Source organism: Triturus cristatus, chromosome 3_2 (genome assembly GCF_964204655.1).
Source record: "Triturus cristatus chromosome 3_2, aTriCri1.1, whole genome shotgun sequence".
Taxonomy (NCBI): Eukaryota; Metazoa; Chordata; class Amphibia; order Caudata; family Salamandridae; genus Triturus; species Triturus cristatus.
In genome coordinates this window covers 587,189,575-587,333,753 of record NC_140584.1, presented here as the reverse complement: position 1 = coordinate 587,333,753, position 144,179 = coordinate 587,189,575, and the positions used below count along the sequence as shown (strand labels likewise).

The following is a 144,179-nucleotide window of genomic DNA, read 5'->3' as shown; positions in this document are numbered from 1 at the left end:
AAATGACCAGTAAGAGTAAGATGACATATAATAGGGCCAGTCTCTATGGGAGGGGACAAAACAACAAGCAGTTTAGTGAGTAAATCGGATGCCTGAATTTGGTCCTGATAAAATACTAACGGCTGGGATTAATTAAAAATTTCACCCATCGCTTCTATGTTTTTTTCCCATGTCAGATATGACACCGACAGCCAGTATTGCCCTTTTAACAGCACTGGGGTTTTTGAGGTCTTACTTTCAATGTTCAAAGAGAAAACTACAAGCCCCACAAAGCAATATGTTGTAGGGTAAAAAGGATTGACAGAAGGTGTCACAAACAAATGGCAACATGGCATGTGTCCGTGTTGTATGTAAATAAAGGGTAGCTTGTGCTGCTGTCATCCAAGTTGTACCTGTGAAGTGTGCTACTAAAGCTTTGAAAGTGTTTTATTATTAGAAAGTTAAAATGGGGGTGCATATCGCAATTCTCCAAGGAATGCACCTATTGGAGGTGGAAGCGCAGAAACTGCAGAAGAAATGGAGAGGCGAACTCTTCTACTCTATTTACTCAATCTATGCTAGAAGGGCCTCCATTTGGATGATGGCGCAGGTCCTCTTTTAGCTTCGTAGTTACAAGGCAGGCGTTGAGGGGAGCTTTGTACTGGATGAGATGGAAATCTTTTTTTTTAATGTGTATGTGCCTAATATCGATGACCTGGAGTTTTTGGGCACAGTGGAGGGGGAGCTACTCCTGTATGTTGGGATGCCATTCATCTGGGTGGGGTATTTTAACTGTGTGTTAGATGGGCAACTGATGAGACACCCCCCTAAGATGGGAACTAGGCCTAACATGACAGTCAAACTTGCAGAAACAATGGAATGGATGAACTGCAGGGATATTTCGAGTTTACCAGTTTCACCGCAGCCCATGGAGCGTACAGCAGACTAGACAGATTCCTAGTGGCAAATGAAAGAGCGCCTTATGTACAGGATGCCTGCTATCAGGTTCGGTTCCTTTTGGATCCTGCACCTTTGATACTGGAGTATGGGCTGAAGGGACAACGTCCTGGAATACAACTGTGGCGACTTCACTTGGATGCACTGCAGGACCAAATTTTAGGAAGGAGATACAGGAGGTAATGTTGGGGTACTTTGAGTCCAACTGGAGCTCAATGACTCTCAGAGGTATGAAATGGAGAGATGCTACGGGGCGAGTGGCTTTCAAGAGTGGGAGGCACTAGGCAACATTTAGAACAGGACCTTGTAGAAGGGGAACACCCATTATCTCGCTTACAGGGACAACTAGGGGAGACACGGGCAGAGGGGCGAGAGCTCTTTGATGCCTAGCGTAGAGTTAAGGAGCTCTGGGACAGAATAAACTCACGCACACTATGGGAATACAGAAAGCGGGTCCACAGGGTGGGAGACAAGATGGGGTGATTGTTGGCCTGGCTGCTCAAGAGGGAAATGCTCCCCAGCTGACACGGTCCTTAATTCGACCGGACAGGACTCTTGTGGCAGGCCAATCTGGGATAAACATTCTTGTTGAGGGTACATACAATGGGGGTGTTCGGGGAGCCAACCTGCCGCCTCCTAAATTGCAACTAGGACTTTCCTGGTCCAGGCTGCAGTTTTCAGGCTTACAGATGTCCAGAGGGAGAAAACAACTAGTTACTTACCTGTGCACTATGGTTCTCCAGTATTATCTTTCATAGATTCACATGCTTGTATCTTCCCCGTCGTCATGGTGGGAGTCTCACGGTAACAGAATGACCATAGCAGTACTAGAAAAACTGCATAGAAAAATCCCATAGGGAATCACATTATTTGGTAACCAAACCTCATCATTATTTGGTTCAAAACTCAGGCAATCAGCTGCTAGCCCTGACATCACACTCCCCAGTAGAACCATCATACCTCAGATTTCCAGCCCCAAGTGAGAGACAAGGATATATCTAGAGATAAAAAGGTTCTACCTGAGAAACGGGGAGGTGGGCGGGCTGCATGTGAATCTATGAAAGATAATACAGGAGAACCATAGTGTACAGGTAAGTAACTAGTTTTTTCTACAGTATTGAATCAATCTTTCATAGATTCACATGCTTGTATCAGAATAGCAAGCAGTACTTGTACCAAACTGCGTTTCCAGGATAGAACCCCATATTTTTCTGGGGGCTCTGCTCCTATTTCCAGAATATTAACAATCTTATAAGTATACTAATGCCAAGATAGTATTCAAGACATGCAAGAAAATAAATAGCTAGATAAACATAGATATATTTGCAATATATATACCAGAACAAATATATATATATCTTGATAAATACCTTATTGAAATAGATGGTGTAGAACTGCTTGTCCCACTGCTGCAACCGTTCTCCATGTTGTATCTAGACAATAGTGTCTAGTGAAGGTGTGCGCATTTTTCCATGTTGCTGCCCTGCAAATGTCTGGCAGAGATACTCCTGCAAACAGAGCCGTAGAAGTTGCCATCTTTCTCGTAGAATGCACGTGCACCCAGGATTGTAGAGGTTTTCCAGCTTTGACATGACACAAGGAAATGGCCGAAGTTATCCATCTCGAAATACTAGATCTGGACAGCGCCAAATCTTTTCTGGGACCAGAAAAAGCCACAAAAAGTTGGTTTGTTTTCCTGAAAGATTTAGTTTTATCAATGTAGAATTTTAAACATCGTTTAATGTCTAAAGAGTGTAGGGCTCTTTCCGCAGATGACGAAGGATCTTTAAAGAATGTAGGTAACACTACAGGCTCATTTAGATGAAAATTGGATGGGACCTTAGGAATTAACTTTGGATTCGTTCTAAGGATAACTCTATCCGGTCGGAATTGGAGAAAAGGTTCTGCAATTGAGAAAGCTTGAATTTCGCTGACCCTTCTTGCTGACGTGAGAGTTAATAGTAAGGCTGTTTTCCATGAAATTAACTGTAAATCCGCTTTATGTACTGGTTCAAACGCCGGTTTCATGAGCTGCGTAAGAACCGTATTAAGCTGCCAAGAGACTTTTGGGCGTTGCACCGGGGGAAATACTCTGAAGAGGCCTTTGAGAAATTCTTTTATCACACTTTGTGACCAAAGAGATGGATGGTTAGGAACTCTCGTATATCGTGAGATTGCGGCCAAATGCACTTTTATAGACGTATGTGAAAGTCCTGAATTAGCCAAATTTAAAAGATACGGAAGAATTTGTTCTGAAGAGGCGTTAAAAGGATGAAGATTTTTAGATGCGCACCATTGACAATCTCTTCCATTTTGCAGTATATGTTTTATTCGTAGAGATTGCCCGAGATCGTGAAAGAATATCTCGGCATTCCTGAGAAATAGCTATAGATTGGAATTCATGTTCGTGAGGTTCCATGCTGACAAGTTCAGCGATTTCAAATTTGAGTGGAGAATCTGACCTTCGTTCATAGTGATCAGATCCTGTACCAATGAGAACTGTATTCTGGGTGCCACTGATAACTTGAGAAGTTCGGAGAACCAAGCTTGTCTCGGCCATGCCGGGGCTATAAGAATCAAGTGGCACGTTTACGATTTCATCTTCCGCAACACTTTCGATATCAGAGGAAATGGAGGGAATGCGTACGCGAACATTCCTGTCCAGCGCATCTGTAGTGCATTGCCCCACGATCCCTTTTGCGGAAACCTGCTTGCAAAGTGTTTTCATTTTGAGTTGTGGTGGTTCGCGAACAGATCCAGCGATGGAGTGCCCCATAGATGAAATACTCTGAGAAGCTGACTTTGATCCAATTCCCACTTGTGAGAAACACTGGATGATCTGCTCAGGACATCTGCTCTTGTTTTGTTCACTCCTGGAAAGTGCTGGACCTGAAGTGAGATGTTGTGAAGCAGTAACCACCTCCAAATCTCCTGCGCTTGCTTCAACAGGAGTTTTGACTTTGTACCCCCTTGTTTTAATAGGTAAAACATCGATGTTGTGCTGTCTGTTTTGACAAGTACTGTCGAATCGTGAATTCTGGGGAGAAACGCTTGTAATCCCAAGAAAACAGCTTTTAGCTCTAGCAGGTTGATGTGAAGCTGAGCTTCGCGGTCTGACCAGTGACCCTGTATTTCGAGGTTCTGGAGATGTGCTCCCCAACCTAGTAGCGATGCATCTGTCATCATAACATAGCTGTGATGCTGTGGTTCGAAAAGTCGACCTTCTGTCACATGTTTCCTGATTTTCCACCATGACAGTGCCTTTTGGATCTGAGGAGTGATAAAGATCCGATCTTCGAAGGACCCTTGAGATTGAATCCATTGTTTGTCTAGGAGCTCTTGAAGAGGCCTCATGTGTAGTCTGCAATTGGGAAGTAAGGGGATACAAGAAGACATCATCCCCAATAAGGATTTGTAGATCCTCACAGAAACGCACTTTTTTGTTTGTAGATCCGACGCCAGGCTTATGATTTTCTGAGTGCGCTCTTCTGAAGGATAAGCTTTTGCTTCCTTTGTGCGAAGCATGGCTCCCAGAAATTGAAGGGACTGAGATGGCATGAGGTGGGACGTTTCTAGATTGATCCTTAGACCCAGACGACTGAGGAGATCCATGCAACATTGCAGAGAGCGCTGGGCTTCCTGGAACGAAGTACCCTTTATGAGCCAATCGTCCAGATAAGGGAAAATCTGGTGACCTTGAAGTCTCAGGTGTGCTGCTACTGGTGCCATACATTTCGTAAAGACACTTGGCGCCGACTTCAGGCCGAATGGCAAGACTTTGAACTTGTAGTGGAGCCCCGCTACCATGAAACGTAGAAACTTTCTGTGATATATATGAATCAGGATGTGAAAATAAGCCTCTAAAAGGTCCAGGGATGCCATGTAATCATCTCCCTTGCAGAGAAGTAGGAGTATTTCTTGCAGGGATAACATACGAAAAAGATATCCTTTTGATGAATTTGTTCAAACCTCTCAGGTCTATTACCTGTCTCCATTTCGATGTGTCTTTTTTCTTTATTAAAAAGAAATGCGAATAAAAGCCTTTCCGTCGTTGAAGACGCGGAACTTCTTATATTGCTTCTTTTTGTAAAAGGGATATAATTTCCGCCTTGAGGGATGATAGGTGTTCTTGCTTCCTGTGAATAGGAGGATGATTTGGAGGCTTCTGTAAGAATTCCAGGGTATGGCCTTGTTGTATTACGTCCAGTACCCATCTGTCTGTTGTTATCGACAGCCACGCCTGATAAAAGAGAGAAAGGTAATGATCCTTGAGGCCCGAGCATGTGGCGGGCGCTTTGACAGAGTCACTGTCATCTATTAGATTGTTGCGATTTACCTCTCGCAGAAGACTTCCCTCTAGATTGCTGCTGATATGGTATGTTAGAGGATCGAAATTGTTGGTTACTTGAAAATTGACGATACCCCTGCTGACTGTATTGTTGGTATCTGCTGGACTGGTACGAGGATCTTTGATTATATTGTCCTCTAGATCCTCTCTTCCGAAAGGACTGGAACCTGCCCTGCTGAAGAGATCCCAATGTTCGCGCAGTGTCTGTGTCAGCTTTGATACTTTGGAGAGCATCATCTATATGTTTTCCAAAGAGATTTTCTCCGTCAAACGGCATGTCAACTATTTTTGCTTGGACTTCCGGTCTAAAAGAAGTGGCTTTAAGCCATCCTTGCCTTCGGAGGGCCACTGCACCAGCCATTTGCCTGAATGCTACAGAAGACATATCCATTGCAATATCTATGGATTCAGATGCCGCCCTAGCCCCATCTTGTAAAATGGCGGCCACTTCTTCCTTCTTATCCTTTGGTAGATGGGCCAACAAAGGTGCTATATCTGACCACATCTGCCTATTATACCTACTGATAAGAGCTAAAGCATTTGCAGCTTTAATGGAAGCTGCTGCCTGTTTTGTAAGTTTAAATTAAATGTGGACGTCTCACCCCTGTGAATCGTCTATTCTGACCTGTAATCTTTCTTTCAGCGTCGTAATCGTCTTGGCTCACAGTTGACAGCAGCTGGGTACTGTGACAGGTTTAGTGTATGGCAGTTTGTCTCGACTCGCAGTAAACAGCATGCTTCGTGTTAATTTTTAGTTTCATTTTCCTTTTTTAAAGTTTTCACGTTATTCAGGTTGCCAGTTATTCTTATTCTTGCATCTTACTGCAGATGGCACGCAGTCTTGGGTTCTTGGTGCGAGGTGCTGCGCTGTTCTTCTAGGTCTGCTTGTCTGGTCTGGTCAGCCAAGATCGTCGCCAAAATGTTGCAAGTTGTTATGTAAGCAGCAGGACACTTCTTTGTAGATACAAGTTAGGTTTATTGAGTTATAGCAGAACAACACACCTCGCCAGCTGACCAGACCATCAACTGACAAGGGTAGAACATTCTCATACAAGTTAGAACACTCAGAGGTATTCTGGGAGGCTAAGGAGGTAAGAACACTAAGGAAGGGCTAATGACCACTGTCAGCCACATTACATGAAGAATCAATATACAACACTGCCATTACAGCAAAATGCTTTCCCGCACCAGCCATTCTTCTTCCTTCCTTATTAGGAGGGGCTGCAGAAGTGGAAACTGGGTTCTTCGATTGTCTTTGAGCGGCTTGCATCACTACAGACTCTGGCCGCGGATGTCCAATTAAGCAAGCTGGAGATGATTCTGGGGCTCGATATTTTTTCTCTATTCTGGGTACCGAGGCAGCAACCGACACCGGATTCTTCATTATTTTCAATCACTCGTCCCAAATGTGATCAATAATAGGAATCGATCTAATGGATTTTCTTGATTCCTCTTTAAAATTGTAGAGAAAACACTCAGCTTATTGTACCGGAAGTGGGAGTTCAAATCTCTTTGAGGCTTTTTCCATAATGTCATGGAATCCTCCAATATCTTGTGGAGGAGAGTTTGCTGGCGATGGTGATGGAGACGGCGTAGTAGGTAGAATGTACTGATCCCATTCTATCCCAACTGGATTGTCCTGAAGAAGTTCCTCTTCTTCTGGTTGCTCTGCATTACTCTCCGCTAAATCATCCCTGATTGTAACAATTGGAGGAGATTGAATCTTTTGCGCTGAAACAATGGGAGGAGGTTGAGTTAGTTGAATTTGAGTAGGACCAGCTGGAGATTTCGAGGCTGGGACGTTAGCTTCAGGAAAACGTCGGTAATAGTCGTTGATCATGAGACGTAAGTCAGTCACTAGAGAAATTGGCATTGAGACAGATTCTTCTCTCACATCAGGCTGTGCTTCTTCCTCATCCTCATAATCATATGATTGCTTAAAAGACTCATATCTTTTTGACTCATGCACTGGACGATCTTGGAATGAGAATACCTCCTTAACCTCCTGATATTCTTCATCATCCGTTTCCTGACTCTTTATCTGAAGTTGGGAAGGACTATATGCCACTCCTGATGACTCTTCATCCTCTGACTGCAATTCTTGCAGATTTGATGGAGGAAGCGGAGACATTTTTGTCCAGCCTGTAAAATCTGAAGATTTCTTCATCGTCGACGAGTCCCTTGACGGTGGAATAGACTTCAATGATATTGTTGCCTTTGCTTTTGGAGATTTAAAAGACATCGTCGACGGCGATGGAGTCGTCGACGAGGTCGTCACCGGCCTTCCCGTTTATGGGGTCGTCGACGAACCTTTCTTCGACGACGATGTTTTAGTCGTCGACGTCGCTATCGTCGTCGAGATTGTAGTTGTCGACGGAGTCGTCGTCGACGGAGCTGTCGACGTTTTCATAGAAATCAGTGCCGGCGACGCCCCAATCTTCGTAGACGGAGCTGAAGACACCTCTCTTGACTCTGAGGATTTTTACAGAGGAGTGTGAGGAAGAGAAGACGAAGAAGCCTCTTTGTCTTTGGTTTTCTGCTTTTTAAGTTCCACTTTTTCCTTAGAAGCAGAAGATTTCCTCTTTTTAGAAGACTGAGTATTAACTTCCTCTTCAAAGTCAGAATCTGAAGTGACCTTCTTTTTTTGAAGCCACAATAGTAAACGTGCCTCCCTGTCTCTCAGAGTTTTAGCAGAAAAGGTTCTGCAGTGTTTGCAGTCTTTAGGCACATGTTTAGGATGAAGACAGTACAAGCAGTCCTTGTGGGGATCTTCAGAATACAGTCTAGGTTTCCCACAGGATCTGCAGGGCCTGAAGAGCCTCTTTTTAGAGCTTTCAGCCATAGTAGGTAAAATATGAAAAACAGTACCTTAAATCCAGGAGAAAGAACTTTCAGTTGAAAAGTTCACACAGGAACAAAACTGAGCAACGCTCAGGGAGACTCCTTCTCACACGAAGGCGGTTGGAAATTTGAGGTATGATGGCTCTGCTGGGGAGTGTGATGTCAGGGCTAGCAGCTGATTGGCTGAGTTTTGAACCAAATAATGATGAGGTTTGGTTACCAAATAATGTGATTCCCTATGGGATTTTTCTATGCAGTTTTTCTAGTACTGCTATAGTCATTCTGTTACCGTGAGACTCCCACCATGACGACGGGGAAGATACAAGCATGTGACTCTATGAAAGATTCAATACTGGAGAATTTGAGGGGGAGATATGAGTTGAGGAGTGTCAGCTGCCAAATGAGATATGGCTTGTGGTAAATGTCCTTGCCCGGACGGACTCCCGGTGGAGTATTATCAGACCTACTCTGCTCTGCTGTACCTGCTTACTGGAAACGCTACAGGAGGAGTCGTGGTGTATTGCCTCAGTCTATTTGGGATGCCCTGATTGTCATGGTCCTCAAGCCCAAAACGGACCAGAGAGATCCAGGGTCCTACATGCTGCTGTCAATGCTGGAAGTTGATACAAAAATACTCTCTAAGTTGCTTGCAACTCAGCTGCAGCGAGTTGTAACCCATCTGGTCACCAAAGACCCAGTGTGGGTTTATGCTGTGACGGGGAACCCATATGAACCTGCAAAATGTCACACATAATGCAGTTGGTCCAGGGGATGGATTTGTTAGGCTGCGCTTGTGGAGCAGGATATCGAAAAAGCTTTCAACACCCTGAGTTGGGTGTACCTTTTGCAGGCACTGAGGTGTGTGGGGCTGGGGCAGGGTTTTCTGTCCTGGGTACAGCTGTTGTGCGCCGGACTCACTGTGAGAGTGCAGAAGGAGAACATAGTGTCAGAGCCAATCTGTATACAGAGAGGTACACGGCAGGGCTGCCCCTCTGTCCAAGTTCCTTTTTGCACTGATGATGGAACCGTTTGCAATACGCCTAAGACAGGATTTTGGGACTAGGGCATATGGATCGGGAACACTATGCATATTATGTATGTATGCCGGGTCTGGTGGCTTAGTGGACTAATGTGTCCATTTTAGGGGCCTGTGTTCAACCTCATGGTCACAGGTTCAAATACCGGTGGGTCCACTCAGCCTTTCATCCATCTGAGGTTGATAAAATGAGTACCATTGAGTTGGGTAACAATAAACATCTGTTATTCAGCGCCTTAATACCCTTGGGTGATACATGCACTTTACAAATACACGTGTTATGTTTATGTTATGTCGATGTATGCAGACGATACGCTCGTCTACTTAAGCTGTCCGGCACGCTTGGTGCGGATGATGCTGTAAATTATGGAGGAATTTGGGTGGGCTTCTGTGCTACACATTAACAAATAGAAGGCAATCCTCTTCTCTTTGGCATAACTGGCGAGATCCTCGACGATGGATCTTCTCGAGATGGAGTTTTGTTGGGAAACAGGGAGGGTCCGGTATCTGGGTGTGTATATTACACATACACCGAGTCTTCAATATGGTCCCAATGTGGGCTGGGTCCTCGATGGTTTGCACACCCCCATTGGGTTTTAGAACACATTGCCAATCTCGGTGATGGGCAAGGAGGCTTGGAGTAAAATGGTCCTTCTGCCCCAAGACCTCTATCCCTTTATTAACTCCTTCGGTGACATACAGAGGTCCAGATTTACAGGACTGAATAGCCTCCTGTTCACCTTGGTGTGGGCTGCCAAGAGGAGTAGACTTAATCTTGACTTCCTGAAACTGGACCATGACGAGGGTGGGCTGGGTTGCCATAATTGCACCTGTACTATATAGCCGGTATGGTGCGCAGAGGGTGATAATGGGGAAAAGCGGCTCCTGGCCGGGTTGGTGGAATAGGACAACCTTCCCAAGCAACTGACTTACCAAAGGCCACACAATCTGAGCGTTTTCGCGCTGCACGCATTTTAAAAGCAGCGGTGCAAAGATCCTCAGTTGTCTGTGCGTGCTTTACATTTTATAATGCGCGCTACGGGAAACATAGGAGCGCGCACACGCACCTTAGAGGGAGCAGTGCCTGAAACACAAGGGCTTCGCCAGTTTGGATTCAATTATTGCTAAACGTTCAAGGATAGAACGAAACTTGGAGTCCAAAATATCACCTATGCACTTGCTCAGTTTACTCTAGGTGTTTTCATTTACCACTGCTGAACCCCCAATCAGATCTTCATCACCAGCCTTATTGCGAGTGGCAATTTTGCCAGCTGTGGCAGAATTTCTCGACTTAGTAGCTTTGGCAGTTTTCCTCCTGCGCTTAGCTTTTGGGCCACTCTCCCCTTCAGAATCACACAATTGGTCGCCACCCTCCGTGCTGGTTGGACTTGGTTCAATCTCCCCTCCTGGTGTAGAGAACCCAGCCCCCACTCAATCTAGGACGTCACCCACATATTGAACTAGCTCGGCGGAACAAACATGGCCCCTTGACACTGCAGTTGGGCTTGCTACTAATACTGCACGCTAGAGTTGGTAGCAGCTCACAGGAGCTTTGATCAATAGGTATATGAGTGACCTCATCGGTTGTGAGGGAAAGGCGACGTTCCACCAGCCGAATTTCATTGGTGATCATGTCCATTGCCCGAGTTTGGTAGTTGTCGATAGTTGAGAGGGTGCAGGGGGGTTGGTATTGTACTGGAAGTGCTTGAGGCACCCTTTCTCTTGCCCATACTACAGGCCTGGTTGGAAAGACGTGGACCAATAAAAGCAGGAGCAAATAGGCAGGCAAAGTCTAAACCAAATAAGCACAGCTAGCCACAACTCTCAGGGCATAAAAATGAAGATGAAATATCTGTGACGAAATTAAGAACAGTACCTTGTTCCGTGATGGCTGGTTACACGAGACAGTAGAAATCAGCAACAAGCCTTAGGGGGGGTGGCCCAGCCCAGCATCTTCCGGGCTTTGATAAGCGCAGACGGGCAGCCCGGGCTTGCCCGAGTGCGTCCTGCGCAGGGGGGGCTCTTAATGGTATTTAAAGCGTCTCCTGGCGCTGTGGCTGACGTGGACTGTGGTGAGCTGCGAGAGAGTCTGGGACCTGTGGTCCGGCCTCCTGGCCCCGGTCCCCCAGCAGAAACAGAGTGCAGAAAAGGTCAAATTGGTTTTGGGGCAACACTTAGTCAAAACTCAGTTGAGGAAAACTACTCTAGTGCCTTTGCCTCATGCAAACTTAGGGGGTTGGGCAGAAATTATGCACTTGGCCAATTAATACAGATTGCTGGCTTGCTTTTGAGCCATGAACAAATTTTAAAAGCTAATTGTAGGGCAAGGAATTTTTTATATCTTCTGAACACAAGCCACTGGTAAACATTTTGGAAGGTGGCAGTTCTGGTAAAACTACTTCAAGTATAGGTAATTTGGTTTCCATGCCCTGATTACTTATCACGTGCCCCAAGTGAAGAAGAACCGGCTGAAAATAAGTTGAATGATGAGGATGATTTGGCAGTGACATGGTTGCCAGATTGTATTGAATCAATAGGAGCAGTTACTAGCAAAGAAAGATTAGAAGCCATGGAGTTAGATGAGATACAAATGGGAGTAAAACAACACTTCGTGAAAGGGTGACCGTGTGAAAAAGTGTTGAATTGAAATTTGCAACCCTTCTGGAAGGTAAAAGAGGAACTTGCGATTCTGGGTGCGGTAAAGATACCTCATTAGCACAACTACGAATGGGTGGATTAGGGATGGGGTTAAACCTCAATTTCACATGGCAATGGGTCCCAGAGATAAGGTACAAAATCAGCACATCAAAAATAAAGATAAGTAAAAAAGGTGTGACTCAATAAGGGAGGTCTACGGTAGAATTGCAAAATGTATATAAATGTATTACAAAAATATGAAAGGTTACAATGCAGACATTGTAAAGTGCAGATGCATAAAGTAATTGCTATGAAGGATCTCAGTAATACAGTACAGAATAGGAAAAATAAAAAAATCGTCCGAGTCCCAAATGAGCAGCAAAATTCATCATAACTCAGCATCTCTAGTAGCATCAGAAAGTCAACATAAGAACTCTGGCTCACCCCCAAAATCAAGGGTTTATATAAGAAATGTTCTCATTGAATAGAATGGAAAGTGCAGATTCATCATGGTGTAAGGAAAATAAATACATTTACAATAAATCAGAACAACGAATTAAAGAGCGTCAAACAGCCCCTTCACCTAGGCACTGTCCCGCTACATGAATTTTATGTCAGCCCCCAATAAGCCAATGTCATCCAGAGCTGTCAGAACGAGCTAGTTACAAAACAATAATGAACCATTGTGAATGAATCCAATACTGCGAGCAGGTGCAAGAAACCTTGAAGAAATATAAAATCAGTGAGCCCATGCTAGAGAGTCTTCTTTGTGAACAGTGTAGTTCGGAAATAAACAAACCTGACTGAGCACAATGAGACACCCATTTTGAACACAATGTATGGCGTTGAGGCCTAGCTGAAGCCTCGTTAGCATCAGCAGGAAAATACAGTTTATCAGGTCAAATTAAAATAGTTTCAAAGACAATAGAACAATATAGGTGTTGAGTGTAGATTACTATTCTGCACATTGCTAATAATGCATAAATAATAGTAAATACACAAAAACATGTGAATTCATATTACATGTCCTGGTGGCACTAAGATCCTTGAGGTGGTAGTTGGCCACTTTAGCCCACAGGGTCATGTAGGCATGATTGGAACCAAGAAAAAACTAAGACTGACCTACTGGTGGCCACCAATGGACCAAGACACTTATGTTAACAGATGAGCAACCCCTGATGATACGCAATTGTCCTATGACATCCGTTGAGTTGCCCAGGGGTCCTTGGACAAACGTTGGTATACATTATCTAGAAATGAATGCTCTTTCACTAGACATGTATTACACCATTGACTGGTGGATTACTTAAGCAAATGGACATAAGTAAATTTTTACCCCAACCTAACCCATGGAGGTTTCCTCAGGCAAGTCTTCTTTTGAGGAGTTCCCTAGTCAAATAATAATACTGGTATCCAGTTTATCTGTCAATTTGAGTTTTCTGAAAATGAATGGGATTGAGCATGTAAGGTTCTCACTTTATCATCCACAGAGCAATAGTCAAGTCGAAAGGGCCAATGAACTTATCCTGCAGACAATTCAAATGGCACCAAAATCTCCTATTTATATTGAGGCAGCACTTAGAGCCGACAGTGCAGTAAGGGAAATACATACTTTGAGTTGCTTTGGAGCAGGTTGATCATCATGAGGCTGCAACGTTATTGGTCTTAGTGTAGAGCAGATGGGAACATAACATGCCAGGAATGAAAAGAAATTGCATGAGGTTTGTATCAGAGAAACAATGCAAAACGGCAAAAGTGTAGTCATGAAACTGACTTTGAAGGTTGATCAGGTTAGGATAAAACATCGTGAAAAAGAGTTTCAAGACAAATATGTAAGCCTATGCATGTAGTGAAAAGGATGGACTTACTCGATTTGTTAGAAATGGACAATGGTGGATAGGTTTAAGTATTATTGCCAAACCTGTGATTTCCGTTAACCAGGCACTTCTCCAAAGGTATACCATCACTACAACTCTCAATGTCTCAATAAATGCTCAGAATGGAAACAACCATGGTTTCAGGGTTTCTGATGGCGGGTGCTCCACAACAGCAATGTGGTTATGTAGTGCCCCTGAGTGATGGGTGACAAAAAAAACAAATGTTGAATCCCCCTAATGATTTAATGGGGTTATGGATTAAATGCTTTAATAAGCAGAAGAGGGTGTAATGAGCTGTATTTCACTGTTACTGTATTGTACATGTTGAATTCACTGTTATCACTTTCTTTGTCCTTTCTCCTTTGTATGCGCAAATTCCTCCCAGCATGGTTGGAATGGAATGTGGTGAACATTCCAAGGTTGTTGGAACAGGAGTTGTTGGCGCTCCTGCAAGAATAAATGTACTTATTATCATTCAACTTTATTTCGTTCATAGACCATAAAAGTACAAGTGCAAAGTACAACATACAAACAGTTGTTAAAACCAGACCTATACATTGGGAACCAAATGGAGGATTACACGACATGAAGTATGGTACAATGAACGTTAGTACGTTGGTAATCAATTGGAAGTTAAAAAGCACAGTAGGCTATGACAAAGAATAAAAATATCCATAGGAACGCAATCTAAAAATCCATTGCGATTTAGGTGAACACGGGTGTGGGGTAAGAACCAAGAAAACATGAGCCTTTGCCTATACCACTTGGGCGACAAGGCCAATAAGAGGTGGCCCAGTGAACCCAAAACAATGACGCACGGGTGATTTAAAACCATATGGATACAGTAGATAAAAAGTTAGTAATCTCTGTAAGAGTTTCACACTTTTGACAGATGCCTTCTTATTGCCCACATGTGGCCCAAGAACTTAGCAACGGCACAAACAATTGTCGGGCTAGGATCTGATCTTAAGATAAGAAGTGCCTCGACTTGGTGGCGGGTACCCAGCTGCCTACAGATTGGTTTCAGCCATTTGCGTCTTGGACAAGAGTACTTGGGACAAACAAAGCACACATGGGCGTTAGACTCTATACCATATGTGCACCTGGGGCAACACTGAGAGGAAGTGGATGTCTGCCTCCAAGTGTTAGTATATGAATTTGAAGGAAGTGATCCGAAGCGCAATTGCATATAGAGTTTCCTGTCCAGGGAAATGGTGATGATTTCAAAATATTGCTAATAAAATACAGTAATTTTAAAATTCATAAATTCCAAGGTTAGGAGCTGGTAACTGAACCCTGGGCTGGGCTACCCAATCCCAGTAGTATTTCTTAAGTGCGTCTTTGCTAAGGAGCGGTAGATGGTCCTTAGTGTCCCAGAGGCCCTGTAAACCTAATGCTCTTAGAGAGGATTTCACATTACGAATCCAGCCAATCTGGGGTGGACCTAATACGCAGCCAGAATAGTAGGGGGTGTAGCATTGCCTTTTTCACAATGGTGGCTCTAGTCAAGTCAAGTCTTAACGGATGGAGTGGCGTGCTCTGAGGTAGTGAAACAAGAGACCCAAGGAACCAGTTCTCCGAGTTCAGTAGAGCATCCATCCTTTCAAATCTCCATAATTCTGCTCCATAAAGCGCGGAGCCTACAGCTTCATAGATCTGAATTGGGGCTGCCACTGGTTTAGTAAAAGACGTGCTATGTTCCTAGAGCAAGTCCTGACAGATTGTGCTTGAGCATTTGCTTTTCTACATGGGGTATCTTTGGAGATGGTAATTCCCAAGTAGCCAAAGGTATTTACCCTCGCCAAGGAGACCCCTCCTATTGTTAGTTTACTTCTAAATGCCTAATGGGGGTTGAAAAGGAGGAGCTTCGTCTTTAGGGTGTTAATCTCCAGAACCCGTAAATCGCAAAAAGATTTAAATGATTCATGAGCAGTTGAAGCCCACTAGGTGTTTTTGATATATCAGCAAATAATAGAGTTGCCACTTTTTCTCCCCATATGGTTGGGGCATCCGCCTGAATCTCTGAAAGATGCTGGACTACACCATTCACAAAGAGGGAGAAAAGTGTGGGAGCCAGGACACAGCCCTGGCGTACCCCCTTGTTGATGACTATAGGGTCTGAAAGCTGGCCTTTACAGCCACAGCGCACCGTAGCAAAATTTGCCTCGTAGAATCGTATGATGAGTGATAAAATCTCCTTGGGGAGGCCCATATCATTTAGAACTTCCCCTATTTTTTTACTAGGTACAAGATCAAAGGCAGTCTTTAGGTCGAGGAAGGCTACATAGAGACTCCCCTGACCCAAGACCACCACCTTCCAGATAAGAAGCAGAAAACGAAACACATGATCAATGGTGCTCGTCTTCTGTCTAAAACCAGCCTGGAGTGGGGAGAGGATGTTGTGTTCGCTCATCCAATCCTAGACCTTAAGGAGGAGTGCCCGGGCAAAGACCTTTTGGATACAGTCTATCAAATTGATTAGCCTATAATTGCCAGGTAGGGATCTATTGCCTTTCTTATACACTGCGATCACCACTGATCCCTTGCATGAATTGAGTATTTGGGCCCACCTCAGCTATGGCATTAGACAAGGCCAATATGTAGTTTGCCCAGTTCTCGCTGTGATATATGAACATGTCACCTGGAATGCCATCCAGCCCAGCAGCTTTAGCCTTGACGATGGAGTTAATGCAAGTCATGATTTCGTTTTGGGAGACGTCATTTGCTGGAGCAGGGGCAAGTCCATAAGAGGCTTTCTCTCTTTCGGGTGCACTAGGCCCAGAATACAGCAGTGAGAAGTGATTGTGCCTCGCAGTGGTCGACATTATTGGTAGGGGGTGGAGGCCTGTTAACAACCCCCCTAGCTACAAGGAGCCCAAACTTCTTTGAGTCCTTGCTATCACAGGACTCCCTAATCAGAGCCCATCTACCTATGTCCCACTTCCTTTCGACCCTCTTTTGTGCAAACTTATACCATCTCCTCAGATCCCTCACTAGAGTCAGATTGTTCTCTCTGATTGCCTGGGCTAGTGACGACAAGTGACTCTACATTACTTATTGTACCAGGCCATCTGGGGTCTTCTGTTCGGGGCAGATTTACATGGGCACACTGGTATGTGGAAGAGCTTGGCTAACTGCTCAAAATGTTAAGGGTGGCAATCTCTAATCTTGCCCAGCCCTCCTGGATAATCAGTCAAACTTTGAAGCTCAGCTGTGGTTGTCAGCAAGTTCTGTTTGATGAATTCCAGCTTGCCTTCATTCATAGCCACCTGGAGCCACTTACGGCGACGATCGTCATTGGTAGGAAATATTTCCTTTGAGGACAGGGCTTGGGTTGAAGAACTAAGCAGACCCACCCAGAGGGACCTCAAAGAGAGTTGTAAGGGATTATCGTCGCTATCCACAGTGGATCCCACACTCATGTCAAAAACTCTGGACCACCGCCTGAGGTCCTGTTAAATGTATTAGCTTCCCTTAAATCTGAAGCGGTGTGACCATTTGCTGCCCTTAGTCCAAACTCCAGGGAAAGCGCTTTTAGCTGGAGTGCCACTTGGGACCATATTTTATAGGTGGGAGATCGAGGTGCGGGACATGCCACAGCTTGTCCTCCTCGTTAGCCTCACAGATATCCTTGCTATCCAAAGGTGACGTTAAAGTCGCCAGCCACAATCAGCAGAGGTGGAGTAGCCCTATAATCCAAACAAGCATTGGCATAGCCAATAGGTCTCGCTTTTGGCACCTTCTAAATATTTAGTTATGCAGCACAATATCCTTGGTGCAACCACATCAACTGTTGTGTGGCTAAACACTTATAAGGTCCCAAAGGCAAGACCTATTGGCTATGCCAATGCTTGGTGTGGTTGTGTGTGTGGTTGTGTGTGTGTGTGTGGTTGTGTGTGTGGCTGTGTGTGTGTATGTGGTTGTGTGTGTGGTTGTGTGTGTGTGTGGGTGTGTGGTTGTGTGTGTGTGGTTGTGTGTGTGGGGGTGGGTGTGGTTGTGGGTGGGTGGTTGTGTGGGTGGTTGTGTGGGTGGTTGTGTGGGTGGTTGTGTGTGTGTGGTTGTGTGTGTGTTTGTGTGTGGGTGTGGTTGTTGTGTGTGTGGGTGGTTGTGTGTGTGGGTGTGTGTGTGATTGTGTGTGTTTGTGTATGTGGTTGTGTGTGTGGTTGGGGTTGTGTGTGGTTGTGGGTGTGGTTGTACGTGTGTGTGTGGTTGTGTGTGTGTGTGTGTGTTTGTGTGTGGTTGCGTGTGTGGTTGTGCATGTGGTTGTGTGTGTGACAGTAATACTAAAAGCATTTCAAAATAAAGGAACACAAACATCGAATTTGTGGAAAGAGAAAGCACGTTGTAAGTCAAACGGGCACGGCAAAGCATTAACACAACAACACAACAAACAAGATCACTTAGCGAAGACTGAGTGCTGATAATGGATACACACAGCCCATCATCTTAAGAGTTCGATTGCAGCCAATGTGCACTCAAACCTGTCCCCTCCTTGTGAGTTGCACCCCATATTTCATGAGTTGTAACTACTGCACCCACCATAGCGCCTTGAGATCTAAAGCGCTACATAGGTCTAATCGATTAACCAGTCACCAACATGCTGTGCTTTTAAAGAGAATGTGCCAAAAGTTTCCAGCTTCCTCATCATCCAGATCCAGATCCAGAACGCCTCAGCCAGACTCATCCTCGACATCCCACGAACCAGCCACATCTCCGGACATCTGAGAGACCTTCACTGGCTCCCCGTCAACAAAAGAATCACCTTCCGCCTCCTCACCCACGCACACAAAGCCCTACACGACCAAGGCCTGAGCTACCTCAACAGCCGAGTCAACTTCCACGCTCCCAAACGCCACCTCCGATCAGCCAACCACGCCCTCGCCGCCGTCCCCCGCATCCGAAGAGCGACTACAGGAGGAAGGTCCTTCTCCTACCTGGCCGCCAAGACCTGGAACTCCCTCCCTACCGACCTGCGCCTGACCCAAGACCACCTCTCCTTCAGGAAGAAGCTGAAGACCTGGCTGTTCGAGCAGTAGCGGCACCCCCCCCTCCCCCCCCCCCCAGCGCCTTGAGACCCTACGGGTATGTAGCGCGCTTTACAAGTGTCACTGATTGATTGATTGATTGATCATGTCCTCATGAAAGCGCCAAACACCTGCTAAACATTTGTGAGGTGTTAAGATCTTATGTCACTGCCTGTGAAGTCATGGCTTGTGATGCCACTTCCTGTGATGCCACATGCAATGTCAAGCGCCATGATGTCACTTGTATACTACCTAATTTGTTTCGTCCCACTTTTTTTTTTTGTGTAGCTGTGCCCTGCTTAAATGGTTTAACAACTGGTGGCTTTGTGCCAGCTGCCACATCTGGCTCTTATTGACAGGTTTGTCAAAGACACAGCTGTAAGTCCAAATTTTGCAAACATACTGTGGCAGTCAACATAGCTGAGTAGGTGAGAATGCTGGCAAAATGCGTACTCGATGCAGGAACAACAGAAAACAACGTGAGAAGATGAAGGGAAGACAGATACAGTAGAAAATAACTAAAAAGAACTAGTGAAAAGATATAGAATTAATGGCAGAATTAATGTGCAAAGATACAGAGGACAGAAAATGATCTAATATCTCCAGTTTCAGCTCCAAATTGAGCATTTGTTCTTTACCTTCGAGAACTGCTAAGTTACAATGAGAAGTCACATACTCATATATGTATGTGCTATGCCAGTGTATTTAGGTACAGCTGGGGTAAGAGGAGTAGTCAGTTACCCAAGTGATCTTATATACCATATGCACACCTGATAAGACTGCCTACTAAGCCATATCACTGGCGAGGCACTAGAAGAGTTACCTGCATGCAACTATTCAGCCCATTGAGACCTACAAAGCATTTGTTCTGGCATTACAAACTTAAGCAAGCTTCACTACTCCTATAAAGGACACCTACTCGTTTACAGCAGCACCATATTTTGTACAAAGATCATGAGCAAGAGAACCGTCCAACCAGTGGGTAATTTATAAAAAAAATATGTGCTGGGGCTCTCGTCAGGAGGCAGCTTGCACCAGCCCATCTCTCCCGTTAGCGCCGCCTAAAACAGAACCAACTGCTAACCATGAAAGTGGGGAGAGGATGTGGCGTAACAGCCAGAGCTGCAGATTTCGGAACTGGGGAACCAAATTTGAGTCTCAGCGTTGGCTGAACATCCTGTGATTCTGGGCAAATCACTTAATCGCTCTGTAAATGTGTCTTTAATTGGTGCTCATGAAAAGCGCTGCTGTTGATGATTAAGTGCCGGTATTGAGCACCGGAAACTACCGGCTCAAATTAAGCACTGCTTCCAACACAAGTGCTGTGGAGCGACCTGTAGGTTCCTTTGTGGGGCAGGGCCTCTCCCTCCACAGGTCAGAGCTAGCAGTAGGCTGTACCTCAAAGTGGGAAGGGCAAGTCTAATGCTTGGAAGGTGTTCTCTAAAGAGATCCTTGCAGAAAGGCTTCTCATGGGGCTTGCTGAGCGAGAACTGTAAGAATATTCCACAGGGCGATGTTACAACTGTGATGCTGTATGCAATGTAAAGCCAGGTCTTAATGTTCATAAAAACATGACCGAAGGGTAGGATAACAATCAAGGATAATAGACCGAGTGAGTACACAACTGCAGACGGGATCTGCACTTCAGTTTTTTGGGCAACGCATTAAAGAGGTCAAAGACTCTGAGCATGGACCTGTGCGCCCTCGTATGCACCCATGTGTGCAGGGTGCAGTGGCACCGTCCTTATGGTGCGGTGTTGGTTTTCAATACATAAGTGCACTCTCCACACAAATGAATGGACAAAGATGGCAGATGCTATATTATTAGTGCCAATATCGGCAACAGTACTCAGTTATCATGCAGCAAAATACATCAATAAACCACACGACACCTTGTTAGTGGAGAAAATTGGTGCAGGTTAATTTGCATAACAAATATGCCAACATGGTGGGTTATCTTACGGGCGATCCCAGGGCAGGCCAACCCTTATGCCGCCTGCCCGCCTGATGAGCCAAATTACACCGTGGCTGTCGCCAATCGGTGCTTACCACTTATTGGGAGGGGCCACCCCTCCCATCAGTGGACCACCAGTCCACTCCCTTACTCACGCTCCCCCAAAAGGTGGGCGGAGCGTTCCAGGCAGCCCCCGGTTGCTCAGACCCACAACCGCCCGTAGGACTAACGGGGCGCCGTAGTTCTTCCAGGGGACAACGCTAAGACATCCCTGGGTATCCTTGCCTTACCACCCTTGTTGTGCTGCTGCATATAGTACCAATCGGTATCTTGCAGACTCTGGATCGCCTTGTAACTACTCCTGCAATACAAAACAATAGGTTAGATATTTCCCCCCCCACCCCCAATCCTCATATTGTCCGTCCGCAGGGTACGTGGTGGGGCGGGAAAGGCGAGATGGGCAGCGGTCAAAAGACTGCCCAGTGGGCGGGGGAAAGTATATGTACCCCTGTCCCCCTCCCACTACCGGAAGTGGCCGGCCGGAAGTCCCCCTGGTCCCACGCCCAGGAAGCCTAGTCGGCAGACTCCAGTGCCTTCCTGTGGCACTAAGGCGACTGCCCTGTTGAGGGTCCCCTACGTGGCCCCCCGGGCAGCCTTGGCATAGTGCCAATATCAGCAACAGTACTCAGTTATCATGCAGCAAAATACATCAATAAACCACATGACACCTTGTTAGTGGAGATAATTGCTGCAGGTTTATTTGCATAACAAATATGCCAACATGGTTGGTTATTTTACGGGCGATCCCAGGGCAGGCCAACCCTTATGCCGCCTGCCCGCCTGATGAGCCGAATTACACCGTGGCCATTCGGTGCTTACCACTTTTTGGGAGGGGCCACCCCTCCCATCAGTGGACTACCAGTCCACTCCCTTACTCACGCCGCCCAAAAGGTGGGCGGAGCGTTCTAGGCAGCCCCCTGTTGCTCAGACCCACAACCGCCCGTAGGACTAACGGGGCGCCGTAGTTCTTCCAGGGGACAATGCTAAGACAACCCTGGGTATTCTTGGCTTAGCACCCTTGTTGTGCTGCTGCATATAGTACCAATCGGTATCTTGCAGACTCTGGATGGCCCTGTAACTCCTCCACAGCTCTGGGAGTGGCCCCCGTCACAACCAGGCCCCCCCCCACTAAGGCAGATATTCCTACTTACATCCTGATGCTTCCAAGGCCTCCCCCAGGTCTCGTAAGAATAAGTCCATGCCCAACCCTGAGAGGTGCACCCCATCCATCTCCCAGCATCCCATGGACTTGGAATGGAGTAAACCATGTCTGAGAAAGCCGAATCCCCTTTGCTCCGTGAATTTATGCATGGCGCTGTTTACTTTCCTACGTGATATCTCAATCGCGTCCCCAGATCGAGCTCCTTTCCAATCTGCCCGTGGTGTAATTTCTGACCACCACAGTTCACATGGCCCCAGTAGATTACTCAATTGACACATGGTGTCTCTCATATCTTGGAGCAGTAATCTCCTACCTAGTGCAGTCAGGTCCTTCCCTCCCAAATGTATGACCAGCATGTGAGGTGGAGCAACCCCACCCCCAAGTCTCTGCTGCAGTTTCCTCGTCAGTTCGCTCCAACGCATCCCCGGGTAACTCAGCCACGTTATCTCAGTGGCGGAGAAGCCATGCCGCCATTTTCTGAACTCAGCCCACCGTGCCACTCTTGCGATGCTTGACTGGCCAATTACCCACACTTTGGTTCCTGGTAAATAAAGAGATGCTGTGTTTGAAAAACATTTATTGTAAATGAAAAAACACACTGCTAGTCTACAATTGCACATCACAACACATCACTGCAACATCACGTGGCAACTCTGCTTAATTCTCTCTGGCGGCATCCCTGAAAGGAAGGCTGTGGTTGCTGACCCGATCCTGAAGGAGTGGCTACTGAATCTCTTGCCCCCCTCTGTCTGCCCAGACAATCGTAAACATGCCTGCATAATGTGGTCTACTTGGAACTTCGTAACCGGAGACCCGTCCTCGTGCACGAGGTAGCCCGCAAACCCCAAATAAGCCTTGACCCATAGCAAAGGACAATATCTGGCATCTCCCAACCACTGTAACAGGACCACTCTCCCTTGCCCTGCTTGATCAGTTTTAGACTGCCTCACTACTATCCTGAGACAAGACGTGTCAATGTCAACATCTTTGATATTCAAAGCCACCCCGGAGGTGTCCTGCTTGGATCGCGCCACCAGCTCCCCAATCCTAAAGGCCCCAAAGAAGGCCAGCGCAAACCCCCCGCAGAGAATAGAGTTGTCTCATACCCAGAGCGGGTGGCCCTGGGCATACTGTCCAGCATCCCTTGTAAGATCGTGTAACTGATGGGGGACCTATTGTCAGGGGATCTAGGTTCACTCCTTGCCCAACCTTTAAGTGCCGCCTTGATTACGAAGGCTTTGGTAGGGTCACTCTGTCCTCCCAACCTGGCATGATGACTGAAGGCCGACAAATGGCCCAAGATCCAAGGGTGGGATTTCCCACCATCCTTGGCCCACAGTATGAATTGTTTTACTCTGAGCTCCAGAGAAGACCCTTCATCCTCGCATGCTCCCATGATTGCACAACATTTTTCCACGCAAGTCCTGTATCGCTTCACCGTCCTTGGTGCCAGAGACCGCTCCCCCAAATGCCTCATCCATTGCTCCACTTCAGAAGAAGCCATAAGTGTTGTGGGAAAGGGGTCATTCCTTCTATCGCTCTTGGCCACGCCTCCCGGAAACGGTGGCACTGAAAACGAGAGAGAGCGTCAGCAGCCACGTTCTGCACCCCTTGAATGTGCCGAGCCCTGCAGTCAACATTGTTCTTTAGGCATGCCCTCACCAGCTCTCTCAACAGGTACAACACCAAGGGGCAGCTAGCTGACTGTGAGTTGATAGCTTGGACAACCGCTAGGTTGTTGGACCAGAACAGGACCCTCTTCGCTGCCAGCACCCCCGGCCAAAGGTGGAAAGCAATTACTATGGGGAAGAGTTCCAACACAGTGATCTTAGAAGTTATCTTTCTCTTGTGCCAAGCGTTCGGCCACCTCTCAGCACACCACTCCCTGTCCAGGATCGCACCGAACCCCTCCCTTCCAGACGCGTCAGTGAACAACGACAGCTCCGCGCTGTTGGCCCAGGGTGCGCGCCAGATGACAGACCCATTAAAGTTGTCCAAGAAGTCCGCCCACATTAGTAGATCCTCTCTCATGCCTCTGCTCAGTTTCACCATGTGGTGCTTCTTTTTTACCTAAGCCGTGGCTCTGGCTATCCTGCACGCAAAGACCCTTCCCGCGGGAATTACCCTGGCAGCAAAGTTGAGTTTCCCAAGGAGGCTCTGGATGAAAGCCAGCGGAGCCTTGTCGTTCCCTATAGCTAGACGAATCTGCTGTCCTAGATCCCGAACTTTGTCTGGCGGCAGCCTGGATTCGCCTAAAACCGTGTCCAGTTCAATCCCAATGAACGTAAGTATCTGTGCAGAGCCCTCGGTCTTCCTTGGAGCTAATGGGACCCCGAGATGCTTCGCGAGGGTCTGAAAATCAGAAAGTGCCGCCTTGCATTCCTGCGTGCCATCCCGCCCAATGAAAAGGAAATCATCCAAGTAGTGGGAAACCCCTGCCACCCCAAAGGTTTCCTGTAGCGCCCACTGCAAGAAGGAACTGAATGCCTCAAAGAAGGCACAGGACACCGCGCACCCCATGGGCATGCATTTGTCAAAAAAGTACCAGCCATCTAGCCTAAAACCCAGCAGGTGTTGGCTGCTTGGGTGCACTGGTAGCAAGCGGAACGCCGACTCAATGTCTGCCTTTGCTAACCAGGCCCCCTTGCCCGCCCTCCTGACTAAGTCCAGAGCCACATCCAGCGTACAGTATGACACTGAGCAAGCACCCTCTTGGAGCCCATGGTTGACTGAGTCCCCTTCCGGGTAGGATAGGTGATGAATAAGTCTGTAGGCCCCCGGTTCCTTCTTAGGTACCAACCCCAGCGGGGAAACTACAAAGTTGTCCAGTGGTGGCTCCCTGAATGGCCCCGCTACCCTCCTGAGTTCTAGCTCCTACCTGACTTTAGCCTGCACTACTGACGGAAGGTCCCTGGCTGACTTGAGGTTGTCCGCCTCCCTGCAAGACATGGGGCCCACATAAGGGATCACAAAACCTTCTGAGAATCCACCCACCAATAGCGCCCCGTCTACCTTGTTGGGGTACCGTCTGAGAAGGGGGAGGATGTTGCTCATGCTCACTGGTGATGGCCCTTGCATGTGGGGAGAGCTGGCGTGCTGGGTAATGTTTCTGCTTCAGTCAGTACTACCTCAACTGTCCTGTTTACCAATGTCTGAGGGTTTCTTATCCTGCTTGGACAGACATGAAGTCGAGGGGTGTCGGCCACCGCATTTGCTGCACACATGCTGGAACTTACACTTGTTCCCCCATGAGCATGCCCCAGAGTTAAAGAGATTGCAAGTCCTCGGAGACACCCTCTTAAACCACCCTCTGTGCCCCCCCCCTACGCGCCCCTCGAAAGGGCTGCTTGAAAGGCCTTGTGCTTGTCTGTGAGTACCCTTGACCTGTATGTGCCCCCCCTTGCGCCTTAGGCTGTGTAACTGTGTTCTGCGCCCTGCGGGATCCCATATGGTCCATCCACAACTGAACCTCTTTTTGGTCCCACTCCATCTCCGGGCATACTGCCATCTTCTTCCTAAATTTGCGGTCGTAATTCAGCCACCCTGACCCCCCCACTTCTGTGCTTCTGTATGTATCAGTCTTTGGTATAGCACAAGCGCCTGCCCTTGCTCTGGGAATTTTTCCAGGATCACTGACTGGAAAATGGAGAAGGCAGATAGCCAGCTGTCGATAGACTTCTCCGGCCGAGCCTGGAACCTGATTTTCTTGTCCTCATCTTTCCCCCCAACCCTCCGGGCGTCTTGGCCATGTTGGCCAAGCAGGAGCAGGGAAAAAATGTCTAGGAATTCACGCCTCCATATGAATTCTTTAACAGCAAGTGGCACTTCCCAGGACAAGGAGCTATGGCCTGACAAGAGTGGCGCGTGAGAGACCGGCTTGTGCCCTGACGACGGAGACTGTACTGCCAGTGCATTAGCTGTTGCATCCGGCTGGGATGCCGTGGAAGGAGCGACTGGGGGAATGCTGTGTACTGCCTTGGTGTTGATGACCGCTGGCCCCGCTGCCGACGATTCCCCCACCTCGACATGTTGCCTCCCACTGCTCCCCGCTGCTGGTCCTACATTTGGGGCAGTCAGAGTCTGGTTGACTAGCCCAAGGACACCAACTGACCCAGCAGCTACTGCCTCTTTGCTAATACCTGGTAAACCAGCCCCTGTCTAAATTCCTAACACGGGTGCCCCCCCGGGGGGGGACAACTCTTGTACATGAGTGGTTTTCCCTTGGAGAGCCAACACATTCGCTGCTGCTGCTAACCCTCCCCCCAGATTGTTTGCAGTGGCGGCTCCAGCGGTTGTGCCCACCCCAGCGAGACCAGATCTGACCTCTTCCATGAAGCTCCTTAAAGTGTCAGTGAGCTTACCCAAATCCTCAGTAGTTGCGAAGTTCACTTGAGGCGTGCCGCCGGCCGGGGGAGGGGGGGTCTAGTCCATGAGTCACGGGCGGGGGAACAGGCAGCGGGGCACTTCGGGGAGTGGCCACTGCTCGGCTCTTCGGTGCGGAACATCCGCCGGGAAATCTTTAACTGTTGCCCTGCGAATCCGCTTGGACCGGGAAGGGCCAGCTTCTTTGCTAGCCTCCTGCTCTGTGTTTGACCCCCACAGATGACCCCAGAGTCTTCCGGGTTGCTCGCCTTCAATAGGTCAGCAGCCCAAGCCAATCCCTTGGTCTTGGCGAGTTCGATGATGGCTGCTAGCTGTGTGTCTTGGGGAGTGCCTTGCTGTGTTTCCTCTACTTGGGACGTCAACGTGAAAAGCGAAGGGGATCCCTGGCTATCCATCACTCCTGATCTGGCCGACTCAATCTGGAAGAAAAACAGCTGTGAGCTACAACCTAGACCATCGAGAACAGGCACTCCTTATATCCTCCAGTTGTCCCTTCTGCGACGCTCTGACCTGCGCCTGTACTTACTATGCGTGAATCTGAGCTAAGGTGCTTGAAAGATGTCGTTCGCAGGGTACTTCAATGAATTCTGTAGTGGAGATGTAGCAGAAGTTAGGTTAGCTTGCACCCCACACCGTGTTCTTGGACCCTGCCATTCGCCGCGCACAATTACTCCTGTTGTCCCTCATGCTCTTGCAAACCCGAGTTCGTACTTACTCTCCTTAATGTCGCTAGCGAGTTTAATTGCAGCAGCTCACTGGGTCCTTGGTGAGATCTGTGGTGGAACAGAAGTAAAATTAAATTAATTCTCGCCCCCCACACCCTGGGATGCCCCTGCACATCTGCCTCCCATCATGGAAGGCGTGGAGGGAGGGCTGCCCTCCGCCACCTCATTTCACATGGCATGGGCGAGGGAACTCATCTCTTCCCCAAGCCGTCAGGCGCTGATTAAGGCGCAGCTTATGACGCAAGGATATCCCATACCTATGACCTTATGCTTGTTCCCTGTCGGGGGATCAACAAGTCACCCTTCTGTTCTTGACCTGCTAGGGAGACAAAATTAGTTAAGAACGGGACCCTGTGTGTGTAAACCCCCGGCAGGCTCAGCCCGGTACAGCAGCGTGCGTTTGAAACTCTTCCCCCCGCACTCTGTCTGCTGCGACCATCTTGTTGGCCTGCTGTTGCCCGTGCCCCAATCCGCCGTCGTGTCCTTGCTTACCACGCAACCCCCACCTGAGAAAGCGGGCCCTGTAGACCGGTTGCAGCTGAGTAAAGACGCGTATAATAATAAAAAACAAATTTTTTTTGCTTCCCCCAAGGTCCTTAGCACTGGCCTGTGCCCCGCCTCCTTTGTACCTGGAACAAGAGATAAGTGCTGCCCAGAACCCACACAACGCAAAGTCGCTGGACATTAAAACCCGCTAGGCCCGGTGTAAGGTATCTGCCCCTGGTACAACAGCATGAACGTGCTAACGACAACGCGCAAAGCACACCAAGCTACCCCTGACTGTGCCCTATCCCACAGCGTGTAGCTGCGACATGTCCCAAGGCTGGGGTAAAAAGCACAATGAAGGACTAACATCGCGGCAAGGGTGGGGGGGGGCCACACCCTGTCGCTGTACAAGCCGCGAAGCAGTCTCCTCACGCCCCCAGACAGCCGGCGCACCTAACTCAGGCCCCCCCCCCCTCGAGCAACCATACCCCAAACATGTGGCTTTCAGGAACATCCTGTGGTATCTTGACGCGCAGTCTTAGTGGGGGCACAATCGAGCCTAAGCATGCGGGATACGCTGATCTGGGAAAAAGTACTCAAGAGCCCTGTAACTGCCCCGAGCTGTGCCGCGTTAGCCACCCCGCACTCCGAGGCCTGGCCGGCGGCACCAAACCGGGGACGGGGCTCCAAGCAACCGCTCCACGGCGCGGTCGAAGGGGGCCGAAGTAAATTAAACACGCCATAGCCCATCAAGGCAATGCCAACCTACCGCCGACACAGGGACTCGAACCGTGAGCCCCGTGTGTCTGAGTCAACCACCCTGGCCGCGGAAGGCCATTGAGGGGGAGGAGCTGCCCTGCCCATTCCGAGGAGACCCAGAGACGCATAGGAGACGGCATGGATCAGCCGGATGTCATCGCCGGCATGCCTGTTCAAGGAGGAGGGGGGGGGGGTGCGAACGTGCAGGTGATGTTGCCGGTCCTCCCTCCCCCCTAGACTCGGACCGAGCCATGCACTTCCACGGGACGGTTGTTATTGCATATTTATATAGCGCGACCTCAACCCGAAGGTATTGGAGCGCATGCATAGCACCGTATTTACATACACATTCAGTGTGTCCACATACGTCAGTCGGTCCGCCTGGCTCTCGTGGCCCCGCTAAATACCCTGAACCCGGCGGGAAGGTGGGGGGGGAGGGAGGAGGGAGATGGCGACGGGCGGGTCACCACCAGCCCAGGCCCAAGGCTCACCTCCATGTAAGTAAGGCCCGCCTGCGCCCGCTTAAACGTGCAGGACCGGCCCCTTCGAATAGAGCACCGACATTGCCTCTGTTTACAAAGACCCGCAAGTGAGGCAGTCGAGCTCCCGGAGAACCCCCCTCCCTCCCCCTACACGAGGGCATTCACGCCTGCTGCGGTGAGGCCAGTGCGACTGCCGCTTTCGGAACCACTCCCGGCCCCGTACCCCTTTCCTGGTCCCCAGTCCCCCAGAGTCAAATCCGCTAACCCCACAGAGACCAGGGGCACAGTTGCGAAATATGCCAACATGGTGGGAGCGAGTCACCACCTCAATTGAATTGTCATCAGGGGCGGGGGGGCCAACTAACCTCGTGGTCCTCAAAGTCGATGCAGGCCAGGAGTCGCACGACCGAAAGGTGAGACGGGCAACGGTCAAGAGACTGCCAAGTGGGCGGGGGAAAGTATATGTACCCCTGTCCCCCTCCCACTACCGAAGTGGCCGGCCGGAAATCCCCATGGTCCCACGCCCAGGGAGCCTAGTCGGCAGACTCCAGTGCCTTCCTGTGGCACTAAGGCGGCCGCCCTGTTGAGGGTCCCCTACGTGGCCCCCGGGCTGCCTTGGCAAATGTTCTCATCAGACACCAGTGGCATCTCTCGGGGGTGGGGGGGCAGAGGGGGCCTGTGCCTCAGCTCTGTTTGTCTTGGCACCCCATTGTGCCCCACCACCACAGCTGCAAACTGTACCAGGAGGAGCCACAGAAAAACACAAACGGATGCTGCACTATGTCATATACAACAACTTGTCCAGCCACCTTTCATTACAAAGCAGTGTCGTTTGCTTACAGTCTTTAAACTCGACTTGGTATGTCTGTCCATATCCACCAATGTAATCTGTGGCCCAATGTGTACCACCCCCCAAAATTCACTTTTAGAGACGCCACTGCTGCGCTCAAGCACGAAATCCGCCCCGCAAAAGCACATGATTTGTAAAGAAGAGATGCAAAACTGCGTTCTGCAAGGAGATATTTGCACGAAAGGTAATTATACATTTGTGAAGCAATGAGGCCAGGCATGGCTTTCTATATATCGGTGCCGTGCTGCTGCAGTTCGCTGATCACTTGAGGTGAAAGCCCCTCACGTGACCACCAAAGCTAACAGACCCCCCACGGAAGGCCATACTTTTTATGTACATTACGCAAGTGCTCACACATACAGAAATAAACAAATATACTAAAAACAGGTTTAGTCACTTTGAAAGCTGTGAAGATGCTGTTTACCTTACCAGTGTACACAAACTAATGGCGGCTGGCAACCCCGAATGAAATTCACAATCCATTGGGTTTGCAAGGAAAAAATGTGTTGGGTGACACTCGGCAACCATGATAAATATTTGAAAGGAAAGCAAAACGTTCCTCTCGAATTGGCAGCAATCTCAGAAGGAAGTACTGACTTCAACGAGGTCTCTGGGTTTGCCATCAGCTGCCGCCAAAGGCAACCAGTCTTCAAGAGTGATCTTTAGCAAATCCTCACTATTTGGGGGCATGGCATGGAACCCAGAATGCTACGGCGTTCTAAATGAAGGAAGAAACAGAATCTCTGCTCACAAAGTTGAATCTTTTAAGATTAATGAAGACTCCAATTAAGATGCGTGGGGTTTAAACTACTCAAAGCATTCCAAGGTCCTCCTTGTGAGGGCTGATGGATAGTCAAGATATTGTGAGAATGCCAAAAGATAGCATCCAGGAGAATTGCAATTGCACAATGTTTGCATATTTTAGTCGACCCGTAGAAAACGAAACAAGAGTGGACCGGCCATATGAGGCACAGGGAAAATCCCCAGTAGGATGAGGAACAAGCCTCGCGGGCACCAACGCTTTACTTTTAATGTTAAAAGTAAAGCGCGGGTGCCGCGATTATATCAAAAGTAAAAATATAGATGTTTTTTTCTATTTCTTTACTTTTGGTATAATCGCGGCACCCGTGCTTTACTTTTAATGTTAAATGTAAAGCGCGGGTGCCGTGATTATAGCAAAAGTAAAGAAATAGATGTTTTTTTCTGTTTCTTTACTTTTGGTATAATCGCGGCACCCGCGCTTTACTTATAACATTAAAAGTAAAGCACGGGTGCCGCGATTATACCAAAAGTCAGATAGAGATTGAGCGGGCGGTGGGAGGAAAGTAAGGGCTGGGAGAGCAGGCAGAGATAGGCGAAGACTGCGTTACATTAAGTAAGCTCAGCCAAGGGCGGAGGAGGGCAGAAGAGGTAACGAGCGATGACATGAAAGGGTGCCCGGAGAGAGGCGCTTAATTACCCATGACAACAAAGGAAAGGCAGGAAAGGCAGATGGCCGCGCGTGCACGCGCACGTGCTCTCAAGCTTGTAGCCAGCCAGCAAATGCCTGGGTTGCTCTTTCGATATCCCCTATACTAAAAGTCGAGCAACAGCGCATGCGCTGTTCTAGGCTTGACCTAAAAAGACTCCAACTCATCTAACATGGATGACCTCTTTCCCGCCTTAGTTCCTATAGCTTAGACATTGTAGATGTCAAGAAAGGCACCATTCGGGGCTTTAAGTAACACGGCTAGAATGTCCAAGCTGTCAGACCGCAGCTCAGGAGCTGTACAATGGAGTGCAATCTTAATCCAAATCATCAGCCCCCCTACAGGACGTCCTGGCTTATTGGAGATTGCTGGGGGATTGAATGTTACGTAGCCAGGCACGTAGCCAGGGGTGGTACACCATGTTTCTTGTAGTATGCATATGTCGAAAGATTCAATAAAATGTATCCAATGTGGGAGGGTCAATTTCGGTCTTACCCCAGCCACATTCCATGATACCACATTGCGCTTACTACATCCAGCCTGCCTACTGGTGGAGTTTAGTTGTGGTATAGCAAGGGAATTCCCTGTATGCACAAGTAACTGTACATGGGTAGTACCAGGCACTCCAATGGTCACCCATCTGCAAGGATACAAGAGCTCCTTGGGGTGCCGGATAAGATTGTTCGAAGCATGCGTCGAGCTGTTAGAGGTATGTAAACATAATGCGTGAATGCTGGGAATTTCGGGGACGTGGTAGCGAAGGATTAGAGCGCAAATGATTGCTGGAAGATGCCAGTCAGCTATTGGCAGCCAGACTGAAATCGGTAGCTAGGTAAATAGCTGAAGGTTGGGCTCTAACAGGCAAGGGGTTCTGTGGTAAACAGTACTTGAATTGGATGGACGAGGACGTAGGAGGGCTAAATCTGGCTTCTAAGGCTATCAAATTTTACTTATCACTAATTTTCAACTCTTATAACATTTAGATGGCAGAACAGCAGCCACACATGCAGTAGAGCCATGCTATTTACTATATACAACTCCAGTTTTACACAGATACGTGACAGAACAGACGTAGGCCATTTCCCCAGATTGTGTCACTCACTAAAACAGTGGTCCTACGCTTGAGATCGCAAAAACGTTTTAAAACTTAGCGCCCATTCTGCTGCACAGCTCACCACAATGTCCTCATGCGAAAATGTGCCTGTTAATCCTAATGTATTATGATGTGTGTCTCTCTATCTCTTCCTGCACATAACGCTTTGTGTAGTAAATTAACTACGCAATATGAGCATCTTTGATGACAGGCATGGATCGCAATAGATCAACAAATGTGTACAATTGATATCATATTCTGTTGTCACGGTCTTTTTCCTTTTCCTTTCTCCAGTGATAGGTACTATAGACCATTAACCCTTCAGTGACGCAATAGCTCACTGCGAAGAAGGGTAAGTGCAAAACTTACCCACGCACGTCTCAAATCACTAACGTGCCATAACCTGGTCCTGAAGAAAGCCCTCCGACCCAACAGGGCACAATAGGTGCTATAGAACAGTAGCCCTACTAGATACGCACCGCCCTCTATTTTCAACCTTGCCCCATCTCCAATAGAATAAAGACTTATGCTGGAAAGATGGAGGTAATTTTAAACTCACTTTTATTTCATTTCTGATCACTACTGTAATCACCAGTTGGTCTCCCTCCATGTGGAGGAAAGCATACGATTAGACTCCATGATGATGCTTTTCACATAGTTACAAAAGCGGATAATCAAGTTATACCGCCCAGTTCCACTGTACGTGAATGTTTTTTTTTTTTTTTAACAAGACAGCCAGTACCGAAGACCCTGGTAAAACTACAGGACGAGTGATCCGTTCCCCTTTGACAAAATACTTACTGCCTGTAAGCCGAATGGATCTCAGCTTCTTCTTTCTCCCGCGACTGATTAAGAGACAATTGAAGCAGCGCACAGCTGTAGGAGTCTTTCCTATACAGGAACTAAAAATTAGACGTTCTTGAGAGCAAATTTCCCTAAAAGAAGAATGCCGATACTCCGCTACCTTTAAGAAGCTAACACAGGAAGAGATAACACACATCATAACACTGCACAATGGCAGAGAACCCGGCACTCTGTTGCACAGACGACGAAATTAGTGCCATCCTCTCTGGACCCCATTGCTGCAAGAGAATGAGCTCAATCAAACTCTAGCACAGACAATTGAATGGGATGAACTTACTGAAACAAAAAAGGAACAAGTCAGAACAGCTATTCATGGCCTAGTTATGACCTAATACCTGCACGCTAAAGCTGCCCTAAAAGGCATGTGGGTGCACAATGCCCCAAGGATCTGTCTACAGGATATCTTGTTTCGAAAAAGACTGCTCAGCCATCTCCTGGAAGTAACAACAAAAAGACAAACAGCTGACTTAGGTCAAGCACTTAAAATTCCATATGTCGTCCATATAAGCATACGAGTGCCACAACTTCCAGTATCCGCTGTTTAAAGATACTTGTTTTACAAAAAGTCCACAAAAGAAGGAAGGTGCACTCTATCACGAGTCATACAAAAGCCAACACTTGTAGTAGAAAATAATTTTGTTCCCTTGTGCCTTGGGAACTTCGTCAGGGCTGCAATAATTATAGAAACACCCACATAAATACACATATAAATCACCAAATGTAAGACATGCACATAAATAACGATTATAAAAAATTATAAAAGGATCAAAAAACATCACAGACTCAGAATTTGTACATTAAACACAAACAACAGAAAGAAAGCCTACAGTCATAATCAAGATCAATTTTTAAGATCAGTCCGAGCATACAAAGTGTGACATCTAGAAGTAAAAGCGCCTATGTATAGTTCCACCACAAGAAAAATGAAACATGACCATCATACAAAAAAAGAAATAAATATAGTACTTTTAACAAATGAGATAGTACACAATGATTATACACAAATCAGATAATGAAGAAAAGAGAATAAAAGACAGATAATTCAGGGTGAAAAGCAAAGAAGTAAAAAGAGGAAGAAAAAGAAGAGACCAAAGAGAGAAAACAAAAAACGCACATGGCTTATTTGTAACAAGCCTTTTCAATAGAACACGTGAATGCAAAAAATCATTGGAATAAACCCAGGAAGAGGCCAAAAAATATTGGCCAGAAACCAGAGAATACAATCAAGATCAAGACGTCAGAACTACCAAAAACACCAAAGGTGATTATAGTGCAAGATATGTTAAAAACCTCCATAAGGGACAAAGATAGTATCCATCGTGATCATAAATAAAATATCCCAAAAGGAGAAGGAGTATAGACTGACAATCAATTAGAAGTCATCCTTACCTTACTACAGGTATCTGGAATATTCAGAAAGACCTCAATTGAGGATCACTAATAAATGAGTCTTATTTATTCAAAAAACGTCAGTGCGTATAATTCTAAAGAAAAATAAAGGATTAAAAACCAATTTCTGGAAGAACACATTAGAGTGTAATGATAAAGCAGACATCAAAGTATTAATTAAGTGAATATCACACCCAAATACGGATAATTCATTATCAGCACCAATTATGGAACCGAAATGCAAAATAGGTTTATCAGCAAGTGAATATATATAAAATAATACTCAAAGAAAGGAGGGCTATTCATAATAACAATCGGTTGCATATGAAAGCACAAAGTTACAATATTAGAACAGTATAATCACTAAATCGATCAACATAATACGGAGTAGTGCTCTTTATAAAAGAAGATACTCCAAATAGCGGACACCCACATGAGCGAGTCATGAGTTCCATTTAAATGTTCCGTAAGATACAAGTTAAAAGTTAAAGAACCCAAGCTCGCACCACATAAGTAGCACAATCCTACACAACGTCTCACCTTCATCTATATCTATTATGCCTCCAGTACACCGCTACTTAAGTGTTGCAGGAATCAAGTAAAGGGAGAAATCTCCAAAGAGTATCTGTCAAAAATAAAAATAACGCTGAAAGCAAAAGTTCGAAACAGAATTGCCCGTATCGAAGTTACACGGTATTCCTTAAAATGTATTTATGTACCGAGAGTTTATCAGGCAAAACTTACCTATATTAGGTTATCTGACCGCAGAACAGTACGATAGCTGTTCGGTACATCAGTATTCGTAAAGGGGGACACCCGTCCTCCATCGGCGTTAAAAAGACGTGCTAGATCATCACGTGACCATAGTCAACGTCATGCGCGTCCTAGTGAACATAGACAAAGGAGAATTCTAAAATATAATCTCACCAGAATGGCGGCCATATTAGAATAGCATAGTTCATGATAAACGATAGTATGGACATAACCTAATCACAAATACCAGTCAAATTGAAATAGATGAAAAATCTACCTGAATGAAACAGAATATATAAATTGTGTCCATAATGGCAAATTTCGATTTATCACAAAACACAAAGCGAAATCGTTGTGTCTGCATAATTGGCAATAGGACGAAAGATCGGTTGATGTAACCTAATCTCAAATACCAAGTGTGGAAGTGTACAAGAGATTACCTAGTCCTCATCATAAATACAGCCACCAGACTGTCAAGCTCTGACTGTCAAGATACAAGTGAGTGAAGCCAAACTCAAGACAACTGTCCACAACTCGGTCTACAAAAAAAGACTGGAAGAAATTAATAAAGAAATGAACGAAACCAAAGAATACATTACACAAAATAAAATACAGAAATTAAGAAAGGATTTAAAACGATTTTCTCTAGAAAAAATGAACCCCTACACCAAAGACGACTATACTGCATCTGAACAACAGAGCGATAATGAGTCTTCCGGAGGGAACTCTACAGATACCTCTGACTGGAGTGGCGATGAAAGACCATACCAACGATGGAACAGAGGACAAAACAGATATCGCCCTCGCCGGTGGAACAACCCGTGACATCCATCTCAGTTTGGCGCACATCCACAAGCACTGTATCAACCATAAACACCGTATTTTCCGGGTTGGATGAACCCGTACATGCAAGGCTCAACACAGATGGGACCAGCAATGGGAACGCACCATACACATAGGCCGCCTTTTTTAGGAAGAGGCCCCAACAACCGGAGAGGAAGAAGAAGAGGGGTGACATGGACAGATCAAGAACGTCAAGTCCTAACACAAAGTATGTCCAAAGAGAGACCGGGACCCAGAAAATAACTCACTCATAGTGAACCTGACAGACTGGTCACTAACAAAAGACCAAGAAACAAATCCTGAACAAAGGCCTGGCTTCGTACCCACACCGCCATTAGATCAGTTCAAACTGCAATGTGAATAGGCAGAATTTTGCAGAAAAATTTAATTAAAACCTTTCTTCAAAGATAAGGAAAACAACACTGGGGAGAGAAGTTGACCTAATGGCTAGGGCGGTCGACCTCGATTCTGGGGAACTGAGCTCGAGTCTCAGCAATGACCCTGAACATCCTGTGATTCTGGGCAAATCACTTAATCTCCCCGTGCCTAACAAAAATTAATGTGTGTCCTCATGTAACGTAACTGGTGCTATGTAAAGCGCTCTGATACCCAATTCGGGTCAAGTTCGCGCTATATAAAACTCTGTAACAAAAAAAACACTGCTACAAGTGACACCAATCTATGGAATAAATCCACTTCTTGCCCCCCAACCCATCTAGTCCCAGTCGATATACAAGCCTTTGAACAAGCACTGTTCAGAGAGGTGGAAAACCTAAAAAATACCACGAAGAAGACCTTCATGAACATTACAAACCAAGAACGCCTAGCACTGGAGGAATTACAGAAACATAAAGGCCTAATAATAAAACCAGCAGACAAAGGAGGAGGAATTGTCATCTTGACAAAGGAAAACTACGACAAGCAATGCAGAGATCTCTTGTCTGATAGGAATCTTTTAATAATATCCCAACCACAGACCCAACACAGAGATTACAATGGACCATTGAACTAATGGTTGATGAAGCTGAGGTCAATGGCTGTATTTCCAAGAATGAAGCGGATTTTCTGAAGACCAAATCTCCCAGAACACCATTTTTTTACTCACTGCCCAAAAGACACAAAAACAGGACACCACCACCAGGACGACCAATTATCTCTGGGATTGGCTCAGCGCTTGAACCCTTATCTCAATTTGCTGACCACTACCTAAGACCTCTGGTCCAAGACACACCAACATATCTCAAAGACACCCGGGACCTACTTAATCAGCTAAAGGGACTCACTTTCAAGGAAGGAGCCATGTGCCTACTAGGGCTTGATGTGGAGAGTCTATATACAAGCCTACCTCAACAGAGGTCTCTCCAGACAATTGAAGACATACTGTTAGCAGGACAGTGGTGTAAAAAACTGGCTCCATGTATACTGCACCAAAGTGAGGTACAGTGTGTATAGAGTCCAAGGGTCTCCAGAGGTTTGGCAGAGGTTAAAATTAGATAGAACCTTACTCTCTAAAGTGGTAGCTTGGTCAAGCAGTAAGGCAGTATCAGATGACAGTGTTAAGCATTTGATGCACACCCTCAGTCAGCAAATGAATTCGCACACTCAAGAACTGAACTCTAGGCCAATTGCTTTGTATAAAAAAATATACTGTTGTTTTATTTCTAGAACCAAGCAAGCCTGGTACAGGTAAGCATGTAAATACTTTTCAGCTACAAGATGCTGTTGTTGAATACTTTCAAAATACAGTAGGACTTTGTATTAATTTAAGTTTACAGGGGTTACAGGGTAATGCACAAACTTTGTAGACTCAGTACATACGAATCAATAGGCTTTTTCAGTAAAATGCAATTAGATTACTTTTCGGATTACTTTTACTAACACAGGGCTGGATCCTAGATTCAGCACTGGGACATTTCCTGAAAACAGTTGAGTACATTTGTTTTAGTTAGAGGTATGAATTTTAAAGAATATTATTGTATTTCAATAGTAGTTGACACTTCGGAAAAAAAAAATCACATAGAATCACCAATGTTATACTATGGGCGGAAATTCACTTAGCAGGTAAGTTACTTTAACATTACTTTTCTTACTCAGTGCTGGATACCTAGATTCAGCACTGGGACATCTCCTGAAAACAGTTAAGAAAATGCGTTTTGGTTAATCGGCTGATTTTTAAGGAATATTTTCAAAAGTCGACAGAAACTTTTTGGGAGAAAAAGTGTCAATGTTATTCTATGAGGAAAAAGGTTATCGGTTTCCAGGTAGGTAATCGGTCTTTGGAATTAGGGTCCTGGGGTCAGACTCGGGGGTCTTCCAGGGTCAGTGATGCACTGTTGTTGCACCCTCAGCGGCACTCGAGCGGTCGGGTGCAGAGTGTTGAGGCCCAATGTTATCCTATGGAGGATAGGGGGACTCCGGTTGATGGCTGCTGGCAAGCAGGCCACGGGGTTGTGGGAGCAAAGCTCCTAGGGTTAAGCTCAGGGCAAGTTGGGGACCAAGTTAGCACAAAAGGGGCACCCTCAGCGGCACTAGGGCGGCCGGGTGCAGGGTGCTGTTTTGAGGTCGGGTGCCCCGTTGATTTCAATGGAGATTCTCCGGGACAAAGAAACACTGCAGGCTCGGGGACGAGGATCTTCCAGGAGTGACCACCACTTCGAGGGGTAAGTTGGGATGTTGAGGGTTGGGCACACTAGTTCGTGGGGTGTCAGGTGCAGGGGTGCTTTGGGACATCGGATTTTCTTACCCGCTCTGGTCACGGTGGGGGGGGGGTCCTCTGGATTGAGGTTGCAGGCATCGTCTGGAGGCTTGAGGCAGGTCAGGGGTCGCCGGATCTTGGGTCAGGATCGCCGGGGGGACCTCCTCATGGCATTTTCCCACTCGAGCTCAGGCCAGGTTCGGCGGGTGCAGAGTGGGATGGATTCGCGGTTCCTGCCTGGCACCAGAAGCTGCAGTTCAAACACATCCGGTGTTCACAGGAGAAGCAGCTTGGAAAGTGAAGGCAGGTAGATCCTCCGGGGTTTTTGAGGTTGCTGGCCGCTGGACACCCTGGGGTTTTGCAGGAGGAGGTTCGAGGGAAGACAAGCCTGTAGGGCTGGGGCCAAGTCAGGGGGCGTCGTCCTCTTGTTAGCTCTGCACGACTTCTCGTCCTTCTTCTCTTCTTTTTCTTGTGGTTGCTGGATCTGCCTTCTTGGTTCAAGGCTGCCCCCTAAATACTGTATTTAGGGGGCGTTTTGGGGGTCTTGAGGTCAGTAGCCAATGGGCTACTAACCTTAGAGTGACTACACCCTAGGTGTGCTCACCCCACGTGGGGGAGTGAGCACAATCCCTAGTCCTGATTGGGGAGTGCCTGCCATTTGCAGGATGGCGAGCACTGGAGAGTGGGCTTCACCTCGTCTTCCCCACCTGAGGGGTGGAGTAGGCAGAGGTGGGCACACCTTCTGGGCTGGCTAGTTTTTCCCGCCTGTCTTCCTGCCGAAAGGGAGGGGAGACAGGAAGGGGGCCTGCTCCTGATAGCAGGAGAGGCTGGGGGTCGCATTACAAAGGCAGCAAGGCCTTTGAAGCTCCCCTGCCACAGATGGCTCTTCCTGGTCTGGGGGAGGTGTGAACACCTCCGCCCAGGAAAGGCTTTGTTTATGGGCTCAGGGAACGTAGGCTCCCACCCTAAGGGTCCAAAAACATGTCTTGTGGTGACAGGCTGGTGTGTACCAGTCAGGGAACCCACCAGAGGCAGGTCGTTTTTTAGGGGGCATCTCTAAGATGCCCTCTGTGTGCATTTTTCATTAAATCCCACACTGGCATCAGTGTGGGTTTAATGTGCTGAGAAGTTTGATAGCAAACTTCTCAGTTTTCAGTGTAGCCATTATGGTGCTGTGGAGTTCATAATGAAAAGCTCCCAGAACCATATACTCTTAATGGCAGCACTGCACTTACAATGCCTAAATATTGACTTAAGACACTAAAGGGGTACAGGGCTCATGCACCTGTGCCCTCATCACTGGCATAGGGCACCCAGCTAGAGGGGTGACTGATCTATGCCAGGGCAGTGGGTTGTAGGCATGGCACACAGGGATGTAAGCCATGTCGATTCTTTACTATGTTCTGCACCAAAACACGCAGCGAAGGAAGGAAGGAAGGAAGGAAGGAAGGAAGGGAGGGAGGGAGCGTGCGTGTGTGTGTGTATAAAGGTACGAGGCCTCTAAGGGTGGCATAATAAGTGCTGCAGCCCTTAGAGGTCTTCCCTGGTCACAGTGCCCTGGGTACCTGTGGTACCATTTACCAAGGGCTGACCTGTGGCCAGAGATGCCAATTGGGTTAGTTTTGGGGAACGAACACAGGCCCTGGGAACCTGATGGGCAGGGACCCAGGGCACACCAAGAAAAAGTGCATCAGTAGTCTGGCAAAAAGTGGGGGCGTTACTGCAACAGAAACCCAAACCCACTTTCCTACAAGTGGGAGCACAACACCCCAAGGAATTTTGTATTTGAATTTTGCCGGTTAGCCCTCACCGTAAACTTTTTTTAAAACAACGGAACACTGTACATTCAGTCCCACTGTACTTCAATGGGCAGCATATGCGCCCCTGGCATAGCAGGGCTATCTGGGAGCAATTTTGAGAATATTCACATTCTCAATTACAACAACCTATACAGAGCCAAACTACTTTTCTGGAAGTGTTACATCAATGATGTGATCATGATCAGACAGCTTGCCGGAATTCCATAGATGGGTCAACACCAGAGACAAGTTCTTACAATTCACATACACAGCAGACAACCGCAAACTGGATTTTCTGGACATAACGATCTACAGAGAAAACGACAGACTCAACACAAAGACTTACTACAAACCTACTGCAAAGAACAGCCTTCTTTCGTACAATAGCTTTTATCCATGCCCCTTGAGGGAAAACCTACCATACAGCCAATTTCTACGGATCAGACGTAATTGCAACAACATAGAGGATTACAAAACACAAGCCAGTGATCTGTGCCAGAAATTAAAAGCAAGAGATTACCCCAACAGAGTAATAAAAAAATGTCACAAGAAAGCGAGGAACCAGCACAGAGATACCCTCCAGGAGACCAGCACAAAAGAAGCAACAGAAGAATTACTCACCTGTATGACAACGTACAATACAGCCTCCAACACAGTGAAAAGAATTGTGAACAAAAACTGGCGCATTCTCACTTCTGGATCCCTCAAATAGCTCAAACCAAGGTTCGCTAACAAAAGAACAAAAACATTTACGACCTACTCGTTCACACCGGACCGCCCCCTGAGAAGCCCAGAATGGAATCTATCACAAACATCTGGAACCTGGCGCCGGGCCCGTAACTGGTCACTTCCCATGTGGGTCCTGAGCTATCTGCAAGTTAACAAAGGCAGCCACGACTCTGCAACTAAGACCTGATCTATCATGGACATTACGACAACATACGAACTGTAATACCACCCATGTGATCTACATGATTACGTGTCCTTTTGACCTTAAATATATAGGTATGACCTGTCACAGGATCAATCAGAGAATCAGTGAGCATATGAGCAACATCTAATGCAAAAAGACCACCACAAAAATGAACACCCATTTCATCAACACCAAACATACTATTAATGAAATCAATTGGGTGGTCCTTGAAACATTGATTACAAAAGACCACAACGCAGAAAAGATTCTCTATGAAAAAGAGCAACATGGGTGCACCGTCTTAAAACTTATGAAACAGGGCTGAATGGCCATATCCCTTGGCATACCATCTTACGCTGACCATGAATACCAACAACTGATGTACATGGCCCTAACTGTTCTTGACCAACCTGAACATCACCGTACGAACATACGCAACTCGCCACGGCGACACACACATTTTCAACTCTTATAACAGTTAGTAGGCAGAACAGCAGCCACACTTGCAGTAGCGCCGAGCTATTTACCTTTTACAACTGCAGTTTCACACAGATACGTGACAGAACTGATGTAGGCCATTTCCCCAGATTGTTTCACTCACTAAAACATTGGTCCTACGTTTGAGGTCGCAAAAACTCTTTTGAACTTAGCGCCCATTCTGCTGCACAGCTCACCACAATGTCCTCATGCAAAAATGTGCCTCACTGTTAATCCTAATGTATTATGATGTGTGTCTCTCTATCTTTTCCTGCACATAACGCTTTGTGTAGTAAATTAACTACTCAACATGAGCATCTTTGATGACAGGCATGGATCGCAACAGATCAACAAATGTGTGCAATTGATATCATATTCTGTTGTCATGGTCTTTGTCCTTTTCCTTTCTCCAGTGATAGGTACTATAGACCATTAACCATTCAGTGACGCAATAGCCCACTGCGAAGAAGGGTAAGTGCAAAAATTACCCATGCACGTCCCAAATCACTAACGTGCCGTAAACTGGTCCTGAAGAAAGTTGGAAAGCATACGATTAGACCCCATGATGATGCTTTTCACGTAGTTACAAAAGCGGATAATCAAGATATACTGCCCAGTTTCACTGTACGTGAATGAGGTGTTTTTTTTGTTGTTTTTTTTACAAGACGGCCAGTACCGAAGACCCTGGTAACACTACAGGACAAGTGATCCATTCCCCTTTGATAAAATGCTTATTGCCTGGAAGCCGAATGGATCTCAGCTTCTCTCTTCCTCGACTGATTAAGAGACTATCAAATGATGGGCCACCGTCTCATCAGCCAAACACACTTCAATGCTATCCATATAGTTGCTGAGGCAGGTGAGCCTTCTGTCTCCTATAATGTTGTCTCTAATTACTGAGCGTCAGCCCCTCACATGACGAGTCCAATTTACAATTTTATTTATGAGCGACCCTTTCCCTTCATATTTTTGGTTTGGCAAGAGTTTAGGGTAGGGACATTGGTCATAAAGATGGATTTAGGGAGTGAGATGGGGCGCATACACTGCCATTTTGGATTATTACGTGAATAAGCATTGCTATGAGGTCTGGACAGCTGTTTAAAATTAGGCGGGGAGCCCCATTTTGGGGGTGAGCCCTGCCTGGGTTGAACCTTGATTCTATATGGCCCAAGAGGGTCATTTTGCCTGGGTGCAGCAATGGGATTTGGCTTGGAGATGACAGGAACAATGCTCATAGGAGTTTGAGTTGAGATTGTATGCGCTAGGGGAAATGGAGTGGCACAGCGCCTGCAAGGCGGGGAGGGGGGCTGAATTCTACTTGCAATACAAACTACGAGTAGATTAACCTGCTCAGTAAGGTCTTTGTTGATTTCAGCAAACTAACTTCAGACCTTAGATCACTAATGGTTTTGAAACTAGATAGGTTAGTCGGTGTTGAGCCTTCAATTTGTCGGTCATTATCATCTTCACCTATTGTCCCGGCCCCCCTCCTATTGGGTCTCCCCCACCCCCTTCCCGATCAGTCAGATACACTGCTCCCCTCTTGCTCGTTACTTAGGACCAATATTGGTAAGAACCTATTACTCAGTATACGTTTAGCGGCCCAAATGTGGGAAAATGTTTGAATTTTGAGCATTACTAGGTGAATGGACTCGTTATCAACGTCTGTGGTGGTAAAATTAGGGGTTGGTTGGGTCTGTTTGGTGCTAGTGTGATGGGCTTCTTAAACACTGAAGGAATATGTTTGGGGCCTTGGATTTAGAGCCAATCGGAACGACCTCCGAACTAGAGCAATCCTGGAAGGGATTGGTATCTCCTCGCACTCAACCAAAAGGTCATCAATACGATCTAGCACACAATTGTTCCAAGCAGTCTGTACTATCACTCACTGCATGTTTTGTCACTATATTATTTTCGTATATTTTACTTTCATTGTCTATATTTATGAGCCTGTGCCATAAAACTGACAATGCAAGTAGTCAAGCTGAGAGCAACAAAAACAAACTGAATCAATTCAGCACTTTACAGAGACCCTGACTGAGTGGCTTGATCAAGAAAGAGATGGGCATACCAAGCTGAGAAATTGCCTACTTGGTTATGCCTCTTCTTGAGTGGGCACAGCTAAAGTGCAGTTGTCCAACAGTGCATTTTAGGGTCTCACCTAATACAGTGTGATACACGTGGACTTAATGCTTGCCCCTTGTTTCGCTTAATTGTCACTCCCATTTGCTTGCTTCTTATTCAATAGCTTACATAGGCTTTACCGACTCTTGTGTTTGTCCATCCCCTGAAGCTTGGACCCATTACTTGTGTCAATTAATTGCTCCTTTTACAGGCACTTTCTTTGGTTAAGCAATCTACAAGACTATGTGTGTATCCCAGCTGTCTTCCTCAAGTATTCTTCCCTCTTCTGGATTCCTCTTTCTTGCCCTGCCTCAGTTACTATGCTTACTTCCTTCCCGCCCACCTATCCTTGCCATTCTTACTTCCCCACCACCCACTTTTATGTTTGCACCCAGCCCCTTCCACCCTCCAGTTGCTTTCTTAACTCTTCCCAACCATCCTGTTTTCCAATTGCTAATGCAGCCCTTCTGCCATTGTCAGCTTGATTCCACAGCCCCTCCTACTCACCCTCCACTGTCAGTGTGCTTCCCTGTTGTCTCCGCATGTCCTCTCCCCTGACTTCTGTTCTTCTCTCCAGTGATGGCTCCAGTGTCATTTTCCAACACCGGGACATTCAAAAGTGCCCGCATGCTGTTTGCTTTCTGTTCAGAGTAACAAAATGCAGGCAGCGAGGGGACTCCCTCATTTCAGATTCCAGCTGGGCTCAGAACAAAGTACGAAATTAAGGGTCCATCAACCTTCCTTTTGTTCAAGTATAATCTTGGCTGGGAGCTACCAGGAGCCTAACATTTAGATGCCAATACAATGCAATGGAGGGAAACAAAGCCCGCAGCTTATAACTACACAAATACTTAAGACAAACTATGATTTAGAGCTAAGTTTTTGACTTTGTTCAATTTCTGTATATAAGAGAGATGCATGCATTGTAAGAACGTTAGATGTATCGTTCTGTATGAATATTTACATAAACAACTTAAAAAGAACGTACTAATTTATTTGAGTTAATTCTGTTATAGCACTACTCATCCCAAGTGGGTGTCAAAGCGCTTTGCATGTAGCACACATTATATACTGATAATAAATCATAGAAGTCTGGAAATCAGTGTACAGGATGTTGCATATAACAATAAGTGTTTCAAGGTGTAGGAGTCACATCTTTACTGGTAGGGATTACACGTGAAGAGTGCATGGCCGGTAAAAACACAGTCAGGATTCAAAACGTAACGTTGTCCTAGGGAGATGTCTATACTACTAGGATGTTATCACTACCAAAAGTAACTGTTTTTAAACAGCATTGGAATAACAGATTCAGAAAAACAATCAGGTTCTAAGCCCATGCCTTGCAGTTTACATACAAGCCCCTGATGCCGCTTCACTGCTCACTGTGCTATATTAGAAGAATTTCAATTTATGAACTGCAAGTAATAGAAGCCTTCCTATGTCTAAAGCAGTAACACACTTATCTATCTACATAAAAACAAAACTGTCATCAACATGACACATGGTGTGCTTTGCAAGAGACACAAAAACACTCTATGCTACTTTTTGAGTCAAAGCTGTGACTGAATAAAATATATGTCAAGCAAGTGCATTAACCCCAGAAGTGATCTTACAATTATTATTCCCCGAGAGAAAAAGCTCTCTGCAACTGGTGCCTTAGCTTACCTTAAAATGAAGCCTTTGCAACCAATCAAGTCCGAACAGATGTATTGTAATTGCATTTATAGAGCGCTTACTACCCCTGATGAGGTGTTGTAGCGCTTTTTCAGCGAGTAGCGCGCTACTCCGGGGCCCATAAAGGATTAGTGTTGAATTAGTATAGTAAAATATGAATGTAATTTAAGTGGTGGATATGTTAGTCAGTTATTTGGAAGGAGAGCGGAGGAAAAAAAGGTTTGTATTTATATAGCGCTTGTTACCCCTGATGAGGTGTTGAAGCGCCTTTTGGGGGTAGGGGGGTCAGTAAGACGCTACTCCAGAAACCCATAAAGGATTAGTGTTGAATTAGTATGGTGAAATATGAAAGTAATTTGAGTGGTGGATATTAGTCAGTTATTTGTAGTGTCAAGGTTCTCCCTGTTACACATTCTTTTGTGGCAGAGTTATTAAAAAAAAATAAACGTGTAATTTGACTGTCAGGCTGCTTATCATTACTCCGCCCCTCGTGATCCTACCCCCTTTTTGTCGCCACACCTTGACCATCAATTTATAGGTTCAAAGAGTAAAGCTTTATCAATTCCAACAGTAGTCATCCACCAACCCACTCTCCTGATTTTTAGGTCTCGCAAGCGCTGCCTGCGAGACATTTAGTAACTGGGCTTTTAAAAGTGCTGCCAGACGCTTTTGCTGGCATTGCGGCCGCGCGTGCACGCGCGCAGCCGCCAGCTTTCATGTAATTGGGCTTTTTTTGCTATTTGTTTACTTTTGCTCAGTTGTGATCAATCACGGCACCCGCGCTTTACTTTAACATGGTTAAAGGTAATGCGCCGGTGCCGCGATTTCTGCCAAAGTAAAGAAATAGAAAAAAACATCTATTTCTTTACTTTTGCTACAATCGCAGCACCCGCGCTTTACTTTAACCATGTTAAAAGTAAAGCGCGGGTGCTGCGATTGTAGCAAAAGTAAAGAAATAGATTTTTTTCTATTTCTTTACTTTTGTGCAATCGCGGCACCGGCGCTTTACCTTTAACCATGTTAAAGGTAAAGCGCCGGTGCCGCGATTGCTGCAAAAGTAAAGACATCGAAAAAAATAATCTATTTCTTTACTTTTGCTACAATTGCGGCAACCGTGCTTTACTTTTAACATGGTTAAAGTAAAGCCCGCGCTTTACTTTAACCATGTTAAAAGTAAAGCGCGGGTGCCACGATTGTAGCAAAAGTAAAGAAATAGATGTTTTTTTCTATTTCTTAACTTTTGCAGCAATCGCGGCACCGGCGCTTTACCTTTAACCATGTTAAAGGTCCACTTTACACATGATCACCACTGCTCCTGTATCCAGAACTGCCATCACAGATCTCATGTCTGCTGGTGCTTGACTCCATGCTTTCCAAGATCTTTGCAACAGGACCATGAGACATGCATGTTTAGGAGATGGAAATGTGTGTATCTGACGGCCATGTTGAGTTTTCCAAAACCTACACGACCTCCTGTGTCATCAGCATCACTCAAGGCATCCAGCAAGCAATGTGACTTGTGCTCTTTCACTGCCTCTCTGCCATTTGCACAAGCCTTTTAGAGGGTTTTTCTAAAATGAAAACCACTTCACCTTGCATAAGCACTAAAACTGGACAATTTTTAAGATGTGTATTTTTTGGCTCTGTATCAAGTTAAGAATGAAATCTTTTGTTCTAAAAAACAAAAAGTCCAGTTAACCGACTACCATCTGCAAGCCTTGTATTTATACATGAATTACATGCTTCATTGATTCTAGATGTTTGCTTGCCAAGGGTACATCTTAATTTGTGTGTCAGTGTCCTTGTCTGCTCGTTAGTTGATGTAGTTTGTTTCTATATATTCATGTGTCTGTGCATGCTCATTATGTTGTACATCTTTAATTTTCTATCTGCGTTAGTTCTGCATTCATGTAATGTCAGGCCTATTGACTTTGTCAGTGCTTGTTCTGATTCCAATCGGGAACCGCACGGAGAGCTGCATTCGAGAGAGAGAAAGCACGCCTTTTCCAGGGACTACGAGTTTCCACATAGGATGCAAGATAGTAATAGACTGCATACGACGAAAGGAGACATTGGCCTCGCACACAGTGTACTGACTGTGGCTGCTTGTTGAATTGATTTGTGTTCTCGCCGTAGTTTATTGGCTGCTCTTCAAAGAAAATTTAGGATTTTCTGCGGATTCTGATATTGCGCCAGGAGATATATCCTTATAGACCCTAGTCCTGATGAGGCCCCCAAGCGAGTTGGGCTGAAACGCGTCGACTATTGTTTTGTATTAAGAGCCCCGGAAGAATTTAAACCCTTTTTTCAAACCAAGAGAGAGACAGTACCAATAAATTAGATTGGGGGCAAATACCGTTTCCCGCTCCCCAGTACTGTCCCATGGGGCGACTCTAATGCTATGGAATGCCTATGATAATAATGGTTGCATCCATTATATATATATTTGTTGTAGGGGAATAAGGAAGTGACTAAATGTCCTTTGTGTTGTATGTTTTTTTGTTCTTTTGAATAATGGATTGTTGCTTATTCAATTTTGTATGAGATGAATATTTGAAATCGTCTTGATATGTGGATAAAAAGAGATTTATCGAGCGAAACTGTGTCCGAACAATGGTATAATTAATGGATGATTTATTTCAACATATAAGTAATTGTTTGTGAAGGAGTAATTTATGGTATCCTTCATGTTATGAAAGAAACATCTGTTTGATCTGTTCCGTCGCATCATTTTGTCTGTTGTTTGATTGTATGGTCATTTATCTCTGTGCTGATCACTGCCAACTCCGATGCCTGGGACTTCTTCATTTATTAGTGTTCACAAGACATTGCGTCTTCTGCCTCATAGCAGTAGCACATTGCTATGTAACTGATTTGAACAAGGGCATTGGAAGTCGGCTGCTGCTGTTAACAGACTCTAGCCCATAGATGCAGCATGATTTAATGTTGCCATTATAGAGACTTTCAGCTATAGTACACCAGTGAAAATCTCTGCTGTCATGGGATGTTCCCGTCTTGACAATCTTCACTAACTTTTGGAAGGGAAATCAAGTGGCCCAAACATGCATTTGAATCGGATCATGCTGGAACTGAGGTAGTATTTCAAACACTTCACAGTGAAAATGGAGACCCATTGAGAAATGATAATATTGAATCGATGTACTCGAATTGCAAACCGAACATTTTAACTTAAAATGCTAAATAGAACTCTTGAAGGGAAACTTAACAGCCTAATGTTTTCACACTCACCAATCCATGTACCTCAACTCACTGGCTGGAATTCTTGTCATCTATTTTTATTACAACTAAACCGCTTCAATTTGAGTGTGTTTGTTCTCTCTGATCGCAGGAAAACATTTTAGTTCAACACACTGCAGCAAGCATCCCTGCTAAAACCTGACTAATACAATTTTTGCACACATCTACCGACCTCACGACCGGTCTAATTTTTAAAAATTAAAAAGTCTTCATAATCTGTGAGAGCACATTGCCATACTCCATAACTTGGATACCTCTAACCCACAAAAGTGTGAATACTAAAAATCTCCTTATAATCAAGCTCTCATCCAAATTCTGTCCCAGAAAATCTCACCCAGACATCAAGTTTTGCTGTGTGCTTCACAAAGCCAAATCAGAACAAGCACTGACATAGCCAATAGGTCTCGCCTTTGGGACCTTTTAAGTGTTTAGCTATGCAACAGTTGATGTTGCACCCTGAATATTGTGCTGCATAACTAAATACTTATAAGGTCCTAAAAGCGAGACCTATTGGCTATGCCAATGCTTGTTTTTTTGCGTGGTGCTGTAGAGAACAGCTAGAAGAAATCATTGCCAAAGTCAACTCGGATGTGCGAGTACTGGCGTCATCAATACTTTTAAGCTAGTCGAAGTGCAGGGGAAACATTATCTGTGAGATACCAAATACTCCGCAACGCCAATCGCCCAAGTGGGCGACGGGGCCACCGTGAACGGGTCCAAACGTGTCACTATGACCTACTGCGGTAAGCCCTGTTCCGAGACGTTACGCTCCCCTGTAGGCCATCTCATTTAGAGTCAAGGAGAAAACAGGTCCAAAGCCGAAAGAAGGTATCACCGCCCGGTACACAACTGACGTATTCCAAACTAAGAGAAACACCAACGCAACTGCACTGCGGTCCCCGCTGTCAGTCGGAGGACGGCTCAGACTACGGCATGCGCAGACCCCACAACCAATAAAAAGTGCGGCATTCTGTGCAGTTTATTAGGATCGTCTCAAATGGCGCCAAGTCTCCAATACTAGGTACCCTTACACATTTTCGCTCATGCGAGTCCCCGAAATGTTCAGCAGTGGGATTGGTTGGTATACGACCCGGAAGTGCCAAAATTACAGACAAATTACATCCGTTAAAACATCAACAAAGGACAACGGGCACTGGGCTGAATTTACGGACTGTCTGTGTAAGTAGCTGACAGGTTGTCATCTTATTTACAACCAAACGTCAGGACCTGGCAATAGTAAATTTTAGAAAAATACTTGGAAATGAGCAAATGTCTTGTCTTCGCAGTTTAAAAAAACACTACCACCTTCGCGATCAATCGGCATATTTACTAGAGCTTGCCTTGGAAAGATTGAAGCTATTTTATGGCAAGGCTACTATTTTACTACGTTCTTTTTACGAACCCGACCTTCTTTAGTATGATTATTTTATATTTTTAATGCGTTTTGTATTGTGCTGGACACGTTTCCTCAATGCAACTTGATGGTACACAATGAGGAGAACCTTTAGAGTTTTATGATCCTCAAGAAGTGGGCTTAGTCACTTGAGTTCCACAAATAGCAGATTACACGAGTGGGATAACGGACAGTCAAAACATCATAGGGTAAAAGATTTGAGATGTTGGTATTTTATACAATCTTTTGTGGTGGGTGGGCACCGGGGCCTTCAGTGTGGAATTCGTCATGTTCAGGGAGAGGTGTTTACTAAAAAGGCATACTAAAACAGTTATTTTAGTTGTTTTAACTTGGTAGAGTGGATGACACCTCAAAGATGGACCTAGTTTATTTCAGGTGCGAACCAGTAGTTTTAATGGTTCTTCCCCTTGTTTAATTGTTTGTGCTTTTTCTGACATAATACAGTGGACGGCATTCTTGGATCAGGGGCTGCTCTTGGGCAGTTAGTGGAAGGCCATATTTTGTTTGCAGAGTGCACGGAGCACCACCTTAAGCTGTCCCCTCTCCCCTTTTCTTTTAATTCCAAATACCCAATACAAAGCCACCGCTTTAGTCTGCGAACATCGAGGTTGCGTTTTTTGCTGTATGACCTCAATTTAATTTTTTTCCAGAAATACACATTTTCCTTCCCATAATCTCCGATGTCATCACCGAGGGTCTACTGGTGTATGTGACAGGATGTTAAGATTGTGTGAGTACATTAATGTCCATTCTGGACGATTGGTGGCTAAAAATAACATAATTTTTAGATTATCCTGCAATTTAGCAATTTATGAGTTAATGTCAATTTGTGGAATAGAAAAGGTTTAATACTTGGACCCCTGTTGTCTTAAATATTCAAATTAATCCTGTGTAATATGCTTAATTTGTCATAGGTGTGCTATCTGGGTGTGTCCTCTGTCCAAAAACACAAGTGAATCCATCAAAAACAAGCTATCCCCGGAATGCGTATAGTCTCTCTCTCTATGCACAATCAGTATCAGTAAAATCCGCACTGGGTAACCTACATATAGTGGCGGCTCCCCTGCTATGGTGGAAAAGCGTCATCCCCCTGCCAGCAGCTGCAAAACTTGAAATAAAAACAATAAAACAGGTTTATTATAATTTTTTCTTTCCTGGCCGAGTCTTGGGGGGAAAGGGGGGCTAATCCATGATCATCAAGGATGAGGAGTGGTAGGTGCACTGCTATCAGTGCACATATGGGTTTGGCCAGCCATCTCAGTATGGCCAAACCGACATGAACGCTGACCTGTCTCTAACTCGAGCTGCGTTGCGGGGTTGAAGACAGCAGGCACAGCCTCCCAGTCTGTCTGGGAGCACGAATCTACGGCACTCAGGCCAATCCTGACGCTGATCTCATGCTGCCAGCAGCATGAGATCAGCATTAGGATTGGCCGCAGGGGAGCCTGGGAGCGTGTGCTGCAGTGGAGACAGAAAAACTGTAATGCGATGGGCATTCAGTAAGTTCTTCTTTTTTTGTGGTGTTTTTGGTGTTGTTGATTTTGTGTCCCCCCCCCCCCACCCCTCCACCTGCCCTTGCCCCGACACCAGCCGAGACTGCCTACATAAATTAGTGGCTGAATCTATTCTACACACATCATTATTTCTTTGTTTTATTGGTATTGTTGATGAACGGCATCAATAGTAAATAGTTGATCAATTCGTCAAGATTCCAATAATCTGTGTCTGATAAGCCTAATGTCTTGAATTTGTATAACATGTCATTTTATGCATGCCTCTATTGTAATACATCCTCAATGTATTTCATAATTTACAGAGGCACTTCACCAAGATGAATTTAATTAATGCATTCTGCAAGCAAAGCATAATTTATCAATTATTTTATCAAGGAGGGAAAATCACAAAAATTGACTGATAAAAACATGTGGCTTGTGGGTTATATCATGCCTCATGCACTTTTGGTGATGCACAATCGCGGAGTACCTCTTTGACAAGTCCACTGTGTAACAAACCTCAAATTATATAGGTGACAGTGTCCTGTGTGGTCTACAGAAGTGTTTAAACCAAGAGGAAAGAAAGGACAGTGAAAGCGAATAATTAAGGGTAGCAGAAGTGCAAAAAAAACTACCATATTAACTGTGAATGGAGAAGAAGGTAGCAGAGGTGCATGATGTAAGAATCCAAAGTGCTGTGGTTTACGTATCAGTAAATAGGAATCACCATCTGCAGAATCCAGAAGAAAGAGGAGAATTCTAAATAGACTGAGAGTGGAAGCAAGGAGTCCCTCTAACCCCATGATCTGGATCTTACCTTGCGCATGAATGATCTGCTCGACTGTGGTTTGGCATGAGCAAAGAGGCTATGGATCGATCCTATTTCTAGGTCTGCAGTCACGCGACTGAGGGTAACATGACATGCGTTAAATGACATGGATGGAAATTGCCTGTGTTATTTGAGTGGTGCAATAAACCAGTGAGATTTAGGTATCAGAAAGAGACACTGGAAGAATATGAAAGCACCTATTTCAAAGGTATAAAAGAATGAGTGGGCGAGCAGCACAGTTTTCAATATATGCAAAGATTGGAGAGGGAAACCGTGATTCTTCAAATTCTTTTGTTACTGAGGTGACGTGAAGCACTGCAGAAGAGAACATCTACCATATTGAAAGTACAAATAGAGACTTGCAGGCTGGGTTACCTCAATGAAAGTGGGATACAGAGAGCATTTGGGTGAAATTATTGATCTTCATAGTATGTAGACAAGCAGAATAAAGTGAATAATTTCAGGAATAGAAATAGTGGAATTCATATGCTCTGGAATCAGATGCTGAATGGTATGTGTTTAGAATGATGGTATTTCGACTGTAAACAAAATGAAAAGGGGTAAGCCAACTACTAATCTGTTAGACATTAGTTGAAACCAAAATAATCAGGAAAAATAATTAAGGATGAGTATTACTGAACAGTATTTGCGACTGGTAATGCTCAGAATGAAGCTGGAATAAGTGTTATATAAAAATAGTCATGGCAGGTGATTGAATATGTGGGAAAAATTACCTGAGTAATGGGAACGCAATATACTTACATTGTTAAGAACAGGGGTGTGGAATTTAATAAAATATCTACTTGTCCATGAGGTAGGTTGCTTCATAAATCTACTTGTCCTGTAACAAAATCCACTTGCTCCTTTGGTGCCATGCAATGCAACTAAAAATTATGGCAGCAATCTCATTATATAAGAGCTCTAATAAAGCCTCTCTGATTATGCCAGGGCTCATACCATAGTAGTGTTTGAATACTTGCAATCCCCTTATGTTGCCACGTTTCCGCAGATCTACATTCTGGCAGCTGAAGGCATTGGTAAGCAATAGTTCCTGTGTTAGAATGCCCTTTTGAGTCTGAGCAAACCTATGAACTTGCATGTTTTAGGGGTTTTCAACAACTCTTCTCTAATCTTTTCCCACTGAGAAATGTTGGAAATTGACCCTGACAATGGCAGACGTAAACCTTCTTCTAGAGTTGGGAAAAAAAGTGGTTGGAGGGAAAGTGAATTTGCAAACACTCAGATTTTCGCATGAGCAACTCTACACATGCACATTTGCTCATGCTAAAATGCAGATCACATATATTTTCTAGGTGTACTATTTCTTGTCCTACTTCTGTAAATTCTTGTGAATTCATGAAAGCTGTATAGCTGCACTTAATGCACGGACATATACCATGGGTGCACCTCTGAAACTTTCTTTAATAATTGGGCCCCTAATTTGGTCTGGCGTTGACCATGACCTTTTGTGTTTATTAAAATTCTGTCTCTCTCTCTCTCTGTATCGGCTGGCTTCACTGTGAGTGACAGCATTATGCTCTTTCACAAGGAGCATATCGGCACACTAAGTAGTTTTGTTCAGTGCCAGTACCTACTGTGGCAGTGTGTGCTTTTTGACACCAAAAAACAATTTTTGCTTTTGCCAATGTCTATCATAATGGTGTGGGCGTGCCAGCTCCCACACCAATAAGGTTTTACAAAAACCATGCTAAAACAAGTCGCACATTGACAAAACTAAGAAGCTGACCACCAATTTCAGACCTACTGGGTTTGCCAATGCTTGTTTATTTTTGTTTCTCATAATCTTATTGAAACTGGTTACACAGATTTTCCATTATTAATATTTTTGGGAAATACAAGCATGCATCAACACATGTTACTAAATGATGCTGCAAAGAAATGGTACCTGAAATTTTACAGTAGTTTGGCAAAATGTTTTTTTTCCTGCTTTCATTTTTTTAATGAATATTTTATTTTGAAAGCAAAGAATCTTCAATTTTGCTTTCAAGCTTCTGCAAATATTTGCATAAAATCATAGTGCACTCTGGAACCATTATACATAGTCTCATATTGCTAAACTTTGAAAACGTGTTTACACATTTCTATACTCGAACCACTGACAGTCGTGTAGTCGGAGCTTACAACATTTACTTAGAGTGCTCACCCTAATAATAAAGGCTTTCAATTAATGAACCATAAATACAAGTTTGAACAGCAATAACATATGGGCAAAAATATTACATTAACTACTGACAGTGCCCTTCCCTGATCCATAATATGGTACTGCAAACTGGCAGCCAAAGGGTTTGTGCTGCAGGGGGTTGGGCCTACTTGTCCCAGTGACAAAATACACATGAAAACTTGTTGCCCTTGACCCCAAAAAATATGTCCTGGGCATCGGGCTATAGGAATCCCACATCCCTGTAAGAACATTTAGAACAACTGAAATCATTCACTACTTGCTTTTATAATGAGCGTAGCCGTTTAATTCTGTCATTAAGTCCATGTGGATTGATGGTATCCAAATTTCTTATCCTCTTGATTTCCCTTTATAAATGGGGGTTTTGGATGTCTATGTCAGGCATTGGTTTAATTACTTTGAGAACTTAAAACTTTAGTTAACTTACGCTGTATTTGTTTTCTGAAAAATGTGTGACCACACTTGATTTAATACTTTTGTCCCAGATGTTGCTTTATGTTCTGTGGATCAAGTTTGAATTTTCTGTCATTGTTACATATAGTAGTATACATGGACATTTTAAAGAATCTATGCAGTTTCTGGTGTCAACGCTTTGCATAGGATATTTGTTGCCACTGTATGGCTTTATAATATATCCACCTCTTTTTACATTGTTACAGTGAACACAACTTAAAATGAAAAGCATATTTTGATCTTTCTGACCAATTGACTTGTCTTTTGTGATTATGTTGTTGGATCTTTGATAGGCAAACTGACGTGTGTTTGAGAATAAACCCATAAAATATCCTTCTGCTTGGAGAATTTCTCATCTTTTTATAATTTAAAAGGCTCTTTCTTTGCACTACTTTTTCGTTTTTTCTTTGTATTTCATATTGCACTTTATAAGCTTTCATAGAGAAACTTTAAAAAGACATTTAGTGTACTCTCAGCTCGCAGGATTAAAAAGAATTACATCTGAAACCAACCAATATGAAAAAGGTTAAATAGATTTGTGCAATTGATTCCATGCTTGAGGCTAGCCATAAATAAATAGGCCAAAGACAGAATAAGCAAAACACCATCACAAGGCACTAGAAAGCCTGAAAAGAAGGACAAAGAAAGGTTCACTTTTGTTTCTAAGTTTTCCACTCAGTCCAGTGATCATAAGAACTATCAACAAAAGAAGGGAAATCCTACTGATAGAAAGATCTTTTAAGGGTTTATTCTCAAACATTCTTTGGTTTGCTTATCAAAGATCTAGCAACATTTAAGAGGTAATCACAAAAGACAGGACAACTGGTCAGAAAGATAATCGGCCACCAGAAGGTACTTCCCTCTGTTTAAGCTGACTTTATTCTAGCAAGGAATAATAGGTGGTTCCGTACTTCCTCCACATAGTGGCAAACACACCCAACTCTGATCCTGTGCAACGTTTGATCCCCGCAACTGCATATGTTCTTTGAAATGCTCATGTGGACTACTATATGTAGGAATGACAGAAAGAAAAATAAAACTCTTCTCAGAAGATCAAAATTCTGTAACAAAACATCGAACAAATTGCAGCCACACATTTTTCAGAAAACAAACATAACGTAAGGCATTTCTATTTGTCAAATTAATTCAACCTCTGCCTGACATTGATGTCTGCAAAAACCTTATTACAGAGGGAAAACAAGTGGATAACACATTTTGATGCAGTCTGTAATAACGGGCTTAATGGCAGAAATGTAATGTCATACTTTATATAAAAGCAAGTAATGCAGGATTTCTTTCAGTTGTTTTTGATGTTTTTAACAATTTAAGCATATTGTCTTCTCATTACTCAAGTAATTTTTTACACACATTCATCTGCCATAGTTCTTTTCTCTAGTACACTGGTTCAGCTGCATTTCAAGCATTACCAGTTGCGCATACTACTCAATCATACTCCTTTTTTTAAATTTCCTTTTTCTCATTCTTTTTTTTATTTCAACTCAGTTTTATCAGATTAGAAATTGACTTCCACCCTGCATTTCTCTAATAGTCTTGTTACTGTTATTCTAAAATATACCATTTAGCATCTGACCCCAGAGCCTGTGATATGCTTATTATGAATTTCATTGTTTTTCTTTGTGACAAATTCACTTTATTCTCCTCATCTGAACGCTATAAAGATCAACCATTTCGCTGATGAGTCTCCATATCACACATATATTTAAGTACTCCAGCCTTTAATCTCTATTTTTATTTTCATTGTGGCCAATGTTGTCCCCTTCCCTCTTTAAATGTGTTTCACATCACCTCACTAAAAACAGAACATGGAGGGAGGAGTCTAGCGCTTGACCAAGATGGCCGCGTGAGCTTTGAGCTCCCGAGACCCTCGTGCCCTCCGTCGTCTATCCTGTCTAAAATCCTGTTTGTATGCATGGCAACGTGTAGATGACTTGTCAGGGAGGCGATTGATGCCACCCGAGGTCGAATCGCTCACCGGGAACCGGAGTTATGCATGGCGGAAGATTGAGGCCTATCTCCGAGGGATGCCAGGGGCTCGAGTTGGCAGGATGCCTGACCTCTAATTGAACAACAGCGGATAGGCGAGGTGTGAACTGCCGGACGGAGGTCCCTATCCTTTCACTTTCGCTTTCTCGCCCTTTGTCTGCCCAGCCCAGGGAGTGCTCACGGCTGCTTCATTTTCGTTTGGACGCTCTGCATGCCACACTGGCGACCCATCGCAAGACGGAGCACTCCTGATCTCTCTCGCTGAGAGAGGGCAGTCCTGTTTGAACCGACTTGCTTGAGGCCGCCATGTCGAGCAAAGCAGAGGTGGACCGGCCGAAGCCTAAGGCCACCAGGCGGGGAGCCTATACTCAAGCCAATAATATGGACCGCTATGCCCAGCAGAGGGGGTCACCGGGTGCACTGAGCCAGTCCACGGACACACAGAAGACTGCCTCACCCTTGGCCCCGGAGCTCTCACTGCAGGATGTCATGGGCGCGCTCGACGGGCTGCAGACTTCGATTGGGAGACAGTTTGATGCCCTGGCGCATAAGGTGGATACCATTTTGGTGGATGTTACTCTGATCCGCGCGGATTTGGGCAAAACAAATGAACGGGTCAAATCCCTGGACATCAAGACCACGGGCCTCGCCGATGATGTCTCGGACCTGCAGACCGAGGTCCGTAAGTTGCGGACCGAGAGTGATCTCGCCGCCCGTCGGCTGGAGGACTTCGAGAGCCGGGCCAGGCGCAACAACGTGCGCGTTATCGGGGTCCCGGAGTCCTCGGATGAGACTTCCGTGGACCTGCTCGTGGAGGACTTGGTGCTCAACCATCTGCAGCCTAAGGGTCTAGGGAAGTTCTTCGCAGTTGAGAGGGCCCATAGAGTGCCGGGTGGGCGGCCCAAGGTGGGAGCCCCGCCGAGGCCGATTGTCGCCCGGCTCTTTCATTTTCGAGACCGGGGCACTATCCTGCAGGCCTCGAGGGTAACGGGCCCGGTCCCCTTCCAGAACGCGTCGGTGAATTTCTATCCTGACTTCACCCAGCAGGTGCAGAGGCAGCGGCAGGGCTTCCTGGGGGTGAAGAGGAGGCTTCGGGAGAGGGAACTGAAATACGCCATGCTCTTCCCTGCCAGACTACGTGTTGTGTATGGAGATCGAACATTCTTCTTTGAGTCGCCTGCCATGGCGGATGAATGGCTGGACGCTCTGCCTCGACGACGCCCGGAAGAGGACACTGCTGTAGACGGGGACAGTGGCCGGGATGAACAAGGTTGATGTCTTCGGACCCGGACTGACTCGGACTGACTCTAGACAATGACTTGCAGTGAATACGGAGGTTGTGGGAGGACGAGGGGAGCTCTTTCCTCCCTTAGGGTACTTTTTGTAGATTTTGGGTTTGGTAGGGCGACAGGCACACTGCAAGTTGGGGGGGCTTTGTAAGCTGCAGCAGGGGTGCAGGGTGGGGGGGGTTTCCGGGATTTTGGGTTTGTTGCTGGGGGGTTTGTTTCTGCAAGGCATAGTGATTATTTCCAGGACTGTTCCATGGTGGCTTTTCGGGTGTGGGGTGGGCCTCTTTACGTTTGAGGATGGGGGGTAGGGGTTTAAGTGTTATAAGCTGGAATTTTAATGGTTTGGGGGATCGCATTAAGCGTGGGATTGTTTTGCAATTCTTGAAACGGTCATTGCCGGATGTTGCCCTGCTGCAGGAGACGCATCTTATAGGTAATACGTGCTATGCTCTGAATAGGAAGGGTTATAAATTCATAGCACATTCGGGATTCTCCTCTGGGTCCAGGGGTGTGGGCATCCTAGTCAGAGCCTCGCTACCATTTGAGGTGGACTCCACCATTGTTGATGATAGGGGGAGGTTTGTGGCGGTGGCGGGGCGGTGGGAAGGAAGAACTTTGGTTTTAGTTTCGGTTTATGTCCCGCCGGCCCTGCAGGCCTCCACGTTCACAGATCTGGGTAGGGCCTTGCTGGATCTCCCGGGGGGTATGCTTGTGGTGGGAGGTGATTTCAACGCTGTTGGCTCCGGTCTGCTTGATAGATACCCGCCCAGAGACACAGGGGGGGCTCAGAAGTGGCTTCCAGACTTTCTAGACACGCTTGGCCTGATAGACTGCTGGAGGCTCCGGCACCCCACACAGAGCCAATACACTTTCCACTCCGGGGCGCATGGTAGCCTTTCCAGGATTGATTACCTACTCACTCTGGCTGCGCATGCCTCATTGGTGTCCGAGGCCAGGCACATGGCGCGTGGTATATCTGACCATTTGCCAGTGTGGGTCCGGCTGGATCTAGGTCGGGAGGGAGGAGGAAGGGTGGCCCCTATCAACCCGTGGTATTTCCGAGACCCCAAGATGCGCAGCGCGCTGGTAAAGAAAGTAGATAATTTTTTCAAGGACAATCAGGGATCCGTGGACTCGGCAGTGTCGCTGTGGGTAGCATTTAAGACCGTGCTGCGAGGGGAAGCCCTCTCCCTTGTAGTGGCTGCCAAGCGGCGGAGAGATGGCGAGGTTTTGCAGGTTGAGGAGGAGATCGCAGCTTTGGAGGGAGCGCTGGAGGAGGAGGTTACAGAGGCCTCACTGCATGAGCTGTGCTTGAAGCAAACCGAGTATAAGGACCTGGTGACGAATGCCGCTAAGACCCTCAGTAGGGAACAGCAGGGCCGTCTGTATGATGTTGGTGACAAGGCAGGGAAACTCCTGGCTTGGCTGGACAAAAAAGAACGGGTTAATAGAGTAGTGCCAGAGTTGACGGGAGAGGGGGGAGAGGTGATTGTGGAACCTGAGAGGATTGTACAGTGTTTCTCGGACTATTTCCGTATGGTTTATGCCTCAGTGTCGGACAGGCCGCCCGAGGACTCGCGTGACCTCCTGCGTGATATCGCATTGCCCTGTCTCTCCGATATAGATAGGGACGATCTAGATGGTGACATAACGGTCGATGAGGTGGCGGGGGCTATCCGCGCGTTAAACTCGGGCAAGGCCTCGGGACCGAACGGCTTGCCGGTCGACCTGTACAAGCTGTTTCCGGATAGGGTCGCCCCTCACCTGCGCGCCATGTTCGTGGAGGCGCGGGGGAGTGGGGCCCTCCCGTTGGATCAGCGACTGGCGACGATTGTGGTTATACACAAAGAGGGCAAACCCCGAGATAAGTGCGCCTCATATAGGCCTATCTCGCTCCTTAACGCAGAGCCGAAAATTCTGGCTAAAATCCTGGCGACCCGATTGATTAGGGTACTCGGTGACTTGGTCCACCCGGATCAATCCGGATTCATCCCGCACCGAAACACAGCGTTAAATCTTCGGCGCCTTCATGGTGTAATTGCCAGGGCGGGCACGCTGCGTGAACCAGCTATTGTGGCGTCTCTTGACGCCACGATGGCCTTTGACACGGTGGAATGGGCATATTTGTGGGCCGTGTTGACCAAGTTCGGCTTTGGCCACGGTTTTGTGAGCTGGGTGAGGTTGCTGTATGAGGGCCCTCTTGCAAGTGTGGTGGTAAATGGCCGGGCGTCGACTCCGTTTCAGCTTGGGAGGGGTACTCGGCAAGGTTGTCCCCTGTCGCCATTGTTGTTCGCCCTCGCCCTTGAGCCGCTGGCTGCGTGGATACGTTGGCACCCGGATATACGGGGACTTAGATGGTCGCCTGAACACGAGGACCGTATTTCGCTCTATGCTGATGACATCCTGTTGTATCTTGCCTCACCCAAGAAATCACTTATAGTGGTCTGTGACGTACTCACATCTTTTGGTAGGAACTCGGGTCTCGTTATCAACTGGAGTAAATCGTATTTGTATGTTCTTAGTGGCGAGGTTCCACCGATCCCTCGAACATGTTCGATACAGGTCGCTCAGCAGGGCTTCGTGTATCTGGGGATCTTTATCTCCATGGACTCTGCTGTGCGATATGAGAAGAACCTGCTCCCTCCCCTAGCGCGCCTGAGGCGGGATGTGGAAGGCTGTCGGAGGCTGCCGCTCTCCCTCGTTGGGCGCGCGGCCCTGTTCAAAATGATGTCTCTTCCCCGGTTCCTCTACGCACTGCAGAATACTTTGGATTGGGTACCGGCCAACTACTTTCGGGAGGTCGAAGGCCTCCAACGAACGTTGCTGTGGGATGGGCGGCCGCGAATAGCTATTGCAAAGTTGACGCTTCCATGGTACGACGGGGGCATTGCGCTTCCAGACATCCGACGGTACTATTGGGCCACCCAGCTGAGTGCGATTAATCATGGGTTTTATGGCCCTGCCCTCAGCCCTGGGTATGCCATGGACAGGTGGTTGCTGCGTGGTGGTAACTATTACAGGGCGTTGTACTCGCGGTCCCTAGACTCGTCCCTCACGGGGCCCACTGGTGTGGCGGTGCGTGTGTGGAAGATGGCAACTGACTCGCTGGGCTGGAAGGATAGGCTCACCCTCGCTACCCCGCTGTTTGAATCTGAGAGACTGGGTAGGCTTTGGCACACAAAAGGCTTTGACAAATGGGACTTGATCGGCATCTCCAGGGTGGGAGATGTGCTGATTAAGGGGAAGGTGAAGTCCTTTGAAGAGTTGCAGAAGGAGTATGAGCTGGGGCCATCCGAGTTTTTCCGCTATATTCAGGTGCGTCACGCCCTCCGATCAGTCCTCATGGAGGGTGAGAAGGTGCCTGAGTCCTCTCCTTTGGAGGACCGGGTCCTTGATGGCCATATGCCCGAGAGCACGATCTCGCTCATCTATAAGAAACTGATCAACGTCCGGGCGGACATGCTTCTGGAGCTGAGGGACCAGTGGACTAGGGATGGCCTCGAGTTGGATGACGAGGATTGGCAGTCTGCTGTTTCCTCTCCTAAGGAGGTTGCGATCCCGTCGCGTCTGAGGCTGGTGCAGCTTAAAATACTGCATCGAGTGTATGTGACGGGGCCAAGGCTGGTCCACATGGGATTCTCGGAGGACGGCCTATGCAGGAGGGGATGTGGTATGGTGGGTACTTTCCTGCATATCATTTGGGAATGTGGTGTCATTACGGACTTCTGGAGGAGAGTCCATGCAGTGATGGGGGAGGTGACGGGCATTGCTATGCAGCCGGAAGCGCGGTGTTGCCTCCTGAATGTCTGGGGGCCCACTGACCACGATGAGGCACAGACCCAATGGGTGACTCTGGGTAACATGGTTGCCAAGAGAGATATCGCGCGATTGTGGGGCTCCGCGGGGCCCCCCACATTGACCGCGTGGAAAGAAAATATGGACTGGAGTATGCTAAGGGAGAAGACGGTATATTGCGCTAGAGGCCGCCCTCGGAAGTGGCACGCCATCTGGGGGCGGTGGAATCAATACAGGGGGGGAATATGTCTTGCCCCTGATTTGGATCCCCTCGAGGAACAGCTTTCCTCCTAACCTTCTTTCCAGCTCAGTATGGTTAATGGACTTCTTTGGCCTCTGCTGTCCCCCTTCTTCCTCTTTTCATTGTACTGTAACTGGTAGATGATTGGGGTCCTGCCTCCCCTGGGGGGCTTTCACCATGGGCTTTCAGTGTTCTTGCCTTGCTGGGGGTTGTTGTGTGTTTTGTGTTTACTTAAAAATGGAACCTTTGCACTCCTCCTTTCACTGTACTGTGGACGCGTCTCTGTTCCTCTTTATCGAAGCTGCCGAACCTCCGGGTTGTCGGCTGAATAGCGGTGTCCAGACTTTTGAAAATAAAGGTTTTAAAAAAAAAAAAAAAAAAAAACAGAACATGAACTGTCTCTCTTTCCCTCGCCAGTGTCGGCATATTCTACTAAGTGATATCGCATCTTATTAGTTCTATTGACCATTCAAAAAGGTGAACAATTTCCATCTCCATTTTAGAACCACTCCGTAGTCTCTTCTCTCGCACCAGCCTACAGTTGAACATAGTGTTCATGAACAATTGCGGTTCTGGAGATAAAATTCAGATTGGGGCATCGTTTCCAGGCTAAGTATATTTATATTTCTGTGCCTTGTATATTCTGCAGAGTACAATTCTTGTTTACTGATATGTAAAACTCATCACATTTGGATTATCCTGTCAAGTCCAGGTTCCCCTACTACCTTTTTGCATGCTTCTTGCCCTGTTCATGGTTAATATGGTTGTGTTTTTCATTTTTTTGCAGCACTTAATTGTTAGTTCCCCCGCCTTTTCTTTCCTTGGTTTACACACCACCTGACCACTTAATAATCCCACACCAATTGAGTTTTTTAAATCTATCAGATGATTGAAAGAAATAGTCCACGACTATTCATCACCATAAATGCATGAGGCTCAATTTAACCTGCCGTCCCATATGGTTTTTATTAGTTCTTGTGATTTTAGTTTCTTGATAAAATAATTGTTATATTATGTTTTCATTGCTGAAAACTATAAATTCCCTCCCGTGAAGTGCTGGGGATTATAACATAGACTTGCATAAAATTACATGTAATCAATATTCAAGACATTAAACCTATCAGTGGCAGATTATTGTGTTCTTGACAAAGAATTTATCAACTATAAACCATTAAGGTCTTTCAGAAAAAATGAAGAAAAATAACATGTGTAGAATGGATCATGTCACTCATTTATAAAGATTAACCAATGCTAATACTGGTTCCACAAAGGGGGACTATACCCACTGCGGGTGTAGCTTGTTTTTAATGAGTATTTGTGATATCATACAATCCTCTTTTTAGTCTAGCTAATGTTTAATTTTCTTTTTTATTTTATGAACATAATACTTATTCTTCATAGATTTAAATGCTAGAATCATTCCCCGTCATTGAAATTGAAATAGGAACCCACTGTACCTTAGAAAAGCAATGCAATGATAGGTATAGACAAGAAAGGCCCTAGGCCCTTTGATTTAGTAACATATCATAGTCATTCAAAATAAAGACCAAACCTAAGGTTCAACCAATGATGTTACCCCACCTTCTAGAAAATACCTGTGAGAAGCCCCAGTCCCTTAGGTTTTCTGCTGCATGTTGTATATGGGACTCCCCACTGAGCTCTGCTCAGTTCTACCTGTTCTAGACTTTTTCAAAAAGAATTTCAACGCTATATCTCTTCAGATATATATACATACTTCAGTATATCTGTGGGTTCTTGCTCTAAATCTGACTTCAACATGTCAGAAACAGCAAAGAAGGGTCTATTCTGAGCTCCTGGCACTTGTGGTAAGAAGAGGCTTCATTCTGATGACCCTCATCAAGACTACATATAATGCCTTTATCCAGCTTATAAGGCCAAGAATTGCAAAATATTTTGTACCTTCTCTTCAAAAACCCCGAAAAACGCTGAAAGGAGACTGTTGTTATGGCTCCAGAAACTTAAAACAACAAAGGAGCCTGTGTCAAATGATGACAGTGAGGATTCTTCATCTTCCTCAAAAAGGTAGCAAAAAAAGAGAGAGAGATTCTTCCCATTCTCATTCCTCTCTAGAGTTGCCTAAAAAATCCTCTAAAAAGACTTCCCATGGGTTTCACAGAGAATGCAATCCATCCAAGTCCCCACATGAAGGTTAGGTCTCTTCAAGGAAACAAAAATAATAGGAGCCATCTTTCTCCTCAAAAAGACCGGAAAAAACAAGATCTGAGCATTCTACACCTCCACCTCCGGTTTGTCACACTTCAAAAAGGCTTCATCTGTTCCGTCGACGGACAGCTCATTGCCGAGTTTGTCACAGTCAATGAGAAAATCATCATCTGCGCCGTCGAGGAAGAAGACATCCGCAGCGTCTACGACATCCACTACCATCTCCACTATGTCATCGACTACATCCTGCTCGTTGACGACCTCATGATCAACAAATCATATCCATAGACTGTTGACGCTTAAAATAATTCCAGCCTCGTCTATGGCAACGTCGACGACAGCACTCCCATCAACGACAACTGTCCCGTTGACGACGGCTCCCCTGTTGATGGCAAAATCAGCCTCAGCATCATCGTCTCTCAAATCATCTACGACAACATCCTTGTTGATGACCATGTCAACAAGAGAAAAATCTCTTCAAAAACAGGAAAAACCTAAACATCTTAAACCTGCGCACACTTTACCATGTAAAGTGTCACCATTGCTGCCTCCCCACTTGTTAGACGAAGATGACTCTTATGACGATGGCCCCTCTGGCTTTGCGCACAGCCCATCAGAGCTGGTTGTCAAATTTCAAGAGGATGACAACGACAAGGGTGATTATTATTTTCAGGGGTACTAGGCTCCTCCTGAACTATTCCACCAGCAATATCATTCATAGGCATGACACACTCCACAAACAGCTCTCCTACACAATCCCACGTCTTCTGATGATGACAGGGAAGAGGATGAGCTCTGCGACACTCAGACTGAATGGGATAATCATCTTTTACCAATGCCATCAACACAACACCACTTCCGGTGGATTCTTCTCTCCGGGACATAGGGGAGTTCCATAACCTTCTATAAATCAATAATATTCAAGCTTCTTATGCCTACAAAGCAGTCAGACTATTTTCTATATGATTTTAAAGAGCCCTTTTGAAAAACCATTGGGATATGCCCATTGTCGATTACATCTGGGATGAGGGCATAAATGCTATGAAAAATCCAGCCACAGTTGCTGCGGTATTACCATGCCAAGATTCGAAATAAAGGGCCTGAAAGAGTCTCCTACATTTCTCACTGGGCATCCTAAATCAGAATCCGTGATTACACAGGCGGCCCACTGTCGGCCTAAAAACGCCCTTCAGCACCGATCTCAGTCTCTCCAAACAAAGAGGGTAGGTGCCTTGATAATATTGGAAAGCATTTTCTTCCATGTCAGCACTTATAGTAAGGGCTGCAAACTCTTTGACAGTTCTAGGGGGATACGATCACCAAATGTGGTCAGATATAGCTCCATACTTAAACAAGCTCACGGAGGTCATAAAAGCTGAGCCCTAGAAAGTCTTACAGGAGGGTGAGAGTACTTTGTCAGAAATTATAACAATTGGCGGAAGTGGCAGTGTTAAGGAAACAGGGTTGGCTCAAAGCCACCTCCTTTAGGCTCTAACTTCAGTATACAATCTTAGATCTTCCTTACAATGGCAAAGCCCTTTTTGGCAAACATGTCAATGATGCCCTCCATGCCTTAAAAACAGACACTGACACACATAAGTCATTGGGGATCTTATAATACAGGAAGATGCCCTTTCGAGGCGCTCGTGGAAGAGAACTACCCTCCTATAGAGGAGGCTACCAGCAGTATCACTATCCCTCATAATTATCAGCCTCTCAGCAGTTTCGTCCCCAGTGTCAACAGAGGCAACCGCCACAAGCAGCCTATAGCAGCCCCCTGCCAAGGGGCAAATTGGGACGCCAAGGAAAGGATATCGGCCGCCGCCAGTGACCAGTTACAGGCACCGGCTACTCTCCTGCTTTTTCAATCCCGGCTCGGCGGTTAAATATCCAATCACCTTCAGCGCTGGCAAAAAACTACATAGTCAGTAATAAATTCCTAGGCAATCAAGTAGGGATCGGTATCACAATAAATGTATTTTTCAGAAACAGAAAACACAGTTTATCTAATAAATCACAGTGTACCACCTAATAGTTAAAAAACCTTTTTTTCTTTATTATAAAGAAAAAACTAATCTTTTTTGTAAAAAACAATAGGCCATCAACATTCAAAAATTAAAAAAAGAAGAAATTTCCAATACAACAAGTATTAAAAATCTAATATTTTCTGGTCATTTCCTAAATTATTAAAATAATACACCACATAATTTTAGTATAATAACCACAAAAAAAAGATACATATACAATAATAATACAAATCAACAATTCATTAAAATACAATGCGGCAATGGATTGTCTTCAACTACAACCTACCAATGGGTCTTAGACCTGCTTCAATTTGGCCATACATTAAGATTCATCCAAACACCACCTCAAACCTCCATTCAAAAACCATCTGCCACTGTTCAAGTTGGCGGTAAAAACCATGCTAAAAAAAAAGAGATAGAGAGAGTCCCTACAACAGCGAAAGGAAAAGGTTTCTATTCCCGTTTTTTTCTACACCTGCAAGAAGTCAAAGGAATGGCGACCGATTCTGAATCCTGAATCAGGGAGACTAGACTATATGTCAACCCTCAGTCACCACGATGCATATTTTCATGTACCCATCCACCCAAAACACAGGACAATTTTTGAGATTCACAGAAGCGGGCAGCCATTACCAGTTCAAGGTGCACCCTTTGCACCCACCCCCTTTTGCCTCCTCGCATATTCACAAAGTGCTTGGTACCTGTAGCAGCCTTTCTAAGACAGCGCAAACACCAGTGTTCCCTTATCCTGACAACTGATTGGTCCAGACACATTCCCGTCAGGCTGCACAGACGTCAACAACTGCTTGCAGTGACCTGCTCAACGAACTGGGCCTCACACTGAATCAGAAGCAGTCAGTTCTTCATCCATCACAGAAAATAACATTCCAAGGGGCCACACTCGATACTGCACTCAACAAAGTGTTCCCCACTCCAGAAACACAACTAAAATTGATAATTTTAGCAAAATGGGTGCAAAGAAAAAAGTCTCTTTCCGTTCCCCTCAACAAGTTGCTACTAGGAATGATGTAATCGTGCATAACTCTAGTTCCATTCTGCTGTCTGTGGATGCGCCGGCTGCAAGAGGAATTGGACAGGCAATGGATACAGGGTATTTTGAAAACCTCATCCAAGTCACTCCAACCATGATCAATGCCTTATCCTGTGGGCGCAGCAAGCGCACCTGTCAATTGGCCTGTCTTTACTAAATATAGCTTCTCCTTTAGTCATCACCTATGGCACTTCCCTAGAGGGTTGAGGAGCTTGTCTTCAAGATCTACAAGTCAGCGGTGAGTGGCAAACGTCTCATCTACATTTCCACATCAGTCTTCTGCAACTCAAGGCAGTACACCTAGCCTTGTAGGCTTTCCTTCCCAGAATCAAAAATTCTGCAGTGCTCATCCACACGGAATATACGACCACAATGCACTACATCAACAAAGAGGGGGGTACAAGATGTCACTTGCTGTCCCAGGAAGCACAAAGCATCTCGGAGTGATCAATCCATCACAAAGTACATCTACAAGGGCAACATGTCCCCAGAAAGCAAAATACCATAGCAGACACTCCCAGCAGAGTGAGGACCTCTTGTCACAAGTGGGAAATAGATCAGAGGATCCTCAACAACATCTTTCTCCAGTGGGGCAATCAGAATCCGGATCTCTTCGCTACCCCCCAGAACCAGAAATGCCAGTTCTTCTCAAGCTGGCGTCCTCATCCGTGGTTGTGGGGGAATGCATTTTTGATCGCATGGTTCGGAATCCTTGCTTACGTCTTCCCTCCGATTCCTGTCCTCCCAAGAGTCTTCATGAAAATGAAGGCTGAAGCATGCAAGTTCAATCTCATATCATTGGTTTACGGAGCCACTACTCCTTTCAGAGAAGAGCCACATCCAGTTGAAGCTGATAACCATCTCGTCCGACAATGAACCGGGGCCAAGTGTTGCACCTGGATCCCAAGTCACTTCACTTGTCAGGCTGGCTCCTGAGTTCAACAAATGTGCACACTTAAACATCCCACCAGACTGCAGGGACATCTCGCACAGACAGTACAAATAAAAACTATCGCCTCAAGTGGAAAAGATTTTGCATACGATGCCAAACTGCTAAAATGTATCCACTTTCCTCTTCACCTGAAGAAGCCCTTCTGTATCTTCTGCATTTGGTGCAATCGGACTGGCTCATGCATCCGTTAAAGTCCATTTAGCAGCCATCTCCCGATTCAGGCGATCATGCACCTCACCGTCATTATGGTCTTTCAGACTTGTGAAACAATTCCTCAAGAGATTATTCAGGGTCTACCCACCGGTAAGACCTCCTCCTCCACTCTGGCAACTCAATATTGTAAATTCACAACTCGTAAAATATCTTTTTGAACAAATCCACAGGGCAGATAGCCAGTTTCTTTCCTGGAAGGTAGCTCTCGTGCTGACCTTAACCTTAGTCAGAAGAGTCAGCAAGATACAGGCTCTCACCATTCAGGAGCCTATCCTCCAATTTAGGAACGATAGAGAGATACTTCTCATAAATCCTAAGTTAATTCCTAAAGTCCCTTCAGACTTTCACCTCAATTAACCTGTAATTCTGAAAAACCTTTTCCAGATCCTAAGACGCCAGCTGAAAGGGCACTTCCCTCTTTAGACGTCAAAAGATGCTCAAAGATCTACTTGTACAAATCAAAGAGCTATCGCAAATTCAATCAACTATTTGTAGCGTGTAGCGCTCCAAGTCTAGGGTATCCTATTTTAAAGCAGAGCATTGCTATATGGATATCCAGCGCCATTCACTTCTTTCACCAGAAAGCAGGCAGGCCTTTACGCACATTGGTGCGTGCCCAATCTGCAAGAACTATGTCTATTACAAAGGCACTGTTTGCCAGTGTGTCACTTCACGAGATTTGCAGAGCAGCTATCTTGAAGAATAGACACTCCTTTACGCAGCTATACTTCTTGGAATTGGCAGTTCTCAGTGATGCGGCAGTGGGCCAAGCGGTATTAAGACATCTTTTCCAGTGAAGGGTGAACTATCTACTTCTTCCCGCCATCCTCTTTACTGTTATGCACATTGAAAGTTATAGGCATTTCTGAAATGGTATTTTATCTCCATCTCTATACATAGATATGAATGTCTGTTTATTTTCCTACATGCATATAGTATGAATTGTGTAAGACAAAATTGCTTTTCAACTGCTATTTAATCTGATAAAAGCATTTGAATCTGTGAAAGATCCAATACTGGGGTTAGAAAATAAGTTACTTACCTGTAACTGTAGTTCTCCAGTTTTGGAATCTTTCATAGATTCACATACAACCCACCCTCCTCTCAGTGGGTGCTTATTTACCCTCCTGCTCTAAAATCTGAGAGACTAGAAGTTCTCACACAAGTGTTCCAGAAGGTGGGGCAACCTGACTGATTGAACCTTAGGTTTGGATTCTTTTTTTGTAAATGACCATGACACGTTACTAAACTGAAGGGCCTATGGCCTTTGTAGTACAAAAGAGGGTGGTGATGGACGGAGCATCAGAACCAATCAAACACTCACACCCAGTCAACAGATCTGGGTTTGATCCATCACCGTTCTTTAGCCTACTCTGCCACTCCAGTTCAGACATAGCCATATGCAAATCAGTCTGACCCTGTGCCTCATGGGAACAGTCCAGCCCGAACTGCCAAGCCAAGCCTTCCCTGGACCGGAAACAAGCTTCCTAGGACCGTTTTTTGGCATTTCAGCCGTCTTCAGCCAGGCTTGCTTGAATCCAGTGGCAAAGTGAGCAAGGGACTCGCATCTGAGCATACCCTGCCAACTTATGGCGAACAAAGCGGTACAAAAGGGGGTGGTGATGGACGGAGCATCAGAACCAATCAAACGCACACACCCAGTCAACAGATCTGGGTTTGATCCATCACCGTTCTTTAGCCCACTCTGCCACCCCAGTTCAGACATGGCCATATGCAAATCAGTCTGACCCTGTGCCTCATGGGAACAGTCCAGCCCGCACTGCCAAGCCATGCCTTCCGTGGACCGGAAACAAGCTTCCTAGGACCGGTTTCTGGCATTTCAGCCGTCTTCAGCCAGGCTTGCTTGAATCCAGTGGCAAAGTGAGCAAGGGACTCACATTTGAGCATACCCTGCCAACTTATGGCGAACAAAGCGGTACAAAAGTGGGTGGTGATGGACGGAGCATCAGAATCCCTTGCTCACTTTGCCACTGGATTCAAGCAAGCCTGGCTGAAGACGGCTGAAATGCCAGAAACCGGTCCTAGGAAGCTTGTTTCCGGTCCAGGGAAGGCATGGTTTGGCAGTTCGGGCTGGACTGTTCCAATGAGGCACAGGGTCAGACTGATTTGCATATGGCCATGTCTGAACTGGGGTGGCAGAGTGGGCTAAAGAACGGTGATGGATCAAACCCTGATCTGTTGACTGGGTGTGAGTGTTTGATTGGTTCTGATGCTCCGTCCATCACCACCCCCTTTTGTACCGCCTAGGGCCTTTGTAGTCTATACCTATCATCGCATTGCTTTTCTAAGGTACTGTGGGATCTCCATCTTGACAACAGGGAATGATTCAAGCATGTGAATCTATGAAAGATTCCAATACTGGAGAACTACAGTTACAGGAAAGTGACTTATTTTATTTCCATCCATGTTCTAGGTATGTGTCGCTGTTATTAAGAAGATGACATTGTTTCCTTTCATTCTAATCTAGACTAGGTTTTATGACAGCATTCGAAACCCTGTCTGGTCCTAACACATAGGAATTATATAGGTTGGATAAATGTTTTATTTGGATTTCCGTTGATATTGGCATCAAATGCAAGGTTAGGTCTTGTTTGAATTACTGTTGATCAACGTTTCATTATATTTTTGAAGAAGTAAGCCTTTATATAACACAGCCCATCTATCTTCTCTTAATGCAGAAATTGGATTTACCTCTGCCAATTTCCGTCCATCATTGATAGATGATACCTGGCATTCAGGTAAGTGCTTCTAATATACCACTCTTTTTTTCTTGCCTGATCAATCATTTGTATATTATATTTCCTTGCCCAAAAATTACAAAATCGGAGTCTCTGTATTCCCTCTGATAGAACTTGTGGCACATTCTATGTGAACTATTTTTTGCTCCTTTAAATACTACATTGGTTTATGCTTCTGATTTCTATTCTACGCTCCTGGGAATCATCAAGACATTTGTATAATGCTTTCAATTTCATTGTCCTCCCTTCATGATACATTTCAAATGTCAATTTCGCTTGAACAGACTCAGTACTTATTTTGAAGTTTTTGTTCTTGTAGGTATTTAAAAATGCATTTGGTATTTAATTCCATTTGATTTTTCTATCATTGGGGTATTTCAATGTCTTTCTCGTTAATCCACCTGAACTGGTACTTGGCTTTTATTCAGTGATCGACACTGAGATGTGATCACTTTCAGTTTGCATGATAGTTTGTCAGTTCTTCATTGTGCCGCAGTATTGAGCTCTCGGATAAATTTAACCTGAGGCGTAGTGATTATAGTTCTTGAATTTATCTCGGTTATCTCTTATTCACATGGCTTTTCCTGTAACGTAGTTATATTTTATGAGGTTCAGTTAGCACCAACCCATGTGTCTTCAGAAAGCATGTCAATAATGGCGCTGTAATCTTAAAATATTTTCTTTTTTATATTAATCACTAGTCAATACAGCAGATTAACAATCTCTTAACTGTATTAGTTCGCAATTGCTGGCACAAGAGTGTTGAATTGAATTCATTTTTTAAACCTACTTCCCCAAGGGACAAAGTAATAAAGAAATATACATCTCCCGAGATCCACTTGCCCCACCTGCTCCCTAAATCCCTTAGACTGGTTGACATACAAAGAACCTATACTGCGGTCAGTGCGTCATACTGTGCACTATATTTCAAATGCAAGCGCAAATGTTCAGTGCATGCTGATGTAGCTTTGTATGCAACAATGTTGTACTGGCTACTTTTTACAGCGCGCGTGGAGCTGTGCGATTGTGCACTGCACCCATTTAATAACATGTTTACATGTGACAGATTGTATTATCTACAGCAGTAGTTTCTGGAGGTTGAGAGTTGACTGGTAATTGTCACATACTCTGTATGTGTCTTGCGAAGTCCACTGATATGAACCATTTAGCACCGGAGGATGATCTCCATCCTGTGGCAGACTCATAGCTGTCCAGCAAAAATACTCACATGCAATGTGGCAAACCTGTTGAACTGTTAATTGGGGCAGCAGAAACACCTGGCAGGAACGCAGCGGCTCAACAGGGCACTATCCCTTCTTATTATCAGGGCTGCTACGCCTTTAATGAGGCAGTTATATCACTTCTGATCAGAGCGGTAATTTTTAATTGGACAGTTCCTGAAACTAGAAGCATGACCGCTGTACTTTTTATGGGATAATAATAGCAGTTGTTTGCATTCTCCTAAAATAGACTGATGTTTGAATGTGCATCAAATCTTCCCTTGTACACTCCTGAGCAGGTGTGGTGTGGTTATGTTATAGTCCACACAGGACAACATCTACACCTTCTTCTCTCACACAAGGAACACGTTACAGGCATGGAGCAGCCGTACAGTATTCTCTCAAGCACAAACGGGCATAATAATGGCAGCAGCAGTGTAGGCGTCACTGCCATGAAGAGATGCAATAGATGTGCAACTGTGTCATATTCAGAATAAAAAAATGTGTAGCACAGGTAGCAGCATATCAAGCTTCATTCCCCTAGAAAAGTTATAGCGAGCGCAGCAGCACACCCCAAGAGTAAAGGGAAAAGAGTTGGAAAGATTGTAAATATAGGAGAGGAGAGACAGGAATTATTGGGGTGGAAGGCAAGAGTGTCTTGGTAGCCCCTCTGCTTTCCTTGTCTGGGTCACACCTTGGACATCTGGGATTAGGAGAGCTCAAAACGCTCTCTAGGCCTAGCATAGAGTCAGAGGCTGTCTGCCAAAATTAAGTTTGTTGATGCTTCTGTTAGAAAGATCTAGAATTCCAATATTAGCTAGGCAGCTGAACAAACAACTATAAGCACTCCCATGGAGTTTTCGTTTTTCACTCTGACATAGTGACCTGTGACCTACCCCCATGCTTCAGGCTCCCCTGTGTTAATTCCATGAAGAGCCGGGATAAGCCTGTGAGGGGGGACACAAACAAACACCTTGAGTACACCATGCACTGACACACCGCACAAACGACATCATGTGATGCCCCATTCCATCCCTTCCTCCTAGGTGGCTGTGTAATGGTCTCAAAAATAAATAATGGCCTATCTTGTGTAGTCCTTTTTGTACATTTGAGATTGAAGCATATAGATGTACCACTCCTCCTAACAAGAGCCTCCTCATCACATTAGCCAAGCACCGTAGAACTGCATACCGTGTGCACTGACAACAACAAAAAAACACTTCCATTAACAGTGGAACATTAGGTAATGTATATAGCACCTACTGCTGATGGTCCCAAGCACAAAGACCTTGCAGAAAATCCTGCGCCCTTGATTGCCGTGGAAATGTAAAGATGCACTAGTTTTTCTTCAAATTGCACATCATGATTTGCCACAAGCGTTTTGGGGATAGTTTGCTGTAAAAAAAACACATGCAGTTGAGTATTAAGACCTGGCAAACGCAGAGTCTTAGAGGGATTAATTTGCCTGAGTCCTTCTGAAACAGCTTCTGCAACGATGGCACAGAACCCAAAGGAAGAGGCTGTCATCGATTTCTGTAGTCTCCATTAATTAAGAGGACAGATGGGAATCATTTGTATGAGTGATCTTCTTGTTGTGCATAGATTGCTGCTGCATTTGCATTAACTCACTGAGTAATTGAGCTTACTAAAGGGAAATTCCTGCCCGTGATTAGGGAAGTGTGAACACTCCTCCTGACATTTATTCGACCTCCCCCCCACTCCACCCTCTTTGCTTTTCAACCCGGAAAGATTGAGTTCTCCCAGTCAGAAGGTTTCACAATGTTCTATAACGTGTAACAGCCGTCTGCAAAATACCCCAACCCATGTAACCCAAGATACATAGTCTTACAATAAAGATGTGCTGTCACAATTAACATGCATAATTTCAAGATAATATTACAGGTTGTTTAAAATGGGGTGCCCCAGGGTCACTACAAAGTAACCTGAAAAGGTTGTACCTGGTTTTTACTCGGAATATGCCAGTGCTGCCTCTGTGGGGCTTAGCACTCAGAGGGGGTATTGGTCTATCACAGAGTAAAGTCTCCAGAGTTCTATAGCAGGTGTGTGCACATCGTACCTTTATCCACACAGGTACCGTACACCTTGCAGTATACGCCTTATCTGTGCCTGCCCAGCCATGTGCCATGAGAAACAGTTGGGTAGAAATGACGGGACCTATTTAAACCAAACTACAGCTTGAGATAATTTTAAGATTTTCAGTGGCGTATTTGTATTGCCCCGCTAGCGTTTGATGGAGAAAAAGTATTGCTGTGGGTAATGTTCTAGTACAACGTTTAGGAGGATGGAGTGAATGGAGATTGTAGAAATGTCCAGCAGTCCACTTAGTAACACACTGCACGTTGTTACCTTTCCAGAGGGAATACTTTTCCGTTAAGCATTAATATAGAAGTCTGGGAACATTATCTGTCTATTTGCTATGAGTATTACCACCCCATAGCGCTCGCGGACAAACGGCAAATCTTAACATTGGACAGGCATCTGTGAATGTTGAAATAACTTTTTATACTATTTTAAAACGTTGAATTGTGTAATGAATTTACAATGATTTATAGTAATCAACAAACACATATAATATGTGGTATAGACATTGACAATGTCTAAGCACTATGTTAGAGTGCAGCCGCACCAGGTGTGCATTCACTCACTGAGCTCTTTTGCTGGCTCGTGCTCGGTTTTCCCATTCTTGCCGGTACTATACTCTGCATGTTGTTGGTTTGTGATGGAGTTCCCTTGGGCACAAGGGCATCAGGGTAAACAAGGGAGTGTGCCAGGTACTCGACCTGCACTTGAGGGATATCTCTACAGGGCACAGACAGGAGGAGAGCTATAAAGCCTGATATTTCTGCAACAGGTGCACACACAGGCTGCGCTATCTTATTGGTATGTCTTGTCATCTTATAACAATACTAGGTAGAGGGGGTCCGAGGGAATATTTAAAGACCAAAACCAGACTCAATCCCCTGTCCAATAATTCATAAACCAAAGGAGTCTGGTGGTCTAGTCATTCAAGAGAAACTCAAAAGACATGCAAGAGAAAAGCCTTAAAGTACAGTTTGACTTAGAAGGATTTCCATCAATTACCAGAGATTGGTCAGTGTCATCATCTGGATATCCAACCTTCCCACCACTATAAACCTCTCCAAAAAGAGGTACTATCTGTGGTGTGGGTGTCAAACAGATCACCAAACTTAAAGCTAGGAAGGAGAAAGAACAGCAAAGATCACTGGCTCAATCATAGTAAATATCAAAAATGATATCAAAAGGGTGCAGTGCAAAAAAGTGAAGTTTCTTTTAAAAAAGGAGTTAGAGGAAAGAAAAACTGTTTATTCAAGATATTCCTACTAATCCTTAGGATAAAAATTGGGGCAAAGACAGCTTTTAATATATAGGCTGTACTACAATACGGTCGACATGTTTCAGCCTTCTCGACTCAACGGTCGTTGGCTTTCTTCAGGACCTTAAACCATATTTGTATTGCTACTGCAACAATGTATGTGTCTAAATAAAAATTATATACAAGTGCGTAAATACAACCTTTTCGGTGTGCATCCTTTCGTGCAAGAGGTATACTTGTATTACCTATACATGGTGAAAAGAAAAAGAACATAAAAAAATGCAATGTCTGTAATGAGTATATCGCTCTCTTGATATAGCTGTACAGCAATTTCTTGATATATATTGGTGATAGCCAATATTATTATGACTCCAAGTGCTTACCTGTTTTGCACAAGGAGTAAGCCTCACCTCACCCGGTAGTTACTCAGGTTGATGGAGGCCCCACCCTGTAAATAGAGGGAATACTATTAAGTAAACCATAGATAAACGGGTCTTCATAAAGTCTCCTATATATTTGACTCTTATTATGGTTACTGTCTGGCGGATCGCATTTAGATCCAGAATAGGGATTTTGTCCCGACACTCTTCAAAAATTCTTTCCAAAAAAGATCTTTCCAAGAAAATCTTTATTAAAATAGCATGGACATATTGTTATGTATGTAAAATAGTCTTCCTCTGCTCACAAATATAGACCGAAGAAAAAATTCTCATAAAGCTTCCTTAAACCTATAATTTGGGTCAGACGGAGTATGCTTACATAGTCTACAGAAACTACGAACACAGTTCCCAACAGTTGTCGTGACATAGAGTGGGAAAATGCACCTTCTGGTTTAGCGTCTATTTACAAAGCCAATGCCGATGACCATAGCAAAGTCACTAGAAGATCAATATTATTCGATCTATTTAGAAAGCACACATTACGAGATGGGCTCACCTCTCCGTCGGTACCTCTGGGTCTGCCTGAGCCGTTTGGGAGGTAGCCATATTCTCGTTACCGATCTTTTTGTGCTTGAGACGTCAGTGTGCGAGCAACGTCGCACGCGTGTCTCACAGCCAATGACCACCGAGTAGCGTCGACACGTGCTTCTTCCCATCGTTCCGGGGGGCTTGGTTAGGGTAAATGATAGAACTACACAATGACGTATAACAAACAGGAACCAGTAGTTCATTAGTTATGTATAAAGTTATTATTCGTATAGAAACAAAAAATGCAATCAAAAATAGAGGTAGAACAAAAAGGTAGAACAAAAAACATGTTGGCCTTTATTGGGCTGCATCGAGTGCTCATTCACGTCAGAAACAAACAGCGCTCCATGTTAAAAAGAACTACAAAATGACGTCTAGCTGGGGGACCTCTATATAGATGGGGCGCTGGCCCCCTTCGGGGCTCTGCAGGAGCAGTTTGGCCTCCCAGATGGGAGTTATCTCCTGCACGCGGCGGTGAGCGCGGCAATACAGAAACACTGGAGGAAGGGGCTCGAGGAGCCCACTGTGGCGCTAACCTGCCAGTACGTGGCAATGGCGGCGGGCACGATCAAGGCGGTGACATGCCTACAGGCTAGACTGCTGCAGGAGGGGTTGGAGCCGCTTGCGGCACTGAAGGAGCGGTGGGAGGAAAGCATAGGTAAACCCATTCCGGACACGATCTGGAGCCACATCATGCGGAGGACATGGAAGGGTAGCGGGAATGCCCGCTTTCAGCAGGTGCACTTCTTCATCGTTCACAGGGCGTATTTGACCCCGGGAAAGATTAGCCGGCACTTTAAGGTGCAGGAGGCTGCTTGCCCGCGCTGCTTCACACTGGGAGCTGAACTAGAGCATATGCTGTGGGGGTGCCCGAAGCTCGGGTCGTATTGGGCTGAGGTGGGAGAGATCTTGAATGCTGCGACGGATAGGGAGGTCGAGTTTGATATGGGGGCGTGCCTGCTGCTCTGGTTCCCTCACACAGCAAAGACAAAAGTGACGAGTAAATTTATAGACTTGGGGCTTATGTTGGCCCAGAGAGAGATTACGTGGCACTGGAAGTCCCGGGAGGGCCCATCGATCGGGCGGTGGATCTCCGAGTTATTAAAATGGTCTGGATGTGAGAGTGAAGTCAGAAGGCGCCAAGCGATTAGGACGGACAATGAAGCGGGGCTGGAGTGGGTAAGGGCATGGGAGCAGATCGAGCAGGCCCTGCAGGATTGCCGGCTCGAGCGGGCGGAACGGGAGCGTGAGGAGAACGGAGTTCCTTGAGGCTGAGGACAATAGATGTACCCCGGATAGCTGGCACGAATTAGAGTTAGGGACCACTGGAGGGGCCCGCAACAGCAGCAGTTGGGGGGGGTGGGATGGGAGGGGGGGGAGTTCCTGAGGTGGGAGGGCAATGCTACACTGAGTTGGGTGAAGAATGTAGCTGGTGGGACAGAAAAGCAGAGGCTCCCATGGGGCATGCACCAAGCACCGCTGTGAGGCGATAGTTGTGTTCCATTGCTTAACTATCCATCTATGCCGCCCGGCCCCCGGGATGTGGGCTGAATGGCTGTGTGCGTTGCTAAACCGAAGAATATAACCGGAGATTGTAGGGGGTGCCGGTTGCCCCGATGGTTATGTTGCTGAAAATGTTGCAATAAAAAACATGTTTTAAAAAAAAACAAAAAAAAAAAAACAAAATGACGTCTAGCATTCAGGAACCAGTAGTTCTAAAAATGGTTCTGAACGTTGTGCTGCCCTCCGCATCCAACTTTATTGTCCTGACAGTGACTCAAGTACATCGTGTCCTTATTCACGTCAAGGAAGTCAACGCTTAGTATTGACATCAAGAAAGGACTAAAAGGGGGAGTCTAATATACAGGAACCAGTAGTTCTGAAAATAGTGCTGCCCCTCGCATCTAACTTTATTGTGCTGACAGTAAATCACGTGGAGCAAAATCGCTGATCAGAGTCATGGTATATTTAGAAAGTCTTAAAGATCATTTAGAGATTGGACAGATGATGGTAACGTCAATATCTCTATTATTAGCAGACCTTACTCGCACGACTGGCTTATTGTTAGAAAAATAGTGGTGGTCATGTAGTGTTACAAGCAAAGATATGTCTGTATACATATAGATCCAGTGTAAGGATTAGGTAAACTGCAACAATGTTGTAAATCAAGCATTTCATAGAGAGGACCATGGTATCCCGTCGTTTAAACCAGTGACATCACTATGAATTTTAAAAACCCATTTCTGTTCTCTCAGGAATAGAAAACGAGATATGTCACTCACATGGGACGGTATATATGGTTTTTCTAAAACCGTCCAGGTAAAATCATTTGCTTGGTGGTTCGTCTCTAGAAAGTGTCTTGTCAACTTTGTATTCGTTTTTTTGCACCTTGTAGGAGAGTAGGGTCTGCTATCCTATGGTCACCCCAAATTTTTGCTTTTTGCTTCACTGGTTTTTGACATATTGAGGCTGTGGGCCTGCCAATCAGACCCCCAGCCTGCTGTTCTCTCTACTAAATTAAAACTATGCACCCTAGGTGCATAACCAATTGGAAGTGGATCACCCTGTCAGCCCCTGTACCAGTGTACACTAGGTACCCAGGGCATTGGTGTACCCAAGGCCTGCCAAGGGCTGAAGCATGTATTATGCCACCCCAGGCTTGGCCTAACAATCTGACACAACTGGCTGATCACTCAGCTGGGGTAAGTTGGTGTAATCACCTCTTACTTAGGTGTAGTATACCTATACCTAACCTTAAATGGGACACCTGGTAACCTATAAGTCACTCCTATGGCAGGCCTTAACAATCCTGAAGGCAGAGTGCTTGGTTCCAGGTGAGATGGTGCTCTGGCATGAGCTGAGCCTGTCTGCAGTGGTCGGAACAACTTCCTTCTACTGTTTCCAGATATCGTCATACCATATACTCTTAAGTGCATTATGAACCTCGCGGTTAAATGCTATCTTTGGTTTGGCTTTATCAAAACATGTCGAGTAAGGTGTCATACGAATTGGAATACTAACCCCTCGCCAATTCTGGCGACGGGGTTAGCATTCCACCCTTCTAGAGGGACACGACATGTACAGTACCTGAAACCCTGGTAAAATCAGACATAGCCTCAGCTCCACAAAATGGATGCTGCCACCACAGACACAAGTCTGCCCTCCTGCTGCTGGGAGTCCTTCCAGCTTGGGAGGTGTGGACAAAGGGTTTCCTGCCAGGGGAGGTGCGTGCACCACCCCAGACAGGATTTTGTGTATTGGTCAGGTAGGGCTTGAAAGAAACCAGACATGCCTGTGGCTCACAAGGAGCCTCGGTGCATATGCCAGTTCAAACCGGTCCTGGGGCACACCAGTCCCGGGCCTGGGGCGAGCTGGACAAAGGATTGGGGGTGTAACCACCCCCCTTCCTGGTCCCACCCATAGGGAGGGACCTAGCAGGTAGTCCGGCCCCTAGAATCCGCTTAAAGGTAGGAGCTGTGTCCTAAGACTTCAGACATCCTGGAATCAACTTAACACTAAGAAGAAGACGGGAACTTCGACGCTCTGCTGCACAGAGGACTGAAGCCAATCTCCCCTGTGGTCAGGGAGTGACCACCTTGCTAACGCAAGCACCATCCAGCGAATCAACGTCTGCTTTGCCGCCGCCTCCCGCCGGAGCCCGAGCCCAGAGACTGACAAGACCTGGACCTCCAGACCTCTCACCGCCCGATCCACAGTCCCTGAAAAGAGGAGACCCGTGGAGGCACCGAGACACGTGGAGCCAGCCATCTTGGAACGACTACGACAAGCTGACAAGTGCAACAACCGAGGCTCCCTCCAAGTTGTGCTTTGGGATCTGAGAAGCCCCAACACCCGAGCAGCATCTGCACCAAAGGTGAGCCCTCCAGCATCTCCACGATCTGCGTGGGGCCCTTCTGCATTTTGCCACTCGACGCGCCTAACCGGTTGCTGGCCGCTGGCTAGTAGCCATCTTGGCGACGAACTCTACGAAAAACACCGCTGGTCTGGTTGCTCCAGACTGGCCCTTGCTCCCCTCCAAAGGAGCAGTCCTTCTGACCTTGCTGGTCAGAACCATCAGCTTATTTCCTTTTCCTACAACAATTGCTTTTGCCAAGGCTTGTTTGCTTCGATCAAGTCGCCGACACCGCCGACAGCGAGAGCCTGCGTGGGACAGCTCGTGAACCGACTCCTGGACGTCGTCGACCTCCAGGGACCACGTGGCTGCAGAGACAAGCTACACCTTTCTTCCTGTTTGCACCCGACATTGCCTGGTACCCACCTGGTGCCACGCCGGTCACTGGCTAGTGACTGTGAACACTGTCCCCTCTGCTTACAGGTCTTCAACATCTCCGATCCACTCTTGGATCCACTGCATCTCTCCCGGACCGACCGCCTGCAGCATCTTTGTCTTCAGGCTCCACGGAACAGATAGAAGAAACCCGACGCACTTCGAGGCCTAGGCACCCGCTTCCCGTGGGTGAGGTAAAGCTGGCACACCTGTGCCCAAGTGTAGTATTACATCTCTAGTGCCTGTGTTCCAAATCTTGAGTTCCTAGTCCATCCGGAAGATCCTCTTTGCAGTAACTTTGTCCTTTTTACGCACCCATTGAAACCTATGGGAGCACGCGTGTGACTATTTGCTCTGCACACGCCACCCGTGGACCTCCTGGTCACTAACTGAAGTTAGCTCCTTGTAGGCCCAGCGATTCTAGAGGCCCTAGGCCTTTTCCCTTTTCTGTTCGTGGTACTTATACCACTATTTTAGTATATGGTTCGAGTGGCCACCAGGGCCTATCCATATAAAGTGCAACTTCTGTGTATTCTGTGATAATCTTGTTTGACGATTTGTGCTCCTGTGCTCATAAAGAGACTAGGGGTTACTTTGAGAAATAAATACATATATATTTTGAATATATATCTGTGTGGTGTCCTTTCATTGGTATAAAAGGGGGTTGCATTTGGTAAAACAGCTGGCTTAACACGTTTCAAGAGTTTAGCCTCAAAGACTGCTTAGCCTACGCTACCACTAGGGCAGCTAGTCCGAAAAGGTTGACTTACAACCACACCATAAGGGTTGCTTGGCATGGTACAAGGTGATCACTTTAACTAGTGAGCATCATATACCAGGCCAACTTCTCACATTGGTGAGCAGCGGTTGGATTTGAGCTTGCTGTGTTTTACCATTGTAATCTCTTGGTTACCAATTGAAAGATCACATAGGTACCTGTAGGTACATATAAAACAAGATTAGATATACATAAGTTCTACTGAACTTAGTTGTTGTAGAGCAAAGGGAGTAGCGCACCCTGACTACAACTACTAGATAGGTTTAGTAGGTAAACCCAAGTGTAGGTAGATTGCAACACATCCACCCACACTTAAGAGCAATGGCCGGGGCAGAGGGGTCCACTGTACCCATCTCTGTTGAGAGTGACCCCCAGAGGGCACCATCCAGCTTTGCTACCCTTAACCAGAATGAGCTCAGGCATTTGGCAACTCTTAGAGGCCTTAAACAGCCCAAGAACCCTACCTCTGCTGAGCTCAGAGAACTCTTACAGAATGATGAGAATCAGAGAGAACTCAAGAAAGCTTCCCAGTTAGCCCCCTTAGGGTCAGGAACAGGAGGCCCCCCTTCTGAAGATGCTACAGAGGTACCCCCTTCCAATAGCCATCCCTTAGATGAGCACCATACTACAGAGGAGGAAAGTGATGGGGATACAGAAAGTGGTGAGGATGAAGGGAGAACTAGCCCAGTGCCAAGTGTTATACTTGGCCCAGCTAAACTAAGGCTATTGGGGACTGACAATGGGTTTACCCCATTGGATCTCCCCAGTGGACTTAACACAGGGCTTGGGAGGCAAAGGAATCGCTCAGGTGACTCCAATGCTTCTCATGGCTCTAGAGGCTCTCAAGGTCACTCCCGGAAAAGGATGACCACCCCTCAGAGGAGGGAACATGAGGCCAGAATGCAGGAAGCCCAGCTGAGGATCAGGAAGCAGGAGCTAGAAGTAGCCCTGATGGAAGAAAAACGGAACAAGGCTAGACAACCTAGAGAGAGTGGGTCTATACCCACTGGTGGCAGCATTGTCCCTAAGGACAAAGATAGGGTCTTTGATAATAGGAACCTGTCTAAGGTTGTGCCCCCCTACAAAAGTGGGGATGACATCCACAAATGGATAACTGCTCTTGAGAGAGCCTGCAAGGTACAGCAGGTTCCTGAAGACCAGTGGGCAGCAATCCTCTGGCTCTCCTTTGAAGGAAGAGGCAGAGACAGACTCCTCACTGTTAGAGAAGAGGATGTCAGAAACTACAGAGTCCTGAAGAGTGTTCTGGTAGATGGGTTAGGCTTAACCACTGAACAGTACAGGTTAATGTTCAGAGACACCCAAAAGACACAGACTCAGGACTGGTCTGAATATGTTGAATGTGCCACTAAGGCTTTGGAGGGTTGGTTGCTGGGAAGTAAGGTATCTGATTTTACAGGATTGTATATTTTGATGATGAGAGAACAGATTTTAAATAACTGTCAAAACCAGCAACTGCATCAACACTTGGTTGACTCTGATCTGACCTCTCCCCAAGAATTGGGAAAGAAGGCAGACAAATGGGTCAGAACCAGGGTTAAGCAAAAGAACCAGAACCAGGGCCAAGGGGGTTATCAGAAGAAAACAGACCAAAAGGGTGGAGATCAGAAATCTAAAGACCAGAAGTCTTCAACAGGGCCCCAAACTACTGCTAAGGAGGGTGGGTCCCAACAACAGTCCAAAAAGAAGAAAGAAGGTCAAAAGAAACCCTGGTGCAATCATTGCAAAAATACAACTCACTGGACTAGTGATTGCAAAAAGGGTGGAGCCCCCAACACTGTTGCCCCTAAGGCACCTGCTCCCAGTACTACTGTTAGCAGTGTTGGTCCCCAGACAAAGGGTGTAGTGGGAATCACTATGGGAACTGAAGGAGATTCTGACTTAGACAGAACCCTGACACAGGCAGTCTTGATCTGTGATGGGGACATTGATTTGTCCCTGACTGTGAGCCCCAGTAACCTGGGCAAGTACAGACAGACTCCTTTAATTAATGACAAAGTGGCTCAAGCCTACAGGGACACATGTGCCAGTGTCACTATGGTGACACCAGGCTTTGTGGACCCTGGACAGTACATACCAGGTGAGAACTACCTGGTGACCAATGCCAGCAATGCCACTACTTCACATAGTGTGGCAGTTGTTAACTTCTCATGGGGAGGGGTAACTGGCCTCAAAAGGGTTGTGGTTAGTGCAGACCTCCCAGTAGAATGTTTGTTGGGCAATGACCTAGAGAGTTCTCTATGGTCAGAAGTGGAGTACAGGACTCATGCAGAGATGTTAGGTATATCATCACATGTCCTTGCTGTGACCAGGTCACAGGCCAAAAAGTGCCTCACTGAACCTCAGGTCTTGGATCCTGGAACAATGGACCAAGCACCTACCAAGAAGAAGAACAGGAGGGTCAAGGCTGTGCCTTCCCCCCTGCCTCAGAGTGATGATCAGCCTTCCCAGGAAGCTGATCTAGAGGACCCTGAAGGAACTGTCCCTGAAGAGCTTGAACCTGATCAGGTTGAGTTTCTGGGGACAGGGGGACCTTCAAGGGCTGACTTGAGGCAGGCTCAGTTATCCTGTCCCTCTCTTGAACCCCTCAGACAGCTGGCTGCTGCTGAGGCTGCTGGGAATGCTCAAGGTACCCATAAAGTGTATTGGGATGAAGGGCTCCTTTATTCAGAGGCTAGAGACCCCAAGCCTGGTGCTACCAGGAGGTTGGTTATACCTCTGCAATTTAGGGGCTTCCTTCTTACCTTGGCCCATGACATTCCTTTAGCAGGACACTTAGGCCAGAACAAGACTTGGGACAGACTTGTCCCTCACTTTCACTGGCCTCACATGAATGAAGATACAAAGGAGTTTTGTCGCTCCTGTGTTACCTGCCAAGCCAGTGGCAAATCAGGTGGCACAACAAAGGCCCCCCTAATACCACTACCTGTGGTGGGGGTCCCCTTTGAAAGAGTGGGAATAGACATAGTGGGTCCCATGGATCCTCCCACTGCATCTGGGCACAGATTTATACTGGTGGTAGTGGATCATGCCACCAGGTATCCAGAGGCAATTCCCCTTAGGACCACTACAGCACCTGTTGTGGCCAGGGCCCTGCTGGGGGTATTCTCCAGAGTGGGGTTTCCTAAGGAGGTAGTATCTGACAGAGGTACCAACTTTATGTCAGGATACTTGACAGCTATGTGGAAGGAATGTGGTGTCAACTACAAGTTCACCACCCCTTATCACCCACAATGCAATGGGCTTGTTGAGAGATTCAACAAGACCCTAAAGGGTATGATCAAAGGATTACCTGAAAAGCTCAGGCGAAGATGGGACATCCTTCTACCCTGCCTTCTGTTTGCTTACAGAGAGGTCCCACAAAAAGGAGTTGGCTACAGCCCCTTTGAATTGTTGTTTGGGCACCCTGTGAGAGGCCCACTGTGTTTGGTGAAGGAAGGATGGGAGTTACCTCTCAAAAAGCCTAAGCTAGACATAGTGGACTATGTACTTGGTCTCCGCTCCAGGATGGCTGAGTATATGGAGAAGGCATCCAAAAACCTTGAGGCAAGCCAGGCCTTACAGAAAGCTTGGCATGACCAAAAGGCTGTCTTGGTTGAGTTTCAGCCAGGACAGAAGGTATGGGTGTTGGAGCCAGTGGCCCCAGCAGCACTCCAAGACAAATGGTCTGGACCCCATACAATCCTGGAAAAGAAGGGAGAGGTCACCTACTTGGTCGACCTAGGAACTCCCAGGAGTCCCCACAGGGTACTCCATGTTAACAGGCTTAAAGCATATGTTGACAGGGCAGACATGGGCTTGCTCATGGCTACAGATGAGGGACAGGAGGAAGAGAGTGACCCTCTCCCAGACCTGTTGTCTCAGAACCCTGAAGATGGCTCAGTTGAAGGAGTGACCCTTGGAGGCAACCTCACTGCCCATCAGCAGACTGAATGTAGACAGGTTCTACAATCATTTTCACATATGTTTTCCTTGATACCTAGTCAAACTGACTGGTGTACCCATGTGGTGGACACTGGTGACAGTCTGCCTGTAAAGAACAAGCTTTACAGACAACCTGACCACGTCAGGGACTGTATAAAGGCTGAGGTACATAAAATGCTGGAATTAGGTGTCATTGAACCCTCAGAGAGCCCCTGGGCTAGCCCAGTGGTTCTGGTCCCCAAACCTCACACCAAAGATGGCAAGAGAGAGATGAGGTTCTGTGTGGATTACAGAGGACTCAATGCTGTCACCAGGACAGATGCACACCCTATTCCAAGGGCAGATGAGCTCATAGACAAACTAGCTTCTGCAAAGTTTTTGAGCACATTTGACTTAACAGCTGGCTATTGGCAAATCAGATTAGCTGAGGAGTCTAAGGCCAAAACAGCATTCTCAACCCCAGGTGGGCACTACCAGTTTGTGGTGATGCCCTTTGGTCTGAAGAATGCACCTGCCACCTTCCAAAGGCTGGTGAACCAAGTCCTTACTGGGTTGGATGACTTTTGCGCAGCATATCTGGATGACATTGCTGTCTTTAGCTCCACCTGGGAGGATCACCTGATCCACCTGAAGAAGGCTCTTGAGGCTCTGCAAAGGGCAGGCCTCACTATCAAGGCTACAAAGTGCCAGATAGGGCAGAGTAAGGTTGTATATTTGGGCCACCTTGTAGGTGGAGGCCAAGTTCAACCACTGGAGAGTAAGATACAATCCATCAAGGACTGGTCCCCTCCAACCACCCAGACTCAAGTTCGAGCTTTCTTGGGCTTGACTGGGTACTACAGGAAGTTTGTTAAGAACTATGGGTCCATTGTGACTCCTCTTAATGATCTGACATCCAAGAAGATGCCCAAAAAGGTTCAGTGGACAGTAAGCTGTCAAAAGGCATTTGATGACCTGAAGGAGGCCATGTGCTCTGCACCTATCCTGAAAAGTCCTGACTACTCCAAAGAGTTTATTGTCCAAACAGATGCTTCTGAGTTGGGTGTGGGAGCTGTGCTGTCACAACTTAATGTAGATGGTCAAGACCAACCCATTGCTTTTATTAGCAGAAGGTTGACCCCCAGAGAGAAGAATTGGTCAGCTATTGAGAGGGAGGCCTTTGCTGTGGTGTGGGCCCTGAAGAAGCTGAGGCCATACTTGTTTGGCACTCACTTCAAGATTCAGACCGACCATAAGCCCCTCTTGTGGCTAAATCAGATGAAGGGTGAAAACCCCAAACTGCTTAGGTGGTCCATTTCCCTACAGGGGATGGACTTTACAGTGGAGCACCGGCCAGGTACTGACCATGGGAATGCAGATGGTCTCTCCAGGTACTTCCACTTAGGACATGAAGACGAGACTGGTCAAGGCTAGTTTAATGTCCCAGCGTTTGGGGGGGGGGTTGTGTAGGAGAGTAGGGTCTGCTATCCTATGGTCACCCCAAATTTTTGCTTTTTGCTTCACTGGTTTTTGACATATTGAGGCTGTGGGCCTGCCAATCAGACCCCCAGCCTGCTGTTCTCTCTACTAAATTAAAACTATGCACCCTAGGTGCATAACCAATTGGAAGTGGATCACCCTGTCAGCCCCTGTACCAGTGTACACTAGGTACCCAGGGCATTGGTGTACCCAAGGCCTGCCAAGGGCTGAAGCATGTATTATGCCACCCCAGGCTTGGCCTAACAATCTGACACAACTGGCTGATCACTCAGCTGGGGTAAGTTGGTGTAATCACCTCTTACTTAGGTGTAGTATACCTATACCTAACCTTAAATGGGACACCTGGTAACCTATAAGTCACTCCTATGGCAGGCCTTAACAATCCTGAAGGCAGAGTGCTTGGTTCCAGGTGAGATGGTGCTCTGGCATGAGCTGAGCCTGTCTGCAGTGGTCGGAACAACTTCCTTCTACTGTTTCCAGATATCGTCATACCATATACTCTTAAGTGCATTATGAACCTCGCGGTTAAATGCTATCTTTGGTTTGGCTTTATCAAAACATGTCGAGTAAGGTGTCATACGAATTGGAATACTAACCCCTCGCCAATTCTGGCGACGGGGTTAGCATTCCACCCTTCTAGAGGGACACGACATGTACAGTACCTGAAACCCGGGTAAAATCAGACATAGTCTCAGCTCCACAAAATGGATGCTGCCACCACAGACACAAGTCTGCCCTCCTGCTGCTGGGAGTCCTTCCAGCTTGGGAGGTGTGGACAAAGGGTTTCCTGCCAGGGGAGGTGCGTGCACCACCCCAGACAGGATTTTGTGTATTGGTCAGGTAGGGCTTGAAAGAAACCAGACATGCCTGTGGCTCACAAGGAGCCTCGGTGCATATGCCAGTTCAAACCGGTCCTGGGGCACACCAGTCCCGGGCCTGGGGCGAGCTGGACAAAGGATTGGGGGTGTAACCACCCCCCTTCCTGGTCCCACCCATAGGGAGGGACCTAGCAGGTAGTCCGGCCCCTAGAATCCGCTTAAAGGTAGGAGCTGTGTCCTAAGACTTCAGACATCCTGGAATCAACTTAACACTAAGAAGAAGACGGGAACTTCGACGCTCTGCTGCACAGAGGACTGAAGCCAATCTCCCCTGTGGTCAGGGAGTGACCACCTTGCTAACGCAAGCACCATCCAGCGAATCAACGTCTGCTTTGCCGCCGCCTCCCGCCGGAGCCCGAGCCCAGAGACTGACCAGACCTGGACCTCCAGACCTCTCACCGCCCGATCCACAGTCCCTGAAAAGAGGAGACCCGTGGAGGCACCGAGACACGTGGAGCCAGCCATCTTGGAACGACTACGACAAGCTGACAAGTGCAACAACCGAGGCTCCCTCCAAGTTGTGCTTTGGGATCTGAGAAGCCCCAACACCCGAGCAGCATCTGCACCAAAGGTGAGCCCTCCAGCATCTCCACGATCTGCGTGGGGCCCTTCTGCATTTTGCCACTCGACGCGCCTAACCGGTTGCTGGCCGCTGGCTAGTAGCCATCTTGGCGACGAACTCTACGAAAAACACCGCTGGTCTGGTTGCTCCAGACTGGCCCTTGCTCCCCTCCAAAGGAGCAGTCCTTCTGACCTTGCTGGTCAGAACCATCAGCTTATTTCCTTTTCCTACAACAATTGCTTTTGCCAAGGCTTGTTTGCTTCGATCAAGTCGCCGACACCGCCGACAGCGAGAGCCTGCGTGGGACAGCTCGTGAACCGACTCCTGGACGTCGTCGACCTCCAGGGACCACGTGGCTGCAGAGACAAGCTACACCTTTCTTCCTGTTTGCACCCGACATTGCCTGGTACCCACCTGGTGCCACGCCGGTCACTGGCTAGTGACTGTGAACACTGTCCCCTCTGCTTACAGGTCTTCAACATCTCCGATCCACTCTTGGATCCACTGCATCTCTCCCGGACCGACCGCCTGCAGCATCTTTGTCTTCAGGCTCCACGGAACAGATAGAAGAAACCCGACGCACTTCGAGGCCTAGGCACCCGCTTCCCGTGGGTGAGGTAAAGCTGGCACACCTGTGCCCAAGTGTAGTATTACATCTCTAGTGCCTGTGTTCCAAATCTTGAGTTCCTAGTCCATCCGGAAGATCCTCTTTGCAGTAACTTTGTCCTTTTTACGCACCCATTGAAACCTATGGGAGCACGCGTGTGACTATTTGCTCTGCACACGCCACCCGTGGACCTCCTGGTCACTAACTGAAGTTAGCTCCTTGTAGGCCCAGCGATTCTAGAGGCCCTAGGCCTTTTCCCTTTTCTGTTCGTGGTACTTATACCACTATTTTAGTATATGGTTCGAGTGGCCACCAGGGCCTATCCATATAAAGTGCAACTTCTGTGTATTCTGTGATAATCTTGTTTGACGATTTGTGCTCCTGTGCTCATAAAGAGACTAGGGGTTACTTTGAGAAATAAATACATATATATTTTGAATATATATCTGTGTGGTGTCCTTTCATTGGTATAAAAGGGGGTTGCATTTGGTAAAACAGCTGGCTTAACACGTTTCAAGAGTTTAGCCTCAAAGACTGCTTAGCCTACGCTACCACTAGGGCAGCTAGTCCGAAAAGGTTGACTTACAACCACACCATAAGGGTTGCTTGGCATGGTACAAGGTGATCACTTTAACTAGTGAGCATCATATACCAGGCCAACTTCTCACACACCTGAATGTGCTTTTGTGCTCTAGCATCCTGTTGGAAACAGCCCACTCCCACTCCGCAGGGTGGTGATGGACTCCCCGAACACACTGTGGTAGCTTGGCTCGAGTGGTCAGGAAACAGGCGCAGTGCTAAGCATACAATATACCCATACAATAACCATGCGTGCATCCGTTCCAAAAACGACTCTACACCGTAAAAATTATGAAAATATTCTTTCTTTATCTTTTCTCTTAGTTGCTGATTGGAAAAATAAATAAGACAATCACAATATACAAATTTAAATAGTGCAGGTCAAATAAATACTGGCTGTTTGATGAAATAAATAGGGGTGATCATAAATCACAGGGCATAAATACAAGTGCAATATATACAGACAATTAAATACTTTGAGGCAATAAATACTGTACCAATAAATATTGTACACCATCGAGTCCTGTGGACCTATAAATATAGTGCAGCAATAAATAGGTAAAAACTCAATAAATACAGTATCCCCAATAAATAATTAAAAGTATACAGCAACACTCATGTAATCAGATGACACTTCAATTCTTAAGGGCTGATATGGCCCAGGCCCAGCTTGTAGGGTTGTGGAAGGCTTGAGGGGGGGCTACTCCCTGGCTGGGACAAGGCTGAGGCCTAATCTGAGGTAGATCAAAGGGGGGAATACCAGTGCCCTGGCTTTCTCTCTCCACACAACCTCTCTAGGTTAGTCCCAGTTCACCCCTTGCACAGTCAGGTTGGTTTCAGCACCTCCCTAGCCCCTTAGAGCAGTCTCTCAGGTCTCCACAGGGCCTTAGGCGCCCTCTACTCCACTTACTGCCCTTTTTCTGATGTTCCGACGCCGCTGGAGTCGTGTCGACGCCGTGAGGCGGTTCCGGTTCGGTCTCGGCGGCCTCGGCACAATGTCAGTTCTTTGACGACGCCGGCAGGCGGCTCCGGTCCGACGTCGGTGGCCTCGGTTTGATCTCGACCTCCGATTCGACGGCGTCGGGCAGTCTCTTCACGAAGTCGACTTCGGGCGGCTCCGGTCCGATGGCGCTCTCGGCTCCGATGACGTCGGCCGGCCTGGCCTCGCTGTCGACTTCCGGCGACTCCGGGGTGCGATCCTCACCCCCGACCTCCGGTGTTCCTCCTCACAGGTTCCGGGCGACTCCGGAGTGCGATCCTCACTCCCGACCTCCGGTGCTCCTCTACCTCGGTCTCCGACGACTCCGGAGGGCGGACTTCACTCCTCCGATGACGCCGCTCGCTCGACCTCGGTTCACTTCCTTCTCGACCCTTGGTATTCCTCTCGACCTCCGCCGGCGCCCTCTTACGACCTCAGGCGGCTCCGGGTACGACGTCTGCTACCTCAGTCAGCGCCGCTTCTCCACCTCGGGCTCCAGGTCTTCGGCTACTCGACGCCAGGCTCCAGGGAAACCAGTTCTCAGGTCAGAATCTTGCTGCTTTCTTGGTTCTAAGGCCTGTTCCTGCTGTCCAGGTCCTTAGGATGGTTTTCTTCTGACTTCTTCCCACACAGGGCTATAGGCTGGGATCCATCAGTAGGGACAAGTATCAAGGGTGGGTTTATGGACCCCACTCCAGGCACAAGTTTCCACCCCTGCTGCTTCACTCCTTCCTCCTTCACTGTCGTGCTCCTCTCTCTTCACCAGTCAGGTGCCAACTGCCAGCTCCAACTGCCAACTGCCTCTCTTATCCTCCCAACATTCTAAACGGTCTCCAACTGTCACAGAGTTCTGGAATCTCCTGGAATGTTCTGGAAGGTGCTGGTAGGTTCCAGTGGATGCTGGTGATGTCACAGGTGGCCACCATTTTGTGCTCCAGGCCCTCAGACAGAAGTTTCAGGGGTAGCTAAAATGGCTCCCTGAATCTGCAGCAACACTAAAAAGTCTGGTGGTTCCCAAAAAGGAGAAATTCAAACAGGGTTTGAGGCAAAAGTGGGACAAAATAAATAATGATGAGGAGGGACCACCCAAAGGGCTGACAGGTCTAACACGCGTCCCCCCCAGCTGAAAGTGGGGAGAGCTACCCAACCCCTTGGGAGTTCTCATCACTAAGGCGGAAATACCTTGAGAGACCGTCTGCATTGGCGTGGTCCACTCCAGGCCGATGTTCCACCTGAAAGTCCATCCCCTGTAGGGAAATAGACCACCTCAACAACTTGGGATTCTCCCCCTTCATTTGCATCAGCCAACGAAGGGGTCTGTGGTCGGTCTGAACTAGGAAGTGCGAGCCAAACAGGTGTGGCCGCAACTTCTTCAGAGCCCATACCACTGCAAAGGCTTCACGCTCTATTGCACTCCACTTCTGTTCCCTGGGAAGTAGTCTCCTGGATAGGAAGACCACGGGTTGATCCAGACCCTCTTCGTTGAGTTGCGATAACACTGCCCCAATGCCATGTTCTGATGCATCTGTCTGGACAATGAACTTCTTGGAAAAGTCTGGGGCCCTTAAGACCGGGGCCTCGCACATGGCTTTCTTCAATCTCTCAAAGGCTTGCTGACAAGCCTCCGTCCAGACTACCCGTCGAGGTTGTTTCTTGGACGTGAGCTCCGTGAGAGGGGCTACGATGGTACCGTACCCCTTCACGAAGCGGCGATAGTATCCCGTGAGGCCCAAAAATGCTCGGACCTCAGTCTGTGTCTTGGGGAGTTCCCAGGCCATGATGGCCTCGATCTTCGCCTGGAGGGGCTGCACCGTTCCCCTACCCACCAAGTGTCCAAGGTACACTACCGACCCCTGCCCGATCTGGCACTTGCTGGCCTTGATCGTCAATCCAGCTTGTCTCAGGGCCTGGAGAACAGCTTGCAGGTGACGCAAGTGATCCTCCCAGCTGTTACTGAAGACGGCTATGTCATCCAGATAAGCAGCAGAGAAACTCTCCATTCCGGTGAGGATCTGGTTTACCAGGCGCTGAAACGTGGCAGGTGCGTTCTTGAGCCCAAAGGGCATCACACAGAACTGGTAGTGGCCATTGGGCGTGGAGAAGGCTGACCTTTCCCTTGCTCCATTAGTCAAAGAGATCTGCCAGTACCCTGAAGTAAGGTCAAAGGTACTTAGATATTGGGCAGCTCCCAGCCGGTCAATTAATTCATCCGCCCTAGGGATCGGATGAGCATCAGTCTTTGTCACTGAATTCAGTCCCCGGTAGTCCACACAGAACCTCAGTTCTGGTTGGGCACCCGGTGGTGCAGCTTTTGGTACTAACACCACCGGACTGGACCAGGGGCTGCTAGAAGGTTCAATCACTCCTAGCTCCAGCATCTTAGTGACTTCACTATGAATGCTGGCCTTCACCTTGTCTGACATCCGGTAGATCTTGGACTTCACAGGTGGGCTGTCTCCTGTGTCCACGTCATGGACGCACAGGTGAGTCCTACCCGGGACAAGGGAGAACAACGAAGAGTACTGCCCCAGGACCTGGCGACAGTCCTCCTGCTGTTCAGGAGTTAGAGATGGGGAGAGAATCACTCCCTCCACCGACCCATCCTTTTCCTGAGACGCAAACAGATCAGGGAGAGGCTCGCTTTCCACGTCCTCTCCTCCGTCAGTCACCATCATCAAGATGACTTCGGGCCTCTCGTGGTGGGGTTTGAGGCGGTTGGCATGCAGCACCCGCAGGGGCTGACGAGGGGTCTTCAGGTCCACCAAGTAGGTAGCCTTACCCTTCTTCTCCAACACCTCAAAGGGTCCTGACCAGCGATCCTGGAGGGCACTAAGCTCTCCAGGTTCGATCACCCACACCTTCTGGCCAGGCTCCAACTCCACCGGGTGAGCGTTGTGGTCATACCACGCCTTCATTACTGCTTGGCTGGCTTCCAAGTTGTCAGAAGCTTGCTTCCACAACTTAGCCAGTTGGCTCCGGAAGGCCAGCATGTAGCTCACCACATCCTGGGGGAGCTTTCTGGGAGTTCTTTCCCATCCGTCTCTCACCAGGTTGAGAGGTCCACGTACAGGGTGCCCATACAGAAGCTCGAAGGGGCTGAAGCCCACTCCCTTCTGTGGCACTTCCCTGTAAGAAAAAAGTAAACAGGGTAGGAGGACGTCCCATTTCCTCCGCAGGCTTTCAGGCAGACTTCTGATCATGCCTTTTAAGGTTTTGTTAAACCTTTCCACCAGACTATTGGTCTGGGGGTGGTAAGGAGTCGTGAACCGGTAGGTCACTCCACACTCCTTCCACATTGCCCGCATATACGCTGACATGAAGTTGGTCCCCCTGTCGGACACAACTTCCTTGGGAAAACCCACTCGGGTAAAGATTCCCATCAGGGCCCTTGCCACAACAGGTGCTGTTATGGTCCTCAGAGGTATTGCCTCTGAGTACCGTGTGGCATGATCCACCAGAACCAGGATAAACCTGTGACCAGCTGTAGTTGGCGGATCTAATGGACCCACAATGTCGATGCCCACCCTTTCAAAGGGGGTGCTAACGACAGGAAGTGGTTCCAGGGGAGCTTTCAGCTTCACCCCTGTTTTCCCACTGGCTTGGCAAGACACACATGTCCGGCAGTAGGTATCGGACGACACTTTCATCTGAGGCCAATAAAAGTGTGGGACAAGACGGGCGAAGGTCTTGTCTTGCCCCAGGTGTCCTGCCAATGGTATCTCATGAGCCAACTCTAAAAGGAAGGCTCGATAACGTTGAGGGACTACCAAGGCTCGTGACGATCCATGTAGGGGTGCCTTGGGTTCACTGTAGAGGAGGCCATCCTCCCAGTAAACACTGTAGTTCCCTTCAACGTTCCCTGCTGCCTGGGCTTCGGCCTGTCGCCTCAGCCCCTCAAGGGTAGGGCACTCCCTCTGGCCCTGGCAGAATTCCTCCCTGGACGGGCCTCCCTCCACGTGCCACTCGGCCGGGATGGGTAAGTCCTCCAGGTTGGTAACGTCCCCCTCCGCAGACTCCTGGTCCACCACCTCCGGTGGCCTATCCGTCCTACGGGGTGGAGACGCCGAGGCAGGCTCCTCCTGTCCTCGGTTCTTCCCTTGACTGGCAGCTGGCTGGGCCTTTGTTCCAGGCTCCAGCCGGAATGAACTCCCTCTTCGGGTAGTCACGGACCTTGTGCTAACACAGGCCCAGTCAGGTGTACCCAGCATCTCGGTGTGAGTCCGGTATTCCACCTCCTTCCAAGCGTTGTGCTCCATGTCATTCCCCAGCAGACAATCGACTGGCACGGCAGGGCTTACGGCAACTCGAAGTGAACCTGCAACCCCCCCCCATTCAAAGGGAACCTCGGCCACTGGATAGTGGCCTGTTCTGCCGTCAGCCATCGCGGCTGGGTGGAGTACATCGGGAATTACCTGCTCTGGAGACACCAGTTGGCTACGCACCATAGTCATACTGGCTCCTGTGTCTCTCAGAGCCTCCCCTCTTTGGCCGTTGATGGTGACCCACTGCCCATACTTTGCGGTATTTGCGGGCACCTGGATCTTAGGAACCATCTCCCGTTCTCCCAGGGACACTAAAGTGACACCCGCCCACTCCCTTCCCTTAGTTAAGGGCATCTCCTCCCCGAGCACTACACTAGCTACTCCGGGGGGCTTTCCTCCAGTGGGAGGGGGTGATCGTTTCTGACACTTCGGATCTCCTTTATAGTGTCCAACGCCACCGCACTCGTAGCAATGGACAACCCTTGGCTGCTGACTCTGGCCAGGATTAGGGTTTCTGGGTGGGTTAGCCTTAGAGGTGAATCCTGTTCCCTTCCCTTGGAAGTTATTTTGGGGGCCTTTGGAGAACTCCTTTTTCTTTTCCCCTCCCTCTTTCTTCTGGGGGGCGCCCTGTCCGGCCTTTTGAGTATCCCCTCCAGTCCCCCTTGTGGACACCCGGGTACTAGCCCAAATGTCCGCCTCCTCAGCAAGCTTCCGGGGACTGGTCAGCTTGCTATCCACCAGGTGTTGCCGCAGTTCAGGGAAACATTTCTCGAGCAGGTGTTCCTTCAGTACTAGGTCGAACAACTCCTCGTAGTTCCTTACTTCACTGCCCTGAATCCAACCTTCCATTGCCTTCTTCGCATAGTCCAGGAAGTCCACCCAATTCTGCGTGCCCAGCTTGTGACTACCCCTGAACTTCTGTCTGTACTTTTCAGGTGTTAGTCCAAACTTTCTGATGAGCGCCAGTTTCATGGTGGGGTAGTGGGTTTGCTCCTCCTCTTCGAGGGCCAATAAAGCATCCCTACCAGCTGGAGGCATGTACTTATACAATCCCCCTCCCCAATACTTCGCTGGAACCCCATGGGCCCTCAATGAGACCTCATAGGCTGCTAGCCACTTGGCGATGTCGTCACCCGCCCCATAGCTCGCTACAATGTCCTTTGGCAGGTAAGGTTTGGATTCCCTGGTGGACTCTTGGTTTTGGCTGCCACCATTAGGAACAGGTTGTGCCCCGATTCTCAAAATCTGAAGATCTATTTCTTTCAGTCGCAATTCATGGGCCATCCTCTGCTCCTCTTTCTCCTTTTCCAGCCTGGCTAAGTCCCATGTGAGCTGTCTTTTCTCCCTCCGGTCCGTTAGCTCCACTTCAGACAAGCCACCGCTAGAGGCACTGCTGCCCTTCCTAGAAATGGTTCTGGGCCCTGCTGACAGGTTCCCCACCTCAGGTTGGTACATCTCAGCCCCCTCAGGGTCAGGCTCTCCATCCCTGTCTTCCTCCTCAGCCTTGCTTTCCCTGCGTGCCTCCCCCCAAGCCCTTAAGCTGGTTTGAAGTGCACCCTTCTTTGCTCCTGGGGGACAGTACACCCCCTCTCGCTGGCAAAACTCCCTGAGTTGGGCCACAGTGTACGTGTCTAGATTTTCAAGAACAAACTCCATCTTGCCCACTCAGGTTAGAGGACAGGTTTTTGTGCAGTAACTATGCAGGGGGGTACCTTTAATAATACCTCCTCCCACCACCAGAGTAAATTTGGAAAAAACAAAAACCCACAATTAGGAAGGCCGCTGTGAGAAAACTCCCGGTGTAGGCCTATGGACTACCCACAGTTATTGTTGAGTATACGTAGGCACAGCTCTATCCCACCACTGAACACCAATTTATGTTGGAAACAGCCCACTCCCACTCCGCAGGGTGGTGATGGACTCCCCGAACACACTGTGGTAGCTTGGCTCGAGTGGTCAGGAAACAGGCGCAGTGCTAAGCATACAATATACCCATACAATAACCATGCGTGCATCCGTTCCAAAAAACGACTCTACACCGTAAAAATTATGAAAATATTCTTTCTTTATCTTTTCTCTTAGTTGCTGATTGGAAAAATAAATAAGACAATCACAATATACAAATTTAAATAGTGCAGGTCAAATAAATACTGGCTGTTTGATGAAATAAATAGGGGTGATCATAAATCACAGGGCATAAATACAAGTGCAATATATACAGACAATTAAATACTTTGAGGCAATAAATACTGTACCAATAAATATTGTACACCATCGAGTCCTGTGGACCTATAAATATAGTGCAGCAATAAATAGGTAAAAACTCAATAAATACAGTATCCCCAATAAATAATTAAAAGTATACAGCAACACTCATGTAATCAGATGACACTTCAATTCTTAAGGGCTGATATGGCCCAGGCCCAGCTTGTAGGGTTGTGGAAGGCTTGAGGGGGGGCTACTCCCTGGCTGGGACAAGGCTGAGGCCTAATCTGAGGTAGATCAAAGGGGGGAATACCAGTGCCCTGGCTTTCTCTCTCCACACAACCTCTCTAGGTTAGTCCCAGTTCACCCCTTGCACAGTCAGGTTGGTTTCAGCACCTCCCTAGCCCCTTAGAGCAGTCTCTCAGGTCTCCACAGGGCCTTAGGCGCCCTCTACTCCACTTACTGCCCTTTTCTGATGTTCCGACGCCGCTGGAGTCGTGTCGACGCCGTGAGGCGGTTCCGGTTCGGTCTCGGCGGCCTCGGCACAATGTCAGTTCTTTGACGACGCCGGCAGGCGGCTCCGGTCCGACGTCGGTGGCCTCGGTTTGATCTCGACCTCCGATTCGACGGCGTCGGGCAGTCTCTTCACGAAGTCGACTTCGGGCGGCTCCGGTCCGATGGCGCTCTCGGCTCCGATGACGTCGGCCGGCCTGGCCTCGCTGTCGACTTCCGGCGACTCCGGGGTGCGATCCTCACCCCCGACCTCCGGTGTTCCTCCTCACAGGTTCCGGGCGACTCCGGAGTGCGATCCTCACTCCCGACCTCCGGTGCTCCTCTACCTCGGTCTCCGACGACTCCGGAGGGCGGACTTCACTCCTCCGATGACGCCGCTCGCTCGACCTCGGTTCACTTCCTTCTCGACCCTTGGTATTCCTCTCGACCTCCGCCGGCGCCCTCTTACGACCTCAGGCGGCTCCGGGTACGACGTCTGCTACCTCAGTCAGCGCCGCTTCTCCACCTCGGGCTCCAGGTCTTCGGCTACTCGACGCCAGGCTCCAGGGAAACCAGTTCTCAGGTCAGAATCTTGCTGCTTTCTTGGTTCTAAGGCCTGTTCCTGCTGTCCAGGTCCTTAGGATGGTTTTCTTCTGACTTCTTCCCACACAGGGCTATAGGCTGGGATCCATCAGTAGGGACAAGTATCAAGGGTGGGTTTATGGACCCCACTCCAGGCACAAGTTTCCACCCCTGCTGCTTCACTCCTTCCTCCTTCACTGTCGTGCTCCTCTCTCTTCACCAGTCAGGTGCCAACTGCCAGCTCCAACTGCCAACTGCCTCTCTTATCCTCCCAACATTCTAAACGGTCTCCAACTGTCACAGAGTTCTGGAATCTCCTGGAATGTTCTGGAAGGTGCTGGTAGGTTCCAGTGGATGCTGGTGATGTCACAGGTGGCCACCATTTTGTGCTCCAGGCCCTCAGACAGAAGTTTCAGGGGTAGCTAAAATGGCTCCCTGAATCTGCAGCAACACTAAAAAGTCTGGTGGTTCCCAAAAAGGAGAAATTCAAACAGGGTTTGAGGCAAAAGTGGGACAAAATAAATAATGATGAGGAGGGACCACCCAAAGGGCTGACAGGTCTAACACATCCGTAATCTGACTTTCCGAGTAGTCATGCCTACATATCGGCATTTACACGGACACTCAATCCAGTAAATCAAATTTTCACTGTTACAATTAGAGAAGGTTCTTTGTTCCCAAGGCCTACTCGTGCCAATGTCTATGGACTTCGAGTGTTTTGTCTGTGGGCAGATGGTACAAGCACCACAAGGATGGTCTCCCTGGACCGCTGGTAAATTCCATAAAGTTCCGATTTGGCGTGGCTTTAGTTCTTTAGGTCGAGTGTGAACTAATTTATCTCGAAAATTCACTCCTCTCTTTAAAGAGAATAGTGGTAACTGAATTTTATCTTTACAGGAATTCAGAAGCCGCCAGTGTTTCTTGATGCTTTTCTGGATACCATTGGTTAGGGTACTGAAGGTATTAACAAAAGTTAAGCGATCCATGGGGGGTTTTTCAAATGGAGGTTCTATTAAAGCCTCTCTGTTGTTATTAGTGGCTCGTTTCAAAGCCTTTTTGATCAATCTCTTAGGATACTTTTTTCCAATCAGTTGTTCTGTAAGATTATGAGCATGAAGTTGGTATTTATCTTGTGTGGAACAGTTTCTTCTGACACGTAGGAATTGCCCATACGGTAAGTTGTCTCTTAGTGATTTCGGATGCTGACTATCGTATCTAAGAAGAGAGTTCCGGGCTATTGGTTTCCGATAAAGTTCGCTTTCCAACCCTGAAGGGGTAACAAAGATAGATAAATCCAAGAAAGCTAGTTTATCTTTGTGGACCTCAACTGTAAACCTCAAAAAATCATTTCGAGTATTCAGCCATTGTAAGAAAGCAGAGATTGAAGTCAAATCGCCTCGCCATACTACAAAAATATCATCGATGTAACGCTTCCATAATCTGATTGAATCATGGAAGGGGTTGTCGGAATTAAGTACATATTTTTGTTCGAAAGTGTGTACATATAGGTTAGCCAGGCTTGGAGCAAAAATGCTTCCCATGCTGGTACCTGAGACTTGAAGGTACACTGTTTCTTCAAATTTGAAGAAATTCTCTTTCATTGCTAGATGGGCGAGTGTCATAATGAAATGGACAGGAGTGATGGAATCTAGCTCGGTTTCATTTAAAATGGAGGCAACAGTGTCTAATGTTTAGTCTTGTGGAATGGATGTATATAGTGATTCTACATCAAACGATACTAAAAAATCTCTCTCTGTGTCGAATTCCACTGTTGGTAATAAACGCAGAACATCTTTTGTATCTTGTAGATACGTAGGCATTTTCTTGACCAAGGGCCTCAAAAAATAGTCGCTAAACCAGAAGGTGCATTTCCCCACTCTGTCACGACAACTGTTGGGAACTGTGTTCGTAGTTTCTGTAGACTATGTAAGCAAACTCCGTCTGACCCAAATTATAGGTTTAAGGAAGCTTTATGAGAATTTTTTCTTCGGTCTATATTTGTAAGCAGAGGAAGACTATTTTACATACATAACAATATGTCCATGCTATTTTAATAAAGATTTTCTTGGAAAGATCTTTTTTGGGAAGAATTTTTGAAGAGTGTCGGGACAGAATCCCTATTCTGGATCTAAATGCGATCCACCAGACAGTAACCATAATAAGAGTCAAATATATAGGAGACTTTATGAAGACCCGTTTATCTATGGTTTACTTAATAGTATTCCCTCTATTTACAGGGTGGGGCCTCCATCAACCTGAGTAACTACCGGGTGAGGTGAGGCTTACTCCTTGTGCAAAACAGGTAAGCACTTGGAGTCATAATAATATTGGCTATCACCAATATATATCAAGAAATTGCTGTACAGCTATATCAAGAGAGCGATATACTCATTACAGACATTGCATTTTTTCATGTTCTTTTTCTTTTCACCATGTATAGGTAATACAAGTATACCTCTTGCACGAAAGGATGCACACCGAAAAGGTTGTATTTACACACTTGTATATAATTTTTATTTAGACACATACATTGTTGCAGTAGCAATACAAATATGGTTTAAGGTCCTGAAGAAAGCCAACGACCATTGAGTCGGGAAGGCTGAAACATGTCGACCGTATTGTAGTACAGCCTATATATTAAAAGCTGTCTTTGCACCAATTTTTATCCTAAGGATTAGTAGGAATATCTTGAATAAACAGTTTTTCTTTCCTCGAACTCCTTTTTTAAAAGAAACTTCACTTTTTTGCACTGCACCCTTTTGATATCATTTTTGATATTTACTATGATTGAGCCAGTGATCTTTGCTGTTCTTTCTCCTTCCTAGCTTTAAGTTTGGTGATCTGTTTGACACCCACACCACAGATAGTACCTCTTTTTGGAGAGGTTTATAGTGGTGGGAAGGTTGGATATCCAGATGATGACACTGACCAGTCTCTGGTAATTGATGGAAATCCTTCTAAGTCAAACTGTACTTTAAGGCTTTTCTTTTGCATGTCTTTTGAGTTTCTCTTGAATGACTAGACCACCAGACTCCTTTGGTTCATGATGTCTTGTCATCTCACACACCTTATAGTGGCTCTTCCCATCTCGGCTTTGATCCAGCCGTGCAGCTAGAATAACCTAACATTTGAAAGACCCACTGTTATAGCACGGCTCCGTCTCGCTCTGCTTCTGTTTCCTCTATGCAGAATATGACGTTCAGTGGGATCTGACGGTAGGTCCTTGCACAGCTGCATCACCAACAGCATATTTGTTTTAAACCAGTGCTTAATTTGGTAATAGAATTAGTGCCAGGGCCCACAGTTTTGCTCAGAAGCTCCTTGCGCCGCTATCGAATGTCGGGTGCCGAACACCAAGGCTGCCTAGTCTTGATTCCACCCAATGCCGCTTTCATCCATCACCCAAAACTCCCGTCCCTTCATCTAGTCTACTCTGCGCCTTTGTTATTCAAAACAACATCAACCAATTTATTTATTTGATATAGCGCTATCTAGACCCGGAGGTATCAGAGCGCTTTACATGAAGTTCCACATTGTTACAAAGTTACATCAGTTAAAAGTTACATCTGTTGCAAAAAAACATTTAAAGAGCATAGAAGACGAGATAAATGAAGCGTAGAAGGGTAGTGGAGTAAGGTAAAAGGGTAGGAGGGAGATACGGCGGAGAGACGAAGGAAAGTCTGCCCAAAGTCCGGCTAGGTAGGTGACGGCCGAGAGGGAAGTCCACAGCCCATCTCCTCTATATTGTAATGTTAGTTATAATGTTGATCTATGGGAATGCATTGTAATGGAATGCGTAGTAACATCATGCAACCACTGTGCATACAAGCATGCTTGTCTGGGGGAGAAGGGGGGGAGAGGTGAGAGAGGGAGGCAGAGGGAAGAGAGAGAGGAAAGAGACAGACGGAAGCAGGGCTCGAGAAATCCAATCGCCCGCTTGCATTTGCGAGCCAGATTCAATTAGGGCGAGCTATTTTAGGTCCCTCTCGCCCTTTCTGGCGAGTAGGAAGACAAAGTGACTTTTGACCTCTGTCTCTGAAAGCAGAGGAAATGTGACAAGGCCGCAAGATCCAAAGGCATCACCATTGTTCACAAAGTGAATGAGCAATAAAAATGCCTTTAAATCCTGTCAACCTGTCACACCTGCTCCAATACCTTTACCATTGCCGAAGGCGCTACTAAGGACGGTATAGTCTGCTTGGTTTACCTCACGTACAGGCAGTTGAATATTTTTCATGATTGAGTATATTGGTGTGTTTCATATTCCTCGACCCAGCCTTCAGAAAGCTCATTTGCTGACCCGTCAGAGGGAAACGTGCGTCGATTGTGTGCTTTGTTTTACCTCAGATAGAAGGAAAAAACAATTACCACAGAGGTTTGGATTGGATCTTGATGACTCCTATCATGTGATACATACAGCAGTGAACCATGATTCCTGAATGTTTCTGGTAATATGCACGTTATGTTGAAATAACCCTCTAACATTAAATTCCTCTGAATCATGCCCAGTCAACATAAGACATACTCCAACACTGCATATTTTCTTTTACCTCTGGTAAATATATTCTGCTGTTAGTTTTACCAGTGGTGGTCCATAACAGCTTTAATTTACTTCAGAGGTATATATTGTTTTGATGTTGGTTGAGTTGAAAATATAGATCATGGCTGGGCCACGGTATAATGGCAGGCAAGCATTGTACTTCTGGCTTTCCTCAATTGTTGTCAGGAACCATATTTTAATTTTACTCGCCCATTCACACTTTAGTGACTGTTTCTGGAAAGAAACCACTTCCATTTAAATTGATAATTCTTCTCTGCTGTTGAATTCACTGTTTGTATTCTTATTTGATGCTTTCTCCTCAATTTGAGATTTATTTAGTATTTTCTTTTTCAGTGGCGTAGCTTAGCTGTCATCCTGTGGAATGGAGATTTCCTCCCATCACTCACGCCTGTTACACCAGCTGAACGAGCAGCGCCAGCAGGACTTATTTTGCGACTGCCATATCCTCATTCAGGGGAGGACTTTCAAAGCTCATCGAAATGTGCTGTTTGCCAGTAGTGGATATTTCAAAATGCTCCTTTCCCAGAGTTCAAAAGAGGCATGTCAGCCAACCGCAGCAACTTTTGAAGTCTTCTCACCTGAAACATTCCATGTCATCCTGGACTTCATGTATACAGGCAATCTCGCTCTTAATGGGCAAACAGTCATTGAAGTCATGTCGGCAGCTAGCTACCTTCAAATGACCGACGTCATTGGTGCCTGCAAGACCTTCATCAATTCCTCATTGGACATCAATGAAAAAGAACAAGCTGGCTTCTCGCCACTCTCAAAACTAGACAAATGTAGCAATGGGGATAGACAGCCCAACGTATATAATGCAGAATGGAGGACAGGAACCAGCCCCTCTCGCCATCAGCCAACCTCTGATCCGGGTGATTTCCTCGTTAGTTCCAGTTCATGGGGACACCACAGCAATCAGCCACCCTCACAGATGGAGTTCCAAGAGCAGAAGCCACGTCCAGGCCCACAGGTTAGAAAATGGGGCATTCTTGGAAAGCCCAGGCAGCAGATAGGCCGCTCCCTTATTCCTGATACTGGACCAGGCAAATCCTTAGCAGTTGGTGATGACCCCCGAAGTTCCAGATATACAGCAACAGTGGGTGCCAATTCTCCTGCAGGAGTTATAATAGAGATTGTGGAAGATGAGGAGCCCGGTGGCCTGCATGGTCAGGAGGTGAAACAAGAGCCTGTATCCCTCAAGGAGAAGAACCCTCCCAAACACACAATGGAACCTGACCCATACAGCGGGGTTGTAGGCATCATGGAAGGCTACGGAGAAGGTGAGAAGCACCATATTTCTTAAACCTGTCAGTTTCACTTGGAAAGGTTTTTCCTTTTTTCTAATGTCTTTGAAAACAGAGCCATGAATAAATAGCACTAAAATTCTAGAACAGCGGTTCTTAAACTTTTGACATCTGTGGACCTCTAAGAAATCACATTTGGAAGCTGATGCAATTTCTATGTATTGAACCTCACAAAACTATAGAAACAAGAATAACACAACTTATCTAATATTTTGAAATTATTAACATCGTAGTAGGGATGTTGGAGCTTTTTAAAATGTAGGATTTTTTCTAAAAGACAAAGAGGCTAGAATGTAGCATATCAATGTGTCTGTTTGTTTTTGCTCCTAATGTATCTTGTTTTCTTTGGCACATAAAAGCCCTACCATCTTCAGTGGAACCTCAAGAAGGTTCTTTTCAAAGCTTGTTAGGAATATTGAAGTCCAGAAGCCCTTAACTCTTAAAAGAAAAATTAAAATCAAATCTTTATTTTTAGGTAATTACAGGCCCCCTCCAACCAAAGAGAGCACGCACCTTTTAAACAATTAAACCCCAAACCTTCTTAAAAATGCTAAAAATATGGGGGGATATGGGGGAAGGATGAGGGTAAATAGCAAACCAAAACCGCAGGTCCTACATGGGAACCAAAACCATCGAAATTTAATGCGTTAGTGTAGGCCATCCAAGAAAATGTTTGGCCAACTGAGGATGAATTGTAGGTTAGTGAAACAATTTACTAACCTGGCCCTTCGTATCATCACAAATAAGATCGGCAGTCAAATGAAAGATTTAGTGGCACGAGTACCTGGGCCTTATCCATGCACTGCTTTGTAAGCCGTTGGACTTGTCATAAATTGGGTAATAATTTTAGATATAACATGTACTGATTGCGAAGAATGTTATGTTCTCTAAACAACTCTTGCATTGTTGCACACACCATAACCTGTTTGACACTCTCCACCCATCCTCAACAGCACTTAACCCTTTTGTAGAACTAGTAGTAGCAGGGCCAGCTTTAGCGCTGGTGGCGCCTCGTGCGAAAATCTTTTCAGGTGCCCTCCAATGACCTCCTTCTCCATGGATTTCCTCATTACTACATTCCAGCAATGTCCCTCACCTCTCCATTGCTTCTCCCTCACATGCATTTCATTTGTTTTATAGCACTGCTCACTCCATTGTAGAATGTCGGAGCACTTTACATCACACACACATTATACAGAGACAATGAATCATATGTGTTTAAACCAGTCTTTTTTCTGAAATGTTACATATGACATTAAGGACTACAAGATGTAATATCTATACTAGTGGGCAGTATATTTTAAGAGTTTGGTCTGAAGAAGCATAAACTCTGGATTTAAAAAAGTACCACAGTGGTTAGGGTTGGCTTTTGGTAAAAACAATTTATTTCTACTCAAACAATCCCTTTTTAGCAACATTAGGATAATGAAAAGCTGGAGAAAAAAACATAACCTTACAGCCTGTATCATGCAGTTTTCATGCATCTTTTTGATGACAATTCATAGGTCACTGTCCTATAATAGGACTGTAACCTATGAGTAGCAAAGGATGTATTTTTTTACTTTTTTCTTTTTTTATTAAGTCAGTAAACCGATACAGAAGAATAAGACAAATCATAAGAAAGCACACGGCTTGTTCATCATAACAGGAAATAGAGACATTGTACAGTCATATTAGATCGCCAGAGGAGAAGACCGAGCATTGTGAAATCATATAAAAATCAACAGAAAACAAGAAGGAACAAATAGTACAGAAGAAGTGTACATATATCACATCATAAAGTAAAATACTGCTAAATATAATGCTAATGCATGAGTCCAAATATGTATCTATCTGTTTGACATCCTCTCTGGGAGGCCCAACCTCCTATACACTGTTTACTTATAAATTTCATCTACATCTATACATACTGATTATCCAATAGGTCTCCCATAAAACTATAAAGGGTAAGTATTTTTGAATTAGAAAGAGAGGATAAAATCTCTACCAACCCAACGGGGCTAAACTGAAATCTTATGTTGTCAGTGAAAGATGTTCCGTTAGAGCCCCCCAAATCTCCTCCCCAAGTTTGCGTTTCCGTGGGCTTTTGATGGCATATAAATTAGTCTCGAGTTTACAAATAGCAAATAATCTGCCTCTCCACATCTCAAATGTAGGGGGTTCCTTCTCACGCCACAGTGAAGCTATACATAACCTTGCTACTGCAATATGTATAAAATATCTATATATATATATATATATATACTTTCCATGTTTAGGTGTTTTATTTTCTATGACCCCCAGCATCATAACTAATGGAGTTATCTCAATATGTTCTCCTGTGACTTCAGTTAAGCACATCTGTATCTTATTTATCAATAATTTCAAATCTGAACATGTAGCAAACATATGAACTAAGTCCGCCTGTTCCCCCCCACATCGAGTACATTTGTCCTCATTTACTCCAGCCCAACGTGCCATTTTGGCCGGTGTATAATATAGATTAAACATGGTTTTGTATTGTTGGGTTTTCAAATTTGAGGATATTTGAAGCTTTTCAGCTAGATAAATGGATTCTTGCAAAATATTCCCTTCTGCGAGCACTCTCAATTTCCATTTATCATTCTGTGCCTCAACATCGTCCTTTTGTGTGTCGATAAGTGCCTGATATATAGCCCCAATTTTACCCTGGGCCATCACAATTTCTAAACGATTGTTTTTCTCAGCTAAACAGGAGATATCCCTCCTTCGGCACAGGAAGTCCCGGATCTGCAAATATTTTAAAAAATCCGCTTTAGGAAGATCATAGTTAGTCATCAATGTAGCGTAAGTTTTAACACCACTACTGTCTACCAACTGGCCCAAAGTTGTAATACCTTTACTTCTCCATTTATTCATAATACCATCTAAGAAAATAGATGGAAGTAGTGTCACTGCATCCGTGGGTGTATAATAGTTTATTTTACCCATATTTATCTTCCTCTTTATTTGGCGCCAGGCCTTATAGGCTGCCTGGAGGACTTTGAAACGAGTCTTCTTATAGTAACTTGGCTCTATAATTTAAAAAAATGTTCTCTCTGTCCTTGCACCTAATAGTAGCTGATATATATGAGGTACATCCCCTAGAGTTTCACCACTAGTTCCCACCAATAGGATTCCAATGTGTTGTAATAAACAAGCCCAGTAATAAAATTGAAAATTGGGTACTGCCCACCCCCCTCTATCCCGTGGTAGGGTCATAAAATTTAGTGCCCCTCGTGGTTTCCCCTGTGCCCATAGAAAGCTATTGCAAATAGATTGTAGTCTCTGCATTTGTTTTCTTGTTATTTCCAGTGGTACTGCCCTAAAGAAGTATAATACCTATGGAAGCACATTCATTTTAAGGACATTGCATCTTCCCAGTAATGACAAGTGTAAATTTTCCATCCTATCCAAATCTCTTTTGATCTTATTAAGAAGAGGTTCCCAATTGAGTTTAACCATCGTATCTAGGCAAGCATTCAGGCGTATTCCCAAATATACGGCCTCCTCTAGAACTCTCTGATCTCTAAATTGCGTTTGTTCAGTACAGATTACCTGTGTCTTAGTTAAGTTCAATTTATAACCTGCACTTCTCCCAAATATTGCTGCCAATTGTTCCGTCTGCTCCAATGTGATTGCAGGATGCAAAGGATGTATTTGACAAAGGCAGTAACCCACTGAGCTAGCCACGTAAAATACAGTTCTGTGATCTGTGTGACACACGTTCTTGGCAGCAGGCATATTAACCCTCTGCGCTACTTTATGATGACTCAAAACTGAGAGTAGACAGATCAACGATCTCTCTCCAGTAGGAACATTAATTCTCAGAGGTATCTTGACATTTCTGTTGTTGCCCGTAAACTCCTGGACGCTCAAGAAACAGCAGTGGGTGCTTTTTAAATCCTCCTCCTCCCTCCCTCCCTTCCTCCCTCCTCTCTCCCTCCTCCCTCCTCCCTCCTCCTTCTCCCTCCTCCTCCTATCCCCTCCCTCCTCCTCTCCCCCTCTCCCTCCCCCCTCCTCTCCCACCTCTCCTCCTCTCCCTCCTCCTCCTCCTCTCCTCCCTCCTCCTCTTCTTCTTTTCTCCCCTCCCCACAAGCAGGCACCATTGTGGTTGCCTCCAACGGTCCTGTTGGAACTGGGGCGGTTGGTCTCTCCAAGCACCAATCATCCGCCCGCCCGCCATAAAAATGCCGCAGGCTGTGAGGCAATGTCCGATGGCGGTGAGAGTGCCGCTGACGGTGGCAGTCCCACCGCCATCGTAATGAGGCCCTTAGTGACTAGTCTTTCTCTGCTTCTCATTCAATACAGAACCTAATCTGTTGAGCAGCAAATACACCATTTCTGCGATTATATGAATCTCCAGGGATAAAGGAAAATCAAGAATGGTGCCTAGACTTTACAGTTTAATACAAACATGTCCAAGTTTTGAAGCTTGGTTTCAGATCTAATTTAATCCAAACTTACCAATAAAAATTATAATTTTCGCGCATCGAATTTTCATCCTCGCCTGTGCAGTAAATAAAGTGGATTTAATAAAATCATAATTGTTGTCTGGTGAGTTAGTGCAGTAAATAAAGTGGATTTATTAACATCGTAATTGTTGTCTGGTGAGTTAATTTGAAGACGATGAATCAGGTGCTATCTCCATAAATATGGCATGATAGCATATGTCTGTTGGGGGATGGGCTATACATACATATCAAGAAGGGCATGTGATCAACAAGATTCCTGGTAAATAGTAGACACGCTACATGTGCAAATCACGCAAACAGTGCATACAACAGAGCTACCCAAGCTCTCCACAGCATTACTCACTTCTTTAGACTGCTTAAACCCATCTGGCAGTGTGCAATTCAGACAACTCTGAGCATGCGACAGCGCACAATCCAAAAATCAAAGAGACTGTACTAGTCACTCGCTTTCGCCCTGCCTACCCTGTGGCCCTGCCACCTTGTTCATTCACTTTGGTCGCTGCCTGCAAAAGTCCAGCAGGATTGTCAAATCTGCTTAGGAGGATCAAGGGAGGGACTATCATATCCCTTCTATATCACCAGGAGTACATCACCTGAAAGAAACAGTGTTATTGAGTGCACATTTGACTTATTGGGGAACCTGAAACTGCACATGTCTGATTTACGTTTTTACCTGACTAGTGTGTGGGATTGGTCATCAAGGGGTCACCTGGGTGAGATTATGTCAGGAAAACTCGGCAGGTGTAGCGCCACATGGGAGAATCATACCACTAGTCACTGCTGTGTATACTGAACAGTATTGATAAGTATTTAGTACTACTATGTGATTACAAAGTAATTTATTTTTTGGGGGGGTGTTGCGGGGTGGGGGTGAGGGTTACGTTTTCTCTTTAGTTCTTCTAAATAGATATGCTTGTGTGGAAGGGAACGATAAAGTCTCTGTATGGTCCTGTTAGCACTTATGCTATTCCCTCCCATGGTGTGTTTATGTATGTTACATTTGATTAAAAATGGCAATTAAGACGATTTGCTGTAAAAAGTAATTTCCTTTTCTTAAAAGACAAGCACTGGACTGGACGTTGAAGTTATTGTGTCTGTTGGTTAATTGTTGAGTGCAGAACCTGGGCACCCCAATCTACCTCCCTGCGAAGCCTGTGACTGCTCACCCTCACTACTCTGAGAGTAAAGTGATCAAAGGTATGTACTTAGCCCAGTTTGCCAAGCCAAAGTGGGACATACCTCAAGACCGTAGTGGCAAACAATCTCCGCCACCACAGTGGTGACGATGTGCCTCCTTTGTGTCCCCCTTTCCCCCAAATGGGGTCGAACATAGAGGCTAGAGTTGGGCAGGACTGAACTGAGACCTTTGTTCTCTTTCCTACCCTCCCAGATGTTCAGTCTGTGCTGTGATGCTGAATTCAGGGCTACAGTTTTGTTAGGATTTGATTGCTACAAGTTCTTATTCATCCAAATCGCAACTTTAGACACGTCCTAACATGAGCGGAGACTGCAGTTCCTGCCTTAATGGGACCTAGATCTGTGCATCACCTTACTCATGTGGTTCACCACTTCCTTCCTTTCAGTGAAATAGGTTAGCATTCTTTCTTATACACTGAACAGTTGTAGGGTTGCAAGTGAGGCATGAGTGGCCGCATCAAGTAGCACCACGCAGTCGCCATTATCTGCCTGCTAAGACCTGCCCTGGAAAAAGTAGGAGACCATATCAAAATGGTTCTTTCAACTCCAGCCAGGTAACTCTGCTATAGATGTAGCAGCTCTAAGTTATTAGTATTGAAGGCTGCTCATAGGCGCTGGAAGTAGAGGTGTTGGGGAAGGGGGGGGGGAAGGGGGGTGCTGCAGTACCTCCAAAATAACCATGCTGAAAATCGAAAGGTGAATGAACAATAACAATGCCTTTAAATTGCGTGCCTATCTTATCACATTTGCTGTACATTCAAAGACAGAAGTCAAATAATTTCAGGTTATATCTTCTGACAAATTACTGCTTTACTTTTAACAGAGAAACTAGTGTTTACATTTTTTTCTCTGACTGAAAACTATGAGGATTTTGTAAAAGTGACCTAGGTAACAATCGTGCTGGGGTAAAGGGAGTGTGAAAGGAAAGGCTGTAGGATGTCATTTTTTTCTAACACAAAACAAAATGTAAACACCTGTAAATGAGTGATATACATATTTGAGACTATATCAGCAATTAGGAAAGCACAAATGAAGCAAATCTTTCTGAAATATTATGGAAAGAAATATTTTAATAGGATCAGACCATATCAATACACTTTTCTTGGTGAGGCACCTCATAAATATGTGTTGGAACCAGATTTCCACACCTTATTGTTTGTGTGGTATATACATATCCATGCAAATATAGCTGTCATTTCAAAGGTAAATGTGCTGCCTGTAAGTGGCAGTGTGCTACCAGGACTGTGCTCAAAACTGCCAAGCCGGCTTCATACACAGCCTTACCACTCTCCTGCTGAATGGGCATTGCACATTTGCTAAACTTTTTTTCGTGTGGCTACTTCAACCATATACTCTTAATGGAAGCACCGTTACTCTGAAAATTGTTCCAACATCATTGAGGCTGCTGAAACGTTGAATGTTGAAAGGCTTTATGGGCATAACGGTTCACTCCTTATTGGATATGGATTAGTTTAACTGCAGTTCTTTATATAAGCTTCAATTTGCAGCATTTCAATACTGCAATAATACTGTGTGGAATCAGAAGTCAGATCTACAAACGAGATCCCTATCTTTTGCTTCAACTTATTTGTTCTCAAGTAATTTTAATTTCTGTAAGCAGCGAGTGTAAATGTACCCTCTCTATGGACGTCTCCATAAATCACTCTCCCTCAGTCAGGATAGACTGGACCATTGTCGTGCCACAACTTTTTTTATTGTTTTTTACGTGAAATCGTAGTTGACTTAACACATGTTAAAATACAAATAAGCCTAATGAAGTTTCTGCATCCAAGTAAACTGTGATCAGAAAACTCAATAACTCGTGGTGCAAGAGAAAAATTTAAACCAAGGAGTGGTTGCTCAGTAATTGCATGCTAAACTATGTGGCTGTTTTAACTGATCCTAAGTGAGACTCTACTGCAACGCGAGGCTCATTAGAAAGAGAGACTTGAAGCAATCAGTGGCCTTGCTGGGCCGTCTGTTCTTAGAAGACTCCTTTAAATATCAAAGAGCTGGCCAATGTCTGAGTATTACGTATTGTTTCATTCGTAAGTTAACAGGTATTAGCTAAGCGCCTCTTCTCATTTTTTTAAATAGATGGTCTCCCTAGGATAAGATTCCAGTGTCCGCATTGCCCCCACACTGTGAAACGAAGAGCGGATATGAAGCGACACCTTCGCTGCCACACGGGAGAGAGACCTTTTCCATGCCCAGCTTGTGGCAAAGGCTTCACCAGGTTAGAGCACCTGCGCGGCCACTTTCAGACGGTACGTACACTCTCTAATTCAGTGGCAGCTTCTACTTAACTGGGGTGGCGGGGCGGGGGAGATGGTAGGGAGGGTAAATTCACAATTTTTTTTTTTTTTTAAATCACTTTCCTGCTGGCTGTCCGCCGCCTCTTCGTCCTCTTTGGCTCCTTCGTCGACAGGAGGAGCCAGGAAGCACACCTGCTCCCCTAGCCAATCATGATGCTGCCTTTTGAGTGGTCTGAGCGTCATGGTTCGGCGCACAGAGAGGGACTGGGAATTTGTGCATGTTTTCCACCCAGGCTGTGCAATACAGCCGGAGGGGGACCTGCAAAGTGGGCACGACTGTTTGGCCGGCCCAAGATGACCAGCCAAACCGTCATGCGCACTTTAGAGGGTGCTCACCACTCCTCCCCCTGGCCCCCGCTCCGGCCAGCCCCGCACTGCACCTAGGCAAGAATGGAAAACTAAAATGATAATAAACATTGGTTATTATTATTTTAGGTTTCAATTTTAAACTGCTAGCAGAGCAGTGGGGCGACACTCCAGCGCCTTAGCGGAGGAGACGGCCCTGCTCTAATTTTGAAAAACAAACGATTATTTCAATTGTAGGGTTGCCAGTTTAACAAACTCGAGACAGATTGGAAAACAGTAGGAAAGCTGCATTTCTCCAGTATTGGATCTTTCATAGATTCACATGCTTGAATCATTCCCCGCCGTAGAATTAGAAGTCCAACGGTATCATTAGAAAGCAGTGTAATGTTAGGGAAGGCCATAAAGTCTTCACTTTAGTAACACAACTCTGTCATTTGAAAAAGAGACCAATCAGGTTGTATGTCCCTCTAGAAAACTCCCCTCAGAGGCCTATGTCTCTCAAATTTTCTACCGCACATCATGTGAGGGAGTCCCCCCTGAGCTCTGCTCAGTTCAACCTGTTTCCAATCTTCAGAGAGACAAATAACTATTTCCATATTACTACCAGTTACCATCTGCTTCAAATCTGACTCTACCATGTCAGAAAAGGCTAAATAAGGTCTTTTTAGACCATGTGGAACCTGTGCGAAGAAGAGGCTGCATTCAGAACATCATCACAAGGACTGCATATACTGCCTCTACCCATCCTACTAGGTGAAGGACTGTAAGGAATGTCGTATGTTGTGAAGATTCTGCCTCATCTGCCAGGAGAGTTTAGAAAAAGGACATGGAGAGTTCGGAAGTTCGGTCAACTCAGGAGCTTCACAAGAAATGCTCTAAGAAGACCCACCATGGGTCTCACAAGGAGCACAGTCCCTCTGAGAGCCACTTCCACAAACACGTGGACATGATTTTCCCTCAGAAAAACCAGGGAAATCCAAATCTGATCCCTCTACACCTCCTCCTCAGATTTTCCACAAGTTCAAGGAGCCACTGTTGGCACTGCCGATGGAGATATCATCGATGAGCACATCATCGACAAATCAGTTACTACACCGTCGACAAAGACGACAAGGGTGTTGATTATGATGATGATAACAACTGCAATCCTGGTCAGTGCTCTGTCGGCGACGACTACATTGTCGACGATACAGTCTACAGCGCCTATCCTGTCGACGGTCAAGCTGGTCTCTGACTCATTGACGACGACAATACTGTCAACTTTGAAATTGTTTCCAACTGCAATGCTGATCAAGCCAACGATGATGGTGTTGACTGCATCATCAACATGAGAAAAATTACTGGGAAAGAAATAAGAAATGGAAAAAACATATTCCTACTGCCTGAACATCCATTTCCACCTATGCTGCCCAGTCATCTCCTGGATGAGGATGACTCAGATGATGAAGGTCCTTTTGAGGTAGCATGCAGCCCATCGCAGCCGCATGTAAAATATAAGCAAGATGATGACAAGAATTAGGAATAGCACTGTGGCCAGGAATATTACCCTCCTCAGCAAGAGGCTTCACATTTCCAGGAACAATTCCAGCTATATCAACAACAACAACAACAGTACCAGTAGGATGTAGTATGCATACCAAGGGCATTGGACTCGGACCTGCAAATTATGCTGGCGAATTATCACAAACGCTTTCTGCCTAAAACTACCTCTACTAAGCAGCTGGCAGCTCCTCCTAAAACTCCTCCAGTACAGCCTTCTACTCCGCAAGCTCCACGACACATTCCGACAGTCGCCTCCACAAGGCATACTACACAGTCCGGAACCATACCTATGCATGACACCTAATCTTTAGATGACAACAGAGAGGATGGAGAAGTTCAGCATATCCAGACTTAGCAAGATGATTACCTCATTCCGACTCCATCATCCCCAACACCACCACCTACAGACTCCCCACCAGAAGAAGGAGGTTTCCAAAATCTCCTAGAGAGTGCAACAAAAAGGTTTGACCTAGCAGTGACCTCAAAGCAAGCTCACTGCTTCTTTCCGTAAGAGTGTCAAAGCTATCCCTATCGTCATCTACATCTGGGAGGAAGGTTTAAAGACGATGAAGAACCTAGCTACTGTGGCTGCAGTCTAGCCACGCCAGGAAAAATAATATTAGTCCCCGGAAGATCCTCCAGCCTGCCTTATCTGACACCCAAACCAGGCTCTGTAGTTACCCAAGTGGCCGAGCGCAATTCCAAGAATCCATCTGCTTCAATTTCCACAACGCCTTATAAGGAAGGTAGGCGTCTTGACAATAGCGGAAAACGCACCTGAGAGTGGGTAGAATGGGGGGGGGGGATAGGTGATTGGCTGCCACTGTACTAAACAAGTGTTTTTATTGTCTCTGTTACTAAGGTGCTGTAATCTTGCATCTACTTTTACTTTGGTCCATTCTTGGTATTATGCTCTCTGTTATCCATTGGGGCACTTGAGTGAAGCCTGTTGGTGAGGGTGAGCAGGGGGATTGTTAAAGTTTTTTTATTTTTGTTATATATGCCAACGATAACTTGGTTTGATACTCTAATGGCAATTAAAATGTATACAAAAAAACCAGCGTAAAGCAGTTCTCTTCGATGTCAGCACTCACAGTGCGAGCAGCAAACTTGTTGGCAGTATTTAGAAGGTATGACCTCCAAAAGTGGTCAGATATTGCGCCATATCTTGACCGCCTTTCGAAGGACGCTAAAGACAAGAGGAAGAGCGCGCCTCCTCCGAAATAATCAACTGTGCCATGGACATTGCATCCACAGGTTTTAGGCAGTTAGTGGGATCTGCAGTCCTACGAGGAAGCTGTCAGCATACAGGTACCCATCATACCAATCTGGATCACAGCAGTTTCGCCCGCAATATCAGCAGCGACAACCTCCTCAGGCAGCCTACACAAGAAAAACCTAGGGAGGAAAGCTGGGTCAGCAGGGCAAAGACACAGGACGTCAACAGTGACAAATTGCAGACACATATTACACCTCCCTCTCCAGAATGTCTCGGGGGCAAACTGTGAAATTACCTCCCCCGAAGGGGAAAAAATAACAACAGAATGGAATGGAACAGAATGGTTATTAGATTTAATTACGTTTGGTCACGCACTGGAATGCATTAAAAAAACGCCCCCAACTCCACCCCAGAAGTCCCTGCCAAAGCATCTGCATCTTCTCAAATTAGAAGTGGAGACCATGCTCAGCAGTGGGGCCATAGAACGAGTCCCTGTAAACCAGGGGGGGAAAGGTTTCTTCTCCTGTTTCTTTTTAGTCTGGAAGATGTCAGGGGAATGGAGACGTATTCTGGATCTAAGAAAACTGAACAGATATTTCAGGAAACTGACATTTCGCATGGTCATGCTCCAGGACATCCTGCGGCTTCTAAACCAGGCAGCTCTTATAACAACATTACATCTCCAAGATGCATATTTTCACTTTCCGATACATCGACGCCAGTGAAAACTTTGGAGATTCACAGTAGCCGGCTGCCATTATTAGTTCAATATCCTCCCTTTCATCCTGAAATCCGCCCTTCTCATTTTCACAAAGTGCCAGGCTCCAGTAGCGGCATTCCTAAGACAAGAGAAACAATAAGTCTTTCTATACCTCGACAATTGGCTGGTCAAGGCACCTTCTCAACAATCTGCACAGAGGTCACCCAACGCATGCTTACACCTTTTCAGCAAGCTAGGCCTTTTGCTGAACCCACAAAACTCAGCACTGCAGCCATCCAAGAGAATAACGTTCTTAGGGGATCTACTGGCTTCAGTGCATAACAAAGCATATCCCACTCCAGAAAGGGGACAAGATTGCTACTCTTGCCCATTTTAGTGCAGGGAAAAAAGTCACTTTCAGTTTGTCTCTTCAAATCCCTGCGAGGGATGATGTCAGCATGCATTCCTTTAGTACCGTTCTGCCACTTCTGAATGCGACAATTGCAAGAGGAATGAAATAGACAATGGATCCAAACACAGGGCTCTTTCGTCAATATTATTCAGGTTACCCCGAGAATGTGCACAGCTCTTTCCTGATGGATTCTAAAGGAAAATCTCTCCACAGACCTAACATTCATATTCCAAGTGTCCCACTTGGACATCACAACAGACACTTCCTTAGAGGGTTGGGGAGCTTATCTCCAAGATTTTCAAGTAAGCAGCAAATGGGAGTCATCGTAATTACTCCTACATAACAATTTGCTGGAGCTCAAGACAGTGCAACCAGCCTTGCAAGCCTTCCTGCCCCGAGTACAAACGTCTGCAGTGAGCATCTGCATGGAGGACACTATGACCATGCACTACAACAACAAGCAAGGAGGCACAAGAGGTCAAGGGCTAACCCAAGAGGCGCAGAAGATTTGGGAGTGGTCCATCAGTCACCAGGTAAATCTGAAAGTGGAGCATGTGCCGAAGAAGCAACATATCATCGCAGACACACCGAACAGAATGAGAAGTACCTGACACGAGTGGGAAATAAATCAGGAAGTCCTGGAGAAAATCTTCCACCAATGGGGCAAGCCGATTCTGGACCTGTTCACAACCACGCAGAACCGGAAATGCCGATTTCTACGCAGGATGGCATGCACAACCAAGGTCATGGGGGAATGCGTTTGTGATAACATAGTCTGGAATCTTTGCATACGCTATTCCTCTGACTCCTCTCCTCACAAGGATTCTCAAGAAAATGAAGGCGGAGCACTGCAGGATCATTCTGTTAGCTCAGAGATTGCAGCATTGGTTCACGGACCTACTTCTCCTCTCAGAAAGGCAGCACATCCAACTGCAGCCACTTCCGTCTCTGCTGACAATGAACCAAGGCCATGTACTTCATTTGGATCCAAGATCCGTACACTTGTCCACTTGGCTCCTTAATTTAATTAATTTGCACATCTGAACATTCTAGGAGAATGCAGAGATATTCTAGCCAGATCTTGGGCAGATAGCATGAACAAGACTTACAGCCGCAATGAAAACAATTCTCCTTCTGGTATCAACGATCAAACGTGCACCCAGTCTCTTCTACATTGGAAGAAATCCTTCCATATTTGCTGCATCTGGCACAGTCCGCTCTTGCTCATGCTATTATTATTAAGGTTCACGTAGTGGCCATATCCTGCTATAGAAGATCATCAAGTCTGCCATTGTTATGGTCTAGCAGGCTCATCAAACAATTTCTCAAAGGTCTGTTTCCAATCTACCCTCCAGTTAGACGTCCTCCCCTGCTCTGGCAAAAAAATACCATGCTTTCTCAACTAATGAAAAGGCCATTCAAGCCTATACACAAAGCGGACATTACACTTCTCTCTTAGAAAGTAGATCTTCTGATGGCACTAACATCAGCAAGAAGACTTGGTGAAATACAGGCATTTACTATTCAAGAACCTTTCCTGCAGTTCAGGAACGATAGAGTGATTCTACAAACAAATCCGAAATTCATTCCTAAGGTTCCATCAGACTTTTATTTGAATGAACCAATAGTTCTGAAGACATTATTCCCTGAACCCAAGACTGTAGCAGAAAATACATTACATTCCTTAGATTACAAGAAATGTCTGAAGTTTTACCTTGACAAGATAAAACAATTCCTCAAGTCCAATCAGTTATTGGTGGCGTAGCAAGACGGATAACTAACACCATACAATATTGTCATCAAAAAGCTGGCACACCATTACAAACTAATGTGCAAGTTCATTTTACCAGAAGCATATCGATGGCAACAGTGTTGTTTGATGGCGTGCCTATCCAAGATATCTGCAGGGCAGCAACCTGGAAAAATAGAAACACCTTTATGCAGCAGTACTGTTTGAATTCCACAGTACACAGCGATGCGGCATTGGGCTAGGTGGTGTTACGTCATCTTGTCCAATAAAAGTGAGCCATCATAGTAAGTGATACCCCGCCATCCTTGAATGTTTTGTGCACATTTCACATTGTTTATATATGAATGTTTATATATGAATTTCTGTGTGTGTGTGTCTGTGTATGTATGTGTAAATATATATATATATATATATATATATATATATATATATATATATAGAGTCCAAATCCCCACTTCTGAAGAAAAGAAGGGTCTGACACAGCCAGGATGCATACAGGAGGATTTATTCCAAGGTGAGTTTACAGCGCAAAACTCGGTAACAAACGGCAGACGCGTTTCAGCAGTTCAGCTTTCATCAGTGCCTGTTACGATGTTTGGAGCCTCGCACCTGGTGGCCATTTAGGTGTTCTCTTGGCCACTCCTGAGATTTTGCTCGAGGCTCCTCCTCTGTCTTTAAAGAGATACTGCATTTCGTGCTGTAAATCCAGACCGCTGCATGCTGGTACTTGCAGTCTCTGTGTAGATCTCCCTTAAGTAAGTGGAAAATCTAAACACCCAGTGGCGTCCGGACTGCACCCAACACACAGCTTCCTGCTAAGTTGAAAATCTTCACTGGAAACCCCTTGTTGCTCCCTGCAGTCAATGCTGCTCCTCTCTCCCCAAGTACCAGCATGCAGCGGTCTGGATTTACAGCACGAAATGCAGTATCTCTTTAAAGACAGAGGAGGAGCCTCGAGCAAAATCTCAGGAGTGGCCAAGAGAACACCTAAATGGCCACCAGGTGCGAGGCTCCAAACATCGTAACAGGCACTGATGAAAGCTGAACTGCTGAAACGCGTCTGCCGTTTGTTACCGAGTTTTGCGCTGTAAACTCACCTTGGAATAAATCCTCCTGTATGCATCCTGGCTGTGTCAGACCCTTCTTTTCTTCAGAAGTGGGGATTTGGACTCTATATATATATATATATATATATATATATATATATATATATAGATAGATGTACAAGTATATTCTAATGCTCATAAGTGATGTGCTATTTAACCTGATTTAAGCATGTCAATCTATGAAAGATCCAATACTGGAGAAGAAAATAAGTTACTTACCTGTAACTGTGGTTCTGCAGTATTGGTATCTTTCATAGAATCACATGCAACTCGCCCTCCTCCCCTGAGAGACTCACCTTCTCTTTGATATTGTACTTACACTTGTGCTCTGAAAATAATCTGAGACAGAAGCCTCTGAGGGGAGTGTTCTAGAGGGTGATAAAACCTGATTGGTTGGAGTTTAGTCTCTTTTTTAAATGACAGAGTTGTTTTACTGAAGTAAAGGCTTTATGGTTTTCCTAGGCTATATATATATTTTTTTATTTGATTGTATTTAACAGAAGATCCGTAGGTACATTTCTTATAAAGGAGAGATTATTTCGACAACATCTCATCAATATCGATATACATAGCGACGTACAGGTTACACATCTTTGCCTATTATGCTTCATCGTCTGAGCCTTGATCTACGACAGGAGGAGTACATATATAGCCTCTATATGCATTCCATTTGTCCCACACCCTCCCCCATTTTTTGGGGCACCCTCTGTGAATATATGTAGCTTTTTCGGCCACCATGATCATGTCCATGTCCTAACACCATTCTGTTAGGGTTGGGGCTTGAGTTGCCCCCCATTTCTGAGCAATATTCCGCTTGGCCACCATAATCCCCGTTGTTGCCCACTGCCTATCCGTGTGGTTGAGGTCTGTTGGTTCCATATGTTTAATAGGCAGCACTTTCCCAGGCTATATTTAACATTCCTCTGCTTTCTAATGGTACCATAGGACTCCCACTTTGTCCATGGGGAATGATTCAAGCATGTGAATCTATGGAAGATACCAATACTGGAGAACAACAGTTACAGGTAAGTAACTTATTTTCTTTCTGATCATGACCATTCTTATGCTAAATGCACTCCATTGTGCTTCAAGCACTCCATTTCATCTCGCTGTTTATGGAAAGATGTCAAGTGGCTATAAACAAATAATTATGATTTTGGTCATGCCAGTGCCCGCTATAAAATGAGGCCGTAAGAACTGGTTTTAATAAATATATTTTCTTTTCAGTTCTTTTGCTTATTTTGGGGTTTCTTTTTAGGTACCATGAGTCTGTGGCTTTAAAGTTCTAAAAACGTGACTTTCACAAATAAGGACTGGAAAATGCAGGCAGCTCTGTGCATCTAGTGATCTACCCAGCATTAGAAGCCAATGGTGTTGTCTTCGTACTTTGTTTTGAAGATGTAGGCATGTATAGCACAGAATCTACTATTACTCAAAATTGAGACAGAAAAACGAGACTGCTTATTGAAGGCTTTTTAGAAGTACAGCAGGTTGGGATTTTTACGGTATTTAATGCAGTTTGTCACCTCTGAGCTTAAAAGTTGCAGCTTGGATTCGATGTTGTGGCAGCGTCCTAGGCCTTTTCTGCAGCAACTTTAGTTCGTTTACTGATGTAAAAATGCCCCTTTAATCAGGTATGACTATACTCCTTACAGAATCCTCTTAATACTGACAGGTATTTTTACTGTGCATCGGAGAGACCCCCAGCTAAAATACTGCTCACAGAGTTGAGCAGCCACTGCAGTGATCTACCTTGCCACAGGATGGAATTGGGTTTGATGGATAACCGAAATCCACTTTTAATGGTATGACTCTTTTTAGTCTGCGAGTCCACCTTGGTTACTGGAATACCACGATGGATTAAACCCAGATCTGCGACTGTGGGTGAATGTATGACCATGTTCAACGTTCTGTCCATCATCTTTTTGTGTTGCATTTTCACCCTAAGTGGGAAGGGGATGCCCAGTCGTGGGTCTCCTGCACACTATGCCACCGGTTTCAAGCTAGCCTGGCTGATGAGGGGTGATGCTACGAAACCGGACCCAGGATGCTTGTTTTCTGGTCCAGGGAGGATCTGGCCTGGCAGTTCTGGCTGGGCTGTTCCCTTAGGGAACAGTGTCAAAGCTGATTTGCATATGGCTGAGTCCAAACTGGAATGGCGTGGCAAGCAAATAACGATAGATTAAGCCCAGATCTGCGACTGGGTGTGAATGTTTGACAATGTCCAACATTCTGTCCATCTTTTTGTGTTGCATTTACTGGAATACCATCTCATCTGCATACAACATTTCAATGATATTGTCTTGGGCTACTTGCTCCTTTTACTAACAAGGTGATTGCTGAAATATTTTGGTTGATCACCTGTAACATTGCATATTACTCCCTCCCCCCCACACCCTGTATGTCGCTTCCATCACCCTCACCGTCCAACACTTTTTTATTTCTTTTTTTTAATGTATACACCCCTCAACACTCAGTTCCTCTACTGCTCCCCTCCCTGCCATTTATCAGTGCTTGCTTCCCTGCCTGCTCCAGCAGTGTGCCCTCGTCTTTATCCCCTTTAGACCTGCAACTGTCATTCCTTTTTTAAAAAATTTTTTTTTTTACTCTTTGGAGCACTTCATTTTTTTGCATTTACCCCTCCAAGATGTGTGTCCGCCATCTTTAAACGATACATTAAAGTAAAAACCAAAATGACCATCACGTCATGAGGCATGCGCACATATTTAGTGATGCATGTGCATGCATGCATTATCCTCCTGGGGCTGCTGTTGCATCATGACTCATGCCTGCAGATGAATGATGATGATGTATGTGCGCTTACACAGCTTTTTTTTCTTGCTGTTCGGTATCAGTAATAACATTTTTTCCATTTTTAGGTCTTGCTTAGGCAGTGCTTGCGCTGTCTCTTAGAGACCTGCTGTATTCAGGATATAGGCATAAAGCTCCGCCTACTTTCTGCCCATTTTTTAATTCGCTCCTGTCCCTGTCCTTTCTAAATGAAAGCTTTTCATTGGTCATTACTAGTAGTCCCTCATTTTTACCGCCATGTCTCTTCTTGTAACCTCCCATGAGTACACCCCCTGTTACATGTGTTGTTACACCCTAGGTTATAATTACTGCCTCCAGGCACTATTTTGTTAAAGGCCTTCAGACAGGACAATCACTTGGTCCTAAACTAGGTTGGCAGTGGTTACTTTACTCACTAGCAGCACATCTCACGTTTAAATAAATTAGACCTTCTATAAATTTCCCTTCATCAGCTCCACATAGAGTACAACCTAATCCAGAATTAATATAATAATTATTTTGTCACATTTCAAAGCTACTAATTGTATATATGGACATAACTATTTGAATGTACTTGTGGTACTGTCTTGCATGCAATGCATTATGGGTAGGGTGGATTTACCATATTTTCTTCAGGGTGCAGTACCATATGTGACCCAAAGTTTATGATGCTCACTAGGGACTTCTAGGAGCAGCTTACGGTACTTCATCTAGACATGCAGTGCTGGTGCCTTGCTCACTAGGGACCTCTTGGAGCAGCTTGCGGTACTGCACTGGACATACAATGCTGGTTCCTGGCTCACTAGGGACCTCTAGGAGCAGCTTGCGGTACTGCACCCAGACATGCAGTGCTGGTGCCTTGCTCACTAGGGACCTCTAGGAGCAGCTTGCGGTACTTCACTGAGACATACAATGCTGGTTCCTGGCTCACTACGCAATAATTTGCAATGCAGTAGGTCTCTCATTACTGAAAGTATGAGCTATTGGCGTTGCATTATTATTTGCAACGCAAATACCTCAAACTATCAGTAATGTGAGACCTATTGCATTGCAAATGCTTGTTGTTGATGCTGAAAGAGGAGAGACATATTAGCTTTGTTAGTGCCTGTTCTGTATGGTGTGTAGGCGTTATTTTATTCTTTAGCACTGAGTCTGCAGCTTACTTTTCTGAACTCATCTTACAGTGAAGAAGCAGGAAAACCTCGAACCTCTTCCCACTCTCTCAGATACAGCATGGTTACAATGCCTTGTCTGAATCGTTTTCCGCTTATTTTTAGATCCATGAGGCTGCTAAACTCGTGTGCAGGAAGTGTAAGCGCTCAGTGACTGAGGAGACTGGACGAGTGGTGCAGCATGGTACAAGGCGCTACAGATTATGCCACGGGTGCCTGTCGGACGCTTCAGAAGATATAATCCCTGTTGATGTAAACAAAGAATGGGCTCATTCTTCTGCTTCAGATGAGAAGGTATCCATGTGGCTGCTAGGCCAGGAGCACGGGGAAGCTCCCGAGATGGAGGAGGACGATGGGTCATCAGATCTAATCATTCATGAGGTGAGGGATAGCGACGATGACATTGAGGAAACTGAAGTCAAACCAGATGTCAGTAAACTATGATCAGGCTTTACTCCAATGCAATGGAAAGAACCACAGCCAGCTGAGGAGAAGAGTAGCGCTGCCTGATGGAGCCGTATGACTGGCTTTACAAACGTAACGTTTGAGATGGAGAAAACATTGTCTAAATACAGTCGAACTGTGGTCACTAAATCAGATTCGGGATCACCTCAATGAACATTTTGAGAAAGCCTGTAAATGTTATTTATATGTTAAGGATCGACAGTACGCCTTTCTGCTCACTCTAGCACATGCATTTTATAACAGAATTGGTGAAATTATAGTGCAGCAAATTATACTCAAAAGGGCCAAACTATGACTGACATTTTAACACTCCCTGAAGAAGATGTAGGAATGTCTATGACAGAGAGTTGTGACTTGTGAATATTTTTACTCAAGCGTATAAAATGTACATATTTACCTATTGGGATATATATATATATATATATCTCCAAGTGTATGTGATTGTGACTATATAAAGTGTGCTACATTAGTTTAAAGGTGGCCGCAGGGACTATGGACATTGTATAGGTGTGTGCCCACCTTGATGTTTTTAGAAGTATGTACAAATCTAAGGGAAAGCTTAGTCAAAATATCCTGTAAACTGACTTTTCTCTGATGCTTAAATGGCTCTTGCGTTGGCTACCTATCCTTTCCACTACCCTCTGCAAGAGCATCAAAGAAGTTATGTTTGTTGTTTGTATAGCACCCTAAGATCACTTCAAAGTGCTGAGAGTGGGCAGGAGAATTGGAAAAGAGGGACCAGGATGGAAGCAAGGAGACCGGACAGCAAGAATAGAGGAGGAAGCCTTAGTTTGGATGGAATGGTCTTTCACAAGCACTAAAATGTTTCCCAAAGGAGCAAACTGCCTTGTGGTTGGCCCGACTTAGGAGCCTAGTGGGCAGATGGGGATGCAAGAGAGTTAAGAGAAGCAGAAGGGAAAAAGCGAGGGGAGGAGGATAATTTACACAAATGCATGATAGGGAGAAAACCAATGCCTGTCAGAGTTACAAATGAGTCATACTATTCCAAAGTTAATATGTGGGCCAGAAGGAGCCTGTTACAGTCGGACTTCTCATGCAACCTCTCACTTATAGATCTATATAACTGTATGCTCACAGGTAAAGAGTGAGTTAGAAGAGGGACAGCTGGCACAGCAGAGCCCATTTACTAGGTACCAGGCTCCTAGGAAGACAGAGACCAGGATCCCTGCATTGGGCACGAAAGGCTTCGTCCTAGCATTTTCCTAGCTTGGCATGGCCTGGAATAGACATTGACCCCTCGTGCTTGCGTTCTAGATAGCTTAACTGGTAGCCGAGTGAGGCCCTCATGCTGCTGCTCAGATTGGGCTTTAGAACTGAGGGCTGTTGGCACAATAGTAGGAAAACCTGACTTTGGAATACAACACAGTACAATGCAAAATATTTTGTTGGCAAGACAAGTGCGACAAATCCCTTCAGTAGTAAGTACATTGGATACTTAAAGTGATACTTAAATAATGATTTTGTATGTTGACATTCCTGGCTGTTTACTGTGTAATGCTGCTTTTTAGGTCTCGCGAGCCAAAGGCTCGAAGAGACATTTTATATGTGGGATTTTCAAAGTGCTACCCACACTTTTGGCTGGCCTAAACCTTGAGTGCACGAGATCACATGCACGTGCACAGCTGCTCCTCTGCTAATTGCATTCCCCCCTCCCTTCTCACCCAGTCCTTTGATGCTCTGCTCGATTACTTTCACTTTCGCTGCTTTGACCCCTGCATTCCCCCCTCCCTTCTCACCCAGCTCTTTGATGCTCTGCTCGCATCTCCCTCCTCCCTGGGCGTGAAGGGAGACAGAGACATCCTCCTTAATTGCTGTTTCCCCTCTGAGCCGAGAACACATCGGGTCCTGTGGACACGTTATTGATCAGCTCCAAACTCCGATACATTGCTCTCAAGTGACCATCTGTCAGAGGAAACAAGCAGCAGGCACTTAAATGACCTCTATACATAATTATGCTTTATTATATGCCACATAATTTTACACCACTCAATGCAACACAATTCCACTCCATGCTACACAATTCTATGTCACATAATTCTACTCCACATCACATAATGCCACTCCACATCATGCCACATAATTTGACAGAACACCACATAATTCAACAAAGTGTAACATAATTCCACTCCTCCCTACATGACTCCACTCCACACAATGGCATTCCACATCACACAATTGCACTCCAAGTTACACATCTGCCCTTCATGCCACACAATTGCTCTCCATGCTGCACAATTCCATGTCTCACAATTCGACTCCACACCACAGAATCCCACGCAACCAAGTTCCACGCAACGTAATTCAACTCCACACCACATAATTTCATGCCATATATTACCCCTCCTAGTCACATAATTCCACTCCACCTATTTTCAATCCACTCCATACCACATCATTTCACCCCATGCCACATAATTCCACACCACTCAAGGCCTCGCAGTTCCATGCAACACAATTCCACATCTCATAATTCCACTCATGCCACAAATTTCCACTCACACAATTCCATGCCACATAATTCTACTCCATACCACATAATTCCACTTCAGTGCACAACATATAATTCCACATCATGCCACATACTATGCCACATAATTTCACTCCCTACAACATAATTCCACTCTGTGTCACATAATGCCTCTTCCCTTTCGTGCCACATAATTCAGATCAACATATTTCCACTCAACTCAATTCCTTGCCATGCGACACAATTGCACATCACATAAATCCATGCCACATAATTCTACTATATGCCACACACTTTCACTCCACACCACATAATTCCACACCACGTCACGTAATTCCACTCCACATCACTTAATCCCACTCCACACAATTGCACTCCATGTCACACCGTGGCACTCCTCACAATTCCATGTCTCAAAATTTCACTCCATGGCACACAATTGCACGCCATACAATTTCACACCACACAATTCCATGCCAAAAAATTCTGCGCCACTTAAAGCCAATCCATGGCATGTAATGCCATGCCACACAATTCAAATCAACATAATTCGGCTCCATGCCACATAATTCCACGGCACGTAATTCCACTCAACACCACACAATTCATTACCATGTCACATAATTCCACTCCATGCTATATGATTTCCACTCCACTCAGTGACACTCCATGTCACCCAATTGCACTCCACATCACACAATTGCATTTCACGCCACACAATTCCACGTTGCACAATTCCACTCCAGTCAACACAATTACACTCCATGCAACACAATTCTGAACCACACAATTCAACTCCATGCCACCTAAGTGCACTCCACCCTCATATTTCCAATCCAAGCCACATAATTCCACTCCATGTCGCATAATTCCAATCCTCTCAATGCCGCACAATACCATGCCAAACAATTCCATGCAACACAATTCTTCTCCACATAATTTCACGCCACCTAATTCTACTCTACACCACATAATTCCACTAGTCAACACCCCACAATTCCATGCCACACAATTCAACTCCATTCCACATAATTTCACTCCATGCAACATCACGACTCCACATCATGCTACATAATTCCACTCCATGAGACATAATTCCACTCCATACCACATAATTCCACATTGTACCACCTAAATTTAATCTCCCCAAACCAACATAATTTCACACCACACAATTCCACACCAGACAATTCCATGCCAGACCATTCCATGTCACATCTCATAATTCTACTCCACGGAGCATAATTCCACTCCTTGCCACCTAATCCTATGCCACACTACTTGATTTCACACCATGTCACATAATTCCACTTCACGGCACTGAATTCCTCTCCACACAATTGCACACCACGTCACATAATTGTAGTTCACGCCACACAGTAACATGTCTATCTCAGTAAATGCAAAATAATTCCACTCCACATAATTCCATGCCACATAAAGTGCTCTCCACTTCTCATAAATCCATACCACATAATTCCATTCCATGGCACACAATTGCATGCCACATAATTCCATACCACACCCCATAATTCCACACCACATCACATAATTCCACTCCACCCCCATACTTCCTCTCCGCAGAATTGCACTCCATGTCACACAATTGCATACCACGCCACACAATTCCATGTCTCACAATTTTCCTCAACACCCCACAATTCTAGGCCACACCACACAAATCCACACCAATTAATTCCATGCCATACCACATAATTACACTCCATGGAACGTAATTCCATGCCACATAATTCCACTCCACTATTAATGAATCCACTCAATAACATAATTCCACTTAGCGGCACATAATTCAAGTCCACCACATAATTTCATTCCATGCCACATATTTCCACTCCATTCCATGACACATACTTCCATTCCTCTCAACACAATTCCATGCCACACAATTCCACTCCACACAATTCCACACCACACCATATAATCCTACTCCACGCCATGCCAACTAATTCCACACCACATCCCTTAATTCCACACCATGCCACATAATTTAACTCCAGGTAACATAATTCATTTCCATACAATTGCAGTCTATGCCACACCACGCCATTGAATTCCACATCTCACAATTCAGCTCCATGCCACACAGTTCCAAGCCACTCAACATACTTTCATGCCACATAATTTCACCCCACACATCATAATTTCACTCTGCATATTTCCACTCTACTTGACAACACATAATTCTACTCCCCTCTACATTTGCAGAACAAGCATTTGAAATGCAATAGGTCTCGCATTTACGCAAGTTTGAGCTACTCACATTACAAATAACAATGCCTTTTATTTTTGTTTTCTTTTTAAAAACTTAAATAAAAGGCAGTGTCATTTACAATGCCAATAGCTTAAACTCGCGTGAATGCGAGACCTATTGCATTGCAAATGCTTGTTATGTATGTCACCTTTTCTGTTAACGTGCAACAAGCCTCTCCTAGCCAACATGGGGTAGCCATGTCCACCTACTCATACATTATAGTGTGGAACTAGGTTTGCTTACTCTTTTAAAAGGAGACCCGAACTTCTGGTGCCAGGGTAGTCCCTTCTTGCCTTGTTAGCTGCGTATTCTCATAGCCTTGTTTTCAATGACCTGCATCTTAGTGTTGGTACCTTGAGAAACAGGAGCGTAACCAGCCAGCTCAGGATGATGAAGAGAAATGGGTGAGCTTGTTATCAGGGACATGGCCAAGAAAGAGACACCAGAGCCCCTGGAGAAAGATGAAGCGCTATAGCATGGCAGCTTGATCACTAGCATGAAAGACGAGGCTCGCTGTAGCTAGTTGTGACTTGATTAGGGTAGCAGTTGTAATTATACCCTTCACCAAAACGGTACTACACTGTTGCAACCAGCATACTCTGGATGTCTTACTGGGGTTGAAGAGTACTTCAAATTTCAAATTTTGTAGACACACAGTCCAGGAGAGCTGTTGTAAAACGTACTACATTCCATTAGTTTGTAAGCAGTGCTGAGAAAAAAGGCTGGAAATGCTTCTTGTGTATACTTGACTAACAGATGTCCAATTTTGCTCATGTATACTTAGAATGAATGAATTACTAAAATGTCAGGATTCTTTTGTGACTTACTCGAGGTACCCACCAGGAAGGCCTGTCCCAGTGACTTGTATATGCCTTAAATAAACTGCTGGCTGGTTCCTAATTTTTAAAACGTGGATGGTGCATTTGTCTGCTAAGGGTTGCTTTGCTTTTGCAGCAGGGAGGAGGAGCAGAGACCAGAAGAATGAGTACAGAATGCAGATTTTTTTTAAAACTAAAGAAAGCACTGGTGTTCAGGTGCGCCTGATTTAAGATTTTGTAGTCTCCCCCCTGAGGGGACAGTAATTAGTAAAACAACCAACTTTGCACTCTAACAGCGGTACACCATAGTGCTCTGGGTTATGAGACCATGTCCATTAGTGATTGGTACCTTAGATAATGTAAATTAAAAAGCACATCGTACATTTACTCTTGAAATATGTGCTAGCTAAAGCTCCTTTTGCCACATGCCATGTTCACATTTGTAAAGGCAGCAGGATTCATTCTGTCACGCACATCTCAGGCCTGTATATATGGAAAGCCGGTGGAACTGGAGCAAAGTTGGCCACCTGTTTCTGAAAGGCTTTCTGGACATGGGCAAAGTCAGTCAAATGTCAAGCAAACCTCTGAAGGACCAGCAAAGCTCAGACGTATAATAGTCAGTCATGCATCAGTTATTGTATATTGCTACTTGTAAAAAATAAGTATTTATGTTTCGTAGAATTCAACAGAAGGAACACGCCCATACAAGGAGCACCTGGTTTGGAAAGCCCAGGAAGGTATGGCTCGAGTTCTACTCGTTCTTCAGACATAGTGGCATGCATATTTTTCTAGTGAGCGGATAGATCAAATGCATAGAACAACCTGGTATGCAATATTTAACATAATCAATCAGTCAGCATTTGTATAGCCCAGCACTGTCACCCCTACAGGTATCTGGTTGCTGAGTGTGTCGTGTCTCTGTTGAAAGTGAACAAAGGACAAGGGAACCCTGTAAGTCAGAAGGGACCAAGGGTAGCAGAGTGTTATTAGAGACAGTGGTCCAAATCAAGGAAAATATGCAGTCATAATCACAAAACTACAATCAGAGTAGTGTATGTCAATATCCAGTTGGAAACCATAGGTTTCAGGGGCGTTATAGTTAGGAATTGGCATTTAAAAAACCTTTGAAATTCACTGAAAAAACCAAAGGTTTCAGGGGCGTTATAGTTAGGAATTGGCATTTAAAAAACCTTAGAAATTCACTGAAAAAACCATAGGTTTCAGGGGCGTTATAGTTAGCTGGACATTTCCCTCGTACAAAACCCTAGAAATTCCCCTGTTATAGTTAGTTCAGCAAACTATAACTCGCGCCCCCGCAATGCACTGCTGATGACGTCACATATTACATCACTCATGACATGGTCAGTGACATCACTGATGACATCACTGATGACATCTCAAATGACATCACTGATGACATCACTGATGACGTCATCCATGTGATAAAATAGTGCATCTTCTCACACCCTAATATAACCTTTGATACACCGACTCAAAATTTCAGACTTCCATTCTCAAAACCATAGATACTCCAATACCAATAACTACATACACACTCATTGACTCTTAGGTCTACACACACCTCCACTCACTCACCTGTAGAGTCACTCATACTTACAGTCACTCAGTACAGGACTATCATATGCATTTATATACCTATATAGACACTCAGACACCGCCAATCATCCATAGACATACTCACACACCTAGTCAGTCATGCAAATAATTAATCACACTCCCATTTTCTCACCTATACAGTTATACACACACAAGTTCACTTACTCATAAAAATAGTACCACATTCTTACGCTCTTATACAATCACTGATACAAGCACACACTCATCCATACAGCCACTCTCACAATCACACACTCTCACGTATACCCACTTATATACTCTTACACACATATATACTGCCTTTCACATATGTAGTTACTCACACATGTAACACTGATATTTACATTCAATCACTAACACACCTATACATACACTCACCCGACCATCAGTCCATCACAGATACACTCTTAAAAACATGCACCCACTGAATCACCCACTCACACATCTAGTCACAGAGTCACACACACCCTACCCACACAAACACGCAGGCACCCATTCAGATACTCAGACAACCAATCAATAACCCATATAGACACTCATATAGCTATTCAAAAAACCATGCAGCCACTTATACACCAACACACAGACACATACAGACATTCACACAGTTTAGTCACTAGTCTGCAGTAAGATACATTTAATGACTCACTTATAGAGTCAGTTACACACCTAGAAAATCATCCATTCACATACTTGTACACCCACTTATTTTTCAACAGGCCTTTCCCTATATATATTAAACATAATAAAACTGTTCAGAAACACATACTCAATGGATGATGTCATCAGTGATGTCATCAGTGATGTCACTGACCATGTCATGAGTGATGTAATATGTGACGTCATCAGCAGTGCATTGCGGGGGCGCGAGTTATAGTTTGCTGAACTAACTATAACAGGGGAATTTCTAGGGTTTTGTACGAGGGAAATGTCCAGCTAACTATAACGCCCCTGAAACCTATGGTTTTTTCAGTGAATTTCTAAGGTTTTTAAATGCCAATTCCTAACTATAACGCCCCTGAAACCTTTGGTTTTTTCAGTGAATTTCAAAGGTTTTTTAAATGCCAATTCCTAACTATAACGTGCATGAAACCTATGGTTTTTTTCAGTGAATTTCAAAGGTTTTTTAAATGCTAATTCCTATCTATAACTTATCTCTGACGATATCATGAAAAGCATTCCTTTTTAAAAGTAGGGTGCACATTAGTTTTGTGGAAAAGCATCTTTGTGATTGGTTAAGAAAAAGCAGTTTTAACGTGGAGTACATATCATAGGATAAAATTTGCTCCGCTCAACCACACCTGCTACTTGCATTTGGAAGGCACAGTTCGAACTTAAAACAATCGTCAACTTTTAACCTGCACGTGTCGTTAAATGTTCAAGAAAATGTTACAAAAAAATATCGTAAAGTTTTAAAAAATTGATGAACTTTTAACCTGCACATATTGTAGAATGTTCTAGAAAGTTTTGATAGAATACGTTGCACTTCTGACTTCTATGTGTTGTTGAATATTTAAAAAAACGGTTCATATGGAAAATTAAAAAGAAACCAATAGAGAAGTTTTGAAACCTAAAAGAATCAAGGAACTATTCTAATTTATTCTTTACATGTATTTATGTGTGCAGCAACAAAAGTATAGACACAACAGCACTAGGAAGAGGAAGAAGCAGGGAGTGGGGGGAAGGGGGAGATGGGCAGAATGGCACACATGCACAATTAAGTACAACACACATATAGACTAACAATGGCCAAAATGAAATACACCAACAAGGAGCACAAGTCACACAACCTGCCAACATCACACCACTGAATGAGCATAGAAGTGAAAACCAAGCTGCATTCATACAGGATGTGTACAAAGGCCAGTCGTTGGTGTTGTGGGATGTCTGCGACCGTGCTCATCATGGATGAGATGCCCAGCATGTGGCACATGGTCGAGTTCACTGTGTGTTATGTTGCCAAACGGCTGCTCCTCCCTCCCACGAGCCCCCACACTTTTGTACGGTGAGCTGTTGTATCTCGTGCACTCGTACGGCACGCCATTGTAATGCCTATTTGCGCATGTCCTGCTACATTCCAACTACAACATCACAGTGCCGTTTGGAGGTGGTGCATGCCACTTTACAACATCGACTGCTGCGGCTCTTGTAACAGGCCACACCAGAACACAGAGACACACTTACCGCACTTCCTGTACACGGACATGTCTGAGACACCCCGTTCCCCTTGCCGGATAGGCACACCCCTGCACTGACCTGTGAACGACAGACCAGCACACGCCAGTTGTGCATGCAGGAGGATGCGTACGTAGCTACACATCCAGGCTCACTGCCAACGCTGAGGTGACAGCACACTGTGATGTTGCAGGGCTCGTGCCTATCATGCTAAGACAATGACCACAGGGACACACTTACTAAGATGTGGGTTTGGGGGGCATTGGCGGTCCTGAAGTTGTTGAGATGAGTCTTCTGGCCCTCATGGGTATCCCTGTATCATGCTCATTGACTCTATGGCACCTGTGGGTGTTCTGGTGTGGGTCTTGGGTGTGTTCCCTTTCATGGTGCAGGTAGTTGTTCTGCTTAACACCAGCAGAAAGCAGGTGTAAAATCCCTGGTGCTAACGTGTCTTATCGCCGAAATTTGTTTCGCATTGCAATTGGTGCGAAAGTTGTGATGTGATTTTTTTTTTGTGTGCACAACAATATACGAACTGAGCAGTGTATCTCGTCAAGATCCAGCACCTGACGCACTATTCCCAATCAATATAAATACAATGAGATTTCTTAATAGATTTTGTGTGTACACTGTAAGTGCAGCCAATACCTCAGTGCAATACAATACAGGATTGTACTATTTAGAATAAATCGCAAAGGTGCACCTCGTGTCTTTTTGCACTGGAACGGCTACTCTCCATTTCATTATCAGCACTTTAACGGAAGTAAAGTTGAGATAAATCTAACACACTATTCAGAAGTTGGTGCAAACTGCAGATATCACCAGTATTCCAGCGATAAGTGCCCCAAAATTTAACACCATGGTGGACTCCTTCAAATAATAGTAATAAGAACAAGAAAGAGTCACACAGCAGTTAAGAGAACAACCAAAAACATTATTAATTTTTTTTTCAAACTTTATTTTTTATAATAATAAATATATAAACGATAAACTATTTTCAAACTTTATTTTTTTATTAACATAAATATAAACAATAAACTAATAAACAAAATGTAACAACAATAATACAAAACAACAAGGCGGAACACTCCTGTGGGAACCACGGATGTCGATGACAGACCTGGAAAATCAGAAAGATTGTTAAAGAAAAAACAACATGGTATTCTCAACAAAATACCACAAGAAACAAATCACAGATATATAAAATGTATACAGCTAACAAAATTTTATAAGTTTAACTTACAAAAACTGTAAATGTTGCCGCTTTAAAATATTTACCGAATCTGAGGATTTTTTTTTGCAGAAGGCACCACGCCCACAACGTTTTTCTTCAGTGGTGAAGAAATTTTTAACTTTTTCCAAAGGGCAAACAAAGACCAATGCCACCTTCTTCATTCGCAAGATTTGCCAAAGAGTTCTGTTACGAGGGGATCCTAACAAAAAATACTCGTGCGGCACAGCAAGTATGATGAAACACCTAAGGACCCTTCATCCAAACAATCTTGCACGAGAAGAGTGCAAACAGATGAGAAACACTCCTGTTCTGTATCTGTAAAAAAGAATCACAAATAAATGTATATTAATAGCTTTCAAATTTATACTATTCCATTACTGTACAAACACATTTTATATAAAAACTGACTATGAAACTATAGCCCTGAACCACAAGTGTGACGATCGTTAAAACAGTACATGCATAGTGCATACTACTTTGAAGCAGTTCATGGCCTAAAGCCTACCTCACTAAAAGACTACATGCTAACTGACTAAATGATTACAGTACTATAAGGAGACACACTGGGTGAGTGACAGGGTGTTTGCTAGAAGAGTATGAATACTAACTAGGGAATTGAAGGTGTGAAACACAACTGTGTAGGTGATTAGAGGACTGCATCCATACTGCATAGGCATTTAAAGCAGTCCATGTGCTAAGGCCTGGCTCACTGCATGACTACTTGGGTACTGACTGAATGATTAGAGTACAGCAAGGAGAGTGCCTAGGTGAATTTATAAGTGCTAGGCTTTTCGCACAGGGAATGGATTAGTACTTGGTACTGAATGGGTCACTAGAGGAGTGCAAAGGCAGTCACAAGTGCTGGACTGTATGGATACTGACTAGGAAATTGAAAGTGTGAAAGACAAGTGTCTAGGTGGTTAGAAGACTGCATGCATAGTGCATAGGGGTTTGAAGCAGTCCATGTGCTAAGGCCTGGCTCAGTGTATGAATACTTAGGCACTGACTGAATGATTAGAGTACTGCAAAGATAGTATCTTGGTGAATTTATAAGTGTTTGGGTTTTCGCACAGTGAATGGATTAGTACATGGTGCTGAATGGGTCACTAGAGGAGTGCAAATGGAGTGACAGGGTGTTTGCTGGAAGTGTATGGATACTGACTAGGGAATTGTAGGTGAGAAAGACAATTGTGTAGGTGGTTAGAGGACTGCATGCATAGTGGATAAGGGTTTGAAGCAGTCCATATACTAAGGCCTGGGTCACTGGATGAGTACTTGGGTACTGACTGAATGATCAGAGTACTGCAAGGAGAGTGCCTGGGTGAATTTGTTAGGGTTTGGCACAGTGAATGGATTAGTACATGATGCTGAATGGGTCACTAGAGGAGTGCAAATGGAGTGACAGGGTGTTTGCTGGAAGTGAACGGATACTGACTGGGGAATTGAAGGTGTGAAAGACAAGTGTGTAGGTGCTTAGAGGACTGCATGCATAGTGGATAGGGGTTTGAAGAAGTCCATGTGCTAAGACCTGGCTCAGTGCATGAATACTTAGGCAGTGACTGAATCATTAGAGTACTGGAAAGAGAGTGTCATGGTGAATTTATAAGTGTTTGGGTTTTGGCACAGTGAATGGATTAGTACATGCTGTGAAATGGGTCTCTAGAGGACTGCAAAGGAAGTGACAGGATGTTTCCTGGAAGTGTATGGATACTGACTAGGGAATTGAAGGTGAAAAAGACACGTGTATAGTATGTTAGAACACTAAATGCATACTGAATAGACATTTGAAGCAGTCTATTTGGTACTTAGAAACTGACTAAATAATCAGACTACTTCTAGGACAGTGCTTAGGTAAAACTTATAAATGTTTAGTTCTGCCACAGTGAACAGAATAGTACATGGCACTGCACCTTAGTGTCAAACCCGGACTCATTTTATCAATGCATAAGCAAAGACTACCTTCTAATGCTACTAAAACTTGACAACATGATAGGTTTTAAATTAGTTATCTGTCAGCAAATACACGATGTTACCAAATGCTTCTCTCACAGTGGTTCTCAAATGCACACAGACTCACAGTGTAATTCTAGACAACAACCACTATACCTAGGAGTTTACCAAAAATCATTCACTACTGTGGAAGTGGTAAGCGAACTGCACACAATCTTCATATTTCAGGACTGCAATTTTATGTCAAAGCCTGACTCATATAATCAAAGCATAAGCAAAGACTGGCTTCTAATGCTACTAAAACTTAACAACATGACCGGTTTTAAAACAGGTATATGTCAGCAAATACACAATGTTACCAAATGCTTCTCTCACAATCCTTACCCAAATGCACACAGACTCACAGTGTGATTTTAGACAAGCAACACTATCGTAGGAGTTTACCAAAACTCATTCACTACTCTGGAAGAGTTAATGGTACTGCACACAATCTACATATTTAAGTACACCACATCAGTGTCAAAGCATGACTCATTTAATCAACGCATAAGCAAGGACTGGATTCTAATCCTACTAAAACTTCACAACACATATATATATATATATAATGAAAGCATAAGCCATAACTGTCTTCTAATGCTACTAAAACTTGACAACATGACATGTTTTACAACACTTATCTGTCAGCAAATACACAATGTTACCAAACACTTCTCTCACAGTGGTTCCCAAATGCACACAGACTCACAGTGTGATTCTAGACAAACAACACTATCCCTAGGGGTTTACCAAAACTCATTCACTACAGTGGAAGTGGTAAAGGAACTGCACACAATCTACATATTTCACGACTACACTTTAATGTCAATGCCTGACTAATTTAATCAACGCATAAGCAAAGACTGGCTTCTAATGCTACTAAAACTTGACAACATGACAGATTTTAAAACAGTTATCTGTCAGCAAATACATGATGTTACCAAATGATTCTCTCACAATCCTTGCCCAAATGCACACAGACTCACAGTGTGATTTTAGACAATCAACACTATCCTAGGACTTTACCAAAACTCATTCACTACTGTGGAAGGGGTAAGGGGACTGCACACAATCTACATATTTAAGTACAGCACATCAGTGTCAAAGCATGACTCATTTAATCAACATATAAGCAAAGACTGGATTCTAATGCTACTAAAACTTCACAACATGACAGATTTTAAAAGTTATCTGTCAGAAAATACATGATGTCACCAAATGTTTCTCTCACACTGATCCCAAATACACACTAACTCACAGTGTAATTCTAGACCAGCACCACTATCCCTATGAGTTTACCAAAACTCATTCACTACAGTGCAAGTGGTAAGGGAACTGCACACAATCTACATATTTCACGACTGCAATTTACTGTCAATGCCTGACTCATTTAATGAAAGCATAAGCCATAACTGTCTTCTAATGCTACTACAACTTGACAACCTGACTGGTTTTAAAACAGTTATCTGTCAGCAAATACACGATGTTACCAAATGCTTCTCTCACAATCCTTACCCAAATGCACACAGACTCACAGTGTGATTTTAGACAATCAACACTATCCTAGGAGTTTACCAAAACTCATTCACTAGTCTGGAAGAGTTAATGGTACTGAACACAATCTACATATTTAAGTATAGCACATCGGTGTCAAAGCATGACTCATTTAATCAACGCATAAGCAAAGACTGGATTCTAATGCTACTAAAACTTCACAACATTACAGGTTTTAAAACAGTTATCTGTAAGCAAATACATGATATCACCAAATGCTTCTCTCACACTGATCCCAAATACACACTAACTCACACTGTGATTCTAGACATGCACCACTATCCCTAGGAGTTTACCAAAACTCATTCACTACAGTGCAACTGGTAAGGGAACTGCACACAATCTACATATTTCAGGACTGCTCTTTTCTGTCAAAGCCTGACTCATTTAATCAAATCATAAGCCATAACTGTCTTCTAATGCTACTAAAACTTCACAACATGACAAGTTAAAACAGTTATCTGTCAGCAAATACACGATGTTACCAAATGCTTCTCTCACAGTGGTTCCCAAATGCACACAGACTCACTGTGTGATTCTAGACAAACAACACTATCCCTTGCACTATATCAAAACACATTTCTTCATCTAGAAGTAGTACTACATTTTAGTATAGAAACATAACATAACTAATTTCACAAATTCATAAACAATGACTGGTTTCTAATTCTACCAAAATATAAAAACTGCACAGTTATCTGTGTACAAACACATGAAAACCACAAATGCTTATCACAGAATGGTTTCTACATGCACACACATTGTAGAGAAAAAAAGTACTCCCTACACTTTAGCAGGAAAAATACATTAGTCTTATTAAAATCAAAATAGTCTACATACATCCCCTCACAATTAAATAACTCATCTTTCAAGTTCTTTTGTAGATTAAGGAGTATATCAATCACTCACCATATTTTCTTTTACAGAATCTCTGCACTGTGCACCTCTCAGCAAAAGCAAAGAATGAAAAAGTTTCCCTTTCATTTTCCACACATATACATGTAAACATCAAATCACAATCCTTCGCACATAAACTCAAAAGCAAACACATTTCTATTGGTTAAACATTTCAACCCTTTCCAACTGAAATACATTTCAACCCTTCCCCCAATCTGCCTTCTGCCTGTTACCATAAAAACAGGTCATGGAACACTGCACTGAGCTCACAGGTCACAAGTTCAGCACACAATGTTCCTACACAAGACAGGAAGTGTGCTTGACTTTTCTACATATCAGCTCATCATATATAATGTTCCTTACAATCTGTTTTTGTTAACAAATAACAATCATACCTTTAAAAAACAAAAATATAACCCCTACCTTTCAGTGTAGAAATTTGTTATTCAACCAATGATTTCTTGTCGTTTTTAAAAAAACGTTGCCGTGGATCCGCGCACCCACCGCGAGAGAATCCGTGCATCCAACGCGATAGGATGCACGCACTGTGCGCGCATTTTGCCGTTTTTTTTTTTTTAAAAAAGGGGGACCCCAGGGTGTCCTTCTGGGACCCCCTAAGCACCTCTAGAGGGTCAGAGTATTTCCACTCTGCCCCCTTTATATGTTTTACACACTTATTCCCCTTGCTTCTTCAGCCTCGCTTCTACCGAGGCAGAAAATGGCTGCCAACAGTTCCTGGTTTCGAATGTAGAGAGACACTCGACAGCCAATTAGCATTGAGCGTGTGATCGGGAGGGTGCGCGCTCGTTTCGGGGAGGGTGCGCTTACGGTGCGGGTACGGTCCGCGGATCCTCCCCGGCCATAGATATCACTAACTTTTTTACCTTCATTTTCTCAGGAACTACTGAACAGATTCACACCATATATGCTACCTCTTTGCCAAATTTGGTGTCATTCCGTTCAGCGACAGATCCTATGGGAAATTGCATGGGGAAAACGCGTTTTGGGACCCCCCTTTTTTCTCGGCCCCCGCTTGACAGATCACCACGAAACTTTCAGGGTAGGAGCGGAGCGGAGCTGGCCAAAAGTTTGGAAACTTTCGCGAGGATTCGTCTACTGGCGCCAAAGATATTCTCAATAGAATGTTGCGGATTTCCTATGGAAAATAGGTCTTAACTATAACTATCTACTGGCCATAACTCTGAAATGCCAATAAAAATAAATAGATTCATTAGTATATAAATAAAGCCAGGGGGGAGAGAAAAGGGGAGAGAAAGGAGGGTGAAAGAAAGGGGGGTTGGAAGGAAAAGGGGAAGAAAAGGAAAAAGAAGTTAAAGGGGGAATGGTAGGTCTTGCATTGTCTCAGAATGCATGACTAGATGGGGGTCATGTGGGGGGGGTGGAGGTAATGGGGGTGGTGTGTGGCATTACAGTGAACCACATACAATTCTGGCTAATCTCTTGTGAAACACACTGAAGTGGAACTGTAGTCATGTGCAGGCATGGTGTGGTCATGCTTGACGAGGGTTGTGGGATGCGAATATGTAACCATGGTCGGGGGTGAAGGTCCCCCATGACCCCCATGTTGGCCTAACGGCTAGGGCGCTCAACCTCAGACCTGGGGAACTGGGTTCGAGTCTCGGTAAAGACGCTGAACATCCTGTGATTCTAGGCAAATCACTTAATCTCCTGGTGCCTAACAAAAATGAATGTGTGTCCTCATGTAACGTAACTGGTGCTATGTAAAGCGCTCTGATTCCTGATTGGATTCGGGACAAGTTCGCGCTATATAAAACTCTAAAAAAAAAAGAAGGTGACGCATGAATCGTGAAAGCCACAGCTATGCCAGTGAAGTAAACTGGTTCGAGTGCGATGAGCGAGGTAGCCCGCGGGAGACAGCAAACTTACTGCTGGTCCAAGCTGAGGACCGCGAGGTAGGGGGTGAAGGAACAATGTCCTGCCCGCAGAGTCACAGGAACACAGTCCGCAATGGGGCGGTTGAGTTGCTGAAATAAAGCAAGAAGTGTGACGAATCGCATATAAAGGGGACGTAAGGTAAATAAAGGAAGACCATGGTCTCCCAGATGATGCTTACCCAAGGTGTCTTGGGTGAAGCAGGGTCGGAGGCAAGGGAAAACAATGTCTCACCGGTAGTGTTCTGCTGGCATAGCTCAGACTCGAGCAGATGGTTGGAGAATCCAGAAAGTAAAGCACTCAGAGAGATGCGGGTACGTGATGTAGCAGCCAGAGTGGTCAGTGGTTTTCCTAAGAGTGAACCTACCTCAGAGCTCCTGGGGTTCGTGATGATAGAATCAATGCTGTGGATTCAGGAGTGCAGGAACGCTGTGTACGTGTGTCGGTGCCCGAAATAAATACAGAAGCACCTATCACGAGTGCGCATGCGTGCAAGGGGTGAACACTAGAGCGGCAGGTGCCCAAGTAATGGAAACCAGTAGGCACCATGATAGGTGTCGTGCTGATTGCGAGATCCGGTTGGTGGGGGGTGCGGGAAGTAAGGGAATGACAGAAGGTAGTTAATCAGGTCACGGAGGAAAAATAGAAATGGTGCGCGTCATTACAGTTACGTTGGAGTAAAATATATGCAATTAATGAGTTTCAACCAGCAGACATAATCTGAGTGCGTACAATGTGGCAATTTATGCATCCTAGAATAACTGTAACAATGACATACACCCAAATGATCCAAAAAATATATAAGAACTGGTGACGCTTGGGTAGAGCAAGAGTTTGGCATAACATAGGTGATTGCCAAATTTGCGTTTGAAGCATACAAAATATATTGAACATTGGGTTAGTAAGTTTACGACCAGTATGTTGATGGTCGTAGTTGCCACATTGTAGGTGTCTCTACCTTGAAGTTAAGGGTACGCAACAAGTAGGTAGGCAAAGAGGTGACTGGCTTAGCAGTCAGTTCAGGGAAACACAATTTAACCATACAGAATTTACTGAGAAAAAGGAGACACAGCTCTTGTTTAAACTAGGTTAGTCCAGACCTCCATACGATTCAGTCAAGTATGGAGACTGTTGGTACGTAAAATTCATTTGAGCTCCTCCTTATTGAGCATTCCATTGATGTCCATGCTCGGAGGCAGTGGTTGGATTATATGAACTTCATCGGCATCGTCCATGTTATATCAACAACATCTAGAATTTCCCTGATACCTCAGTTTACACCATTTCTGTGGCATGTTGTATAGCCTGTTAAGTATCTGGAATTGTTGCAGTCTGGGTCAAGCATATTTCAAAGTTACATAACCCAGTTTTAAATATCATAAAACTCCTGGATTTTGGATTGGCACTCTTATTATATAGTCAGTCTGAGTGGACTGTTTTATTGATGCTAATGTTACCCTGATTCTTAAGAAAAAAGTGTTGCACCTGTAAATATTTTTTATAAAAATCATATTTAGATAAGTAGTAACCATTTTGCAGCTTGGCAAAGGAGCAACAAATGTCATCACAAAAATAAACACCCAAATGTGATCAACCCGAGTTTGGCCCATGATTGTAAGGTACTGTCTTGAAATATATGTAGACAATGCGGATTTACATAGAGTATAGACTAACCGTTGATTGACATGCCATATATTTATTATGCTAGTCTGGATCTTAAATCTCACTCTTTTGAAGTAGTTTGGATATTTCTTAGCTATACAAAATGTTTCTATATTCTGACGTAGCAGAATCTGAAATATAGCAAATGTATCACCACTATTGGTGCATAAGACAGAGATCCTTTGTGCCATAGTGGACCTGCAATACATTTGGAGATGCAAGAGTCCAAGCCCATGTCTCTGGGCATGGAATTTAATAACATGCAGAGATATTTTCACCTTCCAATAGCCCCAGATAAAACTACTAATCACAGAGTCTAAGCGCCTGAAATATCTGTTGAGAACATACAGTGGAATGGATCTAGCTAACCATAGGAATTTTAGTAAAATGGTCATCTTAATGATGGTACAGCATCCCAACATTGCTATTGGAAAGCAGCCCTTTTCCAAAGCTGCCATGAACAATTGTCTATTAAAGTTTATTTTTATTAACCTCAGTACACATATGAATATCTAAGTATTCCAACAACCCTTAAGTCTGCATGTCTGCATGCATTGTTTACAGGGAGATGGGTGTGTTTAGCCAATGGGACTAGATAGATTGCAGGTATGGGTTGAGGTAGATGGCAAATAGCAGGTGTGATATATATAGCAATAGAAAGGCTCTCAGATTATCTTCCTATTACCACTACTCCTGCCCTAGGTTGTATATGCAATGCCTGCACCCTGCTGAACAGCCGGCTTCCAAAACCCATTGGCCTCATTACTGCCATAAGTATTTCCATGACACACGATTGCAGGTTTTTTCATTGTCAAGCATAGTCATTCAAACATTCTTATTGAGGATTCTGGCTGCATCAAAAATGGATACAGCACTGCAAATATAAATAGTGGTATCACGTCGTGGAATAAACCCGTGCAGTTCAGGCGAAACAAGATGTCTAATAACCCTAGCAATTCTGACAGCTAGGGTTTTGGCATAGATTTTGGCATCAGCATTTATAAAAGAAATAGGGCAAAAGGATCAACATCGTCTGCCGGTTTATTCTTTTTGAGGAAAACAACTATATTGCTGTTATTCCTTGAATTAGGGAGAGTAGAAACTGCATCTATTGCCTGCATAAGTGGCAATTGGAGTCCGGCACAGTCAAAAATGCATATCAATTTCCTGGAGCTCAGAGTGATCTCACTTGCCCTCCAAGCTTTCTTGCCGAGGATACAGGGTTCATCGGTGTTGATACGCATGGACAATATAACC

The 144,179-nt window shown here is 45.3% G+C and overlaps 1 protein-coding gene across 3 annotated transcripts; it reads left to right on the top strand.

Annotated features, from left to right (window-relative positions):
* Positions 1–49,971: 49,971 nt before the first annotated feature.
* Positions 49,972–131,012, top strand: LOC146857774 (zinc finger and BTB domain-containing protein 8A-like). 3 transcript variants are annotated; one of them, XM_085648392.1, is made up of 6 exons: positions 49,972–50,090; positions 71,756–71,815; positions 101,229–101,293; positions 103,886–104,832; positions 112,623–112,792; positions 123,943–131,012. In XM_085648392.1, the coding sequence occupies exons 4-6, from the start codon at positions 103,914–103,916 to the stop codon at positions 124,279–124,281; spliced, it is 1,428 nt and encodes a 475-aa protein (XP_085504518.1). In that variant the 5' UTR covers positions 49,972–50,090; positions 71,756–71,815; positions 101,229–101,293; positions 103,886–103,913; the 3' UTR covers positions 124,282–131,012. The 3 variants fall into 3 exon arrangements, with proteins under 3 accessions (XP_085504518.1, XP_085504516.1, XP_085504517.1); XM_085648390.1 differs by lacking the exon at positions 101,229–101,293; XM_085648391.1 differs by lacking the exons at positions 49,972–50,090; positions 101,229–101,293 and adding an exon at positions 51,022–51,055.
* The last annotated feature ends 13,167 nt before the right edge of the window (positions 131,013–144,179 follow it).

What these genes read in the sequence shown, in the direction of transcription:
- LOC146857774 (XM_085648390.1), top strand. Translation starts at nt 103,914, where the DNA reads ATGGAGATTTCCTCCCATCACTCACGCCTGTTACACCAGCTGAACGAG. An exon ending in CATGGAAGGCTACGGAGAAG is followed by an intron (nt 104,833 to 112,622) that starts GTGAGAAGCACC and finishes TTTTTTAAATAG; the next exon opens with ATGGTCTCCCTAGGATAAGA. An exon ending in TGCGCGGCCACTTTCAGACG is followed by an intron (nt 112,793 to 123,942) that starts GTACGTACACTC and finishes GCTTATTTTTAG; the next exon opens with ATCCATGAGGCTGCTAAACT.